Raw genomic sequence first — 144,179 nt, 5'->3', positions numbered from 1 at the left:
AGAATAAATCCCCAATTAAAAATATCCTTTTGTTTTCAAAGACATTTTCATACTTGGAAGGAAATTGTAGGTATTTATTGTTGCTAACCTCAAGAACGAATTTAATGAAGTATTGCATCCCTACTCTGAACAAACATCACCAAGAAGCCCTCATAGTTGCCTTAGGGTTGCCGTAAGTCAAAAATGACTTGAAGGAGCATAACAACAATAAATGTGTTTCACTTGTCTCTCTTTTTACTCAGTTTGGTAAACTGATTTGAGTATTAGACTTGGAATCTGGGAGACCAGGGTTCAAATCCACATCTTGACCAATGGAAATCCACTCAGTGACCTCACAGCAGCTTCTAGTGGGAGGTGTGACCATGTGACTGGCCTTGTTTTCTACTAGTAAGTAGTGCATGTCACAAGTGATGGGCCACTTGCCATCATTCATAAGAGCTGCTCTTCCACTTACATGAAAAAGTTCTGAATCCTTTCTTGCCTGAGTACCAACATTGTGTGATTCAGTTAGATTCTAGGCATAACCCTACATTGATTAAAGTTTGTTTGGGTTGTGTTTCTACACACATTTAAAATGTCCACATTTACAAGTATGTGGTTTTATCACCTATATCTAAATTCATTTGGTCATGTGGATTTTCTGATGGGCAAAACACATGCCATCTGTGTCAAGCCTGAACAGTACAGTCGAAGAGAAATCTACATTAACTCATTTTCTGGGATGGATTCCTCACGTCTTCTGTGTGGGTGCAGTCAATATTCTAAGGAAATGACAGGTTAAATCAAAGAAGTTGTTGTCTATTTAAAGGAATGAAAGCAAACTGACTAGAAGTAATACAAAAATCCACTTCGGGAAAGACAGTTGGGTAGAAGTCTATAGAAGGAAAGGGTGCCAAACTTATGGTTTATATTGTTGATCTATGTTGGAATGAGGACATCTCGGGATTGTGCCATATTTCATATCACGTCCATAGATAGAAAGTGGACAAGTAGACCTTCACAAGTGGACAAGTAGACCTTCACATGTTGATGGACAACAAAGCAGTTGGATACTCAACCTGAAAGCAAAGATTTTTTCCTAGAGCAGTAGTTCCCAACCTTTGGGACTCCAGGTGTTTTGGACTTCAGCTCCCACAGTTCCTAACAGCTGGTAAACTGGCTGGGATTTCTGGGAGTTGAAGTCCAAAACACCTGGAGGTCCAAAGGTTGGGGACCACTGCCCTAGAGCACACATAGGTATACATCATGACCCTTCGAAATGCACAGAATTTCACATACCATAGCATGTCAGGATATTTAAAATAATTTGCCCCATTTTGGCACAGGCTGCAGTACTCATAAAACTACATGAATGAGCATGAGGTGCTTTTGTAGCATATCATTATATACATTCTGGGGGAAAGGGACTTCTGCCTATTACAAATGTCAATACTGTTCAGGACCACTAGGAATGTCATTGACACCAATAACAATTTCCCCCACAGGGAAAATGTCCACATCCATGACAGAGTGAGTTTGACTTTTCTCCAGGAAAAGGTGGTATGCTTTGCTCCTCTATCATTATCCAGAAATCTGGACCTTTTCAAGAGACCAGGTTTTTGTTTTAAAGGAAAACTAAACATGATAATGGTATGCACACTTCAAACACATCATTTGTTTTAGTCTTGGCCAATATCTTAGTTTTACATCTGATCAGTTTCAACACCTCTGCAACCACATCTGAGATCCATTCAACCTCCACAATTATAGCTCTACCCTAACTGGGGCTCGGGCTGTGGCGCAGGCTGGAGAACAGCTGCAATGAATCACTGCAATGAATCACTCTGACCAGGAGGTCATGAGTTCGAGGCCCGCTCGGAGCCTATGTTTGTCTTGTCTTTGTTCTATGTTCAAAAGGCATTGAATGTTTGCCTATATGTGTAATGTGCTCCGCCCTGAGTCCCCTTCGGGGTGAGAAGGGCGGAATATAAACGCTGTAAATAAATAAATAAATAAATAAATACAGTCAGCTCTCTACATTTGCTAGAATTAAGGATACAGGACCTTCATGCAAGTGAAAAAATGTAAGTAAAAAGATATTATTAAACTGAAAGAATACCTCTCCAGGAATATCTAGAGCCCGTTCTACACTGCCATATAATCCAGATTTTCAAATCAGATAATCCACATTATCCGCTTTGAACTGGGTTATATGAGTCTACACTGTCATATAATTCACTTCAAAGCAGATAATCTGGATTTTACATGGCATTGTAGAAGGGGCTTTGGTCTTCCAGCATGATTTTATGAGCAACTATCACTGGAAGCTGCCCCTAGAATCACACTAGAATACCTAGAGCAGTGGTTCTCAACCTGGGGTCCCCAGATGTTTTTGGCCTTCAATTCCCAGAAATCCTAATAGCTGGTAAACTGGCTGGGATTTCTGGGAGTTGTAGGCCAAAAACATCTGGGGACCCCAGGTTGACAACCACTGACCTAGAGATGCCTAGAGAGATGTTTACTCCATTTTAAATTACAGTAGAGATTTGCTTATCCAACATTCTGTATTATCCAACATAGTCTGCCTTTTAGTAGTCAATGCTTTTGTAGCCAATGTTTGTAATACATTGCAATGGTTTGGTACTAAATTTGTAAATACAGTAATTACTACATAACGTTACCATGTATTGAACTGCTTTTTCTGTCAATTTGTTGTAAAACATGGTGTTTTGGTGCTTAATTTGTAAAATCATAAAGTAATTTGACATTTAATAGGCTTTTCCTTAATCCCTCCTTATTATCCAACATTTTTGCTTATCAATGTTCTGCTGTCCCATTTATGTTGGATAACCAAGACTCTACTGTAAATACACAGAAGTCAAAACCACAAACATGGAGGGATGACTGCATGTTCCACATTAACTGTAACATCCCATAGAATCTTGGAGCTCCAAATCTCATAGGGCTGAGCCATTACAATTAAAGTGGAATCCTAGTACTATAGCAGAACAATATGAACAGACCCTGGCATATTCCCCTACTAGAAGAAGTCATGTTATCTGGAAGCACAACAGCAGCCCAACAATTACTACCCTCTCTCTATAAATGAACTGGGTATTGAATTACTGGTTTTCAAGAAAAATTTGCAAAAACTAATCTAGAAGAACTGGAATTCAGCAGGGATTATGTCACTAACAGTGTAGGCCAGCCAAGCAATAACAATGATGTATGTCACACTGATTAATAGAGCATTTTGATACTATCTGCTCATTTCACTGCCTTAACAGACATTCTAAAAGCAGACACAATTATGTAAATGGTTATGTTCGTTATCTTGGAGGAATGTAGAACACTTTGTATACATCGTAGCTTGTATAATAAAAACTGGATTACGAGTGCCACTCTCTCATTCGCTTTCTGATACATTCATACTAGGTCCTGGCCAAGAAGTTGTGTCTCATAAAAGCAAAGAATTAAAAGTTGCACTCTGAAAACAAACTGCATGCAAAGCTATACATGTGTATCTGATGCTTCAGTATCACACTGGGAAATTTGTTTAGATCAGGCATGAGGAAACTTCGGCCCTCCAGGTGTTTTGAACTTCAACTTCCAAAATTCCCAGCCTCAGGCCCTTTCCTTTTCCCCCTCAGCCACTTAAGTGTCTATGGACAACGCCGGCGCTTCGGCTTAGAAATGGAGATGAGCACCAACCCCCAGAGTCAGACACGACTGGACTTAACATCAGGGGAAACCTTTACCTTTACCTAGGAGCAGATTTAATTTTTGGTCTTGGGTTTTGGGGATACTGGGTTGGAGGAAGAATTTTTGGCAGTCTACGTGGCTCTCAAAGTAGTGGTCTGTGGTCCAGTGGCAGTCCCCAAGCCATTGGTTGCCAGTCAAAGGAAGCTTCAATGAAAAAAAGAAACGATTGTACCCAATGGGCACCAATTTAGCAGCAATCCCTGGCCCATTGGAAAACTGGAACAGTAAATCCTCCACATCAGAAGTACTTTCCTAGAAGATTCCAGGCACCAAAAAACTGGGTTCTGTGCCTGCACAGATTATGCTAGGTTTCCCTGCATTATACTGTGTTTTTAAACATACATACTGTATACGCTTAGAATTGTTCTCAGAAAGCATTGTGCATGTAGAATTCTTTTGAAATTACAAATGAAAAAAGTTGGGTTGTTTTTGGAAAATAATTCCCACAAAGCATTATAAATGATGAATGTCTTTATGTTTATTTCTGGAAAATAAAGTTTACAAGAACATCACAACTGAGGAAATTAATGGAGCCCAACAGCCTTTTCTGCAAGAAGAGCAAAGCACTGTCGACCTCATTCTCTTTCACTGTTTGAAAGAGAAGCTGGATTTTGTGAAAGCATTTTAAAATTTAAACAATTCTGGGCCAATATGGGATTGTCTGGGATAATTCCACCAGACTGCAGGACAATCTTGATCCTCACGTATAAAAGCAGGGTGTGTTTAATCTCCACAGAGTCACTTTGGTAGTCAAATCCACACAGAACTACCCTTCACAATTCTACAGCATTGCCACCTGCATGATTATATGCAGAATTCCCCAAATGTGTGCCACCTATCTTGCACAGTGTGTGTATATGTGTGTGTGTGTGTGTGTTAAAAAAGAAGCAACTGGAGCAAAATAAAAATCACACCCAGACTATTGCTTTTTGGGCCAGCCAATTATTATGTATTTTTCCAATGAACCACAATGCATCAAAGCAGAAATAACATGTTTTAGTTATCAATAATTCAGATCTATTCAGGAAACCATATTTCTCACTCAGGTCAGTTCATACAAAAAGGTAGACTTTAGCCCTAACTCACTGCTCTGGTATTTCCTTATGACTTAGTATATATGTGCTTAGTATATGTGTTAATGACTGCAATCTTAAATTGGAATTTCTGGATAGGATGCCTTTTAAAAAGTTTATTCTAGGCATTATAACATTATGTTTCCTGCAATCTCTGTATTTGATCCCATACAGAAGTTAAGAGGGATGTTGTCCACCCATAACAGGTGCCAATACTATTCAAGCTTACTCAAAAGTAAACCAGCCAAGTTTCAAGATTGCTCCTGGCATTAATAAAGAAAGTAAGTCTAAAGTAGCATTCCATCATACACATGTTGATTTAAGCTTCACTAAAACAACTGAAGACTATGCATATATATTATAAAGAAGTAGTTTGGGGTTGTTTTTCAAAACATTTGATATCATATGTAGTCACCTATCCCCCTCCCCTCACCCTCCAACAATCTCATTCAATATTGCCTAAAGAACAAATGCATGCTGTGCTTTTGATTTGAAGAAGCAGCAGTGTGGAAAATGTGCAATTAGAGTAATCTCCAATCTTTTATAGCAAGAGGAGACAACCCACAAAACACCGTCGTGGGGGGTACATTCAAATAAATATATGCCGGCAGGTTCACCCTCTCCGACTACTAAATGCCAAGCTAATTCACAAGGACCACACAATCCCAGAGCCACTGAAGGAGCCTCTAATGTTGACATGGCAATTGCCGTGCCGATGAGCTCCCCCGTTCACAGTGTGCAATTAACCCACAAAGTTTCTTAAAAGTCAGAGTTACTCACGGAGTCTTTCTGGAGATGCAACAGCCAGCTGCTTATGACAGGAAATTCCAAAGCAACATCATGCACGACGCAGAACAAACAGGCATAGAGTCAGGAACAGACAGGCCCCCGGGATTACAGCAGTCCCAGGACTCGTGCTAGTACATGCTGAGCCATAATTTATGAAACGGAGCTCGGTTGATCAGCCAATCGGTTCACTTCTCTGTAACAAGTCTAACTGGCCCTGAAGACTAGAAAGCACTGCAACAAAATAACATACCGTACACAAACACACACACAAAAAGATATTCCCTACGCTAAGCTGCTTAGGTTGGAATTGGTTTCTGCAGTGTTGGCTGCGGTGGGTGGGAGGGTGGGTGGCAAGGGATGAAATCACAGCTTAATTTGGTTTCAAACTGGGTAACAGGTGACGTCTTTTGATACAGTGAAATGATTGAAGGCAGAGCTCCAGATTTGATTTTTAATCACATGTGCAAACAACGGTCACAGTAACCCTGTGCCCTCTTCCCTCCAGGAATATTCAACTCTCTCTCCCTTTTTCCCATGCTATTCCTCACTGAAGCGTCAACTGCCCACCAAATTCACATCTCATTTAACAGCTTCAACAGACAGTTCGGCAACTTTGAAAGAAGAAAGCCACTGCACTGTATGGCTTGTACTTTTGATCACAGTGTTTTCTAAGAGAAGGGGGGGCAAATTAAAATCTACTGACAAGCAGAAATATTTTGCATTCTTATCAAAGGCTCTAGCAATTTAACCAGAACATGGTTCTTTGTATCAGATTGAATTTGCAAGGGACTGGCTCAAACCTGCTTGCTCATGATAGATGATCTTTTGGGGGCAAAGGACTAAAATTTCAAGTACTGTATCCCCGAATCAACTAGCAAGCTAACTAGGGAGTTCTAGTAACTGTGATAAAAAGTAACATTTCAACCCTATAATCATTTCATTAGTCATGCTCAGTCATAAAGAACATATGAATATAATTCATTGAAACGTTGGGCATTACATCTGAGGCAATGTGAAGCAATACAAGAATTCTGTCTATGTTGAAGACATAAGGTGGATTGACACTTATGAGTTAATAGAGAACAAAATTATGGTTTTGCAAGAGATCTTCTAAGTGCTATCTTTTTTTGAGTAGAAGAACAGGTAATCCACAAAGGCCTATGGAGCTAGGATGGCCAATTTTATTTCTCAAGGGGCACCATGGGTTGCCAAAAATGCCAAAATAAAAATAAGAAAACATTGGGTTAGAGCTGTGTTCAATGGGTGAGCAACTGAAGTTGTACTCCAACACATCAGGATATCAATTGTAATTCCTACTACCTTCTACTTTACCTTTCAGATGAGTCAGATCATCTCATGACAGGCAATCATTAGAGGTCGTTTTGGCTTCTATTAAGAGTTCTGGTTTAATTTTCCCTCACATTCACCTGACTTGGGTAGTCTATGGTATCAGCTTTTCTCCCTTGCCCAATTTTCATAATCAAACTATGGTCTAGAGCTCTAGATTAATCTGACTTTGGAATTTAAAAGTAAATCTGTATGCCTGAAAATCTTATTTGATTCCTTTTCAGCTGCCCTTCCAGATTTTAGCTTTTCTGTGATTTCACTGGACATTACGGGGCTAATAGAATAGTTAACAGGGACACAAAATATTTTAGATAAAAGTTATTGGTGAAGAAAAACAGATTGAACACCTTATTAAACTATCACTACTGGATTTTGAAAATATTTTGACATATTTGCAAACAATGACATATAAAACTAATTCACAGAATCACTTCTAAAATGTCCACTCACCCAACTATCTACTGTTTAGCAAAGGTAAGTGCTTCTCTCTCCTTGATTAGCCATGTGTTTCTAGCCATTTCCCCCTTTCTGTAGCATTCTGAGAGTTAAATGTCTTGTCCTAGAAGCACCTTTTGCATAGCACACCCTTTCCCCCTTCTGTAAACTGCTTGAGTTAGCCCTGTCATCTGGATTATTAGAGGATACACATTTCCATTAGCTAAAGTAATCTATCATAACATCTGGGTGTGGGAGACTAGGCTTAACAGCAAGGTCTGGATAATGCAGGCTTTGGGTCTTCCCACATCCCTGCAATTTCATATTTGCTAAATAAGATATGCATGAAATATTTTCACTCTGCAATTTTCCCCAAACTGTAGCTGTCTAGTATTGTTTCTGTTATTTTCTGGAAATAGATCACAGTTCCCACCATCCCCAACCAGCTGGCTGCAATCCAACGTAACTGGAAGGTACTAGATTGGAGGAAAAATAAAAAAGCACCCCTTTCTGATTGGGAGATCCTTGATTGATCCAACACACGTAAACAAATATTTCCCAAGTATAAGGAAAGAGAATTTCCACAATATGTCTCCCATATGGCCAAGAGAAGGTGCATGTTTTCCATCAAGGTTCCATTTTGCCCTTCTCCCTTTTAGCTACATAATTTCTTGGACACTGGTAAAGTATGTCCCAATTAGGGGTACAGAATAGATTGTGTGGTACATGTAGCTTTCCCTTCCAAGACCTTGTCATTCTTTCATCGCCAAGGTCTACTGCAGTGGTTCTCAACCTGTGGGTCCTCAGGTGTTTTGGCCTACAGCTCCCAGAAATCCCATCCAGTTTACCAGCTGTTAGGATTTCTGGGAGTTGAAGGCCAAAACATCTGGGGACCCACAGGTTGAGAAACATTGGTCTACTGTTTGTGTGTGTGTGTGTGGGTGGGTGGGTGTGTCAGCAGCAATTTAAGAAATTGCAAGTTGCTTCTGGGGTGAGAGAATTGGCCGTCTGCAAGGATGTTGCCCAGGGGACGCCCAGATGTTTTGATGTTTTAGCATCCTTATGGTAGGCTTCTCTCATGTCCCCGCATGGGGAGCTGAAGCTGACAGAGGGAGCTCATCTGCTCTCTCCCCGGGTTGGATCCGAACCGGTAACCTTTAGGTCAGCAACCCAACCTTCAAGTCAGCAGTCTGCCAGCACAAGGGTTTAACCCATTGCGGCACCGGGGGCTCCGGTCTACCGGTTGAAATGACCACATCATTCTGCCTTAGGGAAGTAATGATAAATATGTGTAGGGCCTAAACTCCTTAACACCATTCCTCCTGGTTCATGTTTCTGCATCAGCTCCCACTCCCTTTGTTTGAAGATTATAGTTTGTTAATTCAGGGGTGGGGGTGTTAATTCATCTATTACACCAGCATGCCACTGGAATAAACAAATAGAAACCTGAATTAACGTGCTTTTCCGACACCTCTTTGCTAATTAATCAAGCTGAATTAAAACCAAGATTCCACAGGGGACTTGTAGCCCCAATGGCAAAAACTGCTAGTTCAACATCATAATTGATACATTAATATTAGCATGCTACTATTGAAAGTGGGAACCATAACTGGCTTACTCATCAGGAGGAATTTGCCATGTTGAAAAATGCTCACAGCAAAACATAAAAAATACAGTAAAGTCTCAATTATCCAAGCCTCGCTTATCCAAGCCTCTGGATAATCCAAGCCATTTTTGTAGTCAATGTTTTCAATATATTGTGATATTTTGGTGCTAAATTCATAAATACAGTAATTACAACATAACATTACTGCGTACTGAACTAATTTTTCTGCCAAATTTGTTGTATAACATGATGTTTTGGTGCTTAATTTTTAAAATCATAACCTAATTTGATGTTTAATAGGCTTTTCCTTAATCCCTCCTTATTATCCAAGATATTCACTTATCCAAGCTTCTGCCAGCCCATTTAGCTTGGATAAGTGAGACTCTACTGTATTTGAAGTTTGAGCTAGAATTCCTGCTGCTTAAATGCTTCTGAGAGCTGTAGAGTTTAAAAATGACATTTCCATATGGAGAAAAATACCAACACATTTATTACATATTTCCTGTGCCTATAAGAACAGCACCTATTCTTATAGGTGAAAGGGGGGATCATCCCCAGATGCATTTTGGAAGAACCTTTCAAGAGATCTCTGGAAGCTTCAAAACATTTTTGCTTACTTCCATAAAGTTTACCTGACCTGGTTGTCTCATTTCACATATGCATTTTTTGTTTTTGTTTTTATTAAAAGTTAGCTGAAACATGTTGAAATGATTTTCCTTCTTGTAATATAAGAATCTATCTCTGTTCTTTCCATGTTAGTTTTGCTTCTGTTACCAAGTTTCCTAATAAAGAAATACAGCCAAGGAACACATACTTCAGTGCTTGTAATGTATACAAACGGCAGTGCCATACAGCTTCACAGAGTGAGCAAAATTGTGACCAATGGACCTGCATACAATAATCAGCTTAATCAACTTTCTGGACGATTCATTATGCATGGACAACTCTCAAATATCACCTTTATTCTATCTTTAAACAGAGTTTGACTAGAACAGAGCTGAAAATGTTACTTTTGGAACTACAGCTTCCACCATCCCCCCCAACAAGGATACCTTCTAATCAAGAATGCATTTGAACAGCAGGACTGTCTTCTGTACCATAAAACACATGGTCTCCCTGCTTTAAGTCCCCAGGTGTCATGTGCAGGCAAACTCCAACTCTGGAAACCGAATCTCTCAAACACTAGAAACTTTATTTAAGAAGAAAGAGTTGATTACAGTAAAATTTATGTTAGATCTGAGGTTAACTGCACAACACATTTATAGGTAAAGCAATTCAAATTTTCTGCAGGCTTGCATCCCATTTGTCAATAAGCAACACCAGTTTCCTCTCCTGCTGTTTTTTTTCCTCATTGGTCCATTAATCCAAAACCATCTGATATCTCACTTTCTCCTTTTACATCAGTATCCCACAAGAATGACCTTGTAGCTTTTTGGTAGCTGTAAACTCCCTTTGCAGCTGCAGTCCATTAATCTACTACCAGAAGATAAACAAGTTGAAGATATTAAGAAAAAGTGGCATCCCCCAAAAGCTCCAACATGCAAGCAAATACCAGCATGGTTAAAGCATATTAACCATCATACAGTGCAGTTCAATATACCTTCTAGATAAGGATTCCTTCAAACAGGAGGAATGCATTCTGTACCTCAATATATAGTGCATGGGTTCCCCAAGTCCCTGGGGTCTGAAATTACTTAACTGCTCCAGGGGGCATTCAAGCCTCAAACTGGCTCTGTTCTAAAAAGTTCCCAATTAAGGCCATATAACACAGAGAAGTTCCAGCTGTCCCTGTTTTCCTGCTCCTAGTAAATTACTATCTTCTTTCCCCATTAAAGGGCTATGTGGGGGTGTTTCATAGATGGCTTTTGGGAATTTTTACATCTGCACATATGCCAGCTAGAAAGCATCCCTCTTCCTTTCACCCTCAAATAGCAAATGAGGTTGTTGCAGCCTTTTGCTACAATTAGCACAACCAGATCCATGGTGAGATTAAGCAAACATTTTATCAAAGATCCCTATGTCTTTTTTTAAAAAAGGAAACACTGAAGGTATATTGGATAAAATACTTGCTCTAGAAACTACTGCAGGACAGGTTTCCAGTGAAACAGGGGGGCTTAATGCACATTCAAGCCTGCAATTCCAAAGTCTCAGACTTTGCAAAGAACAAATCTGCTTGCCAGTTAACTACACACAAAATAGCTAGATTTGATGTAAAACAAGATAAAATAAATCACAAAACTATAATTCACCAAGGGATTCCTGGATAAATTATAGTTTTGTGATGATTTTATCTTGTTTTACATCAAACTGAGTAAGGTTGCTAATCGGTCTAAAACAGGCATGGGCAAACTTTGACTCTCCAAGTGTTTTAGATTTCTACTCCCACAAATCTTAACAGCCAGTAGAGTGTGAGGAATTATGAGTGTTGTAGTCTAAAACCCCTAGAGGGCCGAGGTTTGCCCATGCCTGGTCTAAAAGATGTTATATATTAGGGATATAAATCTTCATAACAGACAATACAATTTTCTTCTCACTGGAATAAAGTTTTTGAAAACTATGGTTTTCAAAGATCCCCCCTTTTTTGCAGAAAATATGGGTCCCATACCCAAGATGTCTTGTTATGTATATGCACATACTACAAAAATCTGAAAAAATCCAAAATACAGAACATTTCTTTATGTGGAAGGTAAGAGATGATCAACTTGTGTGAGTTTTTACACTTTGAACTCATTCTGTAGCAATTGAAAGAACTGAGGACTAAGTGGGAAGATGATTTTATTTTAGATTTTGTAATACTTGTATATACGTAACGAGAAATCTTAGAGATGAGATCCAAGAAAAGATTAAACCCTATCCTTTCTTGTAAGGCCAGACAAGCTGTGATAGCCTCTCCTAGTGATGTCTTCTTCACTAATAGCTTTTGCCATCTTGACCACACTAATGTTGCTTGACCATGTTTGGCCCAGTTTTCATCTATGAAATGTAGGAGGATATGCAAGCATTTGGTATGCATGCAGCAACCAGCCTTAGATACCAAGTCCTGGGATGGCACCTGAAATGATACCATTCTTCATCCAACCAAGCAATGCTGAGCAGCAACATTAAGTTCTCAGCTTACAGTAACTAGCCTGCCATTGAAAGATCTCTATGGCTTTATGTTTTCCCACAAAATTTGACTTCTCACAGGAACTTTGAATGCTTACAATAATTCTCCTCTGGTGATATTTTAGGCAGCCTTAAATAAGCTTGCTCCAAATGCATGCAACTAGGGACAAGAGGGTTAGGCAGGATGCTGTATTTCTGGTGGTGCAATAAATGTGCTGTAAGTGTGTTGCAAAATATAAGATCCATTTTGTTTAACTTCTAAAAAGAAACCCTTGATGTTTCTATGCACCAAGGCTGATTTATGAGGTACTTTTATTGTTTGTAAAATCTAAAACAGTCAAGCCTGAAATGAACATAAGAAAGGAGTTTAACTGACGCATAAAACACCCAGTCAAACCAGTTGTGTAAAATTCCATCAGCTCAACTTTCCAAATGTGTCAGATGGGCCAAATACAACAACCTTTACCAATGAGACCATGACATCTAAGATGATTCATGACAGAAAGAGGCAAACTATGCTCAGAACAGAAGAACTGTTTAACATTTGCCCATCTTACTTAAACACCACACAAATCTCTGACATGAGCCTCAGATTATTTAGAAGACTGTTCATTTGGAGTTTGATCGTTTTTTTCCCATGCAAGACTAAAACCATTGAACGAATTGCAACATTACACAGAACAATAGCAAAATGCTTTGCAGCCCAGCCAAAAAATGCACGAAGAAACTCTTATTGTTAAAATCCAATATATTATGCAGCATTGAACAAGTAATATCCACCAGTCTGAATTCAAGCACATAGTAAAACAACATCTCAATTGTTCATTCATTCCCCCCCCCCCCCGCCATCTGCTCCATGTCCTCTAAAATGGCTAAGAAAAGCACTTATGGCGAGTTAAGAACTTGTCAGAATCCATACCTCACAACCTCTGAGGATGCCTGCCATAGATGTGGGCGAAACGTCAGGGGAGAATACTTCTGGAACATAGCCACACAGCCCGAAAGACATACAACAACCCTGTGATCCCGGCCATGAAAGCCTTCGACAACAACTTGTCAGATCCATTGCTTACCTGAAATACTTGCTTCTAAAGGATACCTTCTGTGAAAGAGTTATGATTGGAAGTTGTTTACAACCTTTCTGTCATATGTTTAGCCTCCAGTACTTCTGTTTGTTAGAATGAGGTACGGACTGGCTGTAATCATTAAGGAAAATAGACCCAGGTGCCTTCTGACTCTGAGAGTGCAAAAACTTTCACAAAATGGAACAGGAAGAAGCCAAACTAGAAGTAGGCTGACCTTGTTGAGCAAGCTTTGGCAAGTCTACCATGGAAGGGAGATTTGCCCATTGTTCAAGTGACTTATTGGTTCAGTGTAGACAGTTGCATACTCTGAAATCCTGTTGATTTGCAGCCTCCGTCTTATACCTTTTCATTCATCTTGTTGCATTCAGTAAGAGACCAAGGATTGTGTTTCAGTGTACCTATAGTGTTAACTATATGCTTAAGTGATCTGGCATAGAAAAAAAAGTCTTAACTTTAAATGCATGGAGCTGGAAGATTCTGACATAACTCTTTCCCATTTCTTTATATTAGAAAATAATGCTGGATCCTGTAAGCATTGGTGTGTGAACGCTTATATCCAGGAAAAGCAAAACATTGTTGTTCTTAAAGAGCCAGGGCCACTTTTTTAGCCCAGCCTCCAAAGGAAAGTTAAGATGAATTTTCATAAAAATACTACATATTTAGGAGGCTACTAGTGTTATGCTCTGTCTTAATCTGAGCTTCTAGGCATAAGAATGTCAGCTCCTACTCTTTGATCTGTGCAAACTGGACCACACTGAAGATCAACTCAAATTGAACCTCAGATGGCTGAGGCATGATCAATATTCATCATGAACTCAACCTTCCTTATCTTCCCCAAGAAGATCTCCTTGGCCTCAGCACTGTTCCTGTTTCACCATTTATCCAAATCCTGACTGATGTAGTTTTTCATGGTGGATGACCACTGAATGTGTCTGACTTTGCTGACACTTTGGAGCTTCTCTTGAAAATGATCCTGAAGCCTTAATTAGCTGAAGAAGCTAGATCACAAACCTGGTGTGTGGAATACTCTATGATAACATTTTCCCAAACTCTGGCCTCCTTCCAAGTGTTTTGAACTTCAGTCTTCAGAATCCTTGATCATTGGCTGAAGCAGGTGAGACTTCCAGGAGCTGAAACCCAAAACTAAAGTTTGGAGGACTGAAGTTTGCAAATAACCATCTTAAAGCAATAGCTCTAGCTTATGCTTCATTTCCAGATTAATACACACACACACACATACACACACACACACACACACATATATATATATGTGTGTGTGTGTGTGTGTGTGTGTGTGTGTGTGTGTGTGTCACACATACATATATATACGCACATACATACATACATACATACAGTATATGCTCTTCCTGGGAAGCTTTGCCTCACATCATGTTTTTAGAACAATTAAAAACTGTTTCGTTCATGTAAGTCATGCTTAGTTCCTATTAAAAAAAGTTATTGGAGGCCACTGCAGGTGAGGCCATGCTTTGTTCACTCATATGCTGTGGAGGGTCCCAACAGCATTGCTATCCACCTGTAAACAGTCAAGGATTTCTTAGCAATTGTCCCATGTGTGGTAAATTTGGCTCTTAAAAAGATGGAAGTATAGCGAGTAGAGCAGCAGCAGAAACTTGGCAGGTGTAAAGCTTTATTGTTATTCCAGTTTTCTCCTGCTGGGTAAATGCTTCCTTTTCCTACAGCTGCTAATCTGATTGTACCCTAATTATAATATCCCTGTTCCTTAATTATTCTGGGTGATTAATTGATTGTTCATACTGTGAAATGCCATCCACATTTGTTTAGAACCAGTGTGCGATCAGGCTTCAAACAAAAAAGGGCTTCAGTACGGTGTAGTTGTGCTGAAAAAATGCAACTATTGAAGAATATGGACTTCATCCAAAAACTTGCCAGTCTGAAGGTTGCAAGGCAGAATGAGAAGCATTTCTTTCTTCTTTATTCTTATGCCTAGGTTTCCCTCCTATTGAAGTAATTTGAAAGGAAATCATGTGCACCAGCTCCAAGGCTGGTATACGTTTTGCTTCATGTTGTGGTGTGACTTGGGGATCTGGCAGGACTATTGATCCTATAGATCTGAAGCATTGCCTGAGCCTTACACAAGATAATCTGCATTATACTCCTTCTAAAGTCTTTACCATTGTTGCAACTTAATGCTGGAGAGGCAAAGTCTGCAGGGATTTCTCATATCTCTACCCACTGGGGTGTGTGTGTGTGTACACCAACGTATGGGCTCCGGGATCTCCTTCTGTCATGGGACCAATTCCCAGGGCTGAATTTGCAAGCCCTGGAATTGGAGCCATAACATCAACACTCCTGAATGTCTCATGAAAACACCTGGCAGCAGAGCATGGGAACTCGGGGGTGAAAATCATAACAATTATAATGAGTAGTTTGTGTGGGAATAGTAGAAATGTGATACAGGGGGTGGAGTTTGGTGATGATATTTACGTGTGATGTTACGTTGCAACCAAGGTGATAAAATTGCTTGTATGTAACCATTATGTCATTCTCGACTTTTTCCAAGTCGTGTGTTCTTCAATAAAGATTGGTTTTGATAGCAGCTGTCTTTGATCTGCGTTCATGCTGGTCGTTTGAAGTGAGCGTGACATTTAAGTCGAGAATCCCATTCTCACCCTCCTGCGGAGTCGCAGTGAAGTGAAAATGAGTGGAGGGGGCGATCAAAGCCCGAAAGGAGCAGAGGGGCCCTTGCCAGAGGCTCGGCCGCTGGGAGAGGAAACGCTACAAGCCATCGCTTCCTCTACCGGGTACCCCAGACCGAACGGAGTGATCCAGAGACACTCCAGAGGAGGAAGAGGTGTCTCAGCAGCTGCAGAGACCAGTTGGGGGTCTGGAGGGAGCATGCCGGAGACCGTGGCCCTACGGTTGTCTATCTTGGAGACCAACCTGTCCAGGCTGTCGGAAACCGTGGGAAGATTGGTGCTACTGTTGGAGGAGAATCTCCAGAGGGAGCCCACTCGATACGGTGCCGAAAGAGAGCTGAGTAAGGACGAGGCTTGGAGCCAGAGGGGCCAGCGCGCATCGATGCAGAGCCCAACGGCAACAGGCGGCGGTGGAGATGAGGAGTATTGGCAGGAGCTGGAGTTCCGAGAAAGGATGGCGCGCGAGGAGGATCGCCAGCGAGCCTTGGGGACTCTGAGACCGCCAACTCCAACAGTACTCCCAACCCCCCGAATGGGTGTCGGGGTTGAAAGACCGCTGGGACCAGGGATCGGGTCCAGCGGGTTGGTGGAGGAAGGCGAGGAGGAGCCGGAGATCCATGGAGACGGGGAGGATGCACCGTACGGCGAAGGAGCGCGAAGTGCGGGGGCTACAGCAGGACCTGCGTTCAGATGGGTGGAAGGGCCGACAGCAGCAGCGGAATTCCGAGGGCCGCGGGGAACGACCGCCGGGCTGGGACGCGGAGTGATCAAAGGGCCAGCTCAGGGGAACCTGATGCAACCCCTCCCCAGACCACCCATGCAAAGGCAGCGGGCCGCAGAATGGATGCCAAGGAGAGAGGAGCTCAAACTTGAATACGGAGGGGAATCATCCGAACTGAACTTTTTCCTCATTGGCATCAGAGGATACATGGAGGACAATGCACACACATTCCCCTCCGAAGGAAGCATGGTTCGGGCCATTGGTAATACTCTAAAGAGGGGAGCGGCCAGCTGGTATGTGCAATTACATGCCAGACGCGACCCGTGCTTGAGGTCAGTACCCCAATTCCTCGCCGCACTGGAAAACCGATTTAGAGACCCGCTGGAGCAATTGAGGGCTCGAGACCAACTAAAAGGAATAAAGCAGAGGGACAAGACGGTACCCGAGTACGCAGAAGAATTCCTCCATCTCGCGGAAAGGGTACCAGAGTGGTCCGAAGTGACCAAAGTGGAGATATTCAAAGAGGGACTGCGCCCCGAGGTATTTAGTTGGGTGGCGCACAGAGATGACCCAGAGACACTACAGGGTTGGATTCAACTGGCAGGGCGCGTCCAATCCACCCTGTTCCAAGTAAAGCGCTTCCGGAGCGGCGGCGGCGGCGGCCAGCAGAGACCGGTGACGAGGGGTCGGGGAGAGACGAGGAAGCAGGAGAAACCCGGAGGGAGGCCGGGGATCCCCTTCAAAGGAGACGACAACAGACCTAAGCCGGGATGCTTTGTATGTGGCCATCGGCGGCAGAATGCTGGACCCGAAAGGGAGAACCGCCCAAAGCCTCAAAACCCACGCCAGCAGCCGGGAGACGAGCGGAGGAGGAGGTTCGAGCCCCAGAACCTCCGGAGAGGCTGGTGAGTCAAGACAAACGCATGCTGGTAGTGCCGATCTGCTTGTCGGGGTTAGAGAATCGGGCCACCTGTAGAGCATTCGTGGATTGTGGTTGCTCTAGGAACATTATAACTCCGGAATTAGCAGGGGCGCTAAAATGCCAGCCAACGCTGCTTGACGCCCCAATTGCATTTTCGCAGCTAGATGGATCAGTTGCTGCTGGGGAAGTATCCACGAAAGAAATACAGAGGATCCCATGTAAAATAGGCAAATGGGAAGGAAGAATATCCTTTGTGATAGCCCCTATTGCCACATACAATATCATACTAGGGATTCCATGGCTAGAACAGGCAAACCCCGAAGTGGATTGGAGGGGAAAGAGCCTGGCATTTAAAGAGCAACAAACGCAATGGGAGATAAGCAAAATAGCAGAAGAAGAGAGCGAGGGAGATGAAGCGGGGGAAATAGACCAAGAACTATTGCCCCCTGAATACAGGGACTTTGTGGATGTGTTCAATCAAAAAGAGGCAAGTAAATTACCTCCCAAAAGGAATATAGAAGTAGAAATCGAAATAACCCCAGGAGCAAACTTACCAAAACCAAAAGTGTATCCCATGTCTGTTCAGGAGAAGGAGGAATTGAGGAAATACATTGATAAGAATCTGGCGCGAGGCTTCATTAAGCCGTCCAGCTCCCCTTTGGGAGCCCCAGTGTTATTCAGGAGAAAGAAAGACAACTCTTTAAGACTGTGCATTGACTATCGAAATTTAAATGCAATTACTAAGGATAATAAATACCCTATGCCCTTAGTAAAGGATCTGATTACCGTGTTAAAGAAAGGGAGCATATTTACCAAACTTGATTTAATTGAAGCTTATCATAAATTAAGAATCAAACCCGAGGATACTTGGAAAACTGCATTTTCCTGCGCATTCGGACATTTTGAATATCAAATTTTGCCTTTTGGATTAAAAAACGGCGGCGCTTGCTTTATGCAGCTTATAAATGAAATTTTACATCCACTATTATATCGAGGAGTATTCATATTTTTGGATGATATCCTTATCGTAAGCGAGGACAGAGAGCAACACATTGAACTAGTCCGGGAAGTTTTGCAAAAACTGAGGGAAGCAAAACTGTATGCGAAACTTTCCAAATGTGAATTTAACAAAACGCAAATTGACTTCTTGGGGTATCGAATATCTCCGGAGGGGTTAGCTATGGACCCATCCAAAGTGTCGGACGTAAGAGAATGGGGAGTGCCTCAAACCAGGAGACAATTGCAATCGTTCCTAGGATTTGCAAATTTCTATAGATCATTCATAAAAGGCTTTGCACAAATAACCGCACCCCTCACAGAACTTTTGAAAACAAAGGGGAAAGGGGAGACGGCGAAAGTGAAAGCCCCTGGCGCCAAGTTGAGTTGGACGCCAGAATGCCAAAAGGCTTTTGAAACCCTAAAAGAACGCTTTACAGAAGAACCTGTCCTAAAGCACCCCGACATTCAAAGCCCTTTCATAATACATTGTGATGCTTCGGATTGTGCATACGGAGCAGTACTATTGCAAAAAGATCAAAATGGGAACTTAAAACCTTGCGGATATTTGTCTCGGAAGTTCAGTGAAACTGAGAAATGTTGGCCCATATGGGAAAAAGAAGCATTAGCTATATTAAAGGCATTGGAATGCTGGCGACACTTCCTCGAAGGGAGTGGAATCCCATTTGAAATTTGGTCTGATCATAAGAACCTCCAGTACTTAAAATCTCCTCGAAAATTATCCCCCAAACAAATTAGATGGGCACAATACTTTAGCAGGTTCGATTTCCAATTAAAGTTTTTCCAAGGGAAACAGAATGTTTTGGCAGATGCTCTTTCACGCATGCCTCAGCACGAGGACTTAACCACAGCAAAAGAGGGAATGTTATTTTCCGAAAGACAATGGGGTTTAGCTGTCAGTACAAGAGCGCAGGCTCAAAGGGAGAGCACTGCCACTGTCAAATTTGACGAAGAAGATAGTTGGGAAAAAGAACTGAGGCAGTCATATGAAGGAGATCAGTGGATCTTATCCAACGCGGAAAAAGGGGAGCAGAAGGGGGGATTTTGGTTTGTGAAAAAGAAACTGTATATCCCAGCGATATTGAGGATTAAGATTTTGCATCGTTTTCATAATAACCAGAGCGCTGGTCATGTGGGGATTACAAAAACGACGAAGGCGATAGCAAAACACTGTTGGTGGCCAGGGATGAGAAAGGACATAAAAATTATGTTATCCAATGTGATGATTGTGCCAGGAATAAATCGAGAGGAGGGAAGCCAATGGGACTATTACAAACGGTAGCAGAACCTACCAGGCCTTGGGAATGTGTAGCCATGGACTTTGTGGGAGAACTGCCTGTTAGCAGGGGACATCGCTACATATGGACAGTATTAGACCTGTTTTCTAAACAGGCCCACTTTATAGCACTGACGAAACTACCATCGGCAGAGAAACTGGCTGAATTATACATAAACCACATTTACAAACTTCATGGATGTCCTAGTAGAGTGGTCAGTGATAGGGGTGTTCAATTCACAGCAAAATTCTGGGAAAAATTCTTGGAAATGCTAGGAGCAGAAAGGAGCCTAAGTTCTGCTTTTCACCCCATGACAAACGGGGCGGTAGAACGTACTCAACAGACGCTTGGGCAGTTCCTTCGCATGTACTCTAATATGAGACAAAACGAGTGGTCTAAGTGGCTAGCCTTCGCTGAACTAGCTTTTAATTCTACCATACCTTCCGCAACAAATAAAACCCCCTTTGAAGTAGTTTATGGGTATGAGATTCAGCCTCTGCCCCAATTGCCAAGGTGGGCAGAGAATGAAGAAACAGGGGCAGGGAAATGGAAAACCCAAATGCTAGAATGTTGGAGTCAGGTGACTGCATCCTTAAAAGAAGCACACAAAAAGTATAAAACATTCGCAGACAGGAAAAGGGTGGAAGGCGATAAATTGGAGAAAGGGGACTTAGTGTGGCTAAGCACACAAAACATCAAATTGGGGCTACCTTCAAGAAAACTGGGCCCCAAATTTATTGGACCTTTCAGGATACAGGATGTGATAAACGAAGTGACTTTCCAATTGTCCTTGCCAAAAAGTTTGGGGAAAATACATCCAGTATTCCATCGCAGCTTATTAAAAAAGTATATGGGTACTTTGGACAAAATGGATACCTAGTGTTCTTGTTTGATTTATTTCAGAGTCGTGATGGAGGAAGCACAGAAGAGGACGACGGAGAAAAGGGGGGCGCCATGTCATGGGACCAATTCCCAGGGCTGAATTTGCAAGCCCTGGAATTGGAGCCATAACATCAACACTCCTGAATGTCTCATGAAAACACCTGGCAGCAGAGCATGGGAACTCGGGGGTGAAAATCATAACAATTATAATGAGTAGTTTGTGTGGGAATAGTAGAAATGTGATACAGGGGGTGGAGTTTGGTGATGATATTTACGTGTGATGTTACGTTGCAACCAAGGTGATAAAATTGCTTGTATGTAAACATTATGTCATTCTCGACTTTTTCCAAGTCGTGTGTTCTTCAATAAAGATTGGTTTTGATAGCAGCTGTCTTTGATCTGCGTTCATGCTGGTCGTTTGAAGTGAGCGTGACATCCTTCTATATTCAGTAAGTTGAGAATTCTATAGATACCATTGACTGCCAAAAAAACAAATGGATCTATGAGTAAATTGTCCCTAGATGCCAAAATGATTCAACAGAGCATCATATTTTGAATATATTACAAGGCAAGCTAATTCATTAGAAAATATTATGAGGCTTTTCTAAAATTTAAAGTACAGTAGAGTCTCACTTATCCAACATAAACGGGCCGGCAGAACGTTGGATAAGCGAATATGTTGGATAATAAAGAGGGATTAAGGAAAAGCCTATTAAACATCAAATTAGGTTATGATTTTACAAATTAAGCACCAAAACATCATGTTATACAACAAATTTGACAGAAAAAGTAGTTCAATATGCAGTAATGCTACGTAGTAATTACCATATTTACTAATTTAGCACCAAAATATCATGATGTATTGAAAACATTGACTACAAAAATGCATTGGATAATCCAGAATGTTGGATAAGCAAATGTTGGATAAGTGAGACTCTACTGTAGTAGGAAAAGAACATTACAGGGAGATAGACTCAAGCAGAACACCACAGGATTGAGTTGGCAAGACCTGAGCAAGGCTGACCAATTCTTGTGGCTTTTTTTCTCATTCATTAAGGCAGGGGTCACCAAACTAAGGCCCAGGGGCCGGATGCGGCCCTCCAAGGTCATTTACCTGGCCCCCACCCTCATTTATAATATAATATTTTTATATCAGTTTTAATAATATAATATATTATATATACATATGATATTGATAATATTATCATGTTATACAATGTAATACTAATAATAATACCATATAATAATATTAATTACATGTTATATATTACATATAATATTACAGTATAGTGGTAAAGTTCAATATAGTAATATATGATGCTAATATTGTGCTATGCTAATAATATAATATATTGTATGTACATACAGCTGCTCTGAGTTCCCTTTGGGGTGAGAAGGGTGGGATATAAATGTAGTAAATAAATGTAGTAAATGAATAAATAAATAATCTTAGACTTAGGCTCGCCCACTTGACTTGAAGGCATACAACAACAACAACAACAACAACAACAATCCTAATTAACTTGACTATCTCATTGGCCTGATAGGTTTATGTTGGTTAAAATTGTTTTCATTTTAAAATATTTTATTGTTCTTTCATTGTTGTTGTTGTTTTGCACTACACATAAGACATGTGCAGTGTGCATAGGGATTTGTTCATATTTCTTTTTCAAATGATAATTTGGCCCCTCAACAGTCTGAAGAATTGTGGACCGGCCCCCTGCTTAAAAAGTTTGAGGACCCCTGCATTAAGGTCACCATAACTTGAAGCAGATTTGATGGTCAATAATTCCAGAAATCCAACATTGAACTTGTAAGCTGGTAGCATATTAAATGGCACCAGGATTGAAAGCCTGCATTAGATTGTTCTACACTGAATGTAAAGGAGTTTACTTGAGAGTAAATGTGTTTATCGGGCTGCCAGTGGAGAATTACAGGCGCCTTTTTAAGCACAGAGAATGCACAGCTGGAGAGAAAGCTATGCCACATAAGCTCCTTTACTATCTTATGCCGAGAGGAGGGAACAATGTCTGGAAATGATTATACAACTGTAAGGGGTTGGGGAGGGGAGAAGGCTTTTGACCTCTGTGCAGAGAGGACACCGCATCATGTGCTGAAAGTCAAGGCATCATGCCAAGGAGAGAAGAGGTGGGACTCTGGAAATCCCAGCTGCCTTGGGAATATAGAGAATTGCTGTCCAGCAACATCTGGAAGGCCATGGGATTCCCTCCCCTGGTATATTGGATGCTGCAATCAGTTCTGTTTAATTAGAATGGGAAAATAATGGTCAGTTAAGAGCCCTCTCTTTATGTTGCTCCTACCAGTGCCTGATTTAATATTGTTCAACCCCTGTATCTATGGGGTTGGGATCTAGTTTTATTTATCCATGTTCTCCAACTGGAAGTTCTTCCATTCAATAGGGTTCATAGTACTGTTCCATTATCCAGGCAGGGGGCAATAGACAGAGAAGGATAGTCCATTTTATAGGGGGGGGGGGGTAAGGAGTAAAGCCATTTCCCCCTGTTTTCCTGTTATTCTCCCCACCCATCTCGACATTGTGGAATCAACTCTTGTTTATGAAATGGGAAGTGGGGAATGGGAAATAGCCAGCGAAAATGGGAAAATAGTTTCCCTCCTTCAACTCTTCCCCCCCCCCCCATAAAATGGACTATCCTTCTCTGTCTAGCACCCAGATAATACAACAGTGCCAGGTTCGCTATTATCTGTGGTTTCACATATTCACACACATTCCAGAACATATCCCACATGAATACAGGGGTTGCACTGTATGTTTATTCTGGCAGGTGTAGTGGATCTTGGGCTTGGCATTCTATTCTGTTTTTGTCAGGGCTTCACCAGGAATATTGTGTCCTGTTCTAGACACCACAATTCAAGAAAGATGTTGACAAGCTGGAACGTGTCCAGAGGAGAAAAACAACAATGGTAAATAATGTGGAAGCCAAGCCCAAATGGGAGAAACTAATGGAGTTGGTTATGTATAGCTCGGAGAAGAGAAGGCTAGAGCCATGTTTATATATTTAAAAAATATCACATTAAGGAAAGGCAAGCTTGTTTCCTGCTACTTTAAAGACTAGGATGTGAAGTAATGGGCCCAAACTGTAGAAAAATAGGTTCCATCTAAACGTTAGGAAGAACTTCCTGATGGTAAGAGCTATTCAGCAGTGGAATATGCTTCTTTGGAGTGTGGTGGAATCTCTTTCTCGGGAGGTTTTTAAACTGGGGCTGGATGGCCATCTGCCAGGAGTCCTTTGATTGTGTGTTCCTGCATGGCAAGGGCTTGGACTGGATGGCCCTTGTGTTCTCTTCCAACACTATAATTCTGTGATTCTAACACACAGAATGTGGGCGTGCAGAGGAAACTTTTATTACCTGTTCAAGCTTCAGAGATATAAGAGGCTCTCTTCTTCATGCCACTCACAAGTGGAAATGACAATGGAAGAGGTGGGTTGGCATGCTCCCCTCCTCTGTGGGCCCTTCCAGACAGGCCCTATATCCCAGGATCCAGTCCAAGGTTTTCTGTTTATCCCAGATTATCTGGCAGTGGAGACTCACATAATCCAGTTTAAAGCAAAAAACCTGGGATCAGATCCTGGGATATAGGGCCTGTCTGGAAGGGCCCTGCATTCAATGGGAACAGGAAGCTATCGCCTGAATGGTACTACTGTAACCACTGTCAGTTTTGTACCTAAATGTTCTGAACGTTTTCCCTTTCAGGATATAAATTCAATCAAGACACAAAAGTAAAGGTTCTAGCCAATTGACCTTCAAATGTTTACATTTCATTATACTAATCCTAGTCCTGAAACAAGATAAACTCTTGCATATTTTTTATTTTTTTAACATTTGTTTCCATGGCATATGTCATTGAATTCAGTGGCTAGTTTGTTTAAAATAAATTGGAGTGGGGATGAGGGGGGAGATTGAGTCAATAGGCACATTGTCCTATGTTCTGATGTGTATACCATCACCTTTAAATTCTGAATATATTCCCATCTCACTTGCCAATGTCAACAGATTTAGACTCCCATGAAGAGCTATTGCTTTGGGAAAGTGCCACAGCTCAGTTGGAGGGCATATACTTTCCATGCAAATGGGTTTGATTTGTGTCATCTTCAAGTACAGCTGGCAAGCCCTGAAGAATTTCTGCCACTCAGTGTAAATCAAGATGGGCAAGGAACCAAAGCATGGGAGATGTACTTTGCCTACTACAATTTCAGAATCCCTCTACCTCTTTCTGCATTGGTAGTAGGATTCTGGAAGTTCTCATCCTAGAAGGTAGCTTTTCTATGTTCTTCAAGGAACATTTTCTACAAGGAACAAGGAATAATGGGGATGTCCCTTCTCATTTGTAAGCAAGGGCTTTGGAATGATTGGCTGAGTACATGTTTCACATGTTCTCTGGGAAACAGATATGGTCAAAGAGATATGGTGATACTGATTTAAAGTTTTTCTTTATCACTCCTTCGTCCGCCATGTCTTCCAAGGCAATCGACATCAGAGGCTGGATTTACACTGCCCTATTTTCCAGGATCTGATCTCAGATTATCTGCTTTGAACTGGAGTATATGAGTCTACACTGCCAGAAAACCTAGAATAAACAGATAGTCTTGAATCAGATCCTGGGATATAGGGTAGTATAGATCGAGCCAGAGGGGGAAAAACATTTTTTTTAAATAGATCAAAACCATTTTAAAAGCATTTACATCAAAGCCACCATTCTTTAAAACCAAATTAGAACAAGTCCCAGATCCAACTTCCAAACTAGTTCTAAGGGTCAAACACCACACAAAATAATACAGTCTTTGTCATCTGCTAGAACAACCACAAGGATGGAATACCACAACTGAGTTAATAAGTCTAGATAAAATCCTGTCACAACATTAGTTTCCTGTGCCAGAGACACAAAAGATCTCTGTTGCAGATCTCAAATTTCAAACATCACATGGGGACAGAGAGTATTTCCTATATGGCCCCAAGCCATTTAGAGCTTAGAAGGTCAAACCTCAAACTGAACTCAGAAACCAATGAATGAAGCCAATGAATGTGATTCAAGATTGGTGAAATGTGATTTCCAGAGAGCATAACAGAAAACAGTCCACATTCAGAATTCAATCTAGCTTCCAAGCACTTCAAAATCAGTATGAAGCACAGCACGTTTTAATAGTCTAATCAGTAGGTATTTAAAGCATGAGATACTATATATCTACCTTCCCCTGGAAATGGTAGTTGTGAACCTCCCGAAGGTGTGCAAAGGCATTCCTGGCTACAGAGTCCATATGGCTTTCCAGAAACATTGCTTAGTCCATAAATAACCTTGCACGCCCTTATTTCATTCATATCCTTCCTTGCCCACCAAAACTAGGTCTCAAAGTAGATATCTAGAACAGGCTAGGTTTTCTGTTCAGTTGAGGCTCTGGATCCTTCTACATTTCTAAATAAATTCCAGATTATCTGCTTTGAACTGAATTATATGGCAGTGTAGATTCATATAATTTGGTTCAAAGCAGATAATCTGGATTATATGGCAGTGTGAAGGGGCTCACCCACATGCAATCCCTGAATTTATCCACAAAGAAATCCAGGACTTCCAGTCAAGCCTGGATATCTTCGGCATAGCTGGGAACCAACACTCAAAATTTTGGAAGACCTCTCCTTGGATATGTTATAAACCACATGTAGCCTTATGGAACACAACAGCTTAATGAGTAGTTCCCCAACACCACTCTTTTGGGAATGTTTAGCCAGATAGGAATGGAACCACCACAAAATGGTTATCTAAAGCCACATTTTAAGCTACGTGCCCCAGAAAGATAATATGATCAATGCTTTTGCTTGCTGCTTCAAGTGCCTCCAGGATCAAAAATGGACATATGCTTCCTTTCCAGTTCCCAATATATGTTACCCATTAAGACCATTTCTATCCCAAATGAGGCCTGGATCCAGATTATAACTGATTGAAGTGACTAATTTTAGCTACCGCTATTTTTGTCTGTTATTAAGTTTAAACTTAGGCTGCCTATATATTGCTTGATGTTGACCTGTTTTGATGTAATTTGTTTTTCCTTGCTGGCATTGAATGTTTGCCATATATGCTGGAAACCACCCTTAGTCCCTTCGGGGAGATAGGGCGGTCTACAAATAAAGTTGTTGTTGTTGTTACTACTACTACTAATACTACTACTGTAGTAGCATAGTGTTGTGCTGCCACTCTTTGATCTAAAAAAGGTAAGAACTTGTTCTAGAAAAAAAGGGGTGAGATCCAGTTTCCTTCAACAAAAATCTAGCATCTTTTAAAAGAATTGGAACAAAATTTGACTTGCAAAAAAGTACTTATAACCTCCACCACTGAACTGACAGGACATGTAGCAGCTCTGATCAGCCAGAATAAGACATGAGTCTAATAGACAAAACATAGTAGCAAACTCCTAATTACAAAAGTGGCATCTTAAGCCAGTTTATGGCCAAATAAGGGATCCCTTTAATTGTTATTGCTATATTTATAGTCTCTTTCCTCCAAGGAACTATTCTTAAGACATAAGATTCCATCAGCTCCTGAAAGCTAAACACGGTCAGCTCTGATTAGTACTTGGATGGGAGACTAATACCTATCAGGTGCTGTAGGCTGTATTTCAGAGGAGGAACTGGCAAAACCACCTTTGAGTCACGGTGGCACAACGAGTTAAATGGTTGAACGGTTGAATCTGCTAACCTAAAGGTTGGCAATTTGAAGCCACGGGTTGGGGTGAGCTCCTGCCAACCTAGCAATTCGAAAACATGCAAATGTGTGTAGATCAACAGATACCGCTTTGGTGGGAAGGCAATAAAGGCCCCCATGCAGCCATTTCAACAACACAACCAGGAGGTATCTATGGACAATGGGTTTCTCGGCTTGGAAATGGAACAAGAGCACCTCCCCATGGCCAGAGTTGAGCACCGCCTCCAGAAAGCCAGAGATGAAAGGGGAAGCCTTTACCTTTGTTCTGTGTATTTGTATGTCATTGTTATTCCACTGTATTAAGTCATTGAATGTTTGCCGATCTGTTTATGTTGTAATCCGCTCTGATTCCCCTCAGGGAGATAGAGCAGAATATAAATAAAGTGTATTATTATTATTATTAGTAGTAGTAGTAGTCGTTGTCGTAGTAATAGTAGTAGTATTTCTTGCTTAAGAAAACCCTATGAAATTCATGGGGTCGGCATAGTTCAACAGATGACTTGAAGGCGCTCACATGCTCACAAAATTTACAAGCTGTCAACAACTTTATTAGGACCAACTACAATTTCACAGTATTGTGTAAGCAGTTAACATCACAAGAACTCTTCATCAGGTTATAAGGAAAGCATACAAAATTCTTATAGCCTAGATTTCTATTCACTTTTGGAGTTCCCAGTTGCACAGATGTGTTTCAAGCTGAAATCATTATTCCTTTCCCCCTAATCGAAATGTTATGCAGGCATCTGTGGACCGACTACTACAGCTTTCTGTTTTGGCAGTGTATTTATGTTGCTTACATAAAACACCTTTCTGCCACCATATACAAGTGAGTGATAATCAATTGTTTGAGCATTCTTTATGCCTGATCTTTTGTCACTGTACATGTGCAAATAACAGACTACACAATAAGGAAGATGTGCATGTGTAGAAATACAAGGGCTTAGGGGAACAACTGTTAAAGCTAATTGCCTTATTTCATTACTAGCTAATTTTAAAATGTGTTGAAATAATAATATACATTGTGTATATTTTTCTTTAATGGTTTAATATTAATAAGCATTCTTGATTTGACAATGTATAAGCACTAAAATGAACATTCCTGTGCTGTGAAGAATAACTCAAGACTGCTTTTTTGCCACATGTATTCATTGCAAAATGATCAGTTGCAGGTATGTGCAGAGGCGGTTCAACCACCAGGCCAACTAGGCAGTTGCCTGTGGCACCATCTTGTTGGGGGCACCATCAAGGCAACTCCTGTCTCCTGCGGCCTGCCTCCGCAAGGTATTGAACTACTTTTTCTGTTGATTTGTTGTAAAACATGATGTTTTTGTGCTTAATTTGTAAAATCTTAATGTAATTTGATGTTTAATAGACTTTTCCTTAATCCCTCCTTATTATCAAACATTTTCGCTTATCCAACGCTTTTATTTTTCAGTGATTGGTTTGATGAATCCAAGGCTGGAGTTGAAATTGCTGGAAGAAACATTAACAACCTTTGATATGCAGATGACACCACTCTGATGACTGAAAGCGAGGAGGACCTGAGGAGCCTTATAACCAAGGTGAAAAAAGAAAGTGAAAAATCTGGGCTGCAGTTAAACATCAAGAAAACCAAGATTATGGCAACTATGAGTTGACTGACTGATAACTGGCAAATAAAGAGAGAAAACATGGAGGCAGTGACATACTTTGTATTTCTAAGCTCAAAGATTACTGCAGACGCAGACTGCAGCCAGGAAATTAGAAGATGTTTGCTTCTTGGGAGGACATCACATTGGCAACGAAGGTCCACAGTTAAAGCAATGGTTTACCTCATAGTAACCTAAGGATACAAGAGCTGGACCATAAGGAAGGCTGAGTGAAGGAAGATAGATGCTTTGGAACTTTGGTGCTGGATGAAAATCCTGAGAGTGCCTTGGACGACAAGAAGATCCAACCAGTCCATCCTCCAGGAAATAATGCCCGGCTGCTCACTGGAGGGAAAGATATTAGAGGCAAAGATGACGTACCTTGGCCACATCATGAAAAGACAGGAGAGCTTGGAGACGAGAATGATGCTGGGGAAAATGGAAGGAAAAAGAAAGAGGAGCCGACCAAGGGCAAGATAGATAGATGGTATCCTTGAAGCAACTGGTTTGACCTTGAAGGAGCTGGGGGTGGCCATGGCCGACAGGGAGTTCTGGTGTGGGCTGGTCCATGAGGTCACAAAGAGTCGAAAACAATTGAACAAATAAACAACAATAAGCTGTGGGATTGTTAAAAAGACAGTTGTGATGCTCAGAATGTAATTCAACTGGCAACCCTACATCTTCATAATCTGCAATCAAGCTCACCTCAAAATCGGATCTTCGTGCCAAGCTTCTTTGCTATTTCAGCCTGTCCAGATTGCCTCTTTAAATTGCCCAGAGAGAGAATTATATCCACATGAATCTGAACCAATACACAGTTATTGTGTATTGCTGTCTTCTGAACAATGACAATGTATTTATAAGGATCTAGGTACTTGGGTTAAAAAAAGCCCTTCTTATCCTAATGAGCTGGATGGCATAAGGAGAGGACAGGAAGGTCAAAAGCATATATGCTAATAAGACAAACAAATATATTTGCATGCTCAGCATCAATACAAAATGAAGTACAGCATGCCTTCCTCTAATAACTATAAAGAACATTCATAGAATGAACATATGTCCAGGCAAAGCTGGCCTAAAATTGATTATGCTAGTGCAACCACAGGAAATGGAGAAATTATTTTATATTATAACCATCAAATTAATGTAAAACACGCAAGCCAACTGGTTAGTAGGGCAGAGGGCAGACAAAGACAAACAAGCCTGCCATCCCATGATACAAGAGATACACAAGATATCTGCACACTTTATGCATATTTATGCATGCATTTCTTGTCTTTTCCTTCTGCCACATTAATATGGTTTGGATCCCGAAACTGTATTGTTTCTATTTGCCATTTTTGTAAAATGCTTCATGTGATCATGCAAATATACACAAAAATAAAACCAAGGGTATTTAATAGGCTGGGAATGGTCTCAGACTCACACAAAATACACCTATTGGAATTGGTGTGAGTTAATTTCACACCAATGTAAGTTCTTATTGACTTTAATCAGTTTGCCCTACATATGACTTAGTATGTATCTACAATGTAGAATTAATGCAGTTCAACACCACTTGAACTGCCATGGGTCAATATAGTTTGGTGATGCCCCAGCACTCTTTGGTAGAGAAGGCTAAAGACCTTGCAAAGCTACAATTCCCATGATTCCATAATAAGGAGCAAAGGCAGTTCAAGTGGTGTCAACTGAATTAATTCTGCAGTGCAGATGCACCCTGAGTCTAGATGCAGCTCTTGAACAGTGGAGATTACTTCAAGCACAAATTCACACAGAACTTTATAAGACAAGAGCAACAAGGTCAATGTTTTTTAAATAACCTTCTCTGTCGCTAATGACTTACTGTTGGAATGCTTCCACTTTCATTCTGCTACATCTCCTACACAGATCGTTCTAGTAGGCTCAAAAGCAACTGTCCTGCTGTCATACTACACAGCAGCAGAACATCTGCTAGTTTGTCTGAAAAGTTTATTTTTTGGTAAGATTTTTTTTAGCATAGCATTATTTCTCTCTTAAATACAGACATTTTTAAAAATATGAACACTGATAATTAACACTGAGTAGTTAAAGAGATCTCAATTTCCTCCAGTTCTTAACTTTTAAACATAGTATGTATAACATATTGTATATACATATAATATTCATAATATTATATTGTAATATGATATACTAATAATACAATATAATATTAATTATATATTATATTTTACATGTAATATTGCTAATAATATTACAATATATTGATACAGTACAATATAGTAATTTATTACCAGTATTGTACTATGCTAATATAATATTGTATGTAAATTTAATTTGTAAGCCGCTCTGAGTCCCCTTCAGGGTGAGAAGGCCGGCATATAAATGTAGCAAATAAATAAATAAATAGTAGTAGATCAGGACATTAGAAGGTGTCAGCCTTTCTCCAACTCTAGATATGTTGGGACTACATTTTTGGAGCAGTGGGTTAAAACTCTTGTGCTGCCAGGACTACTGACTTGAAAGTTGGGTTGCTGACCTGAAGGGTGCCGGTTCGAATCCAATCTGGGGAGAGTGCGGTTGAGCTCCCTCTGTCAGCTCCAGCTCCATGTGGGGACATGAGAGAAGCCTCCCACAAGGATGGTAAAACATCAAACATCCAGGCATCCCGAGCAACGTCCTTACAGACAGGCAAGTCTCTCACCAGAAATGACTTAGTTTCTCAAGTCATTCCTGACACACACAAAAAAACCCACTCATCTGTCTCATGATGATACAAATTAAAATCAAACATATCTAGAGGGTACTATGTTGGAAAAGGCTGAGCACAACTGCACTTCTAGTTGTATATCTATCCATCTCAAAGAGATTGTGCAGGTTCTTTTCTTAAACATTAACAATCATGAGACTGACCTCTGGTGGAAGGAACCTGAATGGCTTTATAAAATAATCTTGCATCAGAATCCCATCTAATAAACTTCAAATACTTTTTAAGTCTTTTCTGTCCTATCATGCAAGTTTGGTCAATCAAATTCGTGCATTCCAGGATATTAAAACTGGTGTTATATGGGGGGATAGTCAATAAAGGGAATAACTATTGTTTGCAGATCAGTTGTGCAGTGTGATGGCTTTTCTTTTTCATGCATCAGTATTATCGTTAGCCAACCAAGGGGATTTTATACTAAATCATGGTGACATTGAGCAGCAGGCTCTCCAAAAATGCCAGGACAGTGCTAGGCATACCTAGAAACAAAAAACAAAATAAAATGTAAAAACCATGGGAAGTAATGAAAGAGCTATTTTATAAGTTTATTGTTCTCATGGTTCATGTTTCTAAAATTTAATCCATTCCTGATCTCATGATACTGATTTAAGCAAGCCAGGAACAAAAGACATCTGGTGCTGCTTTCAATACAATCCGCCCCGTACACTCAGTTCCACTGGGAACATTTATTTCAACAAGCCAGTACTAGATCTGCAACTGTCCTCCAGAGGACCTTTTCTTCGGCTGCTCCTGGGCTATTAGAAGAGATTCAACAGCTAAACATGCTGTTTGAATGTTAAAAAGCATGCAAGACCCATCTCTTCCGGCAGGCCCACACTGTTGATTTTAATCTATTAATTTTAAAATGACTTTTTATTGGTATAAATTATTTTAAAGTACGATGGGGTATTTTGTGCTTTGGGTTGTAATTTGCATTTTGATTTAATGTTGTACCATGCCTTGAGGCTTAGAAAGAGGCAGTTAAAATGTGTTGTTGTTGCTTTTGGTTCCACAGAAGGTGCCCTTCACACAGGTCTCTTGCACAGGCTAATATGTACACTCTTGTTCCGTGAGCCCAAATTCTGTGGCGCCATTTCTGTTACTGGATCATGCAATGAACGTCTGCTTTGAAAATATGGCTGCCTATTCTGGGATCCCCAGCATCTGAGAAGCCTTTTGTCTCTTACATAGATGCCTACCAATGGGGAACAATTAGAGTTAAGCTTTTTAGTGGCATGTAGAAATGACTTTAGAGCCACCAGCAGCTTAAACATGACATCCCAGAGCCCTTCCACACAGCCATATAACCCAGAAAATATCAAGGCAGTAAATTCCACAATATCTGCTTTGAACTGGGGCCCTTTCAGACAGGCCCTATATCCCAGGATCTGATCCCAGGTTTTCTGCTTTAAACTATATTATATGAGTCCGCATCGCCAGATAATCTGGAATAAACAAAAAAGTAGGATCAGATCCTGGAATAAAGAGCCTGTCTGGAAGGGCCCTAAGTTATCTGAATCTACACTGCCCTATATTCCAGTTCATGATAAGTGGGATTTTATTCAGCTGTGTGGAAGGGGCCCCAGATTCCTAAGCTATGCCTCCCTTACATGCCAATAAGCCCCAGCCTTGCCAACTGTTGAACCCTTAGACTGTAGAGACACCTCACAACAACACTGGAACTCCAGACTATAAGCAATGCAAGTTGTTTATTGAAGAATATATGTAAACAATCGCAAACCAAAGTTCAAAGTCAATTAAACAAAGTTTTAGTCTACCAGGAACAAGATACTTGAGAACCTTGAAGCAAGGGTCCATGAAAATCAAACACAAGAATAAACTTCAACAAGGTATCAAAATTAGCCCAAGGAACAGGACCAAAACTGGAACAAAGAACAGGATCTTTAACTGGAACAAGAGATCCAAACTGCAAAGCCTTCAGGAACAATGACTGGATAATCCAAAATTCCTCAGGAGCAAGAACAAGAACTGGAACAAAACTCAAGATACAAGGGTACAGGAACTTGGCATAAAAGTCCACAGATAACATGAAACAAAATTCCATGAAGCATGAAACAAGAGTCCATGAAGCAGGAACAACACTCTCAATGAGCAAAGTTATCACCTCTGAAAATCTCTCTTGGAAGCCGTTCCTCTTAAAGCTGGAATCAAGGCCTCTTTCCGTGGGAAGTTTGCTCAAAACCCTTCCTCATTAGCAACCGTCTACTCCTTCTCAAAACCTCCCTTTCTTGTCTCTGTTGACATATGGCTTTCTTTCTGTAAACCTCATTACTCTTATCACAACTGGAATGCCCATCTGCCAAGGGATAACTCGACCTTGACTCTCCCAAGGAATGCGGTCCAAGCTGCCTGCTTAAAACCATTGTACGCCTGCTCCCAGAATCCTCAGGAACAAACTCTGGCTGTACAGGAACAGTAGTCTCATCTAACTCTGGCTGTACAGAATCATTTATCTCTGGCTGCATGGGAATCCTAGGCCCCAACCCAGATTCCTCTGACAGGTCAGGTGCAGGTACAATGGCAGGCTGAACAGGCCCAACCTCAGGCTCACCTGACAGCTCAGGTGCAGGCTGGGATACAACACCGACTCATTCACTGCTGTCACCTATTCTGCCATGTATTCCAGTATCAGGTCAATGAGTTCTACCTTGTCCATACATCTTCCAAATGATGGTGCACTGAGAACGTAAGAACAGCCTTGCTGGATGCAAGGCCTATCTGTTCCACCATTTTGTTCACACAGTGGTCAATCTAACAGCTACCTATGAAAAGGCTGCCAACAGAATAAGGGTACAATTTCACCATCTCAAGTGTGTCAGTCTTCAGTTCAGTCTCTGCCTGTGCAGCACAGTCCATACAACTTGCCATAGTCACTTGAAAAAAAGTGAGTGGTTTAGAAATGCAACTACTACCCAGAATTCTGGATCTTGAGGCAAGGGGGGTGAGGTGGAGGCAAAGAACATATGTAAAGAGTGAGCCAAGAAAGTTATAAAACAGGCATGGGAATATGTGACCATTTTTTGTACTGCAACTCCCACCATTCCTCGCCCACTGGCTATGCTGTATAGGGTTAACTGTACAACACTTAAAGGGCCACTCACCCCTAGCATAAATCTCAGAGGCTTTTAATCAACATGTTTGCATGAGTGGAAGACTTTTTAGGCTTCAGGGCTCTTCATTCCGTGAAGTACCTAGAATAACCTGTTTCTGCTAAACCTGCAGAGAACTTTAGGCAACTATTACTATCAGTGATGCCACCTTGCCCTAGGTGATCTTTCCCTTTTCATCTTTCTGAGCTGTCATACAAAGCAGGTCTCGATTGACAGCAGGTTGACTCCTGGATCTCCTCCTCATCCAGCCTTCTCATAGAGAAAGACATCTTCATCATCTAAGGTTCTTTAAGGGAAGACAAATGAACAGTGGTGGCAACAACAAATGAAATAGAGGCATTCTGCCTCCGAAACAGGAGTTGCTGCATAGCCATACTGGCAAGTAACCACGGAATTCATCCAATTCCTTTTCAAAGCCATGCAAGTATCCAACCTTAATTGTATTTTGTGACAGTCAACTCACAGCTTAATTCTGTATGGTATGAATACTTTTTATCCCTCCTTAATCTCCCATGACTCAGTTTCAATTGATGACTTCAAGTTCTGATATTATGAGAAAGGGAACAAAAACTTCTCTGTATCTACTTTCTTCACACAGGACATTACTTTATCGACCTCTGTTATGGTGTAGCGGTCTGGGAATCTGGAGACCCACTCAGTCAGGGGTGACCTTGAGTAAGTCACACACTTTTAGCCAAAGGAAGACAAGATAAAACATGTTGAGTTTAGTGCCAGAAAACAATCCTGTCCCTTTATAGCACCAAACTTAAAAGTCCAACTGTAGCGCCCTGAAGATAAAATGACACCAGGGTCACAGTAAGTTTGTGCAAAAAGAAAATGTCTTTACACTTTACAGCAGTTTCAGCAGAGAAGAAAATAAACAGTTTTATCCAGATGTAGCAGAAAATATAGTCCTCTAGCATTCAAAATAAAATATAGCTTAATTCAGCAACTTACTTACAAAAGAAACGGTCCTTTCCAAAGAGCATTGCATCAACAATCTGTAGCTTGACACCCTCAACAGCAGTTTGTAAAGAGCTCCAAATTGTACACTCAAACCTGTGTAATTATACCCTGTTGATTGCAGCAAGAGAAATCACTTGCATCTATTAACCCATGCAACACACCTGCATGTGGACCCTTTCTTTCTTTACACTTTACACTGAACCTTGGTGTTGATCCTTGCAAAAGCTCACCCAATTTCCTGCTTCTTGGCAGGGGGTTGGACTGGATGGCCCATGAGGTCTCTTCCAACTCTACTATTCTATGATTCTATGATTTGAACTGGCAACCTGTTGATGAGCAGTCCTGCTGGCACAAGGATTTAATCCATTGTGTTACTGGGAACTCTGGCATGCAGGTGCAAGTACAGGAGAAGCAGCAGGAATGTGCTGGCCTGCCTGCCTGCTCCAAGTCACCGTGGCCTCCTCCTGCTCTGCTCACCAGGACCTATTGCCTCACCAGAACCAGAATTACCTTCACCAGCTCCACACCACCTTTACCCACCTGGGGTAGAATGGGCAGGGAGGGGAAAGCACCCATCAGGCAGGGACCACCTGAGGCTGGTGCAAGGAAGGGGGGGGTTCACCAGCAGCAGAAGGAGGTGGCCCTGGCTCTGGTGAGTAAAGTTGAAGGAGGCAGGCCCTGTGAGCAGAAGAGGCGAAGGCAGGCAGGGAGGCTGTTATGTGCTCCCTCTGCCTTTCCTGTACACACATCTTGAGGCACAAGACATCTTGAGGCAGGTGAAAACTGAGGCCCTGTGGCGTGTCTCAGGAGGCAAAAGAGCCAAGCGGGGCTGGCACCACTCTCCCTCTCCCTACCGGGGATGAGTGAACCTGCCTTTTGTGGAATTCTGGAACCACTTCATGGCTACCTTCTGTAGATAATGTAATCACCATCCTGGTCTCAACCCTGTTCCAAAAATAGCAGTCTAATCATCCACACAATGACACAAGTTTCTGTCACACCAAGTCTGGACCAACCTAGGTAGTCAATGAAGATGAGCCCATAGAGTGTCATGGAAGGGCATCAAGTTATTGATTACATTATCTTTGTTGTATTTCTGTTAACAAGGATGTGGAAAGGTTCTTGTGGGATTCTATGATTCAATTTTCTGTATACCTTAACAAAACCTCCCGGAAGAAAACAAATCCAATACAAAGATTAAAATATCATAGCTTTATTTCTTGAAATGTTTTAGAAGTGCAGTAAATTTGGGTTCATTCAAAATGTCCGTTTGAAGTACAAAATTCATTATGTACATGAGAAACATGTGCCTTGTCCTTCAATATGAGTGCATTACAAACCCCTCAACTTCCCTCCTTTCCCAAAGTTGTCTTTAGAATGTCTGACACGAAGCTGTGAAGTTCAGCCTGAAAAATCAATATTCGGCCATGAAGTTGACTGGGTGACCTACAGCCAACCATCCTCTTTCAGATTAACCTATTTTACAGAGTTGTTTGAACTCAAAGACATATTAAGCACAAATAATAATATAGGCCATTCCTAGTTTATACTCCTAACACACGATGTGTAGCTATTATTACAGTGGCATGTTTATTATTAATGGTACAAACCAGGAAGAGCTCATGACTTTCAATTAGTCAATCAAATTGACCATATCAAACACAACATTCTCCATTGTACTTGATGCTTGGTGGAGAATGAAGAATAGGCACATATTGGGTTCTTTGAAACAAAAGCACACATTAGAACAGGGACTTTGGCCCTCCATGTTTTTTGGTCTTCAGCTCTCAGGAAATGTAGGAAGAAACAATTGTACAAGCCTTTTATGCACGATGTAATGCTGAACAAAGGAATGAAGGTAACAATTCAAGAAAGTGAAAAATAACACAAACCTACGCAAGAATCCTTTTTTTCCCTTTGTAGAGCCGACAGACAAGACATTGTTCCACAATCAGTCTTGTGCTGCATAAGCAAGCTCCCACCATGCACTAGAACAAGGCTTCTTAAACCGTTTCATTCATGACTCTTCTGGGCCTGAACAAGGTTTATGTGACCCCCGGTATAGAAGTAGATAAAATAGGTATAAAAATAAAACATTTACTGATACCAAATCAGCATTTGCAAGACTTGCTAAACAGGCTGATTTTCCTTTTTATGGAGTATAGCTGAAACATTTTCTGCAGAGTCCACTCTAAACACTGCACAACAGATTTGTGTAAATGTCTAAAGCAGCTACAAGGTGATGTTCAGAAAACATTTACTTCCAAAGTTTAGGAAGCAGTGCACTAGTAAGTAAGCCCTTTTCTGAAATCGGTATTCTCACACAAACATGTGACCCAGTGTTGAAAATCAGTAGTTCGACATTTCATTAACTATTTGATCTGCGGCTAACCAGCAGGCCAAAATTCCAGTATTTCAGGTTCATTCCTTTGTATTACACCTTGAAAAATCCAAGAATATATACGTACAAAGTTCATTCTTCCTGTAAGAAACACATTTACCACATCTTGAAACGGCAATCTTTACTCACTTTGCCCACATGCAGCCTCTTTTACCCCCTTCTCACAAGCTGTGGTTAAACTAGGGAGTCCTTAATTAATTAATATATAAAAAGAAAAAAATCCATTATCTCCGTTCTACATATGACTAGGCATACATCTACACTGTAGAATTAATGCAGTTTGATACCATTTTAAAAGCCATGGCTCAATGCTATGGAATCCTGAGACTTGTAGTTAGTGAGGCACCAGCAGTCATTGACAGAAAAGGCTAAAGACTTTGTAAAATCACAACTCCCAGGATTCCATAGCATTGCACCATGTCAAGCTACATTAATTCTATGGAGCAGATTTACTCTTAAGTCAGAATCTATCAAAATACTGACGCACCCTAAATCTGAATCTAACCTAATACTGATAATGGCTCAGCAGAGCAATTTGTTGTCCTAGTTCTTTTTCATTGTTAAAGTGTGTTCAGTAGTTAACAAAATTCCAGCCATTTTGAAATTTGACCATTACTGGGAAGTAGCATATTCACAGTCCTACATACGGAAGCTTCTTGTTCTATTAAACGGCTGGAAAGGTTTTTTCAATGCCCATAGCAACAGCAGTGGTTTCTGTTTACTTTTTTCTGGGAACAGAGCTGCTTCACTTTCAGGAGTAGGAAATCGCTCCTTGTATACATCGGGGTAGGATTTCTGAAACTAGAAGGAAAAGGCATAGATTCAATTATTTGACCCATTTTAACTGCCTTGTTCATTAAAGCAGACATTTTCAATATGTACCCACAAGAGGTGAAATCTCCTTGTTTTGTCAAATGCTGTCGCACACTAGTTCAGTTCCAAGACAGAAGCACACATTACTTAAGTTATTTTTTTTATTTCTGTTATCACCAGCAATACAATTATACAAAGAAAACTTATCCTGATTTTTTAACATAGTAGGAATATAATAACATTTCTGCAGCCTGTCAAAGGAATTCATTTTTACTAGACCAAAGTTTAACTAAAAAATAGATTGAGTCTAAGCCATGGGAGGAGTAAACAGGAATCCGCTGCTTTTCGATTACTTGTTTCTTGACATTACGGTTTCAACAGACCTAAATCATAACCATACCATACTTTCAAGCTCTGGTCTGCTTCTTCTCATCTCTGCACACTAAACACACTGAGTTTTTGGTTCTATTCAACATGCTGCTTTTCTCTCTGTCAACTCAGTACCACCTAGTTTTTTAGCATTTTCAAGCAAAACACACACACACACACACACACACACACACACAACACTGAGTTCTGCTTTTCATCCATTTCTACTTTTTGACAGCACCCTGGTGACTAAACCAATGTGAAACTTCTGCTAGCCGAATCTACTTTTATGTGTATAGAGACCTTATGTTACAATTAAAAGTCTCCCTCGATGGTCCTTGGGATTTGGGAATTAAAATTCTTTCATAAATCTATATTACAGATAATACAAGCAGGATCTAATAACTTTGTTGTCAGAAAATTGGAAACCAATAAAAATGGGGGGTGTCACTTTTTACATCTCTAGAAGCGTATTCTAGGACAAAATGTTTTGTCCTAGAAACATTATGCTCTTTAGTAGCACCCTGTTCTGGGGAAATATTTACATATGCAAGACATTTGTTCTCCTTCTCCTAACACAGCACATTCCAGTCCTTAAGGTGCGTATTTGTGGATGTGCAGGCCCATGAAAGTTTTGTCAAAGGCTTTCATGGCCAGAATCACAGAGTTCTTGTGTGTTTTTCATGCTGTATGGCCATGTTCCTGAAATATTCTCTCCTGACGTTTTGCCCACATCTATGGCAGGTATCCTCAGAGGTTGTGAGGTATATCATATACCTCACAACCTCTGAGGATGCCTGCTATAGATGTGGGCAAAACGTCAGGAGAGAATACTTCAGGAACATGGCCATACAGCTCAGAAAACACACAACAACCCCATGAAAGTTTTTGTATGAGTGTCCAAGATGAAAATCCACAAAGATAAAATTTCACAAAAACAAAAATTTAAAAAACTTGGGAGATAGTATTTTTAAAAAGTGGCATGTATTCACATACATTAGAAAACAACAAAACCTAGTTAAGGTTGAAGAGTAAACTTTACAGAAATATTTGACCATTTCCTTTACCTTTTTCAACCTTTTCTTCTTCTCTTTGCGGGACATTTCTGTATTTGTTGCAATTTTTTCTAACAAGCCTGCCAGGGGCTCTTGACAGCCATTTATTCTTTGATGTTCAAATTCATCGGTGCTGATTTGGTGACAAAATGATGGAGGAGGCAAAGTTGTATCTGTATCAGCTCCAGGATACTTGATCTGCTTTAAAGAAAATGGGAGATATTTTTAAAAGAAAGGTAAGATGTTTGTATTTCGACACTCATTGTAGTTATTTAAGCCTATTTATCCATGGATAAAAATGATATGAACAAAGAAGAGAATAAGCAAATTTGATCACTTTTTTGGTGGAAGCCCCATCCTGGGGCAATTGTCTCCTGACATAACTGAAGCATCATACTATCAAGTCTGCCTCCTTGCCTTCCATCTCCAAAGTATGGTTGCCTCATAGAAAAAAAACTTTGACAAGAAGAAAATTTCAACTTCACTTCCAAGAGTCTTATAAACCAAGCATAAAAGGTTATTTTTATTGAAAAACAGGAAGTGTTTAATCAAATTTAGCAACACTGAACTATTTGTCTGTTTATTTCCTGTAAATGAAATTAGTTCGTTTTAAAGAAGATCCTGAGCTGAGGAAAAAAAAGTTGTCTTGCAACTCCCACCTGAACCCTTTGAAGATGGGCTACATGTTCCTCTACTGAAGTTTTCAAAGCAGGAGAAGCATTTAGGATCTCATGATAATTGTCCATTAAGAATGACACCAGTTTAGCAGCTAGTAATTCATCCAAGTCAACCTCATCCTCAGAACATAGAATACAATGAGAAAAAGCTTGAACCATCTGAAAGAGATAAGAATCAAAGAATGGAAGTGGCAGTTTTCACAGAATACCATATATCAGCATCCTTATTTATTACTATTATATAAGAAAGAGTGAGAATTAAGTTACGGTTAGGCTTTCTGCCCACTAAAAGCCCACTAAGTCACGCAAATACCTTCATATCTGGAATGGAAGAAACCTTTAGGTTTCATTTTAATGAATGTGGAAGAAACTGGAAAATTCATCTATACAGTTCCAGAGCAATTAATGCTTAACTCTTAAAAGTCTAGTTTGTGTGTCTGAATATTCAGTCATGTTAAATATTGAGTTGGGATTGCTACTTATTTCTTTCCCTAAGACATCCCTCATTTTTAAATATCTATATGGAAGGTCAATATAACCTGGTTCTCTCCATGTTGAGAAAAACTGCCCATTAAATTTGCTAGTGTAAATGAGAAATTCATTTCAGCTCATTTTTTCCAGAGTGTACCAAGTACAACACAGGTGCTTTTCAAAACCTACAGTCAATTATGGGTCTCCTAGCCAAATGAACAAGACAACGTGGATTTTACTATTTCAGGTAAAATCACAAGGTTGTCATCTGAGTAACAATGGATTTCTTGATGAAGGGCAAGGGCTTCTCAAGACCAACTCTAATCTATTCCACCCCCTCCCACTCACCCATTTTTTGTCCACTTCTCTCTACTCAACCATTGTAGAAAACAGGATTTGAAGCAGGAGCCATATTAGATAATGGAGGGAGATGAAAGGAGTGTAGGAGAATGGGTGAGCTGCCAGTTCTTGATTACTTTTTTCAAGAAATTCAAAATATGTGCTGCCAGTTTCCAGCTTGCAATGAAAGCTGTGCAGGCAGAGTGAAACTAAACATCTTTCCAGGCCACATCCTCTTAAATACAATGCTGCTGGTTTTTGGAAATAAGTCTCATCTTGCAATGGACATGTTTTCTCCAAACCAATTCCAAGACCTTTCATTCCCAGCTCACATACACACCAGTGTTCTTGTCCCAACTGTATCAGAGAGTGGTGGCAGATCCTTATTTGAGCTGATCCTGGCCATCATAGTCATCAACAGCTGCAGCTTTTGGCGATTAGGTGGCGGCAAAAGAAGGCAGCAAATCTGAAGTGCTTCAATAGCCAGTCTTTCCTTCTGCAAGAGTCCTGGTTAAAACATAACTTACGTTCAGCTACCAGAATCAGTCACATTCTTTAGCTTCATCTGGATGCAGTGCTGCTGATTTCTTAATCAGTTACAAAATCAATCGCATATTTATGCTCCTCGTCCTGTAACAACTGGTGTCCTGTGCATATCATAGCACTAATCATGATGAGTGCTGATCAGGTATATGTACTTTAGTAATCAAGTTAGTCACATATTTATGCTTCTCTTCCTGTAACAACTGATGTCCTGTTATATGTGTATCATAGCACTAATCATGATTAGGGCTGATCAGGTTTATGTACCTTAGTAATCAAGTTTTGAGCTGATTTGCAATCTGTGGTTAAGAAGGAATCCTAACCAGAGACAGAATAGATACCTTAAGTGCATATTTCGTTACAACTGGTGTAGTTATGGTGGAGATTGGGACACATGAGTCCATGAATCACCTTGATGAAGAGGCAGGATCATTGTATTTACATTAAGTTACCTTCTCTTCCCTGACTTACCATGACTTGTAATGGAGAAGAATAAGCTTCAAGATACTAAGAAGGACACTGGGTTAATGGAAGCAATCCATTAAAAGAAGTTTAAGCAAATGTTATGTAATATATCACGATGGATAGCCCTTGTAATGTCACTGGGGCTATCCATAGGTCTCAGCTTTAGGCTTTGAAATATTAAAGCCTGGGACACTCCTGACCAAATAATCATATTGCCTACCTTTAACCTAAAGAAAAGGACTTCTGAGACCCTTAGGCCCCCAACCCGGAGGTGATGTTTTCCCCAGTTGCCTCCTACCTATATAGGTTGTAGGGCTTTCTGAGTGTACATCTTTCCAAAGTCCAAGCTGACAAGACTTAGCTAAGATCATTTGTTGTCTTGTTTTTGAGCTCTTTTACATTTCTTGATATATTGGGGTCTTGTTATCATTCTGATATTTTCAATTAATTGGGTAAATTTGTTTTTGTTTTATTACGAACTGCTTTAGGTTTCCTCTGGGAAGAAACACCAAGATGTAAGCAATAACAGAAACTGTTAATGAAAAGTGTTTACTAATCATTGTTCGCTAAAGAGTATTTCACAATTACTGTTGTTGGGCTGTTTCCCAAACTTGTACAATTCATTTGAACATGCAACCTAAAACTGAACCCCTGTAGGAGCTCTAGTGTAGCACAAATATTTCACCACAGATTTAAAAACATTTCATGGAGTGATATCTGGTGTATTTACTGGCACCACTGGGGAATCCAGTCTGAATCCTTCTTTGGCCCTAAGCATTCACAGCTATCAATATATATCCTGTAGGTCTAATTCTACAACAAAGTTAAAGTATCCAAGCTGGTATTAAGAGGGTTATTTAAAATATACATTGTCTTTCATTTCTACATTTCTAAACTTCATAATGGTTTATAACTTAAAATATATCAATATATAGTTCAATAAAAGAAACGGCTTGTGTCATAAGCTCTATCTTTATCTGCAATGTAATCTCTCTAAATAAATGAGACAAGTTTCTGGTGCCTCGTGTGTCCTTTATATGAAGAATTTCTGTGTTTTCAGGACCCTAAAGTGAGGGAGCATGTGCCAACTGTTCTTTTTGTTGACAGGTTCACATTGGCTTCAACCTCATTCAGTTCTTGATGGAACAGGCATAAGGGCATTGTGAAAAGTTCACCTAAGGCTGAAGCCATTCAGGTTTCTCAGTATGGTTTAATGCAGTAGATGGACCTTTGTTGGACCTTGTGAAGGAGACACACAACTTACCCAATACACTAACAAAGATATCAAAGAACTGGAAAGTGAGAAGGGGCTCTTTGATGTGGCCGTAGAAATCTGCTATAGTTTTGAAGACATCTCTTTCAAACCCTGAGTAAGTTGGCTGTTTCAAATCTGGACACCTGGGCCCTAAGGAAGATGAGGGGGAGAGAAAAGAAGTCAATATTTATCAGACTTCAGCAAATTGGAGAAATATAGCCAATCCCCTTTCCAGACGAGAAACTGAAGTGACTTTGAGGAAAGAAGAAACTAACTCACAACACAAAAAAATAGTTTTAAAATTTGGCAAATGAGAAATACAACATGGGAAGGCAATAGCCCAGAATACCTTATTTCTGTCAACCAGTTCCTGCTTTGTAAAATACTCCATTGTTTTCAAATATAAAAGAACTCCAGTGGCACAAGTTTCTCACTTGCCTGCTATTTCAGGATTTACAACAGGGCCATAAGTAGTTCTTATATAGGAGTTGTAGATTATCTAAACTGGATGAAAGCATATGTCACTCCAGTTACTACTGGGTTACAACTTCCATCAGCCCTGGTCAACATAGTCAATCATGAGGAATCATGGGAAGTGATCTAACAACATGGGGGTGAATGGACTCAACCAACAATTTCTAGGCTGTTTGATCTGGTTCCTTCTTCCAACACTTGAAAGTTTCAAAACCCCGAAGTTAGCTGAGAGCAGGTTCCTTCTCATGCCCAATACAGTTCCATTTCCAATAACCAGCAATAAGCTAGCATCGGGCAAACCCTTTGTGTTCTACCATTGCTCAGCTAGGGCCATCCCAAAGTAGACAAGATCTCAAGGGAAGGAGAGGAGCTTAATACTGGCCCTACCACTTATGAGATTCAAGGGTGATCATCAATGATTGCAAATAATACTCCCGCCATAGTGGAAAATATCTAATTTGAGAAGGACATAGAATCAAGAAACTAATGCACATGGTCCATTCCATGTTGAATATCTTCCATAGCCAACTAGCCCAAGAACACTGGGTTTCTTCTTGTCAGGGCGGAAGCTCAGAACAAGAGGCATAGTAACCCATCTGATAACTCTAGGGCTGCCATCTCTGAGCTATGCCCATGCAAAGTAAGACATATTTTACTCATGCAATGAACGATCTGACCATGGTGACAGGCTAGAAAGGAGTGGCACATCATTCATAGACAAAAACACTGAAACTGCATCTTTTCCTATGGTAATTCATTGCTGGGCAGCTCTCTTGTATGTCTCGATCTTTCCTCATCAGACAACTACCTTAGTAATCTGAGCTAGCAGAATGAAATAGCTTACTGTAGACCAAAGTTTCTCGAGTTGTGCTCCTCCAGATGTTTTCAGCTTTAGTTCCCATGATTCCTAACACCTGCTAAACTGGCTGGGATTTCTGGGAGCTGAAGTCCAAAACATTTGAAGGAACACAGTTTGCGAAACAGTGTTGTAGACTAACATCCTTCCAAAAGACCTTGACCTTTGAATGTTACAGAGTAGAGAGAGAAAAACCCATACTACAATGGCTCTTACACCATAGAACGAACACTTGGTTGTCCTAGTGAAATTAATTTTATAAAAAACAGAAAGAGACAAAAATCTCCACTCATGTCAAACTGATACTTACAATTTGCCAGGCACTTCATTGCTGACAGAACCCAATGAGGCAGCTCCTCTGCAGAATTGAAAGGGGAAGAGATTTTATTGAAACAGATAAATGCATTAGAGTTCTTTATACAAAACAAAGAAAGGGGTACAAACTCAGGGTGCATTAGCTATGCAACAGATATTGTCAGAACATATCACCAAGAATAATATACATTAGAAAAATACACAATATATCAGGGGTGTCCACATGTGCAACCCTCCAAATAATTTGTGGCAGTAACTCCTGTCGGTCCTAACAAGGATAGACAATGACCAGGGATGATAATTGCAGGCTAACTATTTCTAGAAAAGCATGTACTCTCATCCTGGTTAAGTACTTTCATTCTTCATCACCCAAAATGGAAGTGGCCTTCTGAGACGTTAACAGCCACAAAGAAGAGGAAATTATATCAAGTGCAGCTGAAATTCAACCCTACACATTGTTTATCCATCCCATCTTTAAATCTACCACAGATCCAGATCATTACAAAATATTTTTCTTTATTTTAACATGAGCATAGCTCATAAAATAATGTTTCCAAGCTACGCACACATATATCACAAAATGATCATGTCAGCAAACAGATTCTGGAAAAGCAGGCAAGCACTTACTTGATTTATCTTCTAAAATCACAACCCCCTGTTTGTTGACATTATACACATTCTGAATTATATGCTTAGGATTCACAAGTTTAGTATCCAGCATGTCGTTCAGAGAATCCACACCTAATGTTTTCTGCAAGCTGAGCAAGATACAAAAAAACCAGGCTGAGCACATTAGCAGAACAGCTAGAAAAGAATGACGAGCTACAATTACTGGAATACTTGGATTTTAGCACAAATGCTTTTCATCAGAATCATAAGCCACCTTCAAGCTTACTGTAGTAACAGAAAAAAGCAGCTTGTTTTGAAAACAAATCCTTCAAATACAGAGATTATGCATTTCAGATTATGAAGTATCATTCACTACACATAGTAACATTGCATAGTCTGAAATCTAGAATGGAAAAATACAGAAGAAGAAATCCTACAAGGCTTCCCCCTCCAGTGATTTTGTATTAAAAATTACACATTTCAACTCTCTCAGTGGGAAGGAGCACATCATAGCCCTCAGGCCACAACAGCTACCAAGGTAAGAAAAACCAGTATTCCATGGCAGTGGTGTATTGACTCCAAAGCTATACAAAGCACAACAGCCCATCTGTCCGATCCTCTTTTGCAGCATAAAATCAAAACAGTGACAAGGCTTCTATGCCGTTCCCTAGGGCCATGAGTTTGATTGATATTATTCTGCTATATTAACTCTTGTTTTATTGTCTTACTGTGTTTTAATTTTTTTGTATATTGTTCAATGTATTTATGCTGTTGTTTTTGTAAATTGTGCTGGTCGGGCCTTGTCCCGTGGCGGGGGACATGGTGGCGGGGGACATGGAGATGGTGGCGGGGTATAAAGTTTTATTATTATTATTATTATTATTATTATTAATGAGTTGGATGAGAAAACTTAAACTTGGAGAACAATCAGGCACTTGCAAGTAAAACCTACAATGTCATCCTCTTTCCAGTTTCAGGTCTCCATTTGGTCAGGTCTGTGGAAAAGGAGAGGTTCTGACCCACTGTGGCAAGTTGAGCAGTCTCTTTGGGGTCCCGAGGAACCAAGCTCCTTGGGGTCCTTCAGAATCTGACAGATGTTCTGGAGGCTAGGAAAGTTGGCCTAATAGTGACTGTTGAGACTAGGAGTCAAACCCCTAGGAAGATTCTAATTCTGGGTCCTATCTTGAATTTCCTCTCCCAAGCTCTAGGCTTTTATCTCTTTAGAATCTAAGGAACTACCAAACAAACGTTGATTTTAGCTCTGGTTGCCATTTACCACCCATTTCAGTGGAGTTTCCAGTGGAAAGTGAAGGCAGGCATCTTTGAACATTTGAAGACAGGCCACTCCCTCATCTTGTGAGAAGTAGCACAAGAAGAGGAGATCCTGATACCCCTGATCACATGCCCCATTACAGCTGTTTTCTCCCCTTAATGCACACACACACAAAGAATATCTGAAAACTTCTCATCACATGCTAGGTAAACTGCTTTGTTTTGATCATACTATTTTTATTTCCAAAAAATGGTCAGAGTTAGTAATAACAATAAAAGGCAGTCATCCCAATACAATAGAACAGCAAATATACTGCTGGTGTATCAGAAGATGCATGGCTTATGTACATTACTGGATTGCGAAAAGGTGACCTTGACATCAGAGGGCACAAGTCAATCAGAAGATTATGTAGACACAGAGCTTTTATAGATTTACTAACCAATGATTTCAGAAGTTTACTGCTGAGCTAGGGTTTTTCATCAAATCATTGTAGATTACTGTAATAAGAGAAAATGAAGGGATAATGCAATATACTTACTGTGACAAAGTCATGGATTTCCATATCTTTTCCAGATTTGCTTCTGTTAATTGTCGCCGATGTATGAGTTTGCATGTTGGTACTTCCCCAATTGCTATACTGTGACGTTTGAACCACATTTCTGAATTCTATAGCAGAAGGGGGGGAAACGAGACTTATTTTCAATGGCAGTGCTTCTGCAGAACAACCCTGATCAAGAGCGAGTGAGCTGCAATTTCAGTTCCATTAACCAGGGAAGCAAATATGTGAGGAAGTACTTCTCTTTCTAACAACTTACTTATGACTTAAGATCACCAGGTAAGAATTTTGTGCCTTATACACCAATAAGAGAATGGAGGGTTACGGTTATGGTTCCCCATCTCTAGAATACCCTTTCCATGATGGTCTGACTGGCATCAACATCTCAATTATTTAGTACAATAAAATTCACAAAACTTTATTGGACCAACAAAAATGCAGAAAATACATCATTCAAGCTTTTGAAGCTTCACTGACTTCTTCAAGTAAAGATATTAAAGATCATACTGAAGTAAACTGACAATGGTAGAGTCACAAGTTGAATTGATGAGGCCAGATCAAATTTTTTTGCTTGACATTTTGTTTTAAACATATCAGCTGATTTTGCCTGTTTTATTATATCTGTTGCTTTTTTATTCTTATTCCAATGAATTTCAGGAATTGATGTTTTTATTATATTTCTTCACTGCTCTGATAAAATAATAATACTGGTAATAATGATAATTTCCATATAATCACAAATCCTACCCTTTTTCAATATACTTCTGAGCAAGAGAGCAAAGGAGATGGTGTTAGAAGTGGAAATCTTACCAACACAATGGGCTTTACTGGGATGTGGTCTCTAAAAGTATCTCTTTCAAGATCATCCCAGTTTGGGAACTTCACAATTTCTTTTCTACAAGGAGATCGCTTAGGATATGGTTTCAGTGGTGAGAAAGGAGGAAACCTAAAAATTAAGAAAAGCAGAAAGGAAAGGAAAAAGAGAGACAGCATGCTTTAAAACAGGGCTCCTCAAACCTTTGAAGCTGTGGGCTGGTTCACAGTCCCTCAAATTGTTGGGGGGCCAGACTATAGTTTGAAAAAAACACTGCACACATCTTCTTTGTTGTGCAAAAAATATGAACGAACAACACAATATTTAAAATGAAGAACAATTTTAACCAACATAACCTTACAGATATTTCAATGAATAGTGTGGCCCTGCTTTTGGCTGATGAGAGTGTTAAGTTGATTAGGATTGTTGTTGTGTGCCTTCAAATCATTTCAAACTTAGTGTGACCCTAAGACTAATGTATAGGGTGGGGGCCACATTCGGCCCACGGGCCTTCATTTGGGTATCCCTGCTTTGAAATTGCCATAAAAATCCATCTTGTTAACATTGTGAAAACAATCTTATTAACATTTTTTTTCTTGCCATTATCCACTAAGGTGTATGCTTGCACATATCAAACTGTTGATCTACTGGGTCAGATTTCTCAAAATGGTTTATTTCTACAGCTGTGATGGTTTATGCAGAGGATAAAAAGTGCATAGGTATATTGGAAACAATACCCACACAAGGAAATGTGATGATAAGTCAGAAACTAGTAACTCTTCTACCTAATCTTTCTTAGTAAATGATTAGTAATTAATATATCAATTTCATTAATGACAACCCCCCCTGTTGCAGCAACTCCATTGGCTACCAGTCTGTTAAAATTCAAATAGCTGGTTATGACCTTTAAAGCCCTAGACGGTTCGGGTCCAGGCTATTTGGCTGACCACATACCCTTGTACAAACCTTCCCAGGCCCTGAGATCTTCAGGGGAAGCTCTTCTCAAGCTCGGTTGTAGTTGCCCCTCGACTCTAGAACTTCCTTCTTCCCAGGGAAGCCAGAATGGCCCCCTCCCTGCTGTCTATTTTAATGCTTGCATTTTTGTATATTTTAGATTGTATATTAATGCTTTGAGTTCCCTTTGGAAAGATAAAGCGGGGTATAAATAAATATAATAATAGTAGTAGTAGTAGTAGAAATAATAATAATAATAATAATAATAATAATAATAATAATAATAATAATAATAATAATAATAATATAAACCAAGTAAAGGTCCTTTCAGACTAATATCTTATTTTTATTATTGCAGGTGATTGAATAGAAGATTATGCTTTGACTTCATATGGAAAATTATTGTCCCTCATATGGTTTGAATAACACCTCTTTATCACACACACACCCCAATGTCTTACATCAATTTCATTCATAACACCATTATGTGTCTTTTACTTGTTTTTCTTTGTCTTCAGAAAGTAGAAATAATAAAAAAATACTTCAAAAGTAAATCAGATGATGGTCAGATTTCATGCATCTCTAAATGCCACATTTAAAAAAAAAACAGAACTAATATATGTGTTTCAAATGTATACCCTATCCAATCAGGTTTCAAAATATGGTGCTCTAATTCAATGATCCACGAGAGGGTGCTCAAAATATGTTTAACAACAATGCTTTCATTAGTAAGACAGACTTTCCAAATCACAACCTTAGTATAACACATTCATCACTAGCAAGAATATTTCAAGAAATTTATTCAGTCTGCAGTACAACCATACATAATTCTAGCTTTCATCTTTTTAAAAACTGTTCAAATGTTAAAAGACTGGGAAAAAACCATCCTACTTTTAGTTTAGAAGGGAAAAGGAATGAGAGCTTGAAGTCTGCCTTTCTTATAATCCACAGTAATGTTAACCATTATTGTTTTTACAAGTTACTGGATTCAAACCCTTCTGCTATAGAAAGATGTGGGGAAAGGTTTAAGAGTTAAATGGGAGAAAACTCATACCAACACAGTTTCCTTCATGACATCAGAACTTCAGTGTCTGTTCCTGCCTTCCTTCCTTCAGTGACAGTACACATTGCCCTTTGTTTCACCCCACCTGCCTGATATGCATTAGTAGCTCTTGCCATTGTGCCCGTTTCATAAGCAAGTTCCTATAAGTAGAAAGACTAATCTTTTCCAGTATCCTGTCTTCAGTCAACGCTTAGCCAGACAAACTCCCAGATGTCCAGGCTATTCTTCTGCCAGGAAAACAGACTTTTCAGTTTGCTGAGTGGCAGAGTTTAATTGACTGCAATCTTGTCAATAAATCCACTCTACATCTCTTTGTTGTCAGAGTTATTTGAAGCTGTACAGGTGCTAGACCGTGGCTGGATGCTATAATAGGCTAGCTGAAAGTCGGTGAACTGAATCCTTGTGGTTCTCAGGCCCAGAAAAAGGGTAGGTGACTTGTCCTTGACTCGGCTACAGTCCCCTTGAGGAAACAGGCATGCAATTGGGAGTATACTTAAGTCCTTCTTTGTTACTGGAAAACCAAGTGGGTTCCATGGCTCCGAAAGCTTGGCACCATTTTCAACTGCAGCTATGGACTTTGCCGGGCAGAAATAGCCAGCACACAGTTAACTACACCACAGAACTTTGCTTCTCATGTCATCTGAAAGCAAGGTGTTCTGGCTTGCTTCTTTACTCACAAGGAGGGTTTGCTCTATAGCTGTTTTCTCTGGGTTATGGGTTCCAAGTGGACAATGAATAAGCAGAGGTCACACCATTAAATGTCTAATCATTATATGGGGGCCATGGTGGTGCAATGGATTAAACCCTTGTGCCACTGAACTGCTGACCTGAAGGTTGGCTGAAGTGCTGACCTAAAGGTGGGCAGTTCAGATCCGCCAGATGGGGTAAGCTCCCATCTGTCAGCCCTAGCTCCTGTCAACCTAGCAGTTTGAAAACAGGCAAATGTGAGTAGATAAATATGTACCGCTTCGGTGGGAAAAGGCAAACAGACACCCCAAGCAATCTTGCTAGCCACGGGACCAGGAGGTGACAACGCAGGCTCCTCAGCTGTGGTCTTCTGTTTCATATTCTGAGCCAGTGCTGTACCTGAACTTCAGGTTCAAGAAAAGACTCATATTTTTGGACATATTCTAGAAGAGCTACAAAATCTCTGTCCTGTGGGCTGGGCAGACTCAATATGTCAATTGAAGAGGTATAGAAACTTGCCTGGAGTTGAGAAATAATTCAATCACTTTAAAAAGAAAACAGTTCCTTTTTAATATAACAGCTAGGTTGGGTTTTTTTAAAAAGTTATTCTTAATTATTAACCAAAATAAATTATTTTCACTCCAATAATGTACTTTAGAGAAAAAGCAGTTCAAGACAAATTCCAGGACATCTAATGTTCTAGAAGAGCAAAAAAAAGTAGGAGGCCATGAATATCTCACTGTCCCAACTGATCATTTCTATGGGGAGAGAAAAGGAATGAGTGGGAAGGGACAGGATTGGTTCTGGAAGGAGGGAAATTTTCAGTGTTTAGATGGAGTCACAACTGGGCCCTATGTGCCATGGATGTCAGAAAAACTGCATGCTGCAAATTTACATTTTTGGTTGGATTTTGCAGAGGGACCACAATTTTGATCAAGTTTATGCTTTGCAGATACAAGGTCTCAGGTTAAATTCCAACCATCTCCATCTGAAAAAATTAGATGACAAGTACAGTAGAGTCTCGCTTATCCAACGTAAACGGGCTGGCAGAACGTTGGATAAATGAGTGTTGGATAAGTGAAACTCTACTGTAATGTGAATGACTGTTATCTATCAGAAATCCAAGAAAGCTCCTGTCAATCTGAGTACACAATGCTAGACAGAGAATAATAGAGGTTAAAGAGGTTTCACGGGCCATCTAGTACAACTCCCTGCCATACGGGAATACACAAATTATAGTGGGTCCTTGGTATCCACTGGTGTTTGATTCCAGAACCTCCTATGGATACTAAAATTCATGGACGTTCACGTCCCATTATATTTAATGGCATAGTTTCATGTTCACTTTAAGATGTTTTAAATAATTGTTTTGTTATGCATTTTAATCCTGTAATTTGTATTGGGGACAAAGGGGATAAATTAAAATTGTACATCAAACTGTTGTTCTCAGGGCTTTGTCCCCATGTAAGCCACCCCGAGTCCCTTCGGGGAGTTGGAGGTGGGTTATAAGAAATAATAATAATAATAATAATTGTATCCCTAATGTCTTTTGGAATGTTGAGTTGGGGAGAATATTTTCAAATCATGGATAGTTGAATCCGTGAATCCATGGATAAGGAGGGCCAACTCTGTAACACTCCTGAAAGTTGCTCATGCAGCCTCCATTTGAAGACCTCCAGAAAGGAAGATACACTAATCTACAAGTAAATCTATTCCACTGTCAAAAATTTCTTACAGTAGAAAGTCTTCCTAATATTTTATTTTCTTGTAAAATAAATGTATTCATGTTCTAGTCCAGTGATTCCCAAAGTGGGTGCTACTGCCCCCTGGTGGGCGCTGTGGCGATCCAGGTGGGCGCTGTGGCGATCCAGGTGGGCGCTGCGGCGATCCAGGTGGGCGCTGATGGCACCTATTAGGACACGGGGGCAGGGCCAGGGGAGGGGCCTCTTCGCAAGTGCCAGAGACAGGGCTGAGCATCTGAGGTGCCTGTTAGGACACACAGGGGGCGGAGCTAGAGGAGTAGGCATGGCTTCTTCCCAAGAGCCCGAGACAGGGCTGAGAATCTATGCCTCTCATGAGGCGCTTGTTGGGACATAGGAGGCGGAGCTAGGGAAGTGTGATGTCCCAGGGTCCCTCGGGTCATGATCCTGTATTCGTTGCGGACCAGAGTGACGAGGATATAGGGTTTATGCCGACTCAGCAAGAGTCCGTTCCCTTCCAGATGCTCCCTGTTGACAGTACAAGCCCAAAGCTCATTTAAAAAGGCCTTGAGGCCGAGCCTGTTCCCAGCGGTTTCCCTCCCTTTGATAGGAGGGTGTTTTGGGAATCAAGTCGCTCGGAGAAGGCTAGCTTATGGAGGAGCGCGAGATTAGCAGCCAGAGAAGCTGCTGACTAACCCGTTTCCCTTGAGAGTTTCCAGGGAGGCTTGCATCTGGCGAAGATGTTGTCTCTAGCCAGTTTTTCCCTTGGGAAAAATGTTGGACACCTGTTTTGAAGGGAGATTTGAAGTCCCTTAAAAGTTCTGCGCACTGGCTAGTCAACGTGTCAGTTGGAGGATTAACTTCGCTTCTAGTTCCTTGTGGCGCGCTACTCTCGAGTAGACCGGGCGATGCGCCTCGCCTTCTAGTCAAGTCTGGACCACGTTTGGATCCACTATCTTCAGCCTTGCCTTGCCTTGTTTCCTTGTCTTACCTTGAACTTCTTGCCTTGGACTAGCTTCCTGAGACTCTTGCAAAAGACCTGGATTATTCCCCACTCAAACTGCTTGGAAGTTTGAGTGTGTTTCGGTTAATTGGATTATCATTTTTAAACTCTAATACTGGACATTGGACTTTATAATACTGGACTATATTTGACCTTTCCCAGAAGGTCTATTGTTGGACTATATATTCTGCTTATTTTTGGTTTATTTCTTCAATTCTTTAATAAAGATATTAGATTGTTTATTGGCTTCGGTGTCTGGTTTCCAGTGCTCACACAGCCTAGAGTATCACAGGAAGGGGGTGGGGCCTCCTTTCAAGAGCCTGAGACAGGGCTGAGCCTCTATATCTCTCCTGAGAGGCCTTTTAGGACTAAAGTGTGGGGCTAGGGGCAGGGCCTCTTCCCAGGAGCCTCTGTATACCTCCCCTGAGGTGCTTGTTAGAACATGGGGGTGGGGTATAGAGGTTCAGCCCCGTCAGGCACTTGGGAAGAGGCCCCGCCCCCTCCTCTAGCCCTGCCCCCTGTGTCCTGGCAGGTGTCGCAGGACACGGATGGAAGCTCAGCCCTGCCTCAGAGCTCCTAACTCCACCCATCCCAGTCCTGGCCACCCATTTGTGGCCCCCGCCCACCTCCCCCTCGCAGCCCTGCATCTTGGACTAAGGGAGAGGCTCAGCCCTGCCCTCTTGAGAAGGAACCACACCCACCCCTATAAGCCACGCCCCCCTTTCCAGGGGGTGCTGAGTAATATTTTTTCTGGAAAGGGGGTGGTAGGCCAAATAAGAACCACTGTTCTAGTCTCTGAAGCAAGAGAAAACAAGTTTGCTCCAGAGTACGACCTTTATGTGCTCCTTTTCTGTAGGGATCCATTGTTTTCCCACCCAATTCTGATACCGTGTAAATTTACATATAAATGGATTACAAAACAATCCAATCTACATAAAGTTTCAAGGTCACACCATATAGTAGCAAGGTAACGTGATACATATGACTGCATTAAATGCATAAAGTTTTAGGCATACAAAGACAACAAGACAGGAACTCCAGTCTAGATGAGACTAGATAGCAGTAACAAGACACACCTTGACAGCAGCCAAAATACAGGAACCCACCCATGCCAGGCCAGTTTCGGCAATCTTTTCCTTACCTCCCTCCAAGATCTTGCCACATTATTTTACACATCTGATACCAACAACAAGTCTGTTCATATTTGGAATTGCTAACTTGTCTGGCTAGTTTAATTAAGGATTCTTACATTTCTCTTTTTACATTAAATACTCATATTTATACAGCACGTTACTATCATGTACTGTATATGTTAAAACAACTAAAATGTTTGATTAAGGTTGAAAACCCTTTGCAAAATGTTGTTTTTATTTGAGAGTCTTTGTGATCCCATACAGGTTAAACATCCCTAATCCAAAATGTTTGGAATCAGATGTGTCTTGAGTTTCAGATTTTTTTCATATTTTGAAATGTTTGCATATACAGTAGAGTCCCACTTATCCAACACTCGCTTATCCCATGTTTTGGATTATCCAACGCATTTTTGTAGTCAATGTTTTCAATATATCGTGATATTTTGGTGCTAAATTTGTAAATACAGTAATTACTACATAGCGTTACTGCTTATTGAACTACTTTTTCTGTCCAATTTGTTGTATAACATGATGTTTTGGTGCTTAATTTGTAAAATCATAACCTAATTTGATGTTTAATAGGCTTTTCCTTATTCCCTCCTTATTATCCAACATATTCGCTTATCCAACGTTCTGCCGGCCCGTTTATGTTGGATAAGTGAGACTCTACTGTACATAGTGACATATCTTGAAGAGGGACCCCAAGTCTAAACCAGAAATTCATTTGTTTTATATACAAGTGATGCTCATAGTCTGAAGGTAACTTTAGACACAATATTTTCTCTCTTTTTTGCATGAAAGATTCTGTACACTGAACCATTCGAAAGCAAAAATGTCTCTATCTCAGCTACCCATGTGGATGGAGCCCCCGGTGGCACAATGGGTTAAACCCTTGAGCCGGCAGGACTGCTGACCGATAGGTCAGCGGTTCAAATCCAGAGAGAGCGGGTGAGCTCCCTCTGTCAACTCCAGCTCCCCATGCAGGGACATGAGACAAACCTACCACAAGTATGGTAAAACATCAAACATCCGGGCGTCCCCTGGGCAACGTCCTTGCAGACAGCCAATTCTCTCACACTAGAAGTGATTTGCAGTTTCTTAAGTCGCTCCTGACATTTAAAAAAAAAATCCCATGTGGAAAATTTGTAAGCATTTCTGATTACCAGATAAGGGATAACTCATATTTACAGACTAACTTGTGAGCTTTGAAATGTAGAAAAACACAGGTTGTCATCTTGGCTGGTGTTGGGCTAAGAACAATTAAGGACAAAAATTATCCTGGTACAACCTAAAGATAGTGAACAAAACTGAGTATGTTTCAATATCTCATTGTACTATTGTAATAGTGTTTGAAAAAGCATTTGCTGTATTCAAACACTATTATTTTTATGTTACAACGAAATGTCTGTTTGAGTCCCCTGATCCTTAAAAAAGAAAAGAAAACCCCAGACTCCCCAGATTGCCTTTTCTAGCCAAAATATGTGAATGAACTGACTCTCTTAAGAGCTGCTAGAAGTGCCAATTTACCTTTTTATTAGGCTTCAGCCACCTTCTCAACCAACCTAAAGGAGACCCTCCTCTTCCCCCCGCCCCACAAAAACCCAGGTGTTTGAAAATCAAGTGTTTTAGATCCTACTGTAGCCTATTCTTACAACATTTTATTCAGTACAGTACGGCCCTCGTATCCATAGGAGCAGTGTCCACAGTTTTATTTATCCGTATCTGATAGATCCAAAAACATATCACATGAAATGTTAAATAGCAGTTTGGCTGCAGAAAAACTTGTCATCTGTGTTTTAACATGATGAGACAGAAAAGAAACCACATTAAAAACGCCCGGGGGAAACTAGGGGAGGGGGAGAGAACAGCAAGAGAAGGTGTGGCTATGAAATAATTCACACTCCTTTTTTCCCACATCTTTGTGCCAGGGAAAACAATCTCCGTAGCTAGGCAACTCCCCTGTACATGGAAAGAGTGAAAGCTCATCTTTCCCTCAATGCCTGGCTGGCACTTTCTTGATGCCTTAAGCATTTGCTTGATGTTCATAGAATCATAGAGTTGGAAGAGACCACATGGGCCATCTTTTCAAGCCCTCTGCTATGCAGGAAAAGCACAATCAAAGCCCCGCTCCCCCGACAAATGATCATCCAGCCTGTTTAGATGCTTCCAACTTCCACCACACTCCGAGGCAGATAGTTTCACTGTTGAACAACTCTTATGATCAAGAAGTTCTTCTTAATGTTCAGGTGGAATCACCTTTCTTGTAATTTGGAGCCATTGCTCTGAGTCCATCTCCAGGGCAGCAAATAAACAAGCCTGCTCCCTCTTCCTTATGACATCCTTTAACATATTTATACATGGCTATCATATCTCCTCTCACCCTTCTCTTCTGCAGACTAAAACTACCCAGCTCCTTAAGCTGCTCCTCATCAAACCTTTCTAAATGCACATCTGTGAATGGTTTTAAAAGGACAAACTAGCAAAAGGCAAAGCAGGACAGATTTGACTCATTCTTAAAACCCATCTATTACACTGTGTAACAAAAATTGAACAATGTTCTGTTCCTAGTTTGAAAGTGTTACATTTTTTTCTTTAATTATGTGGTACTTACTTTGAAAATAGTTGTTATACACTAGAAACTTCATTTTTGTGGCTGCCACAAACTATGCTGAATTGGTTGAAACGCTATGAGATATTCATTGAAAAACTATAGCAAAATCTGCTACGGGATGTCCCACAAAAACAAAGTTTTTGCAGTTTAATAAACGTATTTCATGTTTTTATGATAGAACCAATTAGAAAATGACATTTATAACCCAGGAACCAAAATTGCGTTACATGGTGTTAGTAAGCAGTGGGTAAAACAGAGTGAATGAAAACAGCACATTCTGACAGTGTATATTATCAGAAAGTGAATATAATGCAGCAAGTGTCTGGAAATATGATCAAAAGGTTAATGCATCTATAACCGGATTTCAGTCTTCCCAAATCTGATCTGCCATTCTGTTTATTCAGTAATAACTGGAGCAATATTCTTGGTTTGGAGAAATAAAAAGAATATATGTAATGAATTAAACCATTTTTTAAGAAATTGCAAGTCAAGTCTGGACTTTTATAGGTGGATTAAGATAGTAACATGAGTCATGACTCCAAGTTTCATCATCTTAAGCTGTTATTGTCCTGAGCCAATAGATCTGTTTGCAAACAACAGCAAAATGTTTTTAAAAGTATTAAAAAGAAGAGATCAAAACTTCTTCTTTTAAAATCCTTGATGCTTCAGAAGTCGGGTTGGGTTTACATACACTGCATGAAGTAAAAGAGCTCTTCTTGTTTCATGGGGTTTAGTGAGTGATTTGTTATCACAGTTTTATAGTTTTAATGGTTTCATTCTATTGTTTATGTTGTTGATTTGATGTTTACATATGTGAGGCATTGAATTTCGCCATTGATTATGCTGCAACCTGCTTTGAGTCCCTCCCCCCGCCCAAGGGTGAGAAAAGAGGGATATAAATGCAATAAATAAATAAATATTAACCAGGAACTTACCTATATAATTGACCATTGTCTTCAAAATCCTCTTTGCCCCATCTTCCTTTGATATCTTCAATAACATGATTCTTCAGGAACTTCTTCAGGAGCTGAACCGTCTGCGTTCGGGTTACTTCTGGACCAAAATTTTGGTTGTGCCTTAATAGTCTGTGCAACCAGTCTACCGCTTCTGATGCAGTGAAGCAGCGCTCATAGATTTTGAAGTGACAGCGGTGCCTCCGTAATGGCATTCCTTCTCGAAAGAGTTCAATGGTCTGGTTCCACTGAAGCGGGGGGGGGGGGGGGGAGAGAGAGATAAAAGCTTTATATATTTATGTAATTTTCATTTCATGTTTTAACTAGACTTGATCTGTAGAACCAATGGAACTTCCAAAAGTTTTGTTGACCAGAAAATGATGCTTGTCGTACATCCTTGTTAGGCAACAAAAACAGGTTCAGCGTACCTTATCTGTGATATTCCAAAACCCAGAGCTGTCCATATGGGAGGTTGAAATAGTGACGGTTCAATATACACAAACTGTTTCATGCACAAAAATTATAATAAGTATTGCAAAATGGGTCAAAAACATTGGCCGCTTGATCATGGGAATACCTCTGGGAATACCTCTGAAGTGTAAAAATAAAAACTTTCAGAAGCTATTTACTTCTAGAAAATTTCTACAAAATGTGTTATCAATCCTATAAGACACCTGTCAAAATAGCTAAAATGCATAATAAAATAACTTTATTTCTATCCCACCCTATCTCCCCAATAGGGACTCAGGGCGGTTAACAACAAATAGCAGCAAACTCTCAATGCCGCAAAATGTAAACAACCAATAGATAAAAGTGAATTTATTAGCTTACCCTCTCAATGATTGACTGTTCCAGTCACTGTGGGCAAAGCATAATGCAGGGCAGATAATGAGCCATAAGCTGTCATTTTTGGTGCCTGTATTTTAAGATTCCTCATATTTATTTGAGGAAGAAAAATATATGCTGCTACCCACTCCAGAGCTGGAGAGCTATCTGTTCGATTCTATGTTCCTCTCAATTCATGTGGAATATAGTGCTCGAGAAGAGTTCTATGGATTCCATAGACTGCTAAAAAGACACATAAATGGATCTTAGAGCAAATCGAACCTGAACTCTCTTTAGAAACCAGAATGAATGTACTAAGACTGTCATACTTTGGACATATCATGAGAAGACATTTCGCTAGAAAAGACATACTGCTTGGTGAGGTAGTGAGTTGGAAAACAGAAAGACTGCCTTCTGTATGGAGAGACTCACTGCCTCATCACACTAGAGCATGAATCCACTTTAAATCCAGTTTCGGACTCCTGCAGAATTCTGGGGTTTGTAGTTTGGTGAGACACAGGACCTGTCTGGCTGAGCTGTTTAAATCCCTAAAGTGGATTTAAAGTGGATCCAAGCTCTAGTGAGATGAGGTCCTCAGTCAAGGAAGACACATCCCTGAGTTTGCAGGATCTGAGCTGAGTGGTTGAGGATTGGTGACCTGGAGGTTTCTCATTCGTTGGGTCACCATTCGGGTAGTAGGCCCTTTTAATACATAGGAATGAATGTGTTTTTAACTACAATGTTTTGTCATTTTTATTGTTAATTTTGTCACTTGTGCTTTGGTTTATTGTGTTTGTTCGTGTATTGATTTGAAGTGTGATTGTGAGCCACCCCAAGTCACTTGGAGAAATGGGGCAGGGTACAAATAAAGAGTATTACTGTATTATTATTATAAATTACCATAAAACAAATAACACATTCAACATCAAGATCAAGCAATAACAAAAAAACATTGCAACAAATTAGACATCACGCAACTAAAAATTACATTATAACTAATCAAGCTATTTACAGACTAGACTTTAAAGCTCTTTCTGGCCCTTTCCACACAACTGTATAAAATCAACATTAAACTGGACTATATGTCAGTGTGGATTCTTGTAACTCAAGCAGATATTGTGGATTTTTTTTCCTTCGCGTCAGGAGTGACTTGAAAAACTGCAAGTCACTTCTGATGTGAGACCTCTCATGTGAGATTGTGGATTATCTGCCTTGATATACTGGGCTATATGACTATGTGGAAGGGCCCTCTTACTAAATACAGTAGAATCTCACTTGTCCAACATAAACGGGCCGACATAATGTTGGATAAGCGAATATGTTGGATAATAAGGAGAGATTAAGGAGAAGCCTATTAAACATCAAATTAGGTTAGGTAAAGGTAAAGGTTTTCCCCTGACGATAAGTCCAGTCATGACTGACTCTGGGGGTTGGTGTTCATCTCCATTTCTAAGCCGAAGAGCCGGCGTTGCCCGTAGACACCTCCGAGGTCATGTGGCTGGCATGACTGCATGGAGCGCCGTTACCTTCCCGCCGGAATGGTACCTATTGATCTACTCACATTTGCATGTTTTCGAACTGCTAGGTTGGCAGAAGCTGGTGCTAACAGCGGGCGCTCATTCCTCTCCCGGGATTTGAACCTGGGACCTTTCGGTCTGCAAGTTCAGCAGCTCAGTGCTTTAACACACTGTGCCACCACCAGGGTTAGGTTATGATTTCACAAATTAAACACCAAAACATCATGTTATACAACAAATTTGACAGAAAAGGTAGTTCAATACACAGTAATGCTACGCAGTAATTACTGTATTTACGAATTTAGCACCAAAATATCACTATGTATTGAAAACATTGACTACAAAAATGCGTTGGATAATCCAGAACACTGGACAAGCGAATGTTGGATAAGTGAAACTCTACTGTATATATAGTAGAGTCTCACTTATCCAAGATAAACGGGCCGGCAGAACATTGGATAAGTGAAATATTGGATAATAAGGAGGGATTAAGAAAAAAGCCTATTAAACATAAAAGTACATTATGATTTTACAAATTAAGCACCAAAACATCATGTTTTACAAGGAATTGACAGAAAAGCAGTTCAATACACAGTAATGTTATGTAGTAATTACTGTATTTACAAATTTAGCACCAAAACATTGCAACATTTATTACAAAAACAATGACTACCTAAAGGCAGACTGCCTTGGATAATACAGAACCTTGGATAAGTGAAGCTTGGATAACCTCACTATTTTTAAATTCTATGTTTTTAATAAGTGTGTTTTTATTCGTTTTGGTTAATGTGCAAATATTACAATTGGTGCATGTTATTGTTTATTGATGTATTGTATATTGTTATTGTTTTGTATTTGATATTTCTGTGAGCTGCCCCGAGTCCCCTCCGGGGGAGATGGTGGCGGGATACAAATAAACGTATTATTATTATTATTACAGTAGAGTCTCATTTATCCAACATAAACGGTCTGGCAGAATGTTGGATAAGCGAATGTGTTGGATAATAAGGAGGGATTAAGGAAAAGCCTATTAAACATCAAATTAGGTTATGATTTTACAAATTAAGCACCAAAACATCATGTTATACAACAAATTGGACAGAAAAAGTAGTTCGATACGCAGTAATGTTATGTTGTAATTACTGTATTTATGAATTTAGCACCAAAATATCACGGTGTATTGAAAACATTGACTACAAAAATGCGTTGGATAATCCAGAACGTTGGATAAGCAAGTGCTGGATAAGTGAGACTCTACTGTATTGTTGTTTATTTATTTATTTAATTTACAGCATTTATATTCCGCCCTTCTCACCCCGAAGGGGACTCAGGGCAGATCACATTACACATATAGGCAAACATTCAATGCCTTTTAACACAGAACAAAGACAAGACAAACATAGGCTCCGAGCGGGCCTCGAACTCATGACCTCCTGGTCAGAGTGATTCATTGCAGTGATTCATTGCAGCTGCTCTCCAGCCTGCGCCACAGCCCGAGTTGTTGTTGTTGTTGTTACAAGTGAGACTCTAGCTCCACAAGTGTATCTTTGGAATACAATTCCAAAAGTCATGTTAGCTATGTGATTTTTGTTTTGCACTGAACTTCTCAGCTACCCTCTGCCAGTTTAGGCAAATGATCCTTTTAGACTCCAATTCCCAGCATCCCTCAGCAGGGCAGTTCGACCCTAAATAAATAAATAAATAAATAGCAGCTTGGACAAGTTACTTTTTGGACTATAGTTCCCATCATGCTGGCTTTAAGGTGCTGGGAGCAGGAATCCAAAAATAATCATCACTTGCCTAAGCTGTGACTTTATTCTGAGGGTGCATCCACACTGCAGAATTAATGCGGCTTGACGCCACTTCAACTCCATGCTATGGGGTTTGTAGTTTACATAGAGCGCCCTTGACTTACCAGACGGGTGGCCCGGTAAGGCCCAGGCCCCACCAGCCGGGGCTCCATCGCTCTCCAGGAGAGTAACACGCTCATCGGCCCGGTTGCAGGGAGGCCAGCAGGAAGCACCTGCGGAGGCCTCCCAGGAGTTTGAATCAGAGTTCCGCGGCGGTTGATTGGATGGAACGGCCGTGACGTACTATTCAGGAGGCATCCGATTGGAGGAGGCTCCCATGAGGCACGCCCCTGGTTCTTTCTTCGGAACCTCATTCAAAAAACACACCTTCGCCTCCTGCGCCTTCCCCGAAGGTGATTGGCCGCCAGGAGCGAAACGTCATCACTCTTATTTACATACCTGCAGGCACATGGCGAAGCGGTTGCATTCCTGACCCTGCGGCTCGGAAGGGCCGGGTTCGAATCCCGGGTGCTCCACGGAGAAACCTGGTGGATGGGCCTGAGCAAGTCACACTCTCTCAACCTCAAAGAAGGAAGTTGCTCTTAACAACTTTACCAAAGGCCCACGTACTTCTCAAAGACATGAGGATTTCCTTTGGAATCGAATCAAAGGGGAATTAGCAAGGAGGCTTTTAAACAGACCATCTGTCGGGGGTGCTTTGATTGTGCTTTTCCAGCATGGCAGGGGGTTGGAATGGATGGCCCATGCAGTCTCTTCCCAACTCTGATTCTAGGCCAGGCATGGGCAAACTTGGGCCCTCCAGGTGTTTTGGACTTCAGCTCCCACAATTCCTAACAGCTGTTAGGAATTATGGGAGTTGAAGTCCAAAACACCTGGCCCTCCGGGTGCTTTGGACTGCAACTCCCACCATTCCTAACAGCCTCAGGCCCCTTCCTTTTCCCCCTCAGCCGCTTAAGCTGGGCCTGAGGCTGTTAGGAATGGTGGGAGTTGCAATCCAAAGCACTCGGAGGGCCCAGGTTTGCCCACGCCTGATTTTGGGGGTTTTGTTTTGATTTTGTGTATTTGCCCTTGCCTCCCTTCTGCAAGCCTCCTATACTAGTTGTTCCGTATACAATTGAGATTGCTTCCTATATTGTTTGTATATATTGATATGCAGCTTTCCCCTTAACTCTATGTTGTTCGATGTTGTGGGAGGGACTACTGAACATGTGACCAGATTAAAGTCTCTTCAAACCGAGACTTAATTTGGAAGCCATTTTTATCTCTCTAAGGTAAAGGTTTTCCCCTAATGTTAAGTCTAGTTGTGTCCGACTCGGGACTCTCTCCATTTCTAAGAGCCGGCATTGTCCATAGACACCTCCAAGGTGATGTGGCCAGCATGACTATGGCATGCCATTACCTTCCCGCTGGAGCGGTACCTATTGATCTACTCACCTTTGCATGTTTTTGAATTGCTAGGTTGGCAGAAGCTAGGGCTAATAGTGGGAGCTCATCCCGCTCCCCGGATTCGAACTGCCCACCTTTCGGTCAGCAAGTTCAGCAGCTCAGTAGTTAATCCGCTGCGCCACCATGGGCTCCCTTTTTTCTTTTCTTTTTTTGTGACCAGGGACCACTCTCCAACATTAGTACCAAAAGAGTTACAAATCAGTTTTTGGTAAACTTTAGATTTGGTTTGGTTATCTGGGTTGCTGATTCAGAAAATTGCATTGGCTAGATGACATCAGCTCTAGTTTCTGATACAGAACATACAGTACACCATCCAGTAGTCGCCATCTGCTCACCCACAGAAAATCATTATTTAATAATCTAAAGCTGATGTGGTCTATCCAATACAATGTTCTGAATCAGCACTCCAAATAACCCCAGGAACAGGCCTAAAAACAAATATAGCAAGAAATTTGGGGGGGGGGGGGCTGTGTTATTATCCACAGACCACAAGTTGGGAACCACTGGTTTATAGTTTACCTCAGAAGCAGTACAGTTTAGAAGTCAGTGTCAGTATCCTGTAGTGTATAGTTAGTGTTTATTGAGTTAATGTTCAGTAATGTATTAGACTGAAGAGAATGTTAATCTATATATGCAACAAAGAGGAGACTAAAACAGAATGTTTTAGAGAACAGCTTGTCTAAACTGTCAACCAATAAGCAATGTGCCTGTATGCTGAATACATGATAAGGTAAAGGTAAAGGTTTCCCCTGACTTTAAGTCCAGTCGTGACCGACTCTGGGGGTTGGTGCTCATCTCCATTTCTAGGCCGAAGAGCCGGCGTTGTCCATAGACATCTCCAAGGTCATGTGGCCGGCATGACTGCATGGAGCGCCGTTACCTTCCCGCCGGAGCGGTACCTATTGATCTACTCACATTGGCATGATTTCGAACTGCTAGGTTGGCAGGAGCTGGGGCTAACAGCGGGCACTCATTCCGCTCCTGGGATTTGAACCTGAGATCTTTTGGTCCGCAAGTTCAGCAGCTCAGCGCTTTAACACACTGTGCCACCAGGGGCCCCTGAATAGAGTGTGGGACGATGTTTCTTAAGTAAATCAACTATGTTAACTTTTAATGAAGACTACTTATTTTTGGTCTCTTGAGAGCATGACTTAAAAACAATATATTTTATGGGAGGGTAGATGTTATTTTGGGCAACTGAAATAACACTTCTGAAGATATGCTATATATTTTATGCACTGGCATATCTTTGTCCCTAATAGTTCAAAGGGAAAATCAGGGATATCAGTCTAACAGCTGAGAAACCTAAATTGCCTGGCATGAATACAAGTGGATATTGACCACTAAGAAAATTGACTCAAGTGAGTTTTTAACTCTTCTCAGGAGGATCATATTTTACAAAAAGGTTATGATTATTCCAAATAGTGTTGATTTTCAAAAAGGGTCACGCTTCCAAAAGACTATTGGGATTCTGGCTTTCCAAAAGGTTATGATCTCTAACAAGGTTATGCCTTTCCAAAAATGCAAACCCTGGGCTCCAGACGCAGAGCCCAACATTCAAACCACTACATTCTTCTGCATTGATAAGCATAATTAGCTGCAAGAGGAATGCCTCTGCCATGCTTCCATAATGCCTGGATATGAGGCACTTCTCAGTTATGAACCGAAGAAGCAGCCCAATGCCGACCCAAGGTATTTTGCTGCCTGAAGCAGAGCAAGAGAAACAGTGCTTTCCATTTCAGCCATGCCAAGAAGCATTGTACCTAGTCAGCGAAATTATTTCTGCTCTCAAGTTGGAAAACCGCACCTTCTCTTCTTTGACAGTAAAATGATACCATTCTCTAATTGGTTCTATAGATTATAAAAGCCATTCTCTAATTGGTTCTATCATAAAAACATGAAATTTTTTTTATTAAACTGCAAAAACTGTGGGACATCCTGCAGCACTTTTTGCTATAGGCTGTTATAAGAGTCTCAATCAATTAAACATAATTTGTGGCAGCCACAAAAATGAAGTTTCTAGAGTGTAACAACTACTTCCAAAGTAAGCACTGCACAGTTAAACAGGAAATAACACTTTCAAACCAGTAACTGAAATTTTTAAAAAATTTGTTACGCGGTGTAATTCTGTGTTAATTGGTTAGTTGCATGCTGCATTTCACTTCTGGTGTGAGAGAATCAGCCGTCTACAAAGACATTGCCAGAGGACACCTGGGTGTGTTACTACCCTGCGGGGAGGCTTCTCTCATGTCCCAGTAAGCCAACACCTTAAATCAAGAAATAGCTTCCTAAGATCTACAGAGATACTCGCAGGAACACCTCAGCAAGCAAGAGTCCAAAAGTGGCAGGCTAAAACCTGAGATCTCAATCAGTGGCTGATACCAGCTGAGAAACTCCCTCCCGAGCACACAGAAGACTGGGTTACTTGGAACGCACTGAATGGCTGCGCTCTGGCACCACGAGAAACAGAGCTAACCTTAAGAAATGGGGTTACAAAGTGGAGTCCACAACATGCGAGTGTGGGGAAGAGCAAACCACTTACTACAATGTGGTCTGAGCCCTGCCACAAGCACAGCGGAGGACCTTCTTACAGCGACACCAGAGGCATTTGAAATGGCCAGCTTCTGGTCAAAGGAAATTTAGTATAATGCCAAGTTTTTAACTTTGTGGTTTTTCTATACATTATAACTGTATTCTCAATTAGCTGTTGCTGGCTTCTCTTTTGCTAGTCTACATAATGTTAAGGTCAGCCTTGAAGCAGCCTTATCTCAAATGAGACTATTGTCTTATCCAGCTCCTCCATCTTCCAGATACAGCCGTTTCCCAGCATTACTTGGTGATGCCAGAACTAACTGAGCCTGAAAGCATTTGCTCTTCCACTACGTTTGGACTCTCTGCCAAGCCATTCTCATTCTGACTGGAAGGACTGGTTCAGGGCCAGAAAACACTAACAAGGAATCCCAGGGGGAGCCTATATTGCTTTGAAAAGCATTTTAACAAAACCTCAGTAAGTGGAAATGTTTTCCTACAGATCAGACCAAAAGAACTTGCTGTGTATTGTTCCTGTAAGGGAAAATTAGGTCTGGCTATACAATATGATCCCCTTATCTACAGGTTGGATATCCAGATTTACTTATCCACACTTCAAAAAACATTCCCTTCCAGAAGTATCTGTGGGCCTCCCTAGGTCCCCCAGCACCAATCTATGGCATGTTTTCTGATCCAGGTATAATCAAAATGCAAGGTTCACTACTATCCACAGCGGTCCAGGATTTTATCTCCTTTGGATATAGGGATCATAGTGCACAATACACAAAACTACTTTTCAAAGTGTATCTGGAAGGATCCAAAATTTCAAAACTAATTTGAAAACAATAAGGTAAAGGTTTTCCCCTGACGTTAAGTCCAGTTGTGACCAACTCTGGGGTTAGTGCTCATCTCCATTTCTAAGCCGAAGAGCCAGCATTGTCCGTAGACACCTCCAAGGTCATGTGGCCGGCATGACTGCATGGAGCACCGTTAAAACGATAGCTATATTTAAATATTTGAAAGGATGTCACATTGAGGAGGGGAAGCTTTTTTCTGCTGCTCTGGAGACAAGGACATAGAGCAATTGATTCAAACTGAAAGAAAAGAGATTCAATTTAAACATTAGAGAGAACTTTGATAGTAAGAGTTGTTTGGGAGTAGAATACACTGCCTGGGAGTGTGGTGGAAATGCCTTCTCTGTAGATTTCGAAGCTGATGCTGGATGGCCATCTGTCAGGAGTGCTTTGAGTGGATCTACCTACAGGGCAGAATGGGGTTGGACTGGATGGCCCTTGGCTATAATTCTGTGAACTGCAAGTTACAAAGTGTTCAGGACATTTTCCTATCTTCTGTTTTCCCTAGGACCTGAAGCTGTGTTTTAAGTGTAGTTAATAGGCTTGAGCGATCCATGAAAAAATTGATTCTAAACTCGTTTCAAAAGTAGGGGGTGCCAGCGTTTCGTTTCTGTGGTCAATTCCGAATTTTGCCCCCCAAAAAATTCAAAATTAACGAAAATTCGTTATTTTCGAAATTATTTCATTAATGGTGGACGCGCATGCGCAGTGGCCAAAAAAAACAGCACGAGGGGAGATTTTACAGGACTCTCCCCCCCTCATTTTTTGAGTGATCTTCTTCAAACTTGGTACAGTGGTAGAACACATTTAACACTGATAGCTCACCAAAATTTGGAACGTTTCCCTTATCCTCTGATTTTTGGCGAATTTTCATAGCTTTTATAATAAACCATTTTTTAATAATTGCAGAAATCTGTTCCTGGTTTGAAAGTCTTATTTCCTGTTAAATTGGGTTGCCTTTACTGTGAAAGTCATTGTTCTACTTCAGAAACTTTGTTTTTGTGGCTGAAACTTTGTTAAATTGGTGTGTGTGTGATATATACTGTGTATATATATATATATATATATATATATATATATATATATATATAGTCCCTGCATGTGTGTGTGTGTGTATATATAGGTAAAGGTAAAGGTATCCCTTGACGTTAAGTTCAGTCATGTCTGACTCTGGGGGTTAGTGCTCATCTCCATTTCTAAGCCCAAGAGCCAGTGTTGTCCATAGACACCTCCAAGGTCATGTGGCCGGCATGACTACATGGAGTGCCATTACCTTCCCGCCAGAGCAGTACCTATTGATCTACTCACATTGGCATGTTTTCAAGCTGCTAGGTTGGCAGAAGCTGGAGCTAACAGCGGGCACTCACTCTGCTCCCGGGATTTGAACCTGGGACCTTTCGGTCTGCAAGTTCAGCAGCTCAGTGCTTTAACACACTTCGCCATCGGGGCTCATGTATATATAATATACATACACATACACACAATGTGGAGAATATGTGGAAAGGTAGATAGATAAGTTGGGAGCCACAGCGAAGGCACCTTCCTGGGAGCAAGGTCTAATAATAATAATAATAATAATAATAATAATAATAATAATAATAATAATAATAATAAATCATCCCTTACAATATCCAAGATGGCTCATTGCTACAGAATCTTGGGAGGTTTAGTTTGGTATGGTACCATTATTGGCAGAGAAAGCTAAGCTGTAGGAGTTGAAATCCAATCATTTATCCTCCCTATAGAATCAATTTTATATGCATTTTTAGCTACAGAAAAGCTAAAATCAGGACAGTAAAAGAACAACACCCAGAAAATGGGAATTCCAGACAGGAAACAATCAGGGCCAGCTAATACCTCCCAACAAAGGATCCCCCCAGGTAGGAAGCAGCCAGGCTTTGAAGCTGCAAGGCTATTCAATGCTAATCAAGGTGACCAATTGCAACATTCACACTTGCCTCCCACAGACAAGAGTTCTTTCTCCCACCCTGGACCTTCCACAGATATATAAACCCCACTTGCCTAGCTTCGCACAGACGTCAAAACCTCTGAGTATGTCTGCCACAGATGTGGGTGAAACGTCAGGAGAGAATGCTTCTGGCACATGGCCATAGAGCCCGGAATACATACCACAACAGATCCCGGCCATGAAAGCTTTCGACAACACAACCACAGTATCCATTCAAGTTCATGTAGCGTGGTATGAAGACCTGTATTGGGGGGAGGGAGGGTGCGAATCTGGGCCCCTGGGAGTCGTAGTCCTCCCTCCCTCCCTCCCCGGGAGCAGCCGAGGACGGGCCTGGCCCACACCCCCTCACATCCCGGGCCTCTTCCTCCTCACCGCCGGGCCCCGCGCCAGCCTCCATCTCTGCGTGTCTCTGTCTCTCTCGGTCTCTCCATTCCCGGCTCCATCCGCCGCCTTCCCGCCTCACAGAGAGACACCAGGCCTGAGCTGAGGCGAGGCGGCGGCGGCCATTTCCCCCCTCCGTCTTCCTCCTCCTCCTCGGCCTCCTTCCCCCTCGCCCCCTCCCATTGGCTGAGCCCGTGACGCCCCTTTTGCTGAGGGGCAAAAGGAAAGGGCCTGAGGCTGTTAGGAATGGTGGGAGTTTGGGTGATTTGCAAAAGCTTTTTTTCCTAACGAAAAAAACGACGACATAACAAAAAACGGCCTCTCGCGGTTCGAAACCGCGATATCCAGACGTGTGGACAATCAAGGCCGTATATTGCTTCAAAACTAACGAAAGTAACGAATTAATAATGGGTAACGGGGAAATCGAATTATTTGAGCAAGCCTAGTGTGATGACCCATGGGCCTTGTAGTCCTGCTCAGGACATTGTAATTCCTGATGAAGATGAAAACTTGGGTTTTTTACCTTCCCAGTCTGAACTGGATTCCTCTCTGCCAGATCTTTCCCAGGCAGATCTGGGAACCTTGCACCTGCAAGAAAGTTGTCTCCCAGAAGTATGTCAAACAAGCCCAGAGCCTACTTCTCCCGTATTCTTGCGCCGGGAGTTTTGTAAACAACAGAGAAGTTTGGATTCAGCTTCGCGCAGGAGTGCGCGGATTGCAGCTAAGAATGTGGCCAATTAAGACTGCTTCTCGTGAGAATCTTTGGGGAGTCTCACATCTGGTCTCAGAGTTAGCTTTCGGTTCTGATTCCCAGAGAACTGCTTCGGCGGGAAGCTAGACTCTATTTAGGTGTTTTACCCGCGTAGTAACTTCGCGGAGTCAATTCGTCAGCCTACGGAGCGAGTTGTGTCTGGACAGCGCGCTCCGGTTCAAGCCTCGCTCCTGCTCAAGCCTTGCCTTGCTATCCAGCCTTCGCCTTGCTTCCCAGCCTTTGTTTATCTACGGACTTTGCCTTGTTTCCCAGGATCAATCCTTGCCTTGTTCCACGGATTTATCAAGTTATTCCACGGACCTTGTTCTTGTTCTTAGTTACCTTGTTCCACGTTCAAGCCTTGTTTCAAGTATCAAGTTATTTCCTAGCCTCGCTCAAGTTTCATGGACTAAAGGACCTTGTCATCTCCCCTCACTTTGCTTGGCAAAGTGAGTGTTTCGGTTATTGGATTACAACTTTGGACCTTAATATTTCTTATTGGACATTGCTTTTTTGGACTAATTCTGACCTTTCCTGGAAGGTCTAATTCTGGACTATTTTCTACACTTGTTTTTATTAACTTTATATATTCCTACAATAAAGATATTAGATAGATTCTGGCCTCTGTGTATGGTTATTGGTGCTCTGCAGCCTGGGTCGTGACACCTAGTAGTTAATCTATTCAAGGAAAAGAGGAGTTGTATGTCCCCTCCATCTAAGTAAGTAGGTTGCCAGAGTGAAAACCGAAGAGGATTCCCACATCTTTTATTATTGTGTAGGAAAAGGTAATTTCAGTAGGTGTTACTTTTCACACAACCTGGTAACAAGCACCATTTATTGGAATTCCCTCTTCTACATCACCATTCAAGGCAGAGGATCCTTCTCCAAGTCTCATCCTGGCAACATTACAGGAATAGGCAGAAAGAAGAGATATCTGCCAGGGGCTCTGTGGGCAATTTGCAACAGGTTTCCCTAACTTCCTATCCAACAATAGCACATAACAAGGCTAAAATCCTCTCTACTAAATTAGGGAACCCTTTTCATGCATTTATTCTAATTGTAGGAGCCCACGGTAGAGCAGCAGATTAAACCACTGAGCTGCTGAACTAGCTGACCGAAAGATCGGTGGTTCAAATCTGGGGAGTGGAGTGTGCAAATATGAGTAGATCAATGTACTGCTCCAGTGGGAAGGTAACAGTGCTCCATGCAGTCATGCCGGCCACATGACCTTGGAGGCATCTACGGACAATGCCGGCTCCTTGACTTAAAAATGGAGATGAGCAGCAACCCCCAGAGTCGGACACGACTAGACTTAATGTCAGGGGAAAACCTTTACCTACCTGCTATTCTAATTGTATGATTTCTACTCAGTTTTGCCTCAACCTATAACTCCTTATTTTACATGTACCCATCAGAGATTCACGTTGACAAAAAAAAAAATAACAACCAAACAAACAGCATGTCTTCCAAGCCTGAAATCTGCCATCCTTTTCTTAAAAGCTAATACATGTATTACAGCATAGGTTTTGGAAGACTTGCGTTCATCCGATGCTAATGGCGCAGACTGGATGGCTTATGCATGAGGATGCCAGTATTTATAGTCCGGGCAACAGTAGGAGAACAATATTACAACTTTACACTACTTTATATTCCACGCCACTTTAAAATTCCAGAAAATAATTTTTCAGACTTAAGAATCACAATCTTTAATATGGTACAGTTTTGTATAAAACACATTAATGTTTACAGTAGATGTATTAACAATGAGGTTTACAGACCATAAATCGTTTTATGGAATTGTATTTCTGTTCAGTTAAAAGTCGCCTACAGGCATAATAACTTGCAGTGCTTCTTAAAATAAATGTATCCGTCAGTGCTCAAAGTATATTTGTATACTTATCAGATACACTTCATTTCCACAATGAATCTTTGAGTGCATCTCTAGAAGTGCCACAAAGTATTCATTGCGGTGATACATAGAGGAAAAATATTCTAATATGTACATTACTGACGAAAACTGCAAGCCACTGAATATTAATCAGTAGGTTTACTCTCCCTCCTGCATCAAGATTAAATTTCAAATAATTTATAATAAAAATGCAAGGGCTTTTTGTTGGTTTGTTTTGGAAAGCCGTATACAAAATGTCCAGTGTGTTGTGCCAAACGTCTTGATTGTCAAGTAGTGCAAGTCAAAACATTCATTCCACATTTGCGGCAGAGTGCTTCATTCAGCTTTGTTTTTGCTGATGCCGTTGCTGACGCCGTTTTTCAAATACTTCGGTGGTCTATGGCCTTTAGTGTAAGCATGATACCAAAAATGTAGAAACAGGATTAAAAACAAAAAGCCATACAGCCAGATGATGAACATGAAGATTGGGTACTGATACGGGCAATTCTCCATGAAGTAGATTTGTTCTATATGGATGGTAACCAAAATGAACTGGATCTAGAACAGAAGAGTGTGAGAAATCGTTTTTAGGTAAGGCAGGAAGGGACCATAGGACAAGTTAAGAGTTTAGGAGAGATGATTTTGTTAATAATACAGGAAGTATAAAGGTGTTCTGTAAAAGTGGAGTAATTCATCCTTGGCAGTAAGATATGCACACACTTCAAATGATTCAGCTACTGAAACTTCATTTTACTTAATTTGAATTCCAAATGCTGAGATTTACATGCAAACACAGACATACCAGTCCTTTCCCTGCTAAAGATAACAAAACGAAAAAATTTTTTTTAGTTTTAATAGTTTGATTGTGTATATAAGAAATAGAACAATCAGAATAGAGAAGAGAAAAAAGAAAATGTACAAAAGAATAAACAGGTTTGCAAAAAATATTCAGCAAACAGTTGTTAAACATGTGAAGAATCAATATTGTACAGTTATTGTACCTTAACATATCTATATCTCTCTAACCCCACACCCGTGAACCCAACCCCCATGACCTCCGACACCCCTCAATGTGGATCACATAACTAGTACCTACCCATATGTCTTCTTTCACTAAATCGCCTTTGTGGCAGTCATCTAATCTACGTTTGTGTTCTTTTCCAGATATCCAAGTGCCAGCCTCCATTTGTTTGCAAATTCTTCATTATTTCCTCCTCTGCTACTCTTTGCAAGCTTGGTCATTTAGTTATAATCTAATAATTTATTTCTCCAATCTTTAATATTTAACTCTTTTTCCCCCTTCCATGTTTTAGCTATTATTAGTCTTACCGCAACAAAGCAATATTGGCAAATTTCTTCATTTCCTGTGCTAATACACCTTCTAAATAGTCCTAATAAGTACATTTCTGGAATTTTCGTGACCTTTTTGGTGATTATATTGTTTGTTTGTTTCATCACCTTTTTTCCAGAATTCTTGAACAATATTACAGATCCACCATACATGGAAAAAAGATCATTTCACCTTGTTACACCTCCAGCAAGCCCCTCATCCTGTTTTCTCTATTTTGGCCAACAACTGTAAGTTCTATACAACATTTTAAACATATTTTCTCTAATTGAACCAGCCACTGAAAATTTAAATCGCTTTTTCCAAATATGTTCCCAGTCTTCCAAGTCAATATTTCTACTTAAGTCTTTGGCCCATGTAATCATAACAGTTTTTATCCAGTTGTCTACTAAATTATATTCTAGAATATATTTATAAAGCCTGGAGATTAGGTCTTTGTAGCCCTTCTCAAACATACATTCTAACTTCAATTTTTAGAGGCAAATCCTACCTTTCCATCCTTCCTAAATCTGTCATGCAGTTGGAAGAAGCTGAACCAGTCTTTTATCCCTGATTCTTCTCTACCCTTGAGTATCCATTGCCCTTTCTCTTTGACCAGATATTCCTTGTATGTTCCAGATTCAGTGTGCATAGCCAGTCTCAGGACTGCTTCCAATGGGTGCAGGCATAAGACAGGTTTTGGCTCTATCCCCTTATTGTACCTTTTTCACGTTGCTAAAAGGCTGGCTCTTATGATATGTCCATTAAATTCTTCATTCATTCTGTCCTTTTCATTCCATAGATAGGCATGCCATCCATATCTTAAATTATGGCCCTCTAACTTAAACAACTCTTTATTGTCCAGTTTAATCCAATCTTAATATTTCTAAAACAACAAGGCAACTTTTTAAGGGATGGAAGTAATGGCCAGAACAGAAACTAAATTGTTTAATCTTGAATGGCATGTCGGATTCAAGTCCCTCCTCCCTTAAGAGCTAATGCCATTTGGGGTATTGCACTAACTCATTATACCAGGGCTGATCCAGTATGGCATACTGGTTTGTGCTGGTTATGACACCTGATAGATTGCACATCTACCATATGTAGAATTGAGGCACTTTAATTTCTATCCAAATATATTTTTCCAATTGCGTTTTTTGAAGAATTACTCACCAGTTGTATAGTTGTCATATGCTTTTTCCACCACAAGTATTTATGATAGGCTGGTCCCAGTGAGCAAATTCCGTAATAGGTGTACATGATAATGTGAACAATGCAGTTTAGCATACCGTGAAAGGTGCCTAAGCCACCTGCAGGGAGGGAGGGAGAGGACACAAAAGCAAGTCTACATTATCCATGCAATCATCCAATCCCATGTACGTCATAATCTGGAAAAATCAGAGCAGCAAGAACAAATATGGCAGGAGATGCTGGTATTTGTAACTGAAGTACATGTATTTTTATTATAAAAATGCCCAAATGTCATTAATTTTTGTCATTTTAATGCAAAAGACACAGTGACACCTCAAAAGTCTCCTTCTCTTTGCACCCTTTCCATGTTTTGAAATCATTAACAGTTATAGTAATTGTGCACTCTAACATTATATATGTAAAAACACAGGAAGATATTTGTCTTCTAAACCATACAATTACCACAGCTAACAGTCCCAAAGCTTTCGAAGAGCCTCAGTGCGAACCCAATAAAACACTACAACAGCCCCTTTAAAAAATAAAATGAATGGCAGTAGAGACAATTGCAACCAGAAAAACCCAAGGAGGTTTTTTTTGCAAGAACTTATGGTTCTTAAGACAAATCTGGAGGAGCCTTTTGAAACTTTAAAACACTATTATTGTACTCATTATCCAAGGATATTCAAGGATGCAATTTAGTCTTTCCAATAACCCTTGGCCCCAATAAGACTGAAAGACAGTGACTTGCTCAAGGTCACCCGCTGAGTTTCATTGCCTAACGAATATTTGAATTGGAGTTTGCTGAGTCCTATATTTTAACCACTTTTATGTGCACAATACATAGAAAACAAAACCAGCTGGGAGAAGGATAACAGAGGGAATGGAGAAACAGCACTGAGGGATAACTTAGGAATTTTATCTGAAGCCAACAGACCATCGCTGTGCATAATCAATATGATTTGTACACTTTCAGACACTGTAAATCTTAATCAACATTTCTCCCTGTTTTAGAGTCTTATCATTCTGAAATTACTTTGATTGTAACCATCTAACTTTTAAAAACTTTTGACAAAGGACTTGGAATAGATTCAGGCATTTTTAGCATCCTATTTTTAAGAATTTTTCATTTCCAAATTCTCTTCACAGTCAACTCATTTTCAAGTCAAATGAAACCCAATTCTAAGTGCTGCCCAACTTGTTTATGCAAACTTTCAGTGTAAGAAATTTCAAAGCACTCAAGAGTTCTCATTTCTGGAAAGCATTTAAAATAGACGGATTGGTTTTACTATATGCCACCCCTTTTTTGTGTCAGGAGTGACTTGAGAACTGCAAGTCACTTCTGATGTGAGAGAATTGGCTGTCTGCAAGGATGTTGCCCAGGGGACACCGGGATGTTTTATCATCCTGTGGGAGGTTTCTCTCATGTCCCCACATGGAAAGCTGGAGCTGATAGATGGGAGCTGACCCAGCTCTTGGGATGTGAACCGCCGACCTTTCGGCACAAGGATTTAACCCATTGAGTCACTGGGGGCTCCTGCATGCCACCATGATATCTTTAGATAAAGACTGAAATAGAAATACTTAAATATAAAACGTGTTCATGCATTACATTGGTATTTTCAGTGAAGGAAAATAGTTAACCTGGTGAAGATGCAAAATTGAGACCTGGCTTAGATTATCACTTTTCTGCTTAATAAACAGAGATATCAACAAGCTTTTATTCTTGCCTATAGTCCCTTCATGGCTCAAGCAGGAGCCTCCGGTGGCCTAGGGGATAAAAGCCTTGTGACTTGAAGGTTGGGTTGCTGACCTGAAGGCTGCCAGGTTCGAATCCCACCCGGGGAGAGCGCGGATGAGCTACCTCTATCAGCTCCAGCTCCATGCGGGGACATGAGAGAAGCCTCCCACAAGGATGGTAAAACATCAAAACATTCGGATGTCCCCTGGGCAACGTCCTTGCAGACGGCCAATTCTCTCACTCCAAAAGCAACTCCGGTTGCTCCTGACACGAAAAAAAAAATGGCTCAAGCAATCCTCCAATAAAAATAACTTTCTCTTTTATCTGAACAGGAAGACTATGGCTAATGAAAGGCTTGCTAATTTGATTGCACATGAGTGAGGCTTTTGATTCTGCATGCTCACAGAAGGGATATATGCAGAAGGAAAAAGTTCACATGTACTTTGTTTTATTAAACCAGTAAATGATTGTCCAAACGTGGCTATGTTGTTATTTACCTAAACATTAAATTCTAGTTTTTGTGGGGCTGGAGAGATACATTTAGACATAGGACTAAAAAAATGGCAAAATGGTCTGAAAAGCAGCAATAAAAAATTATATGTACAAGTGGTCCCCGAAGTACAAACACCCGGCATGCATATGACTCCTATGGTAGTTAAGAACGAGGATGAGACAATAGGTGGTGAGAGAAATCTACACCTAGGAAGGGAAATTCAGTCCTGGAAGAGTAATCGGAGAAAAGGTGTCTCAACTGAAGCTTTCTCACCAATCCTTGTTTCCACAACAAGCCAAATTTTTCAAAATCCAATGATCACAGAGACAGAAAGTGAGGGGAAATCTTCTGAACAGGGGCACAGACAGCAAAACAAATGCCACAATGGTATCAAGCTATCTAAAACTATATAGCTGGGGTTACACTTTAAACTTTAAAAATATACCTGTTCCAACTTACATAAAATTCAACTTTAGAACAAACCTAAAGAACCTAACTTGGGAATGGCCTGTGCATGTCTCTGACCTGAACCCCAGAAAGTACTTATTGTATGACTGCCCATACTGCAGACTTGCTCTGTTTTACAGATCTCCAATTAAATCATGGATGGTTGCCACAGGACCATTATTTCATGGCAACAGTTTGATTTGTTTTGTTTTCCGCAATGGCACAGACAACTTTTAGCGGCAACAGAATAGACATAATGTTGCACCATGGAGAAATTGTGTTTAAAGAGAAATACTCCTGGATATCTCTTTGAAACCACTCTGTAACTTTGGGGGGACTTGAAGGTTTTCATCTTTCTGCAACAATTGCTGGACTCAGACTCAGGTAAAGGTAAAGATTTTCCCCTGACGTTAAGCCCAGTCATGTCCGACTCTGGGGGTTGGTGCTCATCTCCATTTCTAAGCTGAAGAGCCGACGTTGCCCGTAGACACCTCCAAGGTCATGTGGCCGGCATGACTGCATGGAGCGCTGTTACCTTCCTGCCACAGCGGTACCTATTGATCTACTCACATTTGCATGTTTTCGAACTGCTAGGTTAGCAGAAGCTGGGGCTAACAGTGGGTGCTCCCCAGATTCGAACCTGCAACCTTTCAGTCCACAAGTTCAGCAGCTCAGCGCTTTAACATGCTGTGCCATCGGGGGCTCCCCGACTCAGACTCAGAGGACATCAAAAGTCTCAACTCGGCAAATTCAAAGTTCAGTATCAGGAATTCAGCCTTCCTTCACACAAGATTGTTTAATTAATATGTAATGGGTTTTGTAGCACCTTAAGTAATAACTGAGAGAACAAAGTTGATAACATAAGCTTTTGTAGATTAAGTATTTTCTCACTAGTCTACAAAAAATTGTAATTTATTTATTTATTTCAAATATTTCTATCCCGCCCTTCTCACCCGCAGGGACTCAGGGTGGCGTACAATTGGCAACAATTCGATGCCGATACATCATTAAAAACAACAACATATAAAAAATACAACCAATTAAATACAGTATAAAATATAAAACATAAAACATGTGTTTAAAATCCGTTCGTCCAATATCCAATAATTGGTCTCCAAATTGCTATAAGATCCTTTTGCGTACTAACACAGCCATGTCTTTGAGTTATAGCCCCAAGGAAAGCAACAGATTTTAAGTAACTCTGTTTAAGTTGAAAAATCAGGAACCAGTAAAACAATCTACATTAAGCCAAAACGCAAGGCCCATGGAGCATGATAAGCAACTATGCTTGAAGAATTAGAACGGAGCTAGTTTAACAGGGTAATGCAAATTACTCAAGCAGAAAATCCTGCTAGATAAAATCTTACACAGCAACGGGGTGACGCAGTGTCTCCATCCCAATTCTGGCTATGACGAACTGGGATCTTGCCATCTACACACCCACTCACCCCACAGAGCACACCTTGGCATCAGCTCTCCCAAGCCATTCCTTATTTCAGATGCATGACTTGATGGGAAGAAAAATAAAAGGAAATGGTATTCCATTATATTATTTCAGAATAATAAGCAGATTATGCAACGCTAAACATGTGTCATGCTGTTTTCAGTTCTCCCCTTAGCTAAATGCTTATAAGCAGGCACTTGCCACATTTTGCCTGAAGCCTGCCAAAGCCAGGGAGCAAAACAATACATGTCTTCCAATGGAAAATTCACTCCTTTAAAATTACTTGCTGCTGAGTGCACAGAAATGAACGGTCCTAATGGTGATAGTGCCTAATTAAAAGCTATGTTTTGTGGCTCAGGTAAACAGTTGATTGCATTTGCTACTATCTCGAACTTTTAAAAGGGGAAAAGTAAAAAATGGCAAGAGAATACCACAGCTCCTCAAAAAAAAAAAACAGTTAGTTGTACAGGCCATATGGAAAACTTCAAATTCCATATTGCTTTCATTGAGACAGCCAAAAAGGCACAGAAAAATATGCAAGCTTTGAAGATTGCCAAATCATTTCATCTGCCAAGAAGTTAAAGGGGAGGAAAAAAAACAAGAAAGAGGGAATGAAACAACTCTTTCTATTCCATGTCAAGACAAAATCTTGTACACATATTTTTGCCTTCTTGATTAACCCAATAAAATTATTAGCCAAGCATTAATCAGCTTCAGAAGGCTAATTCATTGTGAATTAGATGAGATGGGCAAACTGATGATGCTGATCAAGGAGAAATCCTTGACTAACTTTTAAGAAAGTCCGGAACTTATTTTTCACTTTTCTACAGCAAAGATGGTGGGAAACTATTGGAATTATGAATTGGTGTTATTAAAATAATGTTTAATATTTTATTAGATGAGGGTCAACTTTGATGTTTTATACTGTTTTTTTATTGAGGGCATTAAATTGTTGCCAAAACTCTGAACCGCCCTGAGTCCCCTTCAGGGTTGAGAAGGGCGGTATATAAATACCACAAATAATAATAATAATAATAATAATAATAACAACAACAACAACATAGCAGATGTGTTGATGTATAGTGTTATTTAAGGGGAGTAGGAAAATAAGGAGTTAAAAGCAGCAGACAATGAGTGTGAAGTTCATAAATTAATCCTCGTAATTATCTGTCATATGTATTTACATGTTTAGGTATGTTTTATGCCAGGAGGATTGTCTTGAATCCTATATGCTATAAAAATAGTTTTTTTGTATTGTTTGTGTCTTCTTTTCCCCTTTATTTCTGAATAAAAATTTACTATAAAAAAGAAAGCTAATGAAAACATGCACAAACCCACTTCAAAGGTCTTCCATTTCTGTCTAAAGCAAATTAATCAGGAACTTCATTAGTGACTCACAACAAACATTTGGGTCAACACGAACCACTCATAGTATTAGCCTCCAAACAATAGTGCTACAAATGCTTAGTACAAGTCAAGTGTTAAGTGGGGTGACATATTTTGTAACTACATATTTCCACAGGTAATGAGATTATTTAGAATACAATGGAAAGAGGTGGCAGCAGAATGGAGTAAACTATAATGTCATGATCAACACCACCCACAAGGATATTTGGTGCAAGAACAGCTGTCTTGCTTAAGTAATTCCCAGGGTTTAAAGAGCATTTGCCCTTGTGGTGGTTCATTTAGTACTGGGGCGGGGAGGTGAACAGGGAGGTGCAAAAAACACGCATCATTATATGTATTATTACAACACATTTTCTATTCTAATATTATGAGATTAGTTTTATCTCTTCTCTTTAATCTGCCTGGCAGAGAAAATGCCAATCAAATTTTGTAGGAGACAGGATGATTGCTAATTACCCAAAAGGTTGTTTTTCCCTCTCTCCATTACAATTGACATAAAAGCTTAGATAACACTGGCCAACACACATTTTGGGTGCCTCAAATATTAGACCTGTTTCTGGGTATATCTGACCTGCTGATTCTATAAATGATACCAGTTTTCCCCTACAAGTTGTAGTCTTTAAGATACAGAACATATGCCATCTACCAGTCATCAAATTGTGACAACCATAATGAAGGAGTGAAAGGGAGTCAGCCTGTCCCGCCCTTGGTCTGAAGACAGTATACTCCCTTAAGCCTAAGAAAAAACCAACTGAGGATCAAGGCTTGTTGATGAACGTCATCTGGGTGATTGGGAGGCTGTATGTGAAGGTGCTGCTGGGTGAAGATAAAAGGAAAAGATAAGGGGTGGAGAGACCAGGGTTTGTTGGAACTTTCTGTGATGCACCAACAATAAATGACTGTTGTGCGTACTTTAACAGCTTGCTGGATTCTGCTTGAAGACTATTGTCTTCTGTTTATCTTACTTACAGCAGAGGAAAAGCCTTTTAATCATGCATTCCAAAGCTTATGCTGTGCTTCTGCCAAAAGAAGAGGAAAAACCTCCCGCACATATCTAAAAAACTACAGCCAATGTTGCCTATCCAATGTAATTTTCTGAATCAACATTCCATATAACTCCAGGAACAGACCTAAGAACCAAGACACTTAAGAATCCATATGATTTATCTGTAGTTCAACTTTTACACTGATGATTTGTTTTAATTTTAGCTGCGTTGCATATTCTATCATTGCCTCTTGCTACCAGTCACAGCAAAATCATACTTTGAAATTAACTCAGCCCAAGGCAAAACTGCTAGCGGTAAAGTAGACAATGAAATGCCAGTTTCAATTTTCTATCAAAACAACAAGTAGCCCTTAAGATCTCATTTACATTCACCAGTGAAATTTACATTCACTTCTGTCTGACACCATACATACATACATACAGTCTAAGAATAATATTACATGTATCACCATCAAACGAGTATAACCAGAGTTTGAAGGTAGTATTTTAGGGAGGAAAAGACAGTAACAGCATCTCTTTTAAAAGCCATGTTATATCTGAAAATGCAATTACTTTTTCATTGGGGGCATTTTTCCAAGTATTAAGAAATGTTCTTCATATTCTAGATGGCTGTCCAATCCCCAAGATGGAACCCAACAGTAACAGGGAACTTAATGAATTGGCATTTTAAGGGAAAAGTTTCATTTAAGAGATTCATTTAAGAATTAACTTTCCAAGCCCTGAGTGTCATTTTTAATTAAACCCTTAAAATACAGTGTATGCAGCGATTTGCCTTCCACTGCATTCATCAGTATGTTTAAATACTGTGATGGCAAAAAATCAATTTGTTGGCCAAATATTATCTTATGTTTGCAAAACAAAGGCAAGTTGTGCATAGGATTCAAATGATTTCTCTGTTAAATAATAATCAATATTTCTTCCTTTATTCTTCTTCCTCCTTCCCAGTTCTGATGAAGGAATTCTGCTCTTTGAAGATATTTGCAAAGACAGAAAAGGCTAATTGATTGATGCAAAACAAAGCATCTGGATAATTCAAATTTCTTGACTGAGAGTAGTTTTGCTAATGCTGTCAAAATATTTCACCCCACTACTTATCTCAGGCCAGAGAAAATCCAAAGTTTGAATAAATATCTGATTTTTAAAAATCCAGAATGTACTAGACAATTCCACCTATGTCAGATATTTGCCCTAGAAGTAACATTAAGAAGAGTGAGAATTGAAGTTTAGGATGATTTCAGATGTTCTAAGATGACATAATTAAAATGAATGAGAAATCCTAACTGGTTTAATAATGCCGTGGCGTCTTTATATTACTGATACAGTATTTCCAGTTTTAAAAAGAAATATAATTGACACTAAAAAGCAATGTATCCTTCCTTCACCACCCGAACTGATCTATTTTGGTAGCTAGGACTGCATAGGGTAAGATAAATGCACAGGAAAAAAAATAAAAGAAAAAGAAGCTTGACCCCCTTGACCATTATTTTATTTTCAAACAAAGTCTCGGCTTAGAATTTGAATGTTTAAATACCTGGAGCAAATTTGACTCCAAACCACCAGGTCCAGGGCATAATTGAGTGATGGAAGACATGAAGGAATGTAACTTGGGCATTCTTCTTCCGGAGGACAAAGAAGACCTGAAATCATTGAAATAGATCTTACTGTAAGTCATGTGAAATGATAACTGTACAAATACTAACTAATGCATACTATAATGTATTGAAGATCTCACTATATCTCTGTGTTTATTTTAAAATACAATCAGGCTGCAGAATATGTGGCTAAAAGCCTATAAAACCATCATGAACTGCCACAAGCAAGTCAAATTCATTAGACAATAACATGAGGAAATTGCTTAAAGAGGTGTAAAGATTCAGATGCATTTCCAGGAGAATGGGACTGTGCTCTTGTTTTTTTCCCAGTCATTCCTCATCTATTTTAGGCACACATTTTGAAGGGGAAATTTGAGTGTAAGGTTTCAAAGTGTGCTTTGACTCCTTGGTGGTTTTCAAGGGTACGTCCAATATGATGTGAATAAACCTACTATTTTTAAAGAGGTTCCACCTTATCTTCCTTATTTCACCACCTAACAAGTCACCAATCTTACAGAGCAGGTTCTGTAGCCAATCTGATAGGAAGCGAAAGCTATTCTGTCAACAGAGAAGCCATTCTGCCACAGGATTTATCACTGGAGATTAATAATCAAGATTTAAGAAAGGCGTAAGAATAAAAAAAATACATAGGACTAATACTACACAGGGTGTCCCAAAGTCTCCATACAAAGGGGAAATTAACAAGCGTATTATATTTTTAATATGTAGTGCATGTTTTGTAAATAAAGGTACATTTAGCTAAAGTTTCACATTTCCCCTATATATGGTGATGTCTGGGACACCCTGTAGATGAGGCATGAGCAAACTTTGGCCCTCCAAGTGTTTTGGACTTCAACTCCCACAATTCCTAATAGCCTCGGGCCCCTTCCTTTTCCCCCTCAGCCGCTTAAGCGGCTGAGGGGGAAAAGGAAAGGGCTCGAGGCTGTTAGGAATTGTAGGAGTTGAAGTCCAAAACACCTGGAGGGCCAATGTTTGCCCATGTCTGCTTTAGATCATAATATGTAAATGTTATCAATTACATATTTCACTGATGTCATCAATGAGAACTGATAGTACCCTGTGAAGGTAATAAGTATAACCATTGTTTTCTGGAGAAGAATATATGTGTTTATGTGCATACATACTAATATATATACACACGCACACTATACTATTGTGCTCCTTCCTGTTCATTAAATTCATTAAATTCTATTTCATTCAATTCTATTGGTACTTACAGTGTCTAGCAATTCAATAAATTTGGAAAAATAATACAGCCAGCAGGCACGAACCATCTGCAGAAAACACAAGTGTTAATGCAAAGCGAAATGTAAACATTTCTTCAAAACAAACCTTTGTTAAACCTCATGAAGACTGCCAATCTGCAGTACTTGAAGAAGAGCTTAAAAACATCTCGTCACTATCCATCAGACTGGAGGAAATGCAATGCAGGAAAGCATCTACAGGGAAATGGAAAAAGGGCCTTATACAGTGTTCCCTCTCGGGGGTTAGGCTCCAGGACCACCCGCAATAAGTGGAAATCCGTGAAGTAGGGACACTATATTTAGTTTAATATTTATACATTATTTTAGTAGTTATATACTTTTTTAAGTCTTTATCAACCAATCATATGTTGATAAATTGCTGTCTCCTCCTCCTCCCGTTGCCACTTGGGCTCCTTTTCTCTCCCTTTGATTTCTCCTTCCTCCCTTCCTTAGGCTGAAAATTGTAATTTTTTATGATTTACAATAGTCTTTTAGAGTTTATTGAAAAACCGCAAAACAGCGAAACCGCGAAGTAGTGAGGGAACACTGTATTTGTTTTCTAAAAGCAGAACACTGTTTCACAGGTAGTTTTTAAAAACTTTCCTGAGTCTGCAGTGCAACTTTTGGCACAAAGGAAATCAGATCTTTCCTCCATTTACATTAAGTCGCCTAATTGGCACTCATGCCTTTCATGGACAGACCTTCGTTTATATGTACTACATACAACCTTCACACAGATTTAAATGAAGGTCACAAATAGTCAGGCACTATGGTGAGGATCTAAAAGGCAACACTTTTATGCCTTTGCGGGCCCTAAAATGGCCAATAGGACTCTGACAAGGCTTGGAACAGGGCTGCTAACTACATTATCAGAAAGGTACTACAGTAGAGTCTCACTTATCCAAGCCTCGCTTATCCAAGCCTCTGGATAATCCAAGCCATTTTTGTAGTCAATGTTTTCAATATATCGTGATATTTTGAGGCTAAATTCGTAAATACAGTAATTACAACATGACATTACTACTTTTGAACTACTTTTTCTGTCAAATTTGTTGTATAACATGATGTTTTGATGCTTAATTTGTAAAATCATAACCTAATTTGATGTTTAATAGGCTTTTCCTTAATCCCTCCTTATTATCAAAGATATTCGCTTATCCAAGCTTCTGCTGGCCCGTTTAACTTGGATAAGTGAGACTCTACTGTACTTCCCTTTTGCTTTCCACAGATCTATAAACACAATTCTTCTAAATTGGAGAGTGGTTACTCATTACACAGCATATAAAAAGGTAAAGGCATTCAAAAGGTGATAAAGTAACCAATAGCAGCCCACTCACCCCCATAGTACAACCACCCAGTTGGGAATAAAAGTGTCCCCATACCTTCATTTTGCTGAGTAGAGGCATGGGAACCTTTAATGGCTCACTCTTGGAAGGAGCAAGTAAGGTGGAATAACGATATTGCAGGGGTTTAATGTACAATGACAATTAATTGCATTACTTACTCTGAGAGCCATAGGTGATCGGGAGTAATCAACTATGTCACAGCGGAACGAATAGCCTGTAGCCCAGCCAGACATTAGAAACTGCAGGAAGAGGAAAGTGGGATGTGGTGAATGATTTTTCAAAAAGCATACTGCCAATTTATGTAGGTACACATTAGAGCTAGAAATGTCTACAGTACAGTCATTAGTGTGTGGAGCATGCTTTCATCAGCAGCCATTGCTCTTTGGCAATGGAGCTCTGTGAGAATTTTATGAAAGATGGGGGGCTTGTACATTAAAAAAACACAGATAACATCTACAATTTCCTTCACATAGACTAATCTGGAGTGAAAACATTGCAGTTAATGCTTGAAAAAGCTAAGTTTGTACTTTAAAATTCACTGTGACAGGAGAAAGTCAAAGAAACAGGAAGGAAATCTTAGAAACCCCAATTTTTACAGCCAGTTCACAGACCTCTGTGGCCCTTCCATGGACTAGATTGAAAAGCCTTGATCAACAGAATGAGAAAATGTAAACTCTGGGAAATTTATTTTTACAATATTTACACTTTATTTTTATCTCGTCTTTCTCCCGATATAGGGACTCATGGCGGCAATCTTTCCTCTCCACTGGAATTGATCCCTGCAAACCCAAAATTCCTTTTGAAGGTTAAGGAAGTCTTTATTCAGACCTGGTTTTTCAAACAGTAGCAAGGGCTAACTGCATTAGCATTAAGCTAGAGGAAGTATACTGAAAACACACCATATACTTTGGATACTCTTCAGTTAGGGCAGTGGTTCTCAACCTGTGGGTCCCCAGATGTTTTGGTCTTCAACTCCCCAAAATCTTAACAGCTGGTAAACTGGCTGGGATTACTGGGAGTTGTAGGCCAAGACATCTAGGGACCTACAGGTAGAGAACCACTGAGTTAGAGCTACAAATAAGCCTTAACAAACTAGGCTGGAATCCAAATTATTCAACAATGTAGACTTTAACAATTAGTGGTCTAAATTACCCTCCAGTTTGTGCAACTATTAGCTGAAGTACTGAAACTCTTAGTAACATTTGTGTTATTAGCAAATAGAGTTTACTTATCATGCAATACAGATGGAAATCCATGCACCTTACTCAAAGGCCACAGTCCTTGCAAGATGAATCTGGTTGTAACTACAGGCTTGTGAAAAGCCCACTTGGCATGACAACACAGACATTTCTTCCAGGCAATTAAACAACAAAGCTACATATTGGAAATGAGGCTATTTTAATTTTTCCTAATCTGACCACACATAATTGAAGAGGAGCACAAGTGTTAATTAAGAAGGCTTTCATAAGCTCTTGCAGCTTGTAACAGTGTCGGCTCTTGCAAGACTTATTGCAGTAAGGCAATACTGAAAACTCCATAGAAGGCTGCCAAAATGATATACTAGAGGTTATGCAAAACATCACAAAAGAAAAGAATAGGTGAGATAGCATATTAAGTACAGAGAAAAGCAAAGCAAAGCCAAAGGTCAGCATATTATCTTTCTTTAAATTTGTGCACAAAACAACGAAACCTAAATCAAAGGAGGGAACTTCCTCTGTCAGTGTGACAGAACATTTTATCTCTATTCAAACAAATTCAAGTTCATTTTCTGAGATCTCCAAATAGGACTGAGAAAAATGGAAAACCCAAAGAATCGCTGTCAGACAATGTTTGGTTGAGATTGTACAGTCCACAAGCTTCATATGGCCTGACAGTTACTTTTAAGGCTCCAAAGCTCCCCATTTTTAAATTGTAGAACTAAAGCGAGGTACTCTCCCTTCAACCTTGGTTTGGCTCAAAGCCGATTTTTTAAGAACTTGGAAGTGATCGGAATTGCTCCTTGAATCTTCATGGCTGCCACCCATGGTGTATCAAATAGAACCATCATATAATATAACTTAAAATAGTGATGCTAAGAAGCCACGCTTACCCCTAAATAATTTCAGAGTGCAAATGCATAAATTGTGCTACCTCCTATGCATGGAGATATAAGTGTTCCTACACTAAATGCTGAATTGAGCGGGATTGAGAGTAGTTCATTATAATGCAATTTGACTGTGTGCTTCTGAGAAATGTGGAGAAATATACAAAGGAGATGGATGGATTCTTCCTAATTACTTTGCTCATCTTTATAATAATGTTTGTCATGTTGTGAAGTGTGCATAAACATAGCCACTAGGCATCTTTCCCCTACTGAATAGTAATGCAAAAAGCATAGTATCACTTAAGCAGACTGACAAAACACTTACTTAGAAAACATAATGCCATGCCAACAATTTTGTTGTTTACAGTTTTGTTTTTGCTAGTATAATTATGTGTAGCATTAGACTGGGAAACCTCAGGCTCCAGGATTTGGTTCTTGGGAAGCCATGTCCCCTTCCCTGTGACAGAATTATTTAGCAGTTTTCCAGCTTTTGTGGGAGTTTTTTTTTCCAGACTGAAATGCCTCTATTAAGACTTAAGACCCTTCTATATTACATATTTATAGAACTATGAGTCCACTTCATCTGCCATGGTTCAATCCCAAGAAATCCTGGAATTAAAGGTTTAAGAATGGGCCAGAAGTCCCCAGACTAAGCATAGCGGGCCGGATGCAGCCCTTTGAGATCATTTACCTCCCCCCCCCCCCACTTAAATTTTAGACTTAGGGTCACTCTAAGTCTGAAACAATTTGAAAGCACACAACAACTACAGTCCTAATTAACTTGCCTATTTCAGCAGCCAAAATAAGGTCCACACTTTCCATTGAAATGGTAGGTTTATGTTGGTTAAAATTGTTCTTCATTTTAAATATTGTATTGTTCTTTCAATTTTTTTCCACTATAAATAAGACATGTGCAGTGTGCATGGAAATTTGTTCATTTTCTTCACATTGTCATATGGCCCCCCAACAGTCTGAGGGACCAGGAACCAGCGCTCTACTAAAAAAGTTTGAGGATCCTGGAATAGGCATTTCAGATTCTCAGCTACAGAGCTCTAGTTCCCTCCAAAACTACAAACATCAAAATCCCATAGGACGTAACCATAACTAACATGGAATCATGATGCAGTAATTGTATAGCTGTTGATATAAAATATATTGTTTTAAAATAATTGTCCTGCTCTTCTGATTTCGGTGCCACCCATCACTGGAATGAGGCTTCCCCAAAACTTGGCCACATGCAGATGCATGTATTGCAGGTTTCAATTCCTGAGCTTTGCCAAAGGAAGACATAGCTGAGCAGTGCACTACAAGAAGGGTATATGCTTCTAAGATATTTTGGATTTAAGCTATCAGAATCCCAAGAATCATGGTGAATGGTAAACCATGTGGGAATGGTAGTTCAAAACATCTGGACAAGCAAAGGTTCCTCCCTTCTGCCATTCAATCCATATGAAGATGTATCAAACAGTTTACACAGTCACATAAGCCCCTGAGTTCAATGAACTCATCTTCAATGAACTCATGAACCAGGAGGAAATAAAATTAGAAACAAATGTAGGCAAAACAAAGCAGCTAATGACTTATTAACAGTACTTACTTCATAAGTCATATAAATTGAAAGAGCCACTACACCAAAGTTGTAGAAAACCATTATTTGCCTCAAGTCAAATGGCTTTCTGTTCTCCATGAACTTTGGCCCAAGATGAGTGACGAAGTAGATATATGCGCCAATAATTACTGTCTGTGGCAAAGGCGAAGACATGAGTGGGTAGCCATCAACTCGCGGATCTGGAAAGAGATTAAAAAGAGGTTTGTCAGGCTTTCTAGTTCTAAACCACTCATTAAAGACATTTGTTTTGTTATTTTATATAATAAAATGGGCTGCATATTGTCTGATGATGTCACAGGTGCATTAATTGCTTGCCTCAGCTTCTTTTGACAGGTTGCAAAAGCAACATATTATACAACGATAAAACAGCAAAACCTGTAATTCAGAACACTGAAAAGTATTTCAGATGCCATTCCCATTTTATTACTTATTTTCATTATAGGTCAAACTGCATTAATTCTGCAGTAGATGCTTCCCAAGTTTCCCAGATCAATTTCCAATCTAGAACAATTACACCATGCTCATATTATTCTGCTAAGCCTTTTGTACCACCTTCAAGATCTTACGTGGTGGGTCACTGTTAAGATGACTTATATTATCTGTCCACAGCTTAATGCTTCCAAGTATTTTGTGCTAGAACTCTCTATATTTCCTCTTCATTGGCTATGCTATACAAGGATGATGGGAACTAAAGTGCAACACCTGTAGAAGGCACTAACTTAATAACTTTGAGTTCAAACAGGGAATCATATAAGGTAAACACTGTGTAATTGATGGATGCATTTATTTGTATTGCTGTCCAAGTATCGATGTGTCTGGTAATAGTTACATAAGAAAGTAGTCACATTTTTTAAAGATTAGCTACAGCTGGTCAGTCAACAAATTAAAAGTATTTTTTATCTAAGCAAATCTGATTAAGCATGGGCTAGAGCGTATCTGAAAGCATATTCCACGGCAATGGAGACATCAGCGAAATCGTTTATTGCTGCCAAGAAACCATCAAGCTGGACTGTTTTGGGTGGTCAGAAGGCTATTACATGCTGGTACACAAGGAGACAATTTTGACCATTCAACAGCCCACTGTGAAGAATTTTCACGGCACTTTGCAGATAAAGTTGCTCACATTCATTCTGACTTGGATGTGGTTACTGATACAATTTCAATGGATGTAATTCTGGCTCCTGCTTGTTCAGTTTTGACGGATACTTTTAAATTTGTGCAGCCTGAGGATGTGGACAGGATCCTTGGAGAGGTGAAAGCTACCACATGTATTCTAGATCTTTGCTCTTCCTGGCTGATCAAATAGGCCAGAGGGGGACTAGCAGAATGGGTGAAGGTCAATGCCTCCTTGGGAGAAGACAAAATTTTAACTTGCTTAAAGGAGGCAATTGTGAGATCTATATTTAAAAAGCCATCCCTAAACCCCTCTATAAAATGGACAACTATCGGCCAGTGTCCAACCTCCCCTTTTTGAGCAAGGTCTTGGGAGTGTGTGATGATTTGAGTCTCCTTGTGGAGAGAAAAAGTGGGGTATAAATAAACATAATAATAATAATCCAAATTCTATTTGTATACATTATGCTGAGCTGCCAAATTGCAAAGTACAGGGCAGGTTTTCAAACTCTTGTTAGAAACGTAGTCTTATGGATTAATACTTTAAATATTTCAAATTATAGCCTTTGTTTAGATACAAATATGCATTACAAATTGTACAAGTAGTAAACTAACAAAACATGTTTTGTTGCTCAGGACATACTGGTAAGTGTAGCAACACCAGCTTATTTTGATGTAATCCATTACAACATAATGTTTAAGGAAATCTACTGTTCATTTTGTATTCCATGCTTAAGATTATCCCAGTAGCACCCAAATGGGTTCCACCCACGAAATGTTACCTTCTTATTATCCTCATACCAATCCAAACAAGCTTTAGTGCCCCTCAGCTCTGCTACAACAGAAATATGCAGTTCATTTTTATGTAAGCATGTTAATGCACTTCTCCATACAGAGAAAGAATTGCCATTTGCAGACATTTCCAGGGATCAAGGAAGACTCACCAGCATCTTTAATCCATTCATCATAAAGTGATGCAGCTTTCAAAGTCAGATTGTTAAGTGCCATTTTCACAGTGCGAAGTAGGATTTAGGATTCTTCCTGAAGTAAAAATAAACAGAATACAACATTAAAATCTGCAATGGAGAGAGGATGTAGTGATATTTTCAAAATTGTCAGAGTAATAATTACATGGAAGCAAGCTGTAGAGCCCTAGATTATTGTTACAGTTTGTAAATGTTTACTAATCATATTTTCTGTTCTATGCAATTCATCATCAGGTTGTGAAATGCTGCCATATTTATATTTTCATCTTTGTATACCTTGGAATGCAAACATCAAAACCAGAAAAGACGTGCCCAGATACAAGCCCTGCTCAATTCAACAGAATGACTCTATCTCAGGCATGGGCAAACTTCAGTCCTCCAGGTGTTTTGAACTTCAACTCCCAGAAATCACAGCTGGCTTACCGGCTGTCAGAAATTGTGGGAATTGAAGACCAAAACACTGGAGGGTCAAAGTTTGCTCTATCCTTACTTAGTATGCCCAAAGTTCATAACTGAAGTTTGAAGGATCTTGTTCTTTTCATGGCAGCCTAACATACCAAAAGAAAAATACGAGGGACATAAAGGGTACATGTAGAAATAAGCATATTGCATCTATGCTAAAAATAATTCCACTGGTTGCCAGTTACTTTCCAGGCAAAGTGCTGTACAAAGTTTTGGTTAAAATCTTTAAAGCCCTACGTGGTTTGGATCCAGTTTACCTACGGGATTGTCTTCTCCCATATAATCCGCCCCATAAAATGAAGTCCTCTGTGAGATGTTTATATCAACCAGACAGAACCCGACTGTCAGCCATCACCCAGAGAAACTTTTCATTAGTGCACCAAGACTGTGGAATGGCCTGCTGGCAAAGATCTGACAGCTAAATAAGCTGTCAAAATTTAAGACACAATTAAAGACTTATCTCTTCCAGCAGGGCCTACACACCATCTTACAACTATGGATTTTAAATTAACAGTTTACTACTACTACTGTTTAATATTTGTTATATGTTTTTGTTATATTGATATCCTGTTTTATCTATGTTTTAACTTTGTTGTACCTACCTTGAGTCGTTAGGAAAGGCAGGTAACAGATACAATTTATTATTGTTCTTTTATAGGCAAGAGGGTGTGTTTATTGTTATGTCCAACTTAACTAAAGCTTTAAAGCTTCAGGAAAGCATAAAGCAGAATTCATAATGTGGTAGATAAATAAAGGGATGATAATTGACCTGCTTCCTAACAAGACATTTTCTTGCAAATGAAGCAACAATGTTTTGAGCCACACCTGATCACTCAGTCAAACGTCTCCAAGAGCTCATTCCTCACTAATGACTATTTTGGCTACAAACCAGGTCATAAAACTAGATTACCTCAACTGCACATTTGCCTCTGACAAATACAATGCCCCCCCCCCTCCAAAATCTAATAATTGTGAAGATTAGCATGGTTGAAAATCACTCCACACTGGGAATACAATAAGTATCTCTCTGATAGTTTAGGTTAGTTGGCTTCATTGTAACAAGCATATAATTTGGACAACATACAATTAGCCTTGCTGATGGTAAAGGAATAGTTGCCCAGGGCTGTCCGGGATGTAGCACTTCAGTCACGACCACCACCATTACTGTATATAAAAGTCTGTCATACAGCTGCTTCAGAAGAAAAGGGATGAGCCTCCACTCTTAACAGAAGCATAATTAATCATTGCCCTGCTATTTTCCTCATGTTTCCTTGTTTCCCAAACTCTGGTCTTTCAGTTCTCATAATTCTTGATGTTTAGACAATGCAGTGGAGGCTTCCAGGTTATGAAGTCCACGCATCTGGAGGACTAGAGTTTGAGAAACACTGCTTTAACCCAAGGTTTCTGAACATTGGATCCTCCCAATGTTTTGGACTTCAGTTACATCTTCTGGTTGTGTATTTCTGCATGGCATGGGTTGGAAGAGATGGATCCTTGTAGGAGTCTCTGCCAGCATAGTCAATAGTCAGAGTTTATGGAGGTTAAACCTCAAAGTATCTAGTATCCAAAAATTGTTCTAAGGAACCATATCACATATAAACTGGCTCTAGCCATATTTCCAAACTCCTTTAATGTCTAAATGAATTATGCAAAGGATGTATGGCTGGGACTCTTATTATTGCCAGGTAACAGCTCCAGAAACACTAACAGGATTGCTTGTTTGAACACATCCCAAGCAGCAAATATACCCTCACAGATGGAAAGTTACTGCAGAAAGTATAAGATGTGACGCTTTCTATATGATCTATTAATTTCACTTCAGGGTGTCCCTAAATTTTGGGCTCTTCTAGTATCATTCTTCTTTCCAGGCCCCTACTTGTTAAAGATTTTATTAGTGTGGCTCCTACTAGCTCTAATTCTATGTGGCATCTTAACCACCACCATCATTACTGTAACTTCACACTGTAATTATACATTTGTTCTTCTGTTTACACAGGGCTTTAACGTAAAGGATTATGAGAAACAAGCAATCTTTTCCTCTACTTAAAAATAATAAAGGATTAATATCATATTTTATATCTTACTTTTAAAAGTTTCGTTGAAAACTAATCTTCCTAAACTCAGAACCCTGCATGGTTTTTACTAGCACAAGCATACCTCAACTAACAAAGCTCCTTTTAGTACTTGCTCAGCTCCCCTTTCCTGCCTTGTCCTCAATGTGTTTTAGCATTTGACAGTAAAAGGGCGGAAGAAAGAACATAGACATGGTATTGAGTTACAGCTGCATGTCAGCAGTAAACAACTAAAAAAACCTGAGCTGGGAAAGAATGGGATGCCACTCAAGCCAATCCATGTGTGCTTGCCTATAACAGGCAAGATAAACAGTACCTGCCTCCATATTATTTTTCTCTTTTTGTTTTCATTCATGTACTTAATGGCTCCTTCTGTTTCTTGCTGATATTTTTCACTGCATGATACTGGGTTTACTCCCTGACTTTCTTTTGATCCTGGATTGTAATTGAACTAACAAATGTATCCATATGACCCACTTCCCAGATTCTTCTTAGTTTTGGAGGGGAGGGGAGCTGGCCAGCCTGTTTGTCCAGGTTTCCAACATTGTTTAAAAAAAACTCCAAAGTAATGCCTTCCATCAGTTGTCTTGTCCTGCTAATCTTGCTTCCAGTTTAATACAAGCAGCTTCTCAAAACAGCACTTTCAGTGCAAAATCCCTCAGCTGCCGAGCTAGCATCCTTACACTTTAAATAGCTTTCTCTTCAGTGGGATCAAGCTCTTAAACTGCAAGGACAAATTTTAACGGTAGGTTTTTAAACAAATCTGTGATGCAGCAAGAACTGGTCAAGCCATTCATAAGGAAGAAAATGTGTCCGTTACATCGAATCGTGACTCTTCTTTCTGTAATTAATGAGCATCACAACTTCACAGCTCCTTGTTCTGTGATCATTTGCTATAATTAAGATGGCATAGTTAGAGGCTTTTATACAGCAATTTCAAGTGTTCAGAAGTATGTTGCATCTCAGGAACACCCAAACCCACTGTCCAATTCAGCATGCTTTGGAATAACTTGAAAACAAGGACTTAAGCAAGTGAATTTCTACAAGTAGAAATTTACCCTGGGGGAGAGGGGGGAATTACTTCAGATATCTCCTCATTCTTTCACAGCGTCCAAAAACACTGACTTTTGCAAGTAGTAGTAACTCCTTAATTTGCATGGGGACATTTCATCATTTAAGACAGTGTCCCCTTTTTATAAAAATCCATCTTTACTCATCATTTAACTTAACAATCTCAGTAGTGCTTTAAGTATTGGACTGCAACTCTACAGACCAAGGTCTGGATCCCCATTTTGTCATGAAATCCCATCAGATCAACTTGTGTAAGTCACACTCTCTCAGTCTCATAGGAAAGCAGTGGCAAATCCCCTATGAACAGATCTAGCCAAGGAAACTTCTTAGAGTTGCCAAAGTCAGAAATTGCATGAAGTCATGCAACAACCATTATGAAATATGTATACTATTAATGCAAGTTTATGCATGCATGTTTTAAAACATGAATGTATATGTGTTGCATATAATTCAAAGCTGACTTGGCATCCAAATGGTCTTTCAGTAGTCTTGGTATAGGCATTTTGCTTATTTTATCTTTTTCCTCTGCATTCCCACTGTATTGCATGCATTATATTGTAAATCATTACTCTAACTGAACTGCATTGAGTAGATTAGCAGTAAAATGGTATTAATGTAGCATCTACGTAATACATGCAGCTATATTTGTTCTATCTAATCAAATTAACTTCTGGCACAAAAGAACAAGGTTCTGTTTCATTTCTCTTATTGTTCTCATGGTAATAAAGTTAGCTCTTGTGCTGAAAAGAACAACTATGGCAGAATATATTTGCCAATCCATCATGCCCTGGGGATGATCGTAGAAAATGACCCAAAGGACAGAGACTGGGACCGTTGTTTACTGAAGGAAAGACACAGTGTGCATCTCTTCATGGAAAAACATGTGTATACCCAGACCTGCTTCACATGATAGCTGAGCAGTAGGCTTGATCGATCCACGAAAAATTTGATTCTAAACTCGTTTCAAAACTAGAGGGGGGCAGCGTTTCGTTTCTGAAGGCATTTCCGAATTTTGCACCCCAAAAAAATTCAAAATTAACGAAAATTCGTTATTTTCTAAATTAATTCGTTAATGGTGGACGCGCATGCGCAGTGGCCAAAAAAAAAACAGCACGAGGGGAGATTTTACAGGACTCTCCCGCCCTCATTTTTTGAGTGATCTTCTTCAAACTTGGTACAGTGGTAGAACACATTTAACACTGATAGCTCACCAAAATTTGGAACGTTTCCCTTATCCTCTGATTTTTGGCGAATTTTCATAGCTTTTATAATAAACCATTTTTTAATAATTGCAGAAATCTGTTCCTGGTTTGAAAGTCTTATTTCCTGTTAAATTGGGTTGTCTTTACTGTGAAAGTCATTGTTCTACTTCAGAAACTTTGTTTTTGTGGCTGAAACTTTGTTAAATTGGTGTGTGTGTGATATATACTGTATATATATATATATATATATATATATATATATATAGTCCCTGCATATGTGTGTGTGTGTGTGTGTGTGTGTGTATAGGTAAAGGTAAAGGTATCCCTTGACGTTAAGTTCAGTCATGTCTGACTCTGGGGGTTGGTGCTCATCTCCATTTCTAAGCCCAAGAGCCAGTGTTGTCCATAGACACCTCCAAGGTCATGTGGCCGGCATGACTACATGGAGTGCCATTACCTTCCCGCCAGAGCGGTACCTATTGATCTGCTCACATTGGCATGTTTTAAGAACTCTAAAATCAGGACAGTAAATAAAGAACAGCACTCAGAAAACAGGGGAATTCAAGATATGAAACAATCAGGACCAGCTAACACCTCCCATCAAAGGATTTACCCAGGCAAGAAGCAGCCAGGCCTTGAAGGTGCAAGACTTTTCAATTAATTAAGGTGATTAATTGCAGCATTCACACTTGCCTCCAACAAACAAGGGTTCTTTCTCCCACCCTGGACATTCCACAGATAGATAAACCCCAATTCTCACAATCTCTGAGAATGCCTGCCATAGATATGGGCGAACTGTCAGGAGAGAATGCTTCTGGAACATGGCCATACAGCCTGGAAAAATTACAGTAATCTAACTGGTTATAACTCGAGGTTTGGGGAGGATTCAGGTCCCATCTTCACTGGCATATCATGCAGTTCAACTGCATTGGACTGGATTATCTCTACTCTTTCATGTAATGCAGTACAACTGTATTCTGAAACTCTACTATGGGCCCTTCCACACAACCATATAACTCAGAATATCAAGGCAGGAAATCCCATGATATCTGCCCTGAACTGGAATATATGGCAGTGTGGACTCAGATAACCCAGTTCAAAACAGATATGGTGGGATTTTCTGTCTTGATATTCTGGGTTATATGGCTGTGTGGAAAGGCTCTGGGTTATCCGAGTTCACACTGCCATGTAACCCAGTTCAAAGCGGATAATGTGGGATTTTAGTCAGCTGTGTGGAAGGGGCCTCAGAAAGGCCGCTTATAGAGCTCCTAGGCGCCCTTCTCTCTTAAATAGCCCCGGTTTGGAAGGGCTTGATCCGCATTAAAAGTCAACCCGACAAGCCAAGCCGTGTCCAGGCCCCGGAGTAGTCCTTCCGCAGGTGCCCGGGGCACCTTTTGTTCGGTTCCCAGCCCGCCTCGAGAGCGCTTTTGTCCCTCGCACCCTTTAAACGCCCTGCCCTGCCTCCTTCCCATTTGCGCGGGGGCTTTTAATGGCTCCCAATTAACCCCAGCTGCTGGGTTTCCCGCTCTCTCTCTCGCTCTCTTCATGGGACGGGGCTCTCTTTTCTTGGTTGAGGTGGGTGTTCAGAAAGAAAAGGGACCCCCTCCTTAATCCTCGAGTCCAGCCGTGGTTGACTCGAGAGTTTAAGTGGGCCATTTACACCTCGGAGGCTGCGGGCTGGAAGCGGCGGGCCGGCCTGTCCTAATTGCGCCCACGGAGGCATTTTCATTCAAATCGGGCGGCTTGGCTCGGCAGCAATTAGCCCTCAAGGGCCCCCATCTTCGCCCCGTAATTACGCCGGGTTGGCTTCGGCTGGAGCAGGAGAAGGAGTGGTTCGGTCGCCCCTCTTTCTCCATCTCCTGGCCCTCTTCCTTGGCGCGCTCAGCTCGCCTCCTGCTCTTCCTTCCTCCCTTTCTTTCTCTGCCTGCAGCTCCCGAGGTTCATGGCTGAGGAGTGCGGGCGAGTGGCAGCAGCAGCCGCCGCGGGAAGGAGGCGGAAAAGCGCCAGAGAGGCCGGGATGGTGAGTAAAGGCAGGCGGATTTCTAAGGCAGGGCAGGGAAGATTGCCTCCAGTCGTGCAAGGATGGAACTGGAGCAAGCATGGGGTCCTCCGGGTGTTTTGAACTTCAACTCCCACCATTCCTAACAGCCTCAGGCCCCTTCCTTAAGCGGCTGAGGGGCAAAAGGAAAGGGCCTGAGGCTGTTAGGAATGGTGGGAGTTTGGGTGATTTGCAAAAGCTTTTTTGCCTTACGAAAAAAACGACGACATAACAAAAAACGGCCTCTCGCGGTTCGAAACCGCGATATCCAGACGTGTGGACAATCAAGGCCGTATATTGCTTCAAAACTAACGAAAATAACGAATTAATAACGGGTAACGGGGAAATCTAATTATTTGAGCAAGCCTACTGAGCAGACATATTCAACAAGATGCTAGCCATTCATGCTCACTCTTTAAAGGTGTGTGTATGTGCCTTTGCATGCATCTCACCACTTAAAAGCAATGACCAAAATCTATGTGGAGGATGAAAAGTTCTCCATTGTTATCTTACTGTAACAATCAAAGCAGATATAGCAAAGAATAACCAATAACAGTTCTATGACAGTAATGCACTACTAAACGTAATGGGTAACCTTGGCTCTCTCTCATTCTTATCTGTCTCAAAGGGTTTATGTAAGGATAAACTGGGGAGATAGCATTCATATACAATAGTTCACGCTAGCGGAAGGAAGCCAGATTAATAGATAAGATAAATTAGGGAACATCAATTTAGCTACTCAAAATCTACTCAGAAAAAATCCTACTGTATTCATTGTGCCTTACTTCTGAACAGACATGCATTATGACTGTATAGGAATGCAGCCTGAAAGTGCTGGCTAACTTGGGAACAAGATCTAGTTAATTCAATGGGGTTTATATTCCTAGGCAAGCCCAAAGATATAGGTTTGCAGCCCAAATGACTCTTTTAATGTTGAGCTAAGTTCTACAACACTGGACTTGTTTAACCTCAGTGCAGTTTTGAAAGGAACCTGCCTTTTCTTGGCAGCCGAACAGCAATAAATTGGCTGTACAATTAAGCTGGGCACAAACTTCACTAAGGTGACTGAGAGCAACTGGTGAGGAATAAGAATATCACTCTGTAAACAAGACAGGAACATCTTACCATCTTGAGCATTTGCAAAGCCATTAGGCTTTGAAGGTTTGTTTTATTTTCAATTAGATGTTTTTAAAAGCAGGCTCAGCTATCTTATCCTGGGGCTGGGAGCAACACAAACAGAGTTGTGCTAAAGTCAGTTCTGGAAAACAAAATCTACCGGTACTTTTCCTACTTTCAGTTAAATGCCAAAGGAACAAGGCAGTTTCTCTGCTTGTATCCATTCTCCCCCAAACACCCAGTTTTAGTCACACAACTAATGGCAAAAATGAGCAATGCCAATTTTTGCAAAGCAAATGGTAGCCAAACTAAAATGAAAAGAGGCAATTGCCTAGCAACACTCAAACATTTCTTCCCAGGAAGAAAGCAAGCAAACTTTGAAACTGTGTCAGCAGAAGAAAGAAAACCAGCCATGAGTTTAACAAGTCTTTTAAAGACTGCAGATAACCCACGTAATTGATTCCTTTCCCAAATACAACACCTTCAGTTACATGCATAGTGTTTCTAGGATGATTTTGGTCATGCTCCCTTTTTTAAAAAAAATCTAATCTACAGTCCAAATATAAGTACTACAATCCAGATAATGTCCTAAGGTTTCCAGAAAAAAAATCAGAATTGCCCTACAATTTGTAACAGTAGAGGCAGATGTATCTCAAACGAATCACACACAAAACATACGTACAGGAACTTAGGACTAGCCAGGAGGGAAATCAGGGTAGCAATACATGTAAAGTCTTTATAACTGGCCTCTGAATCATATTTACAAAACCACCCATTTTTTGTGCTGAACTGTGTACAGCTTTTGAATACTAAAGCTGCTGTGCTGGACTTTGTTGGTGGTGGTGTGTGTCTTCAAGTAGTTTCCAACTTATGGCAATCTTAAGGCAGACCTATCACTGGGTTTGTTCTTGGCAAGATGTGTATATGTGTTTTGCCAGTTTGCCTTTGCTTTCCTCCAAGGCTGAGCCAGTGGTTTTCCATGGTCAAGTAGGGATTTGAGCCCTGGTCCTCAGAATCCTAGTCCAATACTCAATGACCATACCCTGCTACAGTTCTTATAATTCATAATAGCTAGTTGAGGGTTATCAGAGTAAACATTCAGCATTGATTACCCCTTCAGCCTTTCATCCTGCAACAGAAAACTTGGAAGGATGGATTATAAATAAAAATATTTCTCACTAGGTGTTAAAATTATGAACAAGGGTTCCAATCATTACTTTTTCACATTTCAGCATTACTGTCAGAATTTCCCATTTTGACTACAGTGTGGTTACTATACTTTGGATGTCATAATATAACATCAATCATTAGACAAGGCCATAATATTCAGTAAAGCTTAAAGCAACAGAAAAAGAAAGCAGCTGTAGTATAGGTAGATTGACTCAGTCAAGGAAGCCACAGCTTTGTGTCTGCAAGACCTGAACAGGGCAGTCAATAATACAACTCGTGGAGGTTTCTCATTCATAGGGTCACCATAACCTGAAACTGACTTGGCAGCACAGAACAACTCCGTTACTTTTTCTTTGGTGTTGCGACTGACAAGGACATTCAGGACAGCCCCTTAATTGTCCTCGTCTCCAAAGGTTCAGAAAATGGAGCTGAAACCACACTGGGCTGCATAAACCTACAATTACAACTTCTTAAAATATCTGGATTTGAACACACAAGAAAAATAATGCTGACAAATCCAGCTCCCAATACAGATTGTCTGCAGTCCTAAATTATGATGGTTTTTACACACTACCAGAGTGGACCATGCAACTTACAAATTACAAGAGGGCAAGTTTATAACCTAAGGAGCATGTAGTCAGAAACAACAAAGAAAGGAAAGACAAATGCAAGAAAGAGTGAGCAGGTGAAGAATATGTAGTTCAATCAGCATGTAAGAAAACCTGCAGATGACAAGGAAGTACCTGGGAGTGAATGGGAATTTTAAAAAAAGGTTTCATAGAAAAAATGGATTTTGAGGAAGTATCTGTAAAAGGCAAAAAGAAGTCATATCATGCAGGTGATCCAAGTGTTTCTTGAGGAATTTGGAAATCCCCTGGATGGTGATCATGTTTCCAGATCAGCCCTTGACTTATGAAAACTAATGAAGTTTTGGGTATCTTTGTAAAGCAGGCAGCAGTAAGAAAACAACTAGATTCAACTATTTCAAAAGTATTTATACCCTGTCACTTTAAAAACAAACAGCAAAGATTAAGCATAGGCTGCAAATATAGAATAGCTGTCACATCATTGACTATGACCTCTGGACCTCTGCTGATTCAGACTGGGAATGAAGGTGTGAAGCATTTCATTGAATGGAAAGGTTGGCAATTGTTCAGGAAGAGTGGAAAAAAATGTAGCATTCGGAAATGGCTCATATAAAAGTTAAGTGCTACAATGCTCCATACACCTAGTCTTCACCTTATATGTACACAAATTTGGTAATAATTTCATGACTTGTCACCTCTCCCAAAAAGTGCCCTTTACTGAAATTGCCAAGTCAGTCTTTTTTATTAAAAATATTTAGATTTGTCTAAATGTTTTTGAAAATCCGAATCTTACAATCAAGTTCCTCTCTATTCATGACACCAAGCACATTCTCTCTCAATCTCTCTCTCTTATGCGCAGTATAGATTAGTTACAGTACAGCTTTCAGATCTGCCAGAATTAAAGTACCAAGAGTACTATTCCAGAACCATTCTGCAAACTCTACACAGAAGCCATATTGAACAAACCCACAAAAAAGTAAGCATCTCCTCCCAAGCACCAGCTAAGGCAGACCTCTGAGTATGCCTGCCATAGATGTGGGCAAAACGTCAGCAGAGAATGCTTCTGGAACATGGCCATACAGCCCGGAAAGCACACAACAACCCTATTAAAAGTTGGCAAGCAATACTAAATCTCAGGCTTTCATAAGCCAATGCTACTCAAAATGGTGGTCTGTGGTGCTTGTCTGTGTGCTACTGGCTGCCAGTACACAGCAAGTCTCCACAAAAGAAACAGCTGTATTCAATGGACACAAATCTGGTGCCAATTCTTAACATAATGGGAAAGAAACTCTGCCAATTCCTCACATCAGATAACTTAAGAATCAAGTAAGTTCACGGAGCAACTGATGCCAAGTACAGTTGGTTCTCCCAGAAAATCATGATGCTACACTTCCCTCTCACAATGCTAGTGATTCTTATCACAGTCTTTGGATTATTATTATTATTATTATTATTATTATTATTATTATTATTATTATTATCTGCTACAATATCTATAACAGTTAAAAGAAACCACAACAATCAGGAAAACGATTAACTATAGTAATCTTCTATCTGTATGGTATCTTGCAGAAATGTTGGACAGAAGTCTTTTGGTAATGTATTCCAGTACTTTTACAAAAGTTGCAAAAAGGCAATGACTTTGCTTAGCTATACAACAGCAACCAGAGGGTGCCAATATACATCTGCCTTGAATGGGCACTGATAGGCCACAGTGTGTTGGGATGCCTAGGAGATACGCTGTCACAGTGTGCTGGGATGCCTAGGAGATATGGCCTTCATCTCTCCCTCGTGCTCACCTAAAAGGCTTCTGCTATCATGTAAGAGCAGAATGTTGGACTAGATTAGATATGCCTTTCATTGGATACCCTACAATTAGGTGGAGTGAGGTGACAGTGGAACATGAGCTTCCTATAGATGTTTTCCATTCTGCCAATGTTAAAGGAAGGTGCAAGTGCTGTTGTGAATTGTTTTATTTATATCCTGCCATTTTTCCATCTTATAATTCAAGATGTCTGGCCAGGTGAAGATTTATATTGGTGGGCATTTTCTAGGGGAAAAAGGTTTGGGTAAAGCAAAAGCTTAGGCCATCAACAATCTATGCAGCCGGAAGATGTGTATTAAATTCTATTTGCAACCCAAATGGGTTTGGGCTCATTCTAGTTGCATAGGTCAACAGCCTTTGCTGAAAGTTTTGCATTAACAATTCATTTGCCAATGGGCAGCTGCCTGCAGGTTTCACAGAGCAATTCAATAATCAGCTCATGAAACAAGCATTTAATGCTCTGCCACATATATGGAGTGAGCTTTTTTCTGTCATCTTTAATAAATGAGCCCCATATAAGCAGAAGTGGATAGAGATCCACTTTTAAAGAACTTTTAATAAATGGTACATAGTGCAATGGAACACAATCTATTTGAAAGGTGAATTGCCATTCCTGGAAGGTTTCAGGAGAAGTAATTAATCCCTTTTTAGGTCCTTCTTAGGTCCACTAAAGGCCCCATTTACACCCCAGATTATCAAAGCAGAAAACACACGTTATCTGCTTTGAACCGGATTATATGAGTCTACACTGCCATATAATATAGTTCAAAGCAGATAATCTGGATTTTATATGGCAATGTAGAAGGGGCCAAAAAAGGAGGATTCAAGCAGCTCAAAAGTTGATTTTTTGGAGTTGTAAGCACTCTTGGAGTCAGACCCTTACTTTAGGATATCAGTTGATTTGTTCTGTACTCCCTCCCTCCTGGTCCTTTTTGCAGTAGTGCAAAACAACAACAACAACAACAACAACAACAACAACACTTCTTTATTTGTAGACCGCCCTGTCTCCCCGGAGGGACTCTTTTAGATACCCAATTATTCCACTTTGATATAACTGCATTCTATAGAATCCCTGGGTTTGTTGTTGCTAGAGCCAACCTGGTATAGTGGTCTGAGTGCTTGGCCTATGACTTGGGGAGACCAGGGTTTGAATCCCCAATCAGCCAGTGAAACCCACTAGATCACTGTGGACAAGTCACATTATCTCAGCTTCAGATGAAAGCAACCTTCTGAACATATCTTGCCAAAAGAAATCCCATGACAAAATTGTCTTAGGAGTCCTGTAAATTGGAAACACCTTGGAAGCAAACAAGAATGAGCACTTTGATGCACAATTCTTAATGCCTCTCCCTAATCTATAAATCTCAGGATTCCTCAGATGCAGTCATGGCAGCTAAAGTGGAATCACAGACCTATAATTAGGTAGTGTTTATGGACTCCAAGTTCTTTGTTGATAAAGTTATATCTGAAAAGAAAACATACTCTTTGAGGGGGAAACATAATTAAAATTAGCTTCACAATCCAAAGAAATGGTACAAAACTTACTACCTAAAGCAAGGTGAATGAGAATACAACCCGTGTCTTCAGAAGCAGAGAATAAAAAGAGGGTTTCTTCTCCTTTCACAAACAAAACAAACTTTAAAATTACCCACTTTGATCAGGAAAACCCCAAAGCTTCTTTCAGGTTATCAGGAAAAAGGGAAGTTCAGTTAAGGGAAAGAAGAAAAAAAGTTGCTATAACGTTGCTCAACATTTTGCAAACAAGGGTTTTAGAGTCAATCCTATCACCTAGCAACATGGGTAACAAGTATAAAAGATTGTGAGCAGAGTATTATTTGCTTTTAACTTTAAAAAGCCATCAAATACTTTCACTTATTGTTGACATTTATACATATGGTTTTTATGACAGGGACACCTACACTGATATGAATCCAATACACATACTGATGAATTAGAGTCTTTTCATTCATTAGTGTATGTTTCGGCAAATTTGTAAGAACAGTTTTAGCCTTTGTATATACATGCTGGAAACATTGTACAATCAGCCCTTTAAAAGATGTTATAATATGAGGAACATACAGAAAACAACTATGGAATTTAGTGTTCCAGTGTAGCTGTCACTTGACAGTAATAGAGATGGGTTTACAATATGGCTATGTTCTTGGACATGGGATATGAATTTAGACTGATGTAAATTGGGGGACCACTTCCATTGGGAACCAAAAGGAGATCAGTGGACACATTTGAACAGTGCTGGCATAGCCACAAACTTAGTGGTTTTGCTCAATTTACCACTAAGACATTAAAATATACTATAAAGCAAAAGCTCTCACTTTTTCCAAAGCAGAGAAATATCTCTTACCAGTGACAAGACACTAATTGGTCATTCTCACCCAAGCAAGCATATGAAACCGCTTCCAGGCACACACAAATCCCAAGGATGCATCTACACTGTAGAATTGATGCAGTTTGACACCATTTTATCTGACATGATTCAATGTTATGGTATCATGGGACTTGTTGCACAGTGGTTCTCAACCTGTGGGTTCCCAGATGTTTTGGCCTTTAACTCCCAGAAATCCTAACAGCTGGTAAACTGGCTGGGATTTCTGGGAGTTGTAAGCCAAAACACAGGCTGAGAACCACTGCTTTAGTAGGATCAGGCTCAATAACTTTTCAAACTACAAACCCCAAAATTCCGTTTCAGTGAGCCATAGCAATTAGTGATATCAAACTGCATTGATTCTATAGTGTAGATGCACCTTTATATTCCTGTTCCTTCATTCCATTCGCATAGACCCTCCTAAGCAGGCAAAGGAAAGCCCTTAGTCTGAGACAAGATTCCAGTTTCTTTTTCTTCTCTTCCTATGCATACACTTCTAAGCAGGCAAAGGAAACATGAGCACCGATGGAGTGTCAATGACATGCCAAAATACAAGATCCAAATAATCTGGTACACGTAGATAAGAATGTTTACGGAGGGATATAAGGACAATACAGAAACTATCTCAGAGTAAAAAGCTTTCCCAATGAAACCAGACTTCTCATTCAGGTATTTTTATATATGCAGCCAGGAAATACCCATATATATAACTGGTTGAGTACAGACAGATCCCTTCTTAGCACCCAGAGTTCTCTCCCCTGCTTTTTTCCATCTTTCTGACACATCCCTGTTTTTATGCACCTGAGATTGAGTCTTCTTTTGAGATAATTTTAAAAATACCAATAATAAAAACAACGTCCCCTTTCTTACAGCCATGTGAGAATAGTGATCCTGCAAAACGGCTGTGCCACAATTCTAATATTACATAGAAAGGATAATTTTATAGTTGTTCTGTGCCTTACATTCATTTCTCACTTATGGCAATCCTAACATGAACCTATAATGGGGATTTTTAGCAAGATATTTCAAGTTGAGGTTTTGCTATTGCTTCCTTGAGGATGGGAAAGTGTGACTTTGCCAAGGTGATTCAATGTGTTTCCTTGGCTGTGTGGCATTTGGACCCTGGTCTCTTGAATCCTGGTTCAATTGTACAATAGCTAATCCACCAAACTGGCTCTCATTTAGAGATTATAGTACAATAGCGCAATGCCTGCCAATTAAAAGTCCTCCCTACAAAATGGGTGGACAGGTTGTTAGATGTTTTGAACTTCATCCTTCGTCGTTCCCTGACAGTATGAATAATAATAAAGAATTACAGCAGGAACATTTAAAACTTCTGGAAACCTGCCCTCTGCCCACGCACAATACCAAATGCAATATGATCCTAGCATCTATGCAAATGGCATTGCTATTTTATTTACCCACAAAATATCCCCTCTCTGGGCATTTTCTATGTCTTCCAACAAGATCATATGGTAATCGCAGGTCAGAAGTCCTGTATTTCAATAGAGTTTGCTGTTACTCACAGTTTTGTATATCTACACCAGTTGTTCCCAACGTTTGGTCTTCCATGTGTTTTTGGACTTCAGCTCCCAGAAATCCCAGCCATTTTACAAGCTGTTAGGAATTGTGGGAGCTGAAGTCCAAAACATTTGGGAGGACCAAAGGCTGGGAACCACTGATTTACACAGAGCCAGAGAATGTATTCCCTTCAGATATGGGGGTCATACTGAACACTTCACCCCAGAGCAACTAAGATCAGTTCATTTGCTCCCTCGCAAACTACCTCTGAGCCCAATCTTTGCATGTTGTAGCCTCATGTTACATGCATCCACTTGTACTTTTGCTGCAGGAAACATCAACATGATACCGTGTTTCCCCGAAAATAAGACAGTGTCTTATAGTAATTTTTGCTCCCAAAGATGCTCTAGGTCTTATTTTCAGGGGATGTCTTATTTTTCCATGAAGAAGAATTCACATTAATTGTTGAACAAAAAAATGAACATTTATTATATACTGTACATTAGTTGTCATCACAAACCAGCATAACCAGACAAACTGTGAATCCTATGAAGAATTTCTTGTTACTACCATTAATTCCATGCCCAACACTCTACGGTACGTATATTTACTGATCCTGCATGCTCTGGTGTTCTGTTCGGCGGGCATGCTTCCAAACAAAAACTTTGCTAGGTCTTACTTTCGGGGGAGGCCTTATATTTAGCATTTCAGCAAAACCTCTACTAGGTCTTATTTTCTGGGGATGTCTTATTTTAGGGGAAACAGGGTAATACCATCATAAGGGGGTGGAGAAATGCCCCCAAATCTAGGAGATCATCCAATAAAGCCCACATGAGAAAAGGAAAACAAGTCTCAAATTGGTGGCAAATTCTACTAATTGCCTGAAAAGTCTCAAACAACACATTTGGATCCAATGAGGAAACAGGAAACAACAGTTATTTGCATAGAACAGGTGTGCCTTTAAATAATATCAACTCTATGCATTGAGGTTATAGAAGTAACTAGAGTCAGGTATCAGAGGTTTTTCTAGTACACAGACTGCCTTTACACAGTTAAAGCTTGTGCACCAACTACAACTGTTCCTGGAGAAATCAGACCTGTGGTACATGCACTGGTTACATCTTGTTTGGACTACTATAATGCATTCTGCCTGGGTCTGTCCTTGAAAAGTATTTGGAAACTTCAATTCGTACAGAGGACAGTAGCCAGGCATCTACTAGGAGCTCAGCGAGCATACCACCCCACTACTGAGACAGCTCCACTGGTTGCCAATTTGTTTTTGGGCCCAATTCAAGGTGCTGATAAAGTCCTACATGGCTTTGGTCCAGGCTACTTGAGACACTGTATCCCCTTATAAAACACTAGCTTTGCCTGGCCACGTGTTGCTGTGGCTTATGGGAATCCTTTGTTGGCCAGGTGGAATAGCAGTGAATAGCCTTGCAGTCTGAAAGCCTGGCCATTTTCTGGAGTAGCTGGAGCTTTTTGTTGTATGAACGTAGAGGCATGGATGAGGGGTTGTGCTGCCAAGTTTAGTGTTTCTAGGATGTGTAGTTTTGTTATTTTGTCCTAGGCCGAAATTTCATTATCCTTTTATATATATAGATGGCAGACAACTAAGGTCCAGCGGAAAGACCATGGTAACAACCCAGGCACCTTCTGGAGAGCTCATTTTGGGTGGGAGGGCAATCCCCTATGCTATGGAACACTTTGCCTGAAGCGTTAAGATCAGCCCCTTCTTTGATAGCATTCCGGAAGGGTGTGAAGATGTTCCTTTTTGAGAAAGCGTTTAATTAAGCCAAACAAGTAGTAGTGGAAGCTCTGGGTTTTTATCTTGATTTTAACATTCTCACGGTTTTAATAGTCTTTGCGTCCACTACCTCATTATGCTTTTCTCATTCCTATAAAGACATTGAGTGTTCAGAGATTCCCATTTGCTTCAGCAAAGACACATCCACAAAGTCCTTGAACATGATAGATTTGTTCTAATATCTTCTCAGAAGATCTAAAAAGCTTTGGCTCCAGTCATGGGGTTGCCAGTAAATGCTACTGTTATTTTCTTGCTCAGAAATATCTCCATACTTTTGCTTTATAGAAGTATGTCCATGTTGCCAGAAATAGACAAAAAGTAACATTATTTTACAATTCATAATATCTTCATGGATGCAGTTAGGTGTTGTCCTTTGGATTATTTGTATAGTTCCTTGAAGAGGGCCTCAAAACATCTACAGGCTGAAACACATGAAGCTTTTTAACCTAGGTAAAGGTAAAGGTTTTCCCCTGACATTAAGTATAGTCATGTCAGACTCTGGGGGATGATGCTCATCTCCATTTCTAAGCCAAAGAGCCAGCATTGTTCATAGACAACTCCAAGGTCATGTGGCCGGCACGACTACATGGAGCATTGTTACCTTCCCGCTGGAGCGGTACCTATTGAGCCACTCACATTTGCATGTTTTCAAACTGCTAGGTTGGCAGAAGCTGGGGCTAATAGTGGGAGCTCACAGCGCTCCCCAGATTTGAATCGCCAACCTTTTGGTCAGCAAGTTCAGCAGCTCAGCGGTTTAACCTGCTGCTAATATCATTTCTTATCATCTTGAGACTTGTAGATCTTTTTGCTTGTGGACAAACCATCATAGGAAAAGACCAAGAACACTTGAAACAAAGCACTATGTCACTACATAAACCTTCTCTAGCCACAGAGATAGGTTGCACCAGTCATTGGCAAACTTCGGCCCTCCAGGTGTTTTGGACTTCAAATAGGTTGTTGGGAATTATGGGAGTCAAAGTCCAAAATTCCTGGGGGGATGAAGTTTGCCATGCCTAAATTACACTATAGTAGAAACAGCATAGCAATATAGACATCTGCATTGATATTGGTTTCATCTGGACTCTAATCTGCATATTTGCCTACCTGGGAAGGGTGAATAAATAAAAATAGATAAGGTGTCTCCACCTTTAATAGGTATGTAACAAAGGGAATTTCAGTTGGTGCAGCTTGCCACATAGAATCATAGAGTTGGAAGAGACCACAGTCCAACCTCCCTGCCATACACAACCAACATGGCACAACATTTTATCCATCCCTGATTTAAAAAAAACCTCCAGAAAAGGAGACTCCATCACACTCAGAGGCTGTATATTCCACCGTCAAACAATTCTTGGTATCAGGAAGTTCTTCCTAATGTTTAGGTGGAATCTTTTTTTCTGCTATTTGAATCCATTGCTCCATGTTCAGCAGAAAACAATCTTGTCCCCTCCTAAATGTGACATTCTTTCAAATATTGAACTATGGCTATCATGTACCCTCTCAGACTTCTTTTCTCCAAGCTAAATATACCTGGTTCCCTAAGCAGTGCTTGGCTACCAGAGCTTTGATCATTCTGGTTGCTCTTCTCTGGACACCCTTGAGCTTGTCAAAATCCTTCTTGAATTGTGGTGCCCAGAGCTGGACACAGCACACTAGCATGTGTGGAAATCAGTTAGCCCTCCAAATGTTACAGCACTGTAAATCCCAACAGCCCTCACCTTTCATAGCCAAAGCTAAGGCATGTCAGGCCCTACATGTCTCCTAACCCATGTGAGAGAGTGAGATGCTTATTACAAGTTGATATTTCATTCTGCCAGATATTGGTAGATTTCATTTGGTTAAATTTTGAGATCTTTGGTATCTCACCACCCACAGGAGCACCTTTGAGGAGGAGGCAGGAAAGTAGCTTTCTTGGTGGCCATTCCCAGGCCTTGGAACTCCTTACAAAGGAAGTCCAGGTGTAGCAAGCATGACAAATGTCTTCCTCCACACTGCAGAGTTTAAGAAGCCTCTCCTTTTTGCAGCTGGCCACTCAATTTATGGATTACTATGAGGATGGAAAAGAGTACTTTACGCAACACTTTCCCAACCTGCTACATGCTGTCAAAACCGGCAAATAATTTTCACAATGCATGCATGGAGGAACCCTGCAGCTTTTTCCTCCATGAGTCAGAGTGGGTGTATGAATGGATAGTAATGACAAACAACTTGGCAAATACAGAACAAAGGTAGTTGCATTGACTTTATTAAAAGATTTTAAATCTGCATTAAAGAGATACCTGATTATAGATTACAGATCTCCTTAAATCTTCAAGTGAAATATGGGATGAAACTGCAGACATTCAAATTAGGCCCTATCAAGGACTAGAATACTTTCCAGTTGGCTTAATATTGTTTCCATATCTGCTGTTATAAAAACTTTCCCTCTGCTTCTAGTTTCCATGTACTAAGGAACCTGGGTGCTTTTCTTACAAGTGCCTTTCTATGCCAGTTTCAATGGCTGTTATTCTGTTTCGGGACACAATTCAAAGTGCAGGTTATGACCTGTAAATCCCTATATGGCTTAGGTCCAGGCTATGTCTCCCCATATAAGTTTAGACCCTTTTCTCAGTTCCACCATTTCACAGACATGACTGATGTGGACACAATACAAGGCTTTTCCTAGAGAAATTAGCATGAACTTCCTCCCTGCTTCACTTCAATCACTTCACTTCACTTAGGTTTTTTAAAAAATTCTAACAAGCTTTTGAGAACTTAATGATTTTTTAAATAAAGGATTTTGAAGATGCTACTGTCACATTTACATTGATTTTGGCATTTTAATTATATATTTCAAAAATTTTTAGTGTTATCAATAGTTTGATTTCATTTTAATGTTTATCCTTTGTATATTCTGACTATATTTGATTTATCCACACTGAAAGGCAGAGTACCAACACTAGAAGTAGTGATGGTGCATATTCATTAAAAGATGGAAACAACAACTGGATTTTATATTTTCAACCACAGAGGATCAAACGTCTTTTTTATTTCATTAGTCCTTCAGAAAGCCACAGGTTCAACCTGAAAGTATCTCTGGATCTGCACCTTTGGGATCTAATTTGAATGCTCGATGCCATCTCTCACGTGGGCTCTTAAAACACCACTTTGCCTTCACCCACTCTTCTCCCTCACCCATTTTTTGTTTTCTTTTTCTGCTTTATTTTGTAGAGTTCTATAGAATTCAAAACTGAACACACTAATTTGACCTACAGCTGTCTGTAATAAGGTATCCCCTTAATACAGATTTCAGGTCTTTTTATAAAGTCAGCACAGCTACCTTTGCTCTGTATATGTCAAGTTGTTTCTCAATACGTACTATCCATTCATTCACCAACTCTGATTCATGGAGGTTCTGCTTAGCTACTCCTTTAAGCTGTCAACAAATTGTAAACCAAGAACAACCCCTAGTTTACTGCTCTGGCTTCTAAAAAGAGCAATGATCCACAAGACCCAATACAGACAGCATGCTAAAGCATTAATGGTAAAGAAGTTGCACTAATGAGATGGATAAGCACAAGAACAGGCTGCACATACAGCTCACGTCTGCTAAGCTTGGTTTATTGAGAATCCTGACATTATTCAGTGCAGACATAAGTGTACACAGAAGTGACTTCCCTATGGTACAATGCCCAAAATACAAACTGGCCATTAAAGACCCTACATCATCCTATCCACGTGCATGCAGATGACATTTAATGCAGTACAGCCACTGTATCTACATGGATACATGAAAACTGGGGATAGCAGCCAACTCTATTGAAATTAAGGACTTTCAGCCCAAGACTACCACACATTCATGCTGGAGAACCTAGAAAAATGCCTTGATGGCCATATTTTGTTTGACTACTAGTCTACACAAAATATAAGTTTCTCTCATCTTTCTTCCTCTATATTCTTATAAGAACCACGCTTGTTCAATGCAAAGTGTACACTGGAAAAATACAATTTATGTGCTCACACTGAATAGAGACAGAGTTATACATAGACAAGGTTCGCGAAAGCTTCAGCATATCTGTGTATGCATTTACTGATATTGTATAAACAAACAGAACTCAAGCTTTTTAAACAGAAATAGTTTTCTTCCACTAACAGGTAATTGCTCAATAGAACTTCTTATCAGCTTCCTCGATTACTCAAGTGCAAACTGTTCTCTCTCTTTCTCTCGCTCTCTCTCATACACATATACACACACACTCATAAATGGGGGACTGCTACAAACAGTATATACAACAACCAGTTTCTATTTACCAAGTGAAGGAATGAGAAGAGATTGCCTCCAAGAACTCATTTCATGTGCTAAAAATAATACAGCTAGCTATGTGGTTCTACTTGCAGGGGGAGAAATTTCTTAACCAGTTTCAAGTATTAATCAACAGGATGCACAGTTGTGTCTGTATCTATTCTCAAATGTAAGGAAACCTCACCTTGTTTTGCAATAGGCAATGTGGAGGCTGTTTTTTGTTGTTCTGCTATAACTTCCAAGTTGTTTTTGACTTATGACAGCCTTAGGTCCCTTCCACACAGCTGAATAAAATCTGTTTTGAACTGGAATATATGGCAGTATGGACTCAGACAACCCAGTTCAAAGCAGATATTGTAGGATTTTCTGCCTTGATATTCTGGGATATAAGGCTGTGTGGAAGGGCCCTTATGTAATTGAGGTCATGAGATTTTCTTGATAAGATTCCTTCAGAGGGGATGTTGTCTTTGCCATCCTCTAAGGCTGAGAAAGTGAGACCAAGATCACTCAATGGGCTTACAAGGATGAGCAGGGTTTCAACCCTGGTTTCCAGTGTCATAGTCCAATGCTCAACTACTACATCACATCAGCTCGCATGGAAGCTTCTATATCAAAAGCCTGATGAGACATACAATCTTGAACCTGACTACCAAATTATACAACAAGATGCTGAAACAGAACCATGTGTCACTACAGAATCTAAAACAGAAAGATGCTTGGCAGAAAGATTACACAATTATTTGTGACTGACAAATGCCGAAACGACTATTATGAAAGATGCTTCTCCCAACCTCTGAATTGGAGATCAATTTAAAGATGGATTCTATAGGTTGCACAAGAAGAAATAAATCAAGAGTACTTACTATCTATTGCCCTCCCCTTCCAGCAAACAAAGTGGGTTTTTAACTCAGGCAGATGTAACCAAGGCCTGGTAATATAGCAGCCAACAAACCTACAGAACATATCTTGTTGGTAACTTGGGGAGTGTCTATACAGTGCTTCTTAATCTATCTAATAACAAGAACTAGTAAATCTTCCCCCCCCCCCCCAATTTGCCAAAGACCAGCACAATATTTGCACCCAATGCCCAAGAAACCTGTTGCAGATCAGCATCCAATGATTTACAGATCAGCGCTGGTTTAGAGACTACCACTTCTAATAGCATTGCTCTATTTATCTTATATTAAAGCTCCATCTCCCCATCTATAGTTCAAGAAAATACTTTTTCAACCCCACACCTGTAATGCATAAATATTGTCACTAATAATACTGATTAGTATTAGTTACAATATTTATGTATTTGTTTTCTAAATGTATACTGCCACTTCTATCATTTTGGATTGTCACGGTGAAATATTTTTATGGTAAAACATTCAGAAGTGGTTCGAAAGGTGCCCCATTCTACACAGTAATATTGTAAAAAGAGTTGGCTAGAACACCATTGTCATTCTCTCTACCAGATTCTTCGCTTATACTGCTACTACTGCCTGGTAGCTTTCTATGCATGGCCGGGAAAGCTGAATAGTGAATAAAGAGGAAAATAACCCACTTATCTGTTATATGGATACCACAGACTGCCCAAATGACAAACAAGTGGGTGCTGTTGTAAAATTACCAAATTGGGGCTTTCATATTTTGAACATGTCATGAAACAGCATGACTCACTAGAAAACATAATGATAATTAGTAAAATGGGATGAAGCAAGAAAATATAATAGATTCAGTTGAGGAAGCTACTGCCCAAGTTTGCAAGACCTGAGCAGGGCAGTTGATGAGCAAAGCTCTTGGAGGTCTCTCCTTCATAAATCAAAGCCAGCTTCAAAGACATTAACTAAGGGCCCTTCCACACAGCCACATAACCCAGAATATCAAGGCAGCAAATCCCACAATTTCTGCTTTGAACTGGGTTATCTGAGTCCAAACTGACATATATTCCAGTTCAAAGCATAAAATGTGGGATTTCCTGCCTTGATATTCTGGGTTATATGGCTGCGTGGAAGGGCCCTAACTTTCCAGGGAGATGAATACAACCTTAAACATAGTTAATATCAAAATAAAACTTACCATCTGTTCGGTCATTTGCTAGACTCCTAGGTTTCCCCATTAAAATGTATCAAAATAAAACACAAATATAACTCCAGTACTGTACATGAGCCAACAAGTGGGAATCCCCATCATTATTCCTCTGACTCATAACATGTGTTGATATTCGATCTGTTTGCAGTTGAAGAAACTGAACACAACACTGATTTTAAGATTATGGGTAAACTGTTCATACACATCATAAATCTGAGAAATAGGATCCAACAGGATGCATTAGGATCCATAAGAATATAACATGGAAAAAGATTCTGCCAACTCTCTGAGAACGATCACATCAATGACAAACTAGGAAAGGGTAAGAAAAGGAGAAGAAAGACACTAGTAAAACATTTCATCCATATTTATCCACTAAATAAACAACAGACTTTTCCAAACTACGTACGCTACATAGAATTAGATGTCTCATAGAATGAGATGTTTTTCAAGATTTCTTCACATGGAAAAATTCCATCAACAGCTATGTTTCCCTTAAAGGTCTTTCCACTTCCCACTGCAAAACCTCAAAGGCCTATGGCAATATCCACCTGATCTTTGAATGCTCTAGAATATGCCCCATAACTTCCTGCAATGGCCAAAGTTTCCATAACAACCTCAAGTGGCTGCTGATTTGAAACAAAGGAAGAATGTTTGGAACTTAACTGGTGTTAATATAACATTATGTAGCCATTTTAGAAATGATTCCCAACTGGATCTGAATCACTGATTATCACTAACATTGACATCAATGTGCATCAAGCTTAGAGCTAGATTCCTTTCCATTTTCAATGGAAGAGTGTGGCTAGAAATGCACGCAATGAAAGAAGACATCCTTACACAACTCAATATAGGTCTACTGTATATTAATTCCTAAAATCAATCAAAGAAGGAGATTTAATACTTTTAGATCAGACTGTCTGGAAAGCACTGAAGGCATACAAGTGAATAAGCATTGTGATCTGCAAAATGCTTGACATCCTCACAAACCAGATGGGACAGTGTTAATATGTTGGTTGGCTACTGGGAGCAAAATCTACACACAAGTAATGGCACCACTCTATTCTGCTTTAGTCAGACCTCACTTGAAACTCTGAGTCCCAATTCTGGGCACCACAATTTAAGAGAGATACGGACAAACTGGAACGTGTCCAGCAGAAGGCGATATGGTCTGGAGACCATGAATCCCTGCAGAAGAGAAGGACAAGAGATGACATGATAGCCATATCTAAATAGGTGAAAGGATGTCAAAAGAAAGACTGAGCAGGCTTGTTTTCTGGTGCCCTGGAGACCAGGATTTTGGAGCAATGGGTTCAAATTACAGGAAAGGAGATTCCACCAGAACATTAGGAAGTACTTCCTGGTTTTAAGGGCTGTTTAGCAGTGGAACTCACTGCCTCGGGATGTGGTGGAAGCTCCTTCTTTGGAGGCTCTTAAACAGAGGCTGGATGGCCATCTGTCGAGAGTGCTTTGATCATGCTTTTCCTGCAAAGCAGGGGGTTGAACTAGAATGGTCTGTATGGTCTCTTCCAATCCTATTCTAAGTTTATTAATTAACTTAGTTCAGTTAATTAGTTAATTAGTGGAACCCCGGTGGTGAAGTGTGTTAAAGCACTGAGCTTCTGAACTTGCAGACCGAAAGGCTGCAGGTTCAAATCCCGGGAGCGGAGTGAGCGCCCGCTGTTGCTCCAGCTTCTGCCAACCTAGCAGTTCGAAAACATGCCAATGTGAGTAGACCAATAGGTTCCGTTCCAGCGGGAAGGTAACGGTGCTCCATGCAGTCATGCCGGCCACATGACCTTGGAGGTGTCTACGGACAATGCCGGTTCTTCACCTTAGAAATGGAGATAAGCACCAACCCCCAGAGTCAGACATGACTGGACTTAACGTCGGGGGAAACCTTTACCTACTAGTTCAGTAGAGGTTAGGAAATCAGGGTGCAGATCCTATTCTGGCTTTTACTCAAACCTCATGCCAGAGCTTGTAGTACACTTTGAATAAAAGCAGCCAGAAGTAGCAGAACTTGAAATAACTGGCAGTTGCCACACACAAAACCACTGCTTCCTTCTCTATGCTTTTTTTTTCATTTGAAGGGTATAATTTAGGATGTGTGGGATTGTTGCAGTTGTTAAATTACTGGGTTTCTTGTACATCTACAGTAAACCACCAACAGATTGATCGATCTGCCCACCTCAACCTAGCTCACCAGAGAGGCAATCTTAGTACTTTCCCAAGGAAAATCTTCAAAAAAAATTCCACAGGCTAATAAGTGGCATCATTAGGGTGGTGCAGAGGGTGCAGGCCACACGTGGTTCCATCATCAGAGGGATGGCACCAGCCCTAGTAATGCCACTGTTGGCTTCCCTCTGTCTCACTGTGTTCTTCTCCAACAACCGCTGGATAAATGGTGTCTCCTCATGCCATCCCCTTTTCGACCTGGATACAGGTATACACAGAAAAGGAGACTCTCTTAAATTCCTTCCTTCCTTCTTTTGGTCCATATTCCCTTCTGACAGGAGTGAAGTGCATTCTAGAGGGATGTATGGATGAAAAGGATGGAAGGGAGAAGCGCTCAGTTGGGCATGTCTGGGTGGTATTTCCTCAGGGCTGGAGATTTAAATTTCAAACTGCAAATGTCAATGGAGCACTCTGAAAATAGGCAAAATGTCATTGCGAAGATATATATATATATATATATATATATATATATATATATATATATATACATACACACACACACACACACACACACACACACACACATATACATATATATATATATATATATATATATATACACACACACACACACACACACACACAGGCTGCATATCACCTGGAATGCCCCCAAAATGATTTGGAAAATAAACACTGGCCCTGCAATGGGGAGTTTTTGGTCTTCCAATACTACTACAATCCTTTAACAATTGCCATTCTGGCTATGACTGACAGCAGTTTCCCAGACCTGTCTTAACCCAACACGCAACTGAAAACTGTCCAGCCAAAGGATTTTAGAGAATAACATCAATCAGAGATGGAGGCAACCTAGAGTCCAACCCAATTAAAAAGTAAATCACATGTTCAAAATACCCACCTAATAAACAAGCTTTGATTTTGCCATTTTGTATAAGAGGCACCACTTTTTGACACCACTTATAAGACTTGAGCATCCACTGATTTTGGTACCCACAGAGATCCTAGAACCAAATCCCAGCAGATGCTCAGGGTTCACTGTAATAATTTATGGCAGTGATATATCCGAATAGGATGGAGTACAGTAGAGTCTCACTTATCCAACATAAATGGGCCAGCAGAACGTTGGATAAGCGAAAATATTGGATAATAAGGAGGGATTAAGGAAAGGCCTATTAAATGTCAAATTACACTATGATTTTACAAATTAAGCACCAAAACATCATGTCTGCCACTTGTTTGGGAGTGTGGCGGCACTTGTGTTCTTGTTGGGCATGTTGACCCGCTGCTCGTTGCTGCCTAGAGAAACAGCTGTGGATCTGGGCGGGAGGCAGACTGCATTGGATAATACAGAACTTTGGATAAGCAAAAGTTGGATAAGCAAGACTCTACTGCACTTGGTTTTTGGCTGTTTTTCCAACTGTTAAGAGCATTTATATAAAATATTAATGACAAAGGTTAGAAAAGTTACTCTATTGAGCTAGAGGTTTCTGGATCCTCCAATTACAATGGCTATTGCAAGCTCTAACTAATGAATTTCCAAATACTGGAACAAGACTCAAGGCCAGTTATGTGTCCTCCAGTTATGTGTCCTTTTTTCACTGACTCTCCAGAACAACTCCTATACATCAAAACATTCGCAACACTGAATTCCCTTCCCCACACAAATAAATAATAATCATAATTAAAAAAAACTTTATTTATACCCCGCCACCATCTCCCCGCGGGGACTCGGGGTGGCTCACATCGTTACAAAAGTAGCAACACAAATACATTAGCACAATATACACAGGTTAAAACACAATAAGGTAATAAAACAAAAGTTAAAACAAAAGTTAATACAACAGTAATAATATCAAACAACCACCAATACAATTCAGTCAAACTTCATAGGTGGGGGGACTGCAGCAGCAATATAAAGATAGAATCATTAGATTACAATACCCAGATAAGAGGGACCTAGTAAAATTCAGAATAGAATTATAATGAGGCTGTCTCTTCAAAGGCCAAGCTAAACATCCAAGTTTTCAATTGTTTCTTAAAGGAGGATAGAGAGAGCGCCAACAAATGTACTAACTATATTAATAAATTCCCACTAGACTGAGGAAGAGTCAACAAAACTTAATAACCTAAATAATTTATAATCCTGAGTGTTCCTAAACTCCTTATGAGCTAACCTTTGAAATACTTAGCCTCTTAGGACAAGAAATTCTATCAGACTTGGCAAAGGCACCTCTGTACAACATCCATTTAAGTGCAACAGTTCAGTTCTGTTTAGTGTGAATTGTTAGAAGTGCTTTTTTGGCACAGCCTGAGACATTTAGCCAATAATGCTGAACTGTTTTGATTTTCAACTAAGAAAATCTTCTGAAGATATGGGTGCAATTGACAGTCCACTTGGCACCTTGGTATTACCATTAGACTGGCTTGGGTCCACCAGTGATTTGCATAATGACACAATCTCTTATCTAATAGCATACCAAAGGCACATAAGTGTCTGTATAAATCAGAGCATGTCAACTACAACCAACAGATTCCAGATGGCACAATGTTTGCATTTCTACCCTGAACACCAAAATGCAAGGTCACTTGATTGATTTAAGAAAGGCATCAAGATAGTCATCATTAATTTTATTTACCTAGAATTGGTAGATAAAAATGTGTTCATGCAACCAAACCATAGCATGTAATTCAGTTGCCACTTAAAAGAACATACTGATTTATCTGTCAGAATACTCTACATAAGGGCCTTTTTAGAAATTGCATTTGGCAGTCAGAGTTCACTTTTTGAAGTGATCTCTAGATATATACATAAAACATTAGCAAAATTTTTGTTCTACTATCTTTTTCTTAGAATAAAAACCATTACATCTGCAAGTTATAGTAATCTAAATGGGGGAAAGTCATAAAACATTAGGGGAATGTCATAATCATATCATTTGTCCACTATGTGTACAGAATAACCCCTTTATCCATGGATTTTATATCCACAGTTTCACTTACCCAATCCAGAAATGTTGGTGGGCCTCTCTTGGGCCCCTTCTACATTGCCATATAATCCAGATTATCAAATCAGATAATCCACATTATCTGCTTTGAACTGGATTATAGGAGTCTACACTGCCATATAATCCAGTTCAAAGCAGATAATTTGGATTTTATATGGCAGTGTAGAAGAGTCCTAGGTCTTCCAGTGAGATTCTATGCAATGCCCCCGGACTAAATACAGTCAAAATATAGAGTTCTCTATTATCCAATTTAATGCATCTTGGAACATATAACCCATGGATATGTTGTACTGTGCACAAAAGCAAGCAAAACAAAAAAGGCAGGATGCACCCCGCGCAAAAAAACGCATTGTGTTCCAGGATGAGACTCCATATCATCACTAAAACCTAAAGTACTTCCATAAATGGGTACCACCATAAATGGGGCACTGATTCTTTAATTCTACGAAAGCCTGGGATGGAGGGAATGCAAAAGTGTCCCGTCTTTTCAAATAAAGGGACAACAGCAAATACAGATGTGCCTCAATCAACAAAGTAGATGAGTTTCTGGTCATCATTTCTTGAGAAGAAACTTTGATATGAGAGGCAGAAATAACATGGAAGACATAGGCATCATTTCCTAAACCATAAAATAAAAAGCAACTTCATTACCAGTATGTTTCAACAAACTTTTCATTCAGAACTAAAAATACACACATATGATATGAAATAGCCCAATCAGACAAGAATGGCATGAATAAACAAAACAAAAAACATGGATAGATTTTTTTCTTTCATCAACCCGCACTTTTAAAAAATAATTTTCAATTTGATGACCAAACTAATACAAGCCACACTGGTGGTAGCTGGTGAGGTTTACAAGGTCTCCCCTTGTCTCTCTGTTTTGGTGTTTAGGTATGATCAGCAAGGGATTCCAAACTCACCTTCTAGTGACCTTGCCTTTTATAAGGAGGCACAACTGGCTACAGTTGAATCAGTCAAAGTAGAATCCTGCTCTTTCCCTGCTCAAGCTTTACTGCATTGTTTACAACAAACCATAGTTATTCCAACACCAAATGTTTGTGTTTAGTACTACGGAAAAAAAACCTTGTTGGATAGAGAACAAGGAAAAAGGGGGTCTAAGCAGTCATTAAAAGACTTTATTTAAAAAGAACCTGCTTTCTTAAGACCTTGAGACAAGCTTGCAGTGCTAAGACTAAAGAAAAAGGTTTTCCCCTGACATTAAGTCCAGTCGTGTCCGACTCTGGGGGTTGGTGCTCATCTCCATTTCTAAACCAAAGAGCCGGCGTTGTCCGTACATACCTCCAAGGTCATGTGGCCAGCATGACTGAATGGAGCGCCATTACCTTCACACTGGAGCGGTACCTATTGATCTACTCACATTTGCATGTTTTCGAACTGCTAGGTTGGCAAATTTGAACTAGCGACCTTTTGGTCAGCAAGTTCAGCAGCTCAGCGGTTTAACCCGCTGGAACTAAAGTAGTACAATTTCAGGGCCACAGGGCTCTGTTTAGCATATTTCATATGCTTATAGTAGTGTCCAAGTCATGCAGAACTCATGATGAGTTAAGTATTTTCAGTATTACATGCCTCTTTCATGTATCTGCTGCAGCAGATTGACAAGGCGACCCCCTGGAACTAGCTAAAGTATTGGGTATATTTTCTAGCTGTTGCCGTTTTTACTTTTCTTAACATACTCTTTTAAAAAACACAATATGATCAAGCCCAGACAATCTACTTTTAACACGAGCGGCAGATATGATCTCTGCTTTCATGCAGAGTCTTAAAAGCTGCACCCACATAAGAGTTTTCGGCTAAGAAGCAGCAGGACAAGGTATGCTAGTACTCCTCCACACATAGTATGGAAGGGAGAGCTGAGTGTGAAGCAATTTTTCCTTCTCATTTACAAAGATGTTCATTACGAAAAAAGCACAGAACAGCAAACTTAGGTCTAAGCTATTAATGTTACACATTTTGAACATTTTTAAAGCAACTATTTGCTCAGAGAGACAAGTCTCACCCCAAGGCTTACACGCCCACAATCATTAATACTTGCAAGCATTCAGAAGGCTACACCTTTGGAAGCAACATTCCAAATCCCTCCCCTCAATCCACACCTTCCCACAAGGCAAGAGACTACAATCTTCCACATAAACCCTTATAGCAGTGGTTCTCAACTTTCCTCATGTCATGACCCCTTAATACAGTTCCTCGTGTTCTGGTGACCCTCAACCATAAAATTATTTCCATTGCTACTTCATAACTGTAATTTTGCTACTGTTCTCAATCGTAATGTAAATATTTGATATGCAGGATGTATTTCCATTCACTGGACCAAATTTGGCACAAATACCTGATACGCCCAAATCTGAACGAACACTGTTGGGGTTTGGGGGGAATTGATTTTGTCATTTTGGGAGTTGTAGTTGCTGGGATTTATAGTTCACTTACCATCAAAGAGGCCCTTGAACCCCACCAATGATAGAATTGGGCCAAACTTCCCACACAGAACTCCCATGACCAACAGCAAAAATACTGGAAGACTTTGGTGGACATTCACCTTGAGTTTTGGAGTTGTAGTTCACCTACATCCAGAGAGCACTGTGGACTCAAACAATGATGGATCTAGACCAAACTTGGCACAAATAGTCAATATGCCCATATCTGAACACTGGTGGAGTTTGGGGAATTCAGACCTTGACATTTGGGAGTAGTGGTTGCTGGGATTTATAGTTCACCTACAATCAAAGAGCCTTTTACACCCCACAGAACTGGGCCAAACTTGCCACACAGAACCTCCATGATCCACAGAAAATACTGGTCTTTGGTGACCCCTCTGACACCCTCTCGCGACCCCTGCAGGGGTCCCAGTCCCCAGGTTGAGAAACTCTGCTTTATAGGATATGCCTTGATGCTGGAAGTACAGTTAGCTCTTCTATTACATATATGCATATATGGTAGTCATACTGTGCATTTCCTATACAGGAGATATGGAAACAATTGCTTAAGCTGCATAAATACAAAGAAGCAATTATGTACTTGTTCTATCTGTTTGTTCTTTGAACGCTATGGGGGTGGGGCCAGATGAAACTTGCAGTAGGATAGTTAGGGGTGCAGGGGAGCCTTCTTATTTTGGACCACTGCGTATCAGAGATCCAGAGTGTGGGACCCCCATTCCAATCAAAATCTGCATTTTTTTTTGTTTACAAATATATTTTGGACAGAACTGAGTAGCTATCTTCTGACCCTGTGGATACTCCTAACTTGCTTCTGCTCTAGTCAATTGTGACTAACCCTAACCCTAACCCCCAAAAAAACAAGGTACCTACCTGTGCCTGTTTTTCAAGAGTTTCCTAACCAAACCTTGGATGACGTGAAGATATCAATTCCACCACAGTTCCCACATTACTATTGAGTCAATTGAATACTGATCTTAAATTTGCAGTAGGAGCAAGTTAATTAAATAGGAGAAAAAATACCTCAGCTCAGAGTTCTAAATATGCAGGAATAACGACATGGTGTATCCTCATTTCTAATCAATGCTGTCTTAGCAATTTCCTGTTTTGACGACTGTCCTGTAGAACAGACAGTTTAACTTATTACTATTAATGTGAGCCTAACACACCACAGACATTATGGGACTGGAATGAACCAGAAAAGTCACTGAACTCCTCTGCATTCTGCCCCCACCTGCATTCCCACAGCAGGCGCGTCACTGCCTTTATGACATATGAGGCTTCTTCATACTAAGTCAGATCACTGGCACAGCTAGCCAGCTTACCAGCATCCCAGTCAAAGATCTTACTATCCAATATTTTTCTAAACTAAAAATAATGGATATCTTGCATATCTGTTGTATTGTTATTCTGCCCAGTAACAACATGCACAATAAGGTAATGCTAAAAATAGTTAAAACAATAAATATGCAAATAAATAAGCACATGAAATAGACCCCCATATTTGCAAGGGATACTTCTTGGGCATCACTTGGATACACAAAACCAAGGATAAAAGCAAACCTAATAATAAATAAATGAAGGATCTCTGACCCAAGAAGACTACACAGTCTTGCCGGAGGACCTAGATAATGCCTAGAGAGGGCACATTTTGTCAAATGTGGGTAAGTGAAACAACAAATACATGCCCTATACATATGCAGTCACACTGTACAGAAAAATAGGCACTTCAATTTGCAGATTGGGAGCCAGTACAGTTGTTCTGAGAGTACAAGACACTATTTCGGCAACTCTACCTTCTACTAACCGAAGTTTCTGGACTGTTTTCAAAAGTAATAGCTTCATGTTCCACATAGTGCAGCAACCAACCAGAAAGTTATCGAAGTATAAAAACACTGGTCTACAGGTTCTCCCTTGATTAACTTCCAACAGATATTTGGTTTAGCACTTGTTTCTCACTTTGTCTCAAAGCGATAAACTTGCAATTCCCATACAACCTCCCATTGAACCATTGGAAAAGTACAGGGCTGTTTCAATCTGATGCCAACCACATACATATTGACTCACCCTGCTTAGTTAAATTAAATCCAGGTCCACCCAAACCCTGTGGGTACCAAAATCGAAGTGCCATTATATACAATGATGTAGTAAAATGGTGTCCCTTATATAAAATGTCATATAAGATTTGTATCCGCAAGTCCACTTTGAAGGCCTTGCTGTCAAATATTTGCTAAAGGTTTTATCCCTCACAAGGGAATGGCAGCAGATTGCTAATATACGTTTCTCTGGACTGGAAAAGTAGTTGAGAAATATCCATTCTTGTTTAGTCAGAGGCAAGCCCCACTTATTTCAATATGACTTACTCCTGAGTGGGCTTCTAACTAAAAGGTGTGTGTAAGCTCCCTTTGTGTGATTCATGCCATATTTGGATATTGTCAATACAGGAGAATGTACATACTAACACTTTAATCACCCCTCAGACTATAAGGCAACAAGATATGTATTGTCTTGGTGTAGCAGCCTAAGTGCTGGACTAGGATTCTGGGAGACCAGGACCTGAATCCCCATTTAGCCATGGAAATCCACTGGGAGACCTTGGGCAAGTCACAATCTCTTAACATAAAGAAGGCAATGGCAAGTCTTGTCTGAATAAATCTTGCCAAGAAAACCTTATGATAATGTTGCCATAACTGAGAGTTGACTCAAGGGCACATAGCAAGATCAAAGACCACAGAATCACAGAGTCGGAAGATACCGCAAAGGCCATCAAGTCCAACCTCCTGCTATGTTGATGTTCTGGATGACAGTTGCCCATTATCCCTGACACTGAACATGCTGGCTAAAGCTAATAGGAGCAAGAGGCCATATCCATTCCTTTGGCTGGAAAGGCTGTATATTATAAAATGAATGCAGTTTGACACCACTTTAACTGTCATGGCTCAATGTTATGAGATTTGTCATTTGAAGAAGTACCAGCACTCTTTGACAGAGAAAACTAAAGACTGTGTAAATTTGCAACTCCCAAGATCCCATAGCATTGAGCAATGGCAGTTAAAATTGTGTTAAACTGTACATTTTACAGTGTAAAGACAACCTAGACATCCTTCCCAGTCAGTATATGAAAAGAATAATGATAAAGCCCTGTATATTTTTACACATACAGTCTTATTTTCCCACCACAGTGGAATACAAGGTGCTATGGAATGGAACTACTAAAAAAGCAGGATGTGCAAGTCAATGCTAGTTTATAAGAGGTTAGCTGCCACTCTGTAGTGTTTTCAAGCAACTATAGAAATACAATAACCAAATGGCCCTAAAATATCAGTCCCTAGCACACTGGGGAGAAAATCCATCATGACAAAGCATTGGCTACCCTGGCTAGGACTGATGGCAAGTGAAATCGAACCACACCTGAAAAGGTGTACGTGAGTAGGCTGATCCTTAGGCAATCTCCTAGCCAGGTCATTAATCAGACTCAGGTCTTGATTTATGTGAAACTACTTGTAATATTATGCATATTCTGATCCAACCCTGGATATATTAACCCCACCTAGGTATGGCTAACCTCCTATGGCTTTAACATTTTCCAATAAATTTAAAAGAAAAACACATTTGCTCTGTACACAATTGTTTTTTATATTGAAATCCCAGGCAGTGATTAAAATATAAAAAGCAGCAAATAAATGAACAAATAAATAAAAACTTGCTCAAGCAAAGTGTGTTAAAATATCTGTTGTTTCTGACTTATGACAATGCTAAGCCAATGGGGTTTGGGGGGCTGAGAGTGTGTGCCTCACTCAAGGACACCCATTGTACAGAGATGCGGTACAATGGTCAAACCATGCTGGCTCTCTAAAAACATCTAGTTCAAGAATAGCAATTTTAAAAAAAACAGCGGTATCTCAAGTTTCAGGATACTTTCCCTTACTTGGTTCTAACAGTGATATCTGTGGATGCCACCCATGAGATCTAGTTCAATAAAATGACACCTAAATTATACCACTGTTAGAACAATGCAAAAGTCCTAAGGGAAAGTATTGTGCAATTGGGATATCATGCCTCTGATGGAAGAGATAGAAGTTATTTGTGTTGCAAGCTATACTAGTGCTTTGTGGTCACATGCCATCAACTTCAATACTTATGTACACATTTAATTTATACACTGCTTTTCTCCCAGCACTGTTGATAATATACAGTTGTGCTTAAAGCAAAGTTTATCTATACACTTTCTTTAATGTTGTGCTTTCTGAAAACCAGGCAAAACCTGTAGTCTCCAGTAATTTTCTTTCTCTATTATCCTATATATCCATATATAGACATTCCCTTCTCTGAATAGAGTGATGAAAGGTAAGAGCTTAGACCATCCCAGGAAAACCTAACATTTTTGAATGCTCAGATGGGAAAGTAGCAGTAGCAGCATTGATGTTTTCCACTCTCCATGGAATGACCCTCCACATATTGACTGGTCATATAACAATGCTTAATTTTGGCCCCAAATGTGCACTTGACTTATACGTAATGTTGACTTATACTGGTACATGAGTATATGTGGTAACTGAAGATTCTTAACAGCCTTCTAGGAAAGCCCCCAGCAATAGAAATAACTAGGAAAACTGAAAGCACAAGAGAAAAAGAAACGCCAAAGGTGGTTTGCTCGGCTTGACTGCATACATCCAAAGCTCTGTCACAGCTTAGATGAAATTATTTGGTGTAAATATTCCCAACAAATAATCTCCACCCTACTTAAGACGAGATCCAATATGTTTTCAGTGCCATATAAATATATCACAGTAGTACAACCTATTGAGGACACTCATGGCACAACCTCTGTTTAGCTTCCCACTCACCAAATAAAAAGTGAGACTAAGGCCTGGGTGTGGTGGCCTGGTGTAGCATGCAGAATGAATGGCTGAAATGGGGACATCCCTTATGCAGCCTATGCGAAAGTACAAGTCCTTACACAATAATGTTCAGTCTACTCTAGTGTCCCAAGAAGGATCTTGGTGTTAAGATCACTGACATGCTCGACATCAGTGCAACTCATAGGGGGAAATCATGCATCCCCGCTTGACTGCAGCTAGCAGCATCTCTCAATATTATCTATGCCGACTAAGATGACCTGCAGTTCAGCAATATTTGGAGAACAACATGATTCATCTCCATCTCCCCTGCCTCCCAAGAACTAATCCTTGTCTAAGATGCTAAGAAAAGACAATACAAGAACATTTCAAATGTGTCATTTCTAACCCCGTGGTTACAATCCAAGATAACTCCCATCACTCATAGGACAACCTGATGACATTTTGATACATGACACAAAGCCATAGGTATTCCCATCTTTTCCCCCATTCATTTGATCCAGGGTGGCTGCATGAAGAAAAATACAGTTGCAGTCCTAAAAATAGTAATTCACCAGAATCTGCAACTTTCACCTTACATCTGAGCGTCCCTTGGGCAATGTCTCTGTAGACGGCCAATTCTCTCACACCAGAAGCAACTTGCAGTTTCTCAAGCCGCTTCTGATACAATAAAAAAATTACATCACATAGCTCCAAGATTGTGAGTCCTATAATTCATCACCATTGCCAATATGATGTGAGCTGCAACACCCAGAGGGACGCAAAGCTTTGCAACCCTAACCTGGGGCCTCTTCCCTCTTCAGGTGTGCACCTGCACATATAAAACATAAATATAATGAACAGGTGTTTGAAAATATGTATTTCATACTGGCAGACTCAAAAAACCTAGAGTGGCCACTATTCCTTGTGGCAAAGCTGGCACTGTTGATACCTAATGAGTCGGATATCCCTTTTGCCACCTAGCTATATCCTGATAGAGATCAAAGATGACAGGTTCTGTTCCTACTTCTCAGAGTAAAACAACCTGCTCAAGGTATTTACTTCATAGCTGAAAATTTGAACGAAGCTTTTACGATCCACAGACTGTGGCTGGGCTAAAGGGAAAATGCAGACAGTCCCCGAGTTACAAATATCCGACTTACAAACAACTTATAGTTAGGAATGGGGGTGAGACAACAGGAAGTGAGGGAAATTCGCTAGGAAGGGAAATTCACTCATGAATGAGTTATACTGGGGAAGGTGGGTCTTCACTGAAACTTTGTCACCAATGCTTGTTTCCATAACAAGCCAAATTTTTCAAAATCCAATTATCACAGGGACTGAAAAAGAGGTGAAATCTTCTTAATAGGAAGGGGCATAGACAGCCAAAAAAAATCACAGGGATGATTTTTTTCGTGTTAGGATGTTAACCCTTGCCTATGCTATCCAAAGCTGTATTTGGATGGAGTTAAACTTAAAAATCGTACCTGTTCCAACTTACAAATTCAACTTAAGAACAAACCTACATAACCCATCTTGTTAGTAACTTGGAGACTGCCTGGAGTTTGAAAGTTTAAAGATTTCCTGCCTATGAAAAAAGGAAACATCAAGGTTGGACTTTGAAAATGCCAGCCACCATCTGCTTTATTGCAGGACCAAGGTGTGGTGGGGTAAAAAAAAAAAAGAAAGCAGCTGAACAAACAGAACTCTGTAGACCATTTCATTATTCCTGTTATAATTAACTAATTTGATTCATACTCCTAGGCATTCAGTTAAGTTCACAGTCTGCCCAATGGCTATCAGGAAACAGTGCTTGTTTAATCCCAGTAGAATATTTCTAAGCTTGTTTCATTGATAAGTATTCTGCACTAGTCATTCAACTTGTCAGGCCATATGAGTTAATATTAAATAGATAAAATGTTCTAAACCTTCCCCTTTTTTTACTACCCTCCTTAATCACAATGGGTAATGGGTGGAGTTTCAAGAAGGAGCAGAAATTTAACCCTAGGTGGGAGAGGAACTGCTGAAACAGAACAGAAGAAAAGCTAAAAGTTGTGTTAGAATCACAGAATTGTAAAGCTGAAAGGAACTATCAAGACCACGTAATCCAACTCCTTGTGATGAAGGTCTTGCTAAAGCACTCCGGAAAGACGCCCATCCAACACTGTTGAAAGATCTTCAAAGGTGGAGAATCCTCCACCCTCAGAGCCACTTGACTCCACTGTCAAACAATTCTTTTAGTAAAGATTTTCCTCCTAACATTTAGGTGGAATCTCGTTTCTTGTGAAGTGAATCCACTGATTCATGTTCTAGTCTCCAAAACAGCATAAAATAAGTTTGCATCGGGGCTTCTCAAAGTTCACTTCTCCCAGCTATCCCAGGCGGTGCAGCCAAGGCTGAAGGATTTGGGGAGCTCCTAACTTAGAGGACCACATTCAGAACCAGTGTTCTACATGACATCCCTTAAGATGTTTCAAGGTGGCGATCTTGTCATTCCCAGCCTTCCCTTCCCCCAAACTTCATCAGTCATCTTTCCTCAGGCTTGATTTCCAGACCTTTCATCATGTTGGTCACCCCTTCCCAGTCATCATTCCAGCTTCTAAAAGCACTACATGTCAAAATGATCTAAAAGAGCACAGGTGAAACATAAGTCACCACAATGATGCAGTGACTAAAAAACTGGGGTGGGGGAGTCAGGACAGGGCACTTATCAAGGTGAGGTCTGACCAAAACAGAATAGACCGGCACTACAGTTATCCCTCCACATTAGCAGTTTTGACTTTTGAGGATTTGATTAGACCCTCCAATGTGACTCTATTGTCAGTTTCTGCTGGAGAATTTAACAATTTCTAGAGAGAGCACCTTTAGGAATCTCTAAGCTCTTCAATTTTCAGCATCCAACAGATGACCATAAAGTTGTGCTGGAAGATGAGCATACAGTTGTGCTGGTCAAAACATGGCAATCCAGTTTTTTTGTTTTTGTGGTGATCCTATGCCCTTAACCCAGTAAGTGTGGATGGCCAACTATATTTATTCCCTTCCTTGCTGTGTGGATCAGGCATGGGCAAACTAAAGTTCATGGACCGGATGCGATCCACTGGGTGCTTACCTCAGGCCCTCCTCATTTTCTCTGTCCTCTCTTATCATAAAGACATAGTGGCCTGCCACATCCTGATGCAGAAAGGACAGGGGAGGAGGGCACGCAGCAGATGAGAGCCTTCTGGAGCATTCTCAGCCACAGCATGTCTCACCCTGCTCCCGACATAAGGACGCTGCAAGTGGCCCCATCCTTATACCGAGAGGACAGGCCGAGGAAGGCACACAGCGGCTAAGAGACCTCTGGAGCGTTCTCGGCCACAGCATGTCTTGCCCTCCTCCTGGCATAAGGATGGTGATAGTACTCCTATCTTTATGCCAAGTGGACAGCCCAAGGAAGGCACATAGTGGCTAAGAGCTCTCCACAGCACTCTCGGCTGTCGCCTGTCTCACCCTCCTCCCAGCATAATGCTGAGACGAAAACCCAAAGATCAAGGGGGGAGGATGGGGTAGTTGCCATATGTCTCGTTTTCCTCCCGGCATAAGGATGGGGCGAGTAGGAGAAAAACCTGAGGATGACCTGGGCCCTGTCCTACCCCTTCCCGGACCCACCCTCTCACAGGCCCTTCTCCCTCCCGACCCAGCCATCTCTGTGGGGCCCACAATGTGGCCCCAAGGCAAAAACAGTTGGCCCATGCCTGCGGTGGATAATAAAACACCTGCTGACGCTGCCTGGAATTGCCCTGGCTTTTGTTTGGTCACTATGTCATACTGTTGACTCACCTTTCACCCGTGGCCTAGTTGTAGAGCTTTCTCACACGTTGTGTTTTCATGTGCAGTGCCACCCAGATGAATTTTCCTATCTAAATATGACTTATAGACCAGGCAACGTGGGCCCTCCAGGTGTTTTGGACTCCAACTCCCACAATTCCTAACAGCCGGTAGGAACAACAACAAGATTCTTCTTCTATCTCCCCCCTTTTTTTCTTTTACTAATGATGTGGTCTTTTCTGTCATGGGATGCATGGGTATGCATCATGCATTGTAGCATTAATTTGGGTTAACAGAAAAAGACAAGAAAAAGCTAAAAGTTACAGAGGCCAATGTTTTACCCAGAGCTGAGACCTTAAATGAAGAGAGGCTTCTTAAGAAAGGCAAAGATCTTAATTGGTTTGCTGATATTTAACTTATGGATAGTTTTAATCGCAGTAAGAGAAATTATGCAGTAATGGTAGTGATCTGTAATGGTAGAAAGGAAAAAAGAACAACTCAAACAATTGCTGTCCGGTCAGCTTCACATCAATACCAGGCAAGATGCTGGAAAAGATCATAAAGGAAGTGATCTGCAAACGATGTGTTTTCATGTGAGGTGCCACCCAGCTGAATTTTCCTATCTAAATATGACTTATAGATTACGCATGGGCTTAAGCGGCTGAGGGGGGAAAGGAAAGGGCCTGAGGCTGTTAGGAATGGTGGGAGTTGGAGTCCAAAACACCTGGAGGGAGGGCCCAACTTGGCCCGAACCTGATCTAACCACTCTTCTGTAAGAGAAAGAGACAACTGACTTGTAGATAGACTTCTAGCCTTCTCCATGCGTTGAGGGGGAGCTTGAATGGGGAGCCCAAGCCAGCCCAAGGGTTCCCAAATCAGACCCGCCCGCTTCTCCCGTCCTCACCCTTTCCGCTTGGAGAGAAATCCCCCGGGGGATGCCGCCTGGCTAGGTTCCCAGCCGATAAGATCTCCCTCTTTCTCTCTCTCTCTCTCTCTCTCCTCCGTGGGCCCGGCACAACAACACAGGCGCCTCGCCTCCTCCTCCTCCTCCTCGGCGTCAACTTGTTTTGGCAAGTCCTGACATTGCGAGAACAGCCCCGGAGGCCGGCGAGGCTGGGGCTGGGAAAGCAGCAAGGGCAAGAGCAGGCGCCTCCTCTTCCATGAACCCAGGAGGACCCGAAGGCACCAGGGTCGAAAGGGGGCGATGCGGAGGGGCGCCCTTTGTAGGTCAGGCGCTGGAGGAGGAAGAGGAAGATGAGGAAGAAGAGGAGGAGGAGGAGGAGGGGCCGCCGCCGCCTTCGCTGCTCCTCTTAATCCGATCAGGACTCACGGCCAAGCGCCCGCGGCTCCGAGGATGCCCCGTTGTGCGCACGCGTGGCGCGTCCTCTTCTCCTCCAAAGGGGCGCTCCGTGGGCATTGGGAGAAAGGGAGGGAAACATTGACACCACGGAAGAGAGACGGAAGGAACACCAAGCCGGAGCCCTGTTTCGGAAGCCCTCCAAAAGTTTGCCAGAAAGCGCATCTCCAGAGACAGTTTCATGCCGTTCCTAACCAAAACGGACGGCAACAGGGGGAAATCCCGGAACCGGTTTGGAAGCCCGGGTGGGGAATGACACTTGAGCAGGAAAGGCTCGCTTTCCCTGGCTGACCGCTGCCTAGTAGCCGCCACAAAGCCTGAAGCTGGCTTGGAATAATAATAATAATAATAATAATAATAATAATAATAATAATAATAATAATAATAATAATATAATATTAAATAATATTAATAATAATATTAAATAATAATACACTTGGGAAGTATTCGACTTGTGATTTTGGAATACAAAATCCAGCATATATATATCTCGTTTGCTGTGTCATACCATGTCTTTGTGTCAATAAGGTAAAAGTAAAGGTTTTCCCCTGACGTTAAGTCCAGTCGTGACCGATTCTGGGAGGTTGGTGCTCATCTCCATTTCTAAGCCGAAGAGCCGGCCTTGTCCGTAGACACCTCCAAGGTCATGTGGCCGGCATGACTGCATGGAGCGCCGTTAACATTCCCGCCGGAGCGGTACCTACTGATCTACTCACATTTTGCATGTTTTCGAACTGCTAGGTTGGCAGGAGCTGGGGCTAACAGCGGGCGCTCCCTCCGCTCCCCGGATTTGAACCTGGCACCTTTTGGTCCGCAAGTTCAGCAGCTCAGCGCTTTAACGCACTGTGCCACCAGGGGCCCCTATTGTGTCAATAAAATAATAATAATAATAATAATAATAATAATAATAATAATAAACCTCACAACCTCTGAGGATGCCTGCCATAGATGTGGGCAAAACGTCAGGAGAGAATGCTTCTGGGACATGGCCATTCAGCCTGGAAAACTCATAGCAATCCTGTGATTTCGGCCATGAAAGCCTTCGACAACACAATCATCATCATCATCATCTTTATTTCTACCCCGCTTTTCTCTCTCGCGGGACCCAAACAACGTATTAAAATCACATAAACAACCATCAGAGTACATCAATAATATAAGTATAACAGGATAAGCAGATTAAGAAAACTACAGCATATATTCAAAGTTCATGAGGCATCATATCGAGACATAGATTGCACTCTTACCCCAGTCCATAACATGATATTCCTGTCATTCCTGATTAATTTTCTTCACTAAATGCCTGAATCCTATCGTTGGTGGGGTACAAGGGGCTCTTTGAGGGTAGGTGAACTATAACTCCCAGCAACCACAGCTCCCAAATGTCAAGGTCTATTTTCCCCAAACTCCACCAGTGTTCACATTTGGGCATATTGAGTATTCATGCCAAGTTTGGTCTGGATCCACCACTGTTTGAGTCCACAGTGCTCTCTGGATGCAGGTGAACTACAACTCCAAAACTCTGGGTCAATATCCACCAAACCCTTTCAGTATTTTTTGTTGCTCATGGGAGTTCTGTGTGCCAAGTTTGGCCCAATTCTATCGTTGGTGGGGTTCAAGGAGCTCTTTGATTGTTGGTGAACTATAAACCCCAGCAACTACAACTCCCAAATGTCAAGGTCTATTTTCCCCTAACTCTACCAGTATTGACATTTGGGCATATTCCTACCAGCTGTTAGGAATGGTGGGAGCTGAAGTCCAAAACACCTGGAGGACCCCAGTTTGCCCATGCCTGTTGTAGGTAAACTATACATCCCAGCAACTACAACTCCCAAATGTCAAGGTCTATTTTCCCCTAACTCTACCAGTATTGACATTTGGGCATATTCCTACCAGCTGTTAGGAATGGTGGGAGCTGAAGTCCAAAACACCTGGAGGACCCCAGTTTGCCCATGCCTGTTGTAGGTGAACTATACATCCAAGCAACTACATCTCCCAAATGACAAACTCATTTCCTGCCCCAACCCCACCAGTATTCACATTTAGACATATCGGGTACGTGTGCCAAATGTGGTCCAGTGAATGAAAACACACCCTGCAGATCAGCTGTTTGCATTACGATTCATGACAGTAGCAAAATGACAGTTATGCAGTAGCAACGAATGTAATGTTATGGTTGTGGGGTCACCACAACATGAGGAACTGTACTAAAGGGGTCATGGCATTAAGAAGATTGAGAGACACTGTCTTAGATGGTACGAGGCCAGGGATTTGCCACCTCTGAAACAGAGAGCTTGTTGACAAAGAGCATGACACATGACCACTCTTGAGTTTATCACAGACCATGCGGCGGGAAAGGATCAGCGCAAAGAGGGGCCCTTGGGGAAGGTAAAATGTTCTGAAATGTATTCCCCTCCAAAGCCCTCCCTTCGGAAAAGCGGTCCCGGGAAAGAGGGAAGGGAAGGGCATTGGCTGGCTCTTCCTATGTCGCCCAAACAGCCGGAGAGAGTGGCCGAGGGTGCGCAAAGAAGAGCCTGAGGCACCTGCTGTGAACCTGTCCAGGGGGAAAGGGGAGGGAGGGTCCAGTCAGGTAAGAGGCCAAGAAGGAAGGGAGAACGGAGTCTGGCTCACCGGGTCCTGCAGAGGAGCGCTGGGTCGAGGCTTCCGAGCCGCCGGGTCCCGCGAGTGCGCCGAGAAAAAGGCCGCGGCTCCGGGATGTTCCCCGCGTGGCGCCTCCCGGCCCCGCCCTCTCCCCGAGGAGCCGCCCCTGGGATCCGCCTCGCCTCCCCACGCCGCGCCCGGGCGCCCACGTGACCCCCACGGGGAGGGGAGGGCAGGGGAGGGGAGGGGGTAAGCGGCCTCTGGGGACCCCTCGGCTCTGGGGCCCTGGGAGGGAGGAAGCGCCAAGCACGCGTGGCCTGAGGAAGCTCGAGCAAACTCAAGACCATGTAAACAAACAGGCATTGTAAACAAACAATTGTGGGAGTTGAAGTCCAAAATACCTGGAAGTCTGAAGTTCGCCCATACCTGTTGTAAAAACCCCGATCCAGGCTCCCGAAGCATTGGTTCAAAACATGGAACACAGTATGTATATTAGAGCATCATATACATAATAATGTTAACAATAATACAAATAATAACTGATAACCAAATTCTGTCAGCTGTGGTGGCACACAGCCAGGTTTGAACCAATTGATTTGTACACTGATATACAGTAGAGTCTCACTTATCCAAGCTAAACGGGCCGGCAGAAGCTTGGATAAGCTAATATCTTGGATAATAAGGAGGGATTAAGGAAAAGCCTATTAAACAGGTTATGATTTTACAAATTAAGCACCAAAACATCATGTTATACAACACATTTGACAGAAAAAGTATTTCAATATGCAGTAATGTTATGTTGTAATTACTGTATTTACGAATTTAGCACCAAAATATCACGATATATTGAAAACATTGACTGCAAAAATGGCTTGGATTATCCAGAAGCTTGGATAAGCGAGGCTTGGATAAGTGATACTCTACTGTATTTAATTTTACAGCATATTACATGCCATTTTGGAAAGACTGAGTGTACACATACTGTGTCGTTAACAAACTTTAGTTGGAGTCTTGTTGATATATGTCTGATATATGTTTTATACTAAAAACTGCTCTGTGTAGCATTTAAATATGGATGATTGCAGTCTATAAATCTTTATATTCTGTAAGTTACAACTGTGTGCCACCACAGCTGACAGAATTTGGTTATCAGTTGTATTCTTATTTGTTATTGTTTGTATTATTGTTAACATTATTATGTATATGATGCTATAATATACATATTGTGTTCTATGTTTTGAACCTTTATCGTGGTGCATATTTTTCAGATATTGTTTAGAATAGACAGCTGTGTTTAGTTATTATTATATATTCCCGAAGTATTGGGCCAGGACAGACTAAGTGCTGAGGCTACGACACCAGTGGGTCTCATCCTTTCTAATGCCGCCACCCCTTAATGCAGTTCCTCATGTTGTGGTGGCCCCACAACCATAAAATTATTTTCGTTGCTACTTTTTAAATGACCTATCCTGTATTTATTACGGTCTTACCATTTATGTGTTTTAAAAGCAATTTTTAAATCCTGTATTGTTGTTTTAATTGATATATTGTATTACTGTTTTATCTTTTTTATATTGTGATTTGTATTATGTTAAGAAACCCTGGTGTTAAAGCACTGAGCTGGAGACCGAAAGGTCCCAGGTTCAATCCCCGGGAGCGGCGGGAGCGGCCGCTGTTAGCTCCAGCTCCTGCCAACCTAGCAGTTTGAAAACATGCCAATGTAAGTAAATCAATAGGTACCGCTCCGGCGGGAAGGTAACAGCGCTCCATGCAATCATGCTGGCCACATGACCTTGGAGGTGTCTACGGACAATGCCGACTCTTCGGCTTAGAAATGGAGATGAGCACCAACCCCCAGAGTCAGACATGACTGGACTTAACGTCAGGGGAAAACCTTTACTACCTTTACCTTGTATTATGTTGCTTATATTTTGTCCTTATTTTGTTTGGGCTTCTGCCCCATGTAAGCCGCCCCGAGTCCCTGCAGGGAGATGGTGGCAGAGTATAAATAAAGTTTTATTTATTTATTTATTATTTACTTCATAACTGTAATTTTTGCTACTGTTGGGAATTGTAATGTAAATCTCTGACATATTAAGAATAATAACTTTGGCTCTACAGGGCAATGGATACTCCATCACAGACATCAGAAGATCTGTAAGGCCAAGAACAAGCCAGGAGAGGAAAGACAAAGATCCACCCAGAGGAAAAGTGTTCCTACCATACATCAAGGGAACCACTGACCGCATAGGAAACCTGATGAAGAAACACAACCTACAAACTATCTAGAGACCCACTAAGAAAATCCAACAAATGCTATGTTCAGTGAAGGACAAGAGGGATCCTCTCACCTCTGCAGGAGTCTACCATATACCATGCAGCCATGGACAAGTCTACAGAGGGACCACCAAATGCAGCAGTATTGCCCAAACACGAAAGGCACCGCAGACTGATTCAACCAGAGAAGTCAGCCATAGCAGAGCACTTGATGAACCAACCTGGACACAGCATATTATTTGAGAATTATTTATTTATTTATTTATGCCATTTCTATCCTGCTTTTCTCATCCGAGGGGACTCAAGGCGGCTTACAAATCTGGCAAAATTCAATGCCAATAAACAACACTGAAATGCTGGACCACTCCAACAACTTCCATGTCTGACTACACAAAGAAGCTACTGATATCCACAAGCATGTGGACATTTTCAACAGAAAAGAGGAAAACATGAACATGAACAAAATCTGGCTACCAGTGTTTTTTTTAAAAAAACCTCTAAAATCAGAACAGTAAATAAAGAACAACACTCCGAAAACAGAAAAATTCCAAACATGAAACAATCAAGGACAGCTAATACTTCCAAAGGATTTTTCCAGGCAGGAAGAAGCCAGGCCTTGAGGCCACAGGGCCATCAAATGCTAATCAAGGTGATTAATTACAACATCCACACCTGCCTCCAACAGACAAGCGTTATTTCTCCCACCCTGGACATTACACAGATATATATGCTTCCCTTGCCTAGTTTCCAACATGCATCACAACCTCTGAGGATTTTTTTTTTCCCGTGCCAGGAGCAACCGGAGTTGCTTCTGGAGTGAGAGAATTGGCCTTCTGCAAGGACGTTGCCCAGGGGATGCCCGGATGTTTTGATGTTTTACCATCCTTGTGGGAGGCTTCTCTCATGTCCCCGCATGGAGCTGGAGCTGATAGAGGGAGCTCATCCACACTCTCCCCGGGTGGGATTCGAACCTAGCAGCCTTCAGGTCAGCAACCCAACCTTCAAGTTACAAGGGTTTTATCCCCTAGGCCACCAGAGGCTCTGAGAATGCCTGCCACAGATGTGGGCAAAACGTCAGGAAAGAAAGCTTCTGGAACATGGCCAAACAGCCTGAAAGACTCACAACAACCCAGTGATTCTGGCCGTGAAAGCCTTCGACAATACATAACATTATATTAATGGCTGCTTCATAACTGTCATTTTGCTACTGTTATGAATGGTAATTATCAATATCTGATATGATGATGATGATGATGATGATGATGATGATGATGATGATGATGATGATGATGATGATAACTTTATTCTTATATCCCGCCCCATCTCCCCAAAGGGACTCGGAGCAGCTTACATGGGGATCAAACTCTAAAAACCACGATAATAAATAGCATAAAACTACATTCCAGTTAATGTATAAAACATGTAAAAACATTGTACATCATAACTCAATAATCTGATAACTAACCAATGCCATGGATGTGTTCAGAGTTTGGGATGAGGGATAATGATCCATGTATAGCAGGTTACATGGCCTGATACGCAGGATGTGTTTTCATTCACTGGACCAAATTTGGTACAAATACCCAATAAGCCCAAATTTGAATACTGGTGGGGTTGGGAAATTATTTTAGCTAACTCAACAGATATCTATGCAACTATTATTAATACAAAGTTGTCCAGTCACTGTTTTCTTAATTGTAATTATATGAAATTCAAAATAGAATAATATACATAATTTGAGTATTATTTGTGAGCCAAGAATATGGGGAATGAACACAGTGACTGGACAACTTTCGATTAATACTGGAGGACATTATTTTGTCATTTGGGAGTTGCAGTTGCTGGGATTTATAATTAACCGACAATCAAAGAGTATTCCGAACTCCACCAATGATGAAATTAAATCAAACTTGGCACACAGAACTCCCATGACCAACAGAAAATACTAAAAGGGTTTGGTGAGCATTGACCTTGAGTTCTGGAGTTGTAGTTCATCTACGTCCAGAGCGCACTGTGGACTCAAACAATTATGGATCTGGACCAAACTTGCACAAATACTCAATATGCCCAAATGTAAACAAACACTGGTGGAGCATGGGGAAAATAGACCTTGACATTTGGGAGTGGTAGTTGCTGCGATTTATAGTTCACCTACATTCAAAGAGCCCCTTGAACCCCACCAATGTCAGAATTGAGCCAAATTTCCCACACAGAATTCCCATGACCAACATAAAATAATGGAGGCATTTGGGTTTCTAAAACACATATTTCTGATAGTCTTTGGTGACTCATCTGAAACCCACATCGCAACCCGCCCAGGGGTCCTGACCCCCAGGTTGAGAAACGTTGTTGTAAAGCAAACTAAAGACCTTGCTGGAGAACCTAGCAAGTTCTAGAGAGAACACCTTTAGAAATCTCTAAGCCTTTCAATGTTCAGCTTTCAACAGTTGGCTATAAAGTTGTGCTGGAAGATGAACTTATGGTTGTGCCGTTAAAAACATGACCATTACTGGTTTTTCATTTTTGTGGTGATCCTGTGCCCTCAACCCCAGTAAATGTGGAAGGCCAACTGTGTTTATTCCCTTCCTTGCTGTGGAACACCTGTTGACACTGTCTAGAATTGCTCTGGCTTTTGTTTGGTCACTATGTCATACTATTGACTCCCCTTTCACCTGTGACCTAGTTTTAGAGCATTTTCACACCTTGTGCTTTCATATCAGGTGCCACCCAGCTGAATTTTCCTATCTAAATATGATGTATAGACCAGGCATGGGCCAATGTGGGCCCTCCAGATGTTTTGGACTCCAACTCCCACAATTCCTAACAGCCGGTAGGAACAACAACAAGATTCTTCTTTTTTTATTTCCCCCCTTTTTTTCTTTTACTAATGATGTGGTCTTTTCTGTCATGGGATGCATGGGTATGCATCATGCATTGTAGCATTAATTTGGGTTAATAGAAAAAGACAAGAAAAAGCTAAAATTTACAGAGGCCAATGTTTTGCCCAGAGCTGGGACCTTAAATGAAGAGAGGCTTCTTAAGAAAGGCAAAGATCTTAATTAGTTTGCTGATATTTAACTTATGGATAGTTTTAATCACAGTAAGAGAAATTATGCAGTGGGATCTGTAATGGTAGAAAGGAAAAAAAGAACAACTCAAACAATTGCTGTCTGGTCAGCTTCATATCAATACCAGGCAGGATGCTGGAAAAGATCATAAAGTCTGCAAACACTTAGACATGAATGCGGTCATCGCTAATAGTTAACATGGATTTATCAAAAACAAGTCATGCCAGACTAATCTGATCTCTTTTTTGATGGAGATACAAGCTGGATAAATGCAGGGAATGCCATGGATATAGCGTATCTTCATTTCAGTAAGGCCTTCAACTGGGTCCTCCATGAGCCAACAATGTGATGCAGCAGCTAAAAAAGCCAATGGGATTTTGGCCCGCACAAATAGGAGTAAAGTGTCTAGATCCAGGGAAGTCGTGCTACTCTTCTATTCTGCCTTGATCAGACCACATCTAGAATACTGTGTCCAATTCTGGGCACCACAAATTAAGAGAGATATTGAAAAGCTGGAATTTTTCCAAAGAAGGGCAACTAAAATCAAGGATCTCGAGAACAAGCCCTATGAGGAGCGGCTTAAGGAGCTGGACATATTTAGTCTGCAGAAGAGAAGGCTGAGAGAAGACATGATGGCCATATATACATTTGTGAAGGGAAGTCATAGGGTGGAGGGAGCAAGCTTGTTTTATGCTGCCCTGGAGACTAGGATGTGGAAAATTGGCTTCAAATTACAGGAAAAGAGATTGCACCTGAACATTAGAAAGAACTTCCTAACTGTGAGAGCTGTTCAGCAAATCAAATCCTGGGATATAGGCCAGTGTAGATCCAGCCTTAGCTACTCTCTCAACGTAAGTCACAGGGTTAATGTTGTTGTCGACCGCGTTTCAGAGGATCGGGCCCCTTAAGGAGAGAGCCGATCCGGTCCTTGAGAGAACGGACCCTGGCGGAGCCAATAGGAGAAAATGAGCCGCAATATCACCTGGAGCCGAAATGAAGAAGGTCTGCCAAAGTTGAAGGAAAATCCGCCAAGGAGTCTTTATTGAGCGATTCAGCTGAATGGACACTAGTAGCGATCATTCAATCTACTAGCGTAACATACATTCAAAATAAAGCCATATTTATACAATGTTTCGGTCTGACAGCCCTTTGAATTTCCCGCCCCGCTCCCCCGCCCATCTGATCGTGGATAGGCTGGGAGGTTGAACGAGGCGGGCTTTCGTTTCCCGCCTCGCTCTGCTGGCCCAATGGGGAGCCGCTTTTTTGTCCCCACTCGGGCCAATCAGGGAGGAGGAGGCGGGAGCTATTGAAACAATGAAGTGACCGGACAGGAAATATCAGATTAATCCTGGCCCGGCCGATTTCTAAAGGAATTAATGGTACCCATCAAGGATGTCCGGGGTCCTGTCACGTTCACAGGTTTTTAGATATGCCTTGGGGTGACAGGGGGAAGTAAAGAAGGGTGGTGGTGAGCCGTCATTGACGGGCCCCACAGGGTGCCTTTCTGAGGCGTCCTGGCCTGGGATATGACAATGTTTGCCTTGGGGTCGAATCACCTTTAGAAATTTGGTGACTCAAGCCCTATATTGTCCATGCGATCGGAATGAGATTGGATTAAACTGTGGCAGATTATCCTTTTGTTTTTGGGAAGGGAGGTCTGGGTCATAAGGGCTAGGGTTCATGTTGGGGTCATAATATTTCCCATTTGATTTCATGATTTGACAATTATATGGGATAGGATGAAAATTAAAATAAAGTTGGAACATAAACCCAGCTGGGAAAAACACATATTTTCCGGGGATCCCAAAGAGTATAAATACATATAGGCAGATAGGTAGATTTCAAGGAGGAAAGGGAGAATCCATAGAGGGGGGGTTACATTGCACAAAGGGGAACCATGGATGATATAAACAATTGAAAACATTTGATAAGAATGAGGTTTACAACATCTGGGGAACCCAATATGGAAAGTCATAGGAGTGGAGTTCAAGCAGCATGATTTCACAATTCATGAAGTTAGCCCAACGATTAGAAATTCATACAACAGTGGGTCATGAGGGTGTCCAGGTACATAGAATATGCAAATTCATGGATACATGAGGAAAAAGAGTTCATCTGTGATGGGAGGAATTCGTAGAGATGGCATGGGGAAGAGGCACATGTGGGTTGCAGTCTTTGGAAGTATAGGATTTCATAAGTCCAGGGGTAGGTCTGGGGAAGAGTGTTCTTCTCCTTCATAAAATCATGAAAGTATGAATGAAACGTGGAGGGCACCCATCCGGGCACCCCCTGGCAGCTGCAGAGAGGGTGAGGGTACTTGGAGATCCATGTCTCCCCCGCGAGAGAGCGATCCCCCCATCCCCAGTTCACAGAAAGGGGCTAGGGATCTCTTAAAAACCATTCCGCGAGTCACGGGGAGAGAAAAGTCCGGGATAAGGCTGGAAGAGAGCAGTCGGTCCCGTTTGACAATCAGCTGTTGAGGTGCCGAAAACTGGACCGATTTCGGTTCCGTTGGTGGTCTTCGAGTCAGGAGCCTTAGAAAGGGTTAGGACTAAAAGAGGAGCGTTCTAGGGGTAATTTTGATAGAGATATGAGCCAATTTGTATCGTCCGCCATATTAATCTATGGCGGAGAAACCTCAGCCGGAGTTAAAGGGACGGGAGAGAGAGAGAAATT

At 40.6% G+C, this 144,179-nt stretch overlaps 3 protein-coding genes across 11 annotated transcripts in view; all 3 read right to left on the bottom strand.

Annotated features, from left to right (window-relative positions):
- pde4d (phosphodiesterase 4D) overlaps nucleotides 1-35,893 on the bottom strand; it is an 830,388-nt gene extending 794,495 nt beyond the window's left edge. Inside the window, exon 1 of one of the 5 annotated variants that reach the window (XM_008102872.3) lies at nucleotides 35,875-35,893. The gene's annotated coding sequence lies outside the window, so the exon portion shown is untranslated. Of the gene's footprint in view, nucleotides 1-5,594; nucleotides 5,715-10,591; nucleotides 10,719-13,169; nucleotides 13,277-35,874 lie in introns of those variants that run through there. The other 4 variants (XM_008102871.3, XM_008102870.3, XM_008102869.3 and 1 more) reach the window with 4 other exon arrangements.
- A 1,183-nt stretch (nucleotides 35,894-37,076) lies between these two features.
- Nucleotides 37,077-63,659, bottom strand: depdc1b (DEP domain containing 1B). Of its 2 annotated transcripts, none has more exons than XM_008102868.3 (11): nucleotides 63,526-63,659; nucleotides 59,251-59,516; nucleotides 49,161-49,296; nucleotides 48,333-48,460; nucleotides 46,540-46,670; nucleotides 45,908-45,955; nucleotides 44,277-44,417; nucleotides 42,345-42,511; nucleotides 41,177-41,353; nucleotides 40,530-40,718; nucleotides 37,077-39,081 (listed from the first exon to the last, which is right to left on the bottom strand). In XM_008102868.3, exons 1-11 carry the CDS (start codon nucleotides 63,598-63,600, stop codon nucleotides 38,920-38,922), a joined length of 1,620 nt encoding a protein of 539 aa, XP_008101075.2. In that variant the 5' UTR covers nucleotides 63,601-63,659; the 3' UTR covers nucleotides 37,077-38,919. The 2 variants fall into 2 exon arrangements, with proteins under 2 accessions (XP_008101075.2, XP_003216290.3); XM_003216242.4 differs by having other exon boundaries at nucleotides 40,530-40,715.
- A 9,382-nt stretch (nucleotides 63,660-73,041) lies between these two features.
- elovl7 (ELOVL fatty acid elongase 7) lies at nucleotides 73,042-136,328 on the bottom strand. Of its 4 annotated transcripts, none has more exons than XM_003216241.4 (8): nucleotides 136,189-136,328; nucleotides 92,245-92,341; nucleotides 90,176-90,366; nucleotides 86,654-86,734; nucleotides 85,123-85,179; nucleotides 83,824-83,929; nucleotides 75,740-75,876; nucleotides 73,042-73,797 (listed from the first exon to the last, which is right to left on the bottom strand). In XM_003216241.4, the coding sequence occupies exons 2-8, from the start codon at nucleotides 92,306-92,308 to the stop codon at nucleotides 73,576-73,578; spliced, it is 858 nt and encodes a 285-aa protein (XP_003216289.1). In that variant the 5' UTR covers nucleotides 92,309-92,341; nucleotides 136,189-136,328; the 3' UTR covers nucleotides 73,042-73,575. The 4 variants fall into 4 exon arrangements, with proteins under 4 accessions (XP_003216289.1, XP_008101074.1, XP_062830314.1 ...); XM_008102867.3 differs by lacking the exon at nucleotides 136,189-136,328 and adding an exon at nucleotides 133,105-133,456; XM_062974244.1 differs by lacking the exon at nucleotides 136,189-136,328 and adding an exon at nucleotides 124,579-124,852.
- Between the last annotated feature and the right edge of the window lie 7,851 nt (nucleotides 136,329-144,179).

Source organism: Anolis carolinensis, chromosome 2, assembly GCF_035594765.1.
Source record: "Anolis carolinensis isolate JA03-04 chromosome 2, rAnoCar3.1.pri, whole genome shotgun sequence".
In the NCBI taxonomy this organism is placed as follows: domain Eukaryota; kingdom Metazoa; phylum Chordata; class Lepidosauria; order Squamata; family Dactyloidae; genus Anolis; species Anolis carolinensis.
The sequence above is the reverse complement of the archived record's forward strand: the minus strand, read 5'-3'. Positions and strand labels throughout refer to the sequence as shown.

Coding starts and splice junctions, on each gene's coding strand:
- elovl7 (XM_003216241.4), bottom strand. CDS start 92,308: ATGGCACTTAACAATCTGACTTTGAAAGCTGCATCACTTTATGATGAA. Junction 86,735..90,175: donor CAATTTATATGACTTATGAA/GTAAGTACTGTT, acceptor CTCTTCCTGCAG/TTTCTAATGTCTGGCTGGGC. Junction 83,930..85,122: donor TTATTGAATTGCTAGACACT/GTAAGTACCAAT, acceptor CAATGATTTCAG/GTCTTCTTTGTCCTCCGGAA.
- depdc1b (XM_008102868.3), bottom strand. CDS start 63,600: ATGAGCGTGTTACTCTCCTGGAGAGCGATGGAGCCCCGGCTGGTGGGG. Junction 59,517..63,525: donor CTTACCGGGCCACCCGTCTG/GTAAGTCAAGGG, acceptor CCCCCGCTTCAG/TGGAACCAGACCATTGAACT. Junction 40,719..41,176: donor CCCATCTTCAAAGGGTTCAG/GTGGGAGTTGCA, acceptor TTTTCTTTAAAG/CAGATCAAGTATCCTGGAGC.